Source organism: Notolepis coatsorum (genome assembly GCF_963971535.1).
Source record: "Notolepis coatsorum genome assembly, chromosome: 15".
In the NCBI taxonomy this organism is placed as follows: domain Eukaryota; kingdom Metazoa; phylum Chordata; class Actinopteri; order Aulopiformes; family Paralepididae; genus Notolepis; species Notolepis coatsorum.
Window position 1 is genome coordinate 24,463,934 of NC_140179.1, and position 106,890 is coordinate 24,570,823.

The 106,890-nt window shown below is 45.0% G+C and overlaps 1 protein-coding gene across 1 annotated transcript; it reads right to left on the reverse strand.

Annotated features, from left to right (window-relative positions):
• Window positions 1-23,611: 23,611 nt before the first annotated feature.
• ube2h (ubiquitin-conjugating enzyme E2H) lies at window positions 23,612-102,229 on the reverse strand. Its single transcript, XM_084330824.1, has 7 exons — window positions 101,970-102,229; window positions 42,845-42,921; window positions 37,782-37,856; window positions 36,976-37,015; window positions 34,976-35,028; window positions 31,196-31,324; window positions 23,612-29,262 (listed from the first exon to the last, which is right to left on the reverse strand). Exons 1-7 carry the CDS (start codon window positions 102,020-102,022, stop codon window positions 29,138-29,140), a joined length of 552 nt encoding a protein of 183 aa, XP_084186950.1. The 5' UTR covers window positions 102,023-102,229; the 3' UTR covers window positions 23,612-29,137.
• Between the last annotated feature and the right edge of the window lie 4,661 nt (window positions 102,230-106,890).

The following is a 106,890-nucleotide window of genomic DNA, read 5'->3' on the forward strand; positions in this document are numbered from 1 at the left end:
TTATCCTATAATGAAACAGGGGAATATCAGAAAGTACTAACTCTCAGAATTGCTGTGAGGACGTGCATGAGGGGCAGCAGCTGCTGCAGAAGAGAGAAGACATTCAGAGCAGATTAACCAGCCTTTACCACAGCTTTATCTTCCTCTGGGTCGGAATGGGAGATAGACGGTGAAGAGGATAGAGTGGCGCCCTCATCTGGGCCAGTGGTGGAATTACAGACCCTCTCTGATCCACCCGTTGCATGTCAAGTCTGAGCAGTTGAATAAAGGTTAATCTGGTCAATGTCCTTCTGTCCGACGTAAAGCTCTCGCCTGCACCTCAGGGCACGAGCTCTGGAGTGGGCCGGCCTTCAGCAGTCTGTCTATTAAAGCCTATTAGAGCCCCCAATCTGGAATGGTATATATTAGGGCTGTCAGTTTATCGCGTTAATTAGATTAATTAATTACACAGCAAATTATGAAAATGTACTCAAAATTAATTAAAAAAAAATCTATATATATATTTTCTTTTATAAAATCTTTTTTTCCCCTTTTTTTAATCTCATTCATTCCATAAGAACGTAGAATAAACATTTAAAAAAAATTGAAATGGTCCATTTGCATGTTCTTGGTATCGGATTCTTTTTTTTTAAACTAAATTTTTTTATTAACATTTATAGACAAACAACACTTACAGCATACCTACAATGACATCAACAACACAACAGTACATCCACTTGGGTTCCTTGAATTCGGCCGCGCTCAGCCTCCCAGACCTCCATGAGAGGGCCCCCCCCCCTCCCGCCATCTACCCCCAGAAACAGGGCTCCTCCACATCCCAGGGCCGTCCCACGCGTGGCCGAGTATTCAGCGACACGGGTACCTTGAATTTGATTGGGCCAGGCCCAGTAGAGGGGCGAGGGGTGGTACTCCCCCCCACCGAGCCAAGCCCGTTACCTCCCATGCCACCAAGCACCCCACCCCACGGCCGACGACCCCACAACATCCAGGACCCACTCTCCCGGGCCAAACCACGGAAATGATGGTCCCCCTCCCTTTACTCCCCCCCCCCTGAGCTAAGCCCATAGGAGCCCCCCATATCCCAGGCCGATGCGCGTGCCGCCGGGCCCCCGGCGACACGGGTCCCTTGAATCAATTGGGCCAGCCCAGTAGAGGAAAGGATAGGGGACTCCCCCCCACCGAGCCAAGCCCGCCATTTCCCATGTCACCGAGAGCCCCACCCCACGCCCACTGACCCCCCAACACACAGGACCCCGCCGGGCAGAGCCCAGCCGCTCTGATCCCCCTTAGAGAAACCCCTCCCACCCGCCCCCGCCCGACCGCCAGGCATCCGGCCCACGAGGACCCCAAGCCCAGACCCGCAAAAGGCCAAAGCACCACACCTCAATGATCCCCCGACCCCCCGCAACCTCAAGCCCGGTGCCCACCCGGCCTGGTGACCAGACCGCCCAGGCCACGGCGTCCAAGGGCCCCAGGAACCCCCCCACCCCCCACCCCAATCCCACAACACGCAAGGCCCCCCCTCCCCCGGGTCGAACCGCCGGAACGATGGCCCCTCCGCCATAAAAGAAGACTAATGACAATTGGCACTTCCCAGGTAATTCTTTTAACCCAGTTTAACCCCCGTTGGCAGGTTGGAGGGGTAAGGCTCTCCTGGAGAGGGCCCCTCCTATAACGACGTAGATATCCCCAATGGGGATTCTCCAATGTCCCTATTATTGTCCAACATTTTATTTGAATTTTTATCTTTCATATGTTAGTAGTAGTACATTTCCAGAGCTCCCAGTCCAGTCTCCGAATGTGATTCCCCATGTTCCCTGTCATCCTATTTGTGTGTCCTAGTGTGCTAGTGTCTACAGTTTAGTCTAGTGCGTGTTATTTGTACTATATGTCCCGAATCAAGTCCCAACCTCCCCAACTAATGCGTTTACCTGGTCTGTATTCCCAGCGGTCTGTGTGTTATCTGCATTGTGTCTCGAACCATAACCTCCATTCTCTATCAAATAATATGCTTAGTTGTGCATCATGTGTGTTAGTTTCTACAGTTTAGTCTAGTACGTGTTATTTGTATTATATGTCCCCCAGTGGTCTGTGTGTTGTCTGCAGTGTGTCTCGAATCCATTCACTATCACATTATATGCATATGGTATTGAATCTTGGTCGGTGTGTATGACCTCAGTGCTCGAGTCCTGCTTGGTGTGTGAAACCTCGTTATTCAAGTTCTGGCTGGTCCGGTTGGTCTCGGTGCTCGGATCTCGGTTGGTGTGTGTAGCCTCCGTGTTTGTATCTTGGCCGGCTCGGGCGACCTCCGCGCCTGCATCTCGTGTGCGGATGGTCCGGCCGACCTCGGTGCCCGAGTCCTGGTTGATCCGGTTGTATCCAGCGCCTTCCCGTCCCTCCCCTGGGGGCCGTCCGTTTCACCTCTCCCGAACCAGCTTGTATCACTTGCTGCGTCATATTCCTCGTGTTAGCTTCCATGTTAGCTTGCAGCTCCTTCTCCAGCCAGGCCCCGCTGCGGTCCAACACCACGTTAGCTTGTATCCCCCGCTGCGCCGTATTCCTCGTGTTAGCTTCCATGTTAGCTTGCAGCTCCTTCTCCAGCCAGGCCCCGCTGCGGTCCAACACCACGCTAGCTTGTATCCCCCGCTGCGTCATATTCCCTGTGTTGACTTCCATGTTAGCCTGCAGCTCCCTCTCCAGCCAGGCTCCGCTGCGGTCCAACACCACGTTAGCTTGTATCCCCCGCTGCGTCGTATTCCTCGTGTTGACTTCCATGTTAGCTTGCAGCTCCCTCTCCAGCCAGGCCTCGCTGCGGTCCAACACCCCATTAGCTCGTATCCCCCGCTGCGTCGTATTCCTCGTGTTGACTTCCATGTTAGCTTGCAGCTCCTTCTCCAGCCAGGCTCGCGTGCCAGCTTGGATAGCCCGTATGTTAGCTTGGAAAGCTTGGTTAGCTAGCTCGTTAGCCCGTGTGCTAGCCCACATGTCTTGGGCGATCTGCAGGATGTTGGCCTGTATGTTAGCCTGCATGCTAGCTGCCCACTGCGGCATGCTAGTCTGCATCATCTCCAGCGCCACCATTTGTACTCATTCAGGGGGTCGCTTTACTCTCGCCTTTTCTCGTGTTCAACCCTCCTCCTCTCTTATATCCTTGAATTGTCACTTTTTATTTCGCTTTGAATTATTTTACTTCCTTTTCTTGATATTCACAGACCGGGAGCTCTTTCATGTGGCTGTTCACCAGAACGTCGCAAACAGGAAGTCCCGGTATCTGATTCTAGGGACATCTATGGATCTCAGGGAATGTATTCCCAGTGTCAGAAATACTGTGTCTGTTACTAGGCTTGAGTAAATTGTAATGAACCAAATGAGAATATCAATTCAATATATATATATATATATATTTTTTTTATCTTTGACTGTGAATAACACCATGCTAAAATTCACCAGACCTGAAAAATCTAAGCAAATGAATAAAGGGAAGATGATTAAACAGAAGGTTTTGTAGATACAGTACTGAATTCTGCCATCCGGACACATGCAATTTGAAATATGATTATAGAATATAAAATATCAGGCCTAAAATGGTTATGCGATTAAAATGCGATTAATTAGATTAATTAATTACAAATCCTGTAATGAATTAGATACATTTTTAATTCATTTTAATCTAATTTAATCGCCTGACAGCACTAGTATATATACAGGTGCAGCTCAATAAATTAGAATAACTTGGAAAAGTACATTTATTTCAGTAATTGAATTAAAAAAGTAAACACTCATATATTATAGATTCATTACACACAAAGTTAAATATTTCAAGCCTTTATTTGTTATAATTTTGTGTAGTGGCCGCTTGTCGCTCCCCAGTGCACCCGCTATTACTGGCTCCTACTCGGTCCCAAAGTTGTGATGTTGAATGAATTGAATGTCCAAAGTTGCCGCCGGTTCGGTTTACAGGGTTTATTGTTGTCCAAAGGTGAATGATGGTGAATGAAGGGTTAAATCAGAACAGTTGTCAAGTGCTCAGATGAAACAGTGAAACAGCAGTGAAACAGCAGTGAAACAGGTAGAAAATTGTATCCTAACACAGGTGCACACGATTCCATTGATCACCTTGGCTATTTATAGGGCTGTAATGGGTGGTGAGCCCTCTAGTGTCCAAACATAAATAAGACAGTTTAAAACAGTGCATTGATCTAATATATAATATATAGATAATAATAATAATAATAATACTAATAATAATAATCTATAACAAGAACACTCATTGGCCTTTACACCGGCCCCTAATTGTGCCTACACAATTACAAAACAAAACATGGCCGGTGAGTGTTCATTATAGCCTGCAATCCTCAATAATAATCAATCCCAAATCATAGTTCTAAACATGAAGAAGCTTGACTGGGGCTCTGGTTTCCGCTTGTTGTCCCTGAGCATGGGAAGAACAAATTAATTAGTAATTCGAATAACAGTCAAGGAAACTCAATGATAATATTCAAAGTTTTTTTGTTTTTGTTTTAACAAACAGAGCCATATAGCTCTGATAGGCTTATAGCCAATGTATATTCAAAGTTCAACAGAGCCCTATGGCTCTGATAGGCATACAGCCAATGTCCACTGGTTGTGAGACTCCATCGGGGTCGTCAGGACTTTCTGCGGTAAGTCGGTCGGGAGGTTTCAGCCATTCTTCCCTGCAGGTTTCCTTTACGCCGTCGTCTTTTGTAGTTTCTCCTTTTGGAAACTGGCATATCCAAAAGTGTTTGGCCATCACCGGCCCCGGTAACACCATTGGCTTCCATGGGCTTCACTTGATAAGCTTGTTTAGGCAGTTGCTCCTCCACCGGCTCGTCATCTCCTCCAACACTCCCGTCCTCAGCAGGTCCTTGCAGAGCAGAGCCACGTCTCGGGAGATGCACCTCCATGCTGCCGTCCCTCTCCTCCTCAGGACGGTGCCGCCCGGTCAGCCCTCCTGGACTGGCTGAGACTGCTGCTGTCCTGCTTCTGAGAGCTCTCGTTTTAAACACTGGAGGTTCAGTAGTGGCCCTGTTGTGTGCATCTTCCTTATGTGCATCTTCCTCCTCCTCTGCCTCACTCTCTGAGGAGCTGCAGCCATACACATCTGGTTTCCCAGTACATTCCTCATCTGTGGAGTCATCCGATTCCTCTCTCTCATCATCCTCCTCATCCTCGTCTTCATCAGGTGCACATGTAGCAGAGTCAATGGTTGGTTTTGGTGGTGCTGTTTCAGGTTCTTCCTGCATTTCCTCTGCAGCACTCTCCCCCACAGCTGCCACACTGTACCTCTCCCTCTCGGCGTCTGACAGTAATTTCCTCTGTCACTGCTTCTTCCTCTATGCCTTCGTCGTCACCGTCATCGACGCCGTCCTCTTCTTCCTCATCGACGCCGTCCTCCTCACCACCATCATCTGGTTCAGTCGGAGGAAGTCTTTGGGTAGGACCCATCAGGTCGCCCTCCACCATCCACTCCTTGGAGGGAACATGAGGCGCGCTCGCTTTGTCGTCCTCTTTGTCTTTATTCTGAGGAACCCTCTGGGAAGGATCCAGCAGGTGGTTCTTCATCATCCACTCGCTGGAGGGGACATGAATGGGGGTCGACTCATCCTCCTCATCATCATCATCTTCCTCCTCAATCAGGCCATGTTTCCTCAACCACTCCCTGGAGGGAACATGAAAGGGAATCGAATAGTCATCCTCTTCCTCATTATTGTCCTCTTCCTTATTATCCTCACCTTCATCATCGACGCCGTCCTTTATCATCCACTCCCTGGAGGGGACATAAATGGGGATCGACTCGTCATCGTCGTCCCCATCTTCATCGTCGTCCTCGCCTTTGGACTCGGACCCCAACTTTGGCTTAAAGGGGAGTTTAAGTATGTTGTACCTGCACTCCTTGGAGGTGAAATCATCAGTGATTAATACACACATTTTCAGCATTATTAATATGATATTCATCTGCCAATTCCTTGCTGCGCCTCTCAGTCAAGATTTGATTATACCGTTGATTTTGTTCCTCTAAACTTGACAATGTTCTTATTTTTGCAGCTATGGCTTCGATGTTAGTTTGCAGCTCAAGCTCCTCTTGTAAGGCCCTTATAGCTGCTTGCTGCTTCTCAAGCTCTTGCCTTTTCTTTAAATAGGCAAAACGTGTCATCAGGCCTGCCTTTTCAGCTTTAGCCTTTCTAATCATAGAGGTTGTTTTACTACCTCCATGACTGGTTGGCCTCATCTTGGCTTCAGACATGTTATTTATTCTTTTTATTTTTTATTTATCCTTATTGTAGTTTGAACGTTGCATTCACTTGGCGTGACGTCAGAGCCTTCAAAGAGGGTTTGAGTTTCTTCCTGTTTATGAATGCAGTAATGTAGCTTTAGTTTGCCGCACATCTACAATGTCCAAGAGAACCACTGCTGTATCGGAATTAAAATCAGTCCATTGCGCCATTTAGTTTCCACACGTCGAGAGTGACTGACAACATTAATTGCAATGGTTCTCCAAATATTACGGCGTCCAATACGTCCATAATCCACAGCATCACCATTAATCAATTTGTCAGTCTACGTTATATTACTCAACAGCGTAACAAGTAGCGAGTCACGTTTTCATAAATACAGCAGAGTCCAAACAATTCCACTACACGGTAGGCAGTTACAGCTCCTTCACAAATCCTTTATCCAGATCTTCATTAGGTAATCCCCACAGAAGTTTCCAATCTTCTTACCTCTTCCATTCGTGAGGAAAGTTGTCCTATACTTTACTCACGTCCTTTTTTCGTGAGGAGTTTTCCAGCTTTGTACTCACTTTACTCACGTCCTTCTTCCATTAGGTAATTTTCTACTTTGTAGTGGCCGCTTGTCGCTCCCCAGTGAATTGACATGCGTCCACCAGGCCACGTGAGCGGATCGGCGCGGCCGAGAAATCCGCTCTTCGCTCTTTAAAGCTTGGTCCGCTCCGCTAATCGCTCATGTTGACCCCGCCCCCAAGTCGCTCTCCGCTCGCTCCCCACTCACCTTGAATCGAGCGCTCCCCGCGCCAGATCGCTCGGCAGTTTTTCTTTTTCTTTTTTGGAGCATGGTGTAAATGAGCTCAAACTACAACAGTCTACACCCCCTGGGCCCCTTAACAATTGTTTGTATTGAGCCGCATTGTAATTGTAGCCATTCTGCAATGTTAAATAACGTTGTTTATCCATTCACTAGTTCTATTAAGCGATGATAGGCTAGCCGAGCCACAATGCTATGGTCGCTGCCATTAACGTTAGCATGTAAGCTAACGTCAACAACAATGGCGTCGATACCTTTTCTAACAGGAGTGAGTGTGGGCGTCATAGATATCTATGGTGGGCGTCTCTACAGTGACGAAGCCTGAACCCTTCTCATTGGTTGAAAATGGCCTTCATGTTTGTACATCGCCATCTGTTGCTTTGGCATTGTACTGCATGTATATATTACATCAACAGTGTTAAACCACTGTGAGCGGCCTGGAGTGGATTGGAGCGGAGGAGAACTCTCGCTCCGGACGTTGCGCCGACTCATTTTAAAACCCACTCCTCGCTCACGTCAAAACCGCCCCCTCCGCGCCCCGCGCCGCTCACGCTCCGATCCGCTCACATGGCCTGGCGTCCACGGTGCACCCGCTATTACTGGCTCCTACTCGGTCCCAAAGTTGTGATGTTGAATGAATTGAATGTCCAAAGTTGCCGCCGGTTCTGTTTACAGGGTTTATTGTTGTCCAAAGGTGAATGATGGTGAATGAAGGGTTAAATCAGAACAGTTGTCAAGTGCTCAGATGAAACAGCAGTGAAACAGGTAGAAAATTGTATCCTAACACAGGTGCACACGATTCCATTGATCACCTTGGCTATTTATAGGGCTGTAATGGGTGGTGAGCCCTCTAGTGTCCAAACATAAATAAGACAGTTTAAAACAGTGCATTGATCTAATATATAATATATAGATAATAATAATAATACTAATAATAATAATCTATAACAAGAACACTCATTGGCCTTTACATTTTGATAATTATTATTGTTTACAGCTAATGAAACCCCAAAATCCTGTATCTCAGAACATTTCAATATTGTACTCAGTGTCACACACACTAATCAGATCATTAACTGAAAACACCTGCAGAAGTTTCCTGAGCCTATATCGATGGCCGAAGAACAACTGCTGCTCATAGAGTGACACCTGCATATAATCCTTCTATATTCCTACTGATACACCTGGATATAATCCTTCTATATACCTACTGATACATCTATATTCCTACTGATACACCTGGATATAATCCTTCTATATACCTACTATACACCTGCATATAATCCTTCTATATACCTATTTATACACCTGCATAATCCTTCTATATTCCTACTGATACACCTGCATATAATCCTTCTATATTCCTACTGATACACCTGCATATAATCCTTCTATATACCTACTGATACACCTGTGTATATAATCCTTCTATATACCTACTGATACATGTATATAATCCTTCTATATACCTACATATAATCCTTCTATATACCTAGTTATATACCTGCATATAATCCTTCTATATACCTACAGTACTTATACACCTGCATGTAATTGTTCTATATATATATATATATATATATATATATATATCCAGATCCGTCTGTACATACCTGCATATAATCCTTTATACATATCTGTAGATATATCTGTACATATCTCTTACCTACTCTTACTAGTTACACTGCTGGCCAGTATAACATATTACCATAGTGTCTTTATACCTGTATCACTGTACATATTAATACTACAACTCTGTACATACATATCTGATTAGCACTGTTACTCAGTAGTACTCATTTATATATTTTATACCCAGTTTAATCACCTATACATTGTATTACCATCACACTTTACTGTTACATTTGCACTCTGGTTGCACAACTGAATAGATTAGTGTAGCAGGGTGGATTATCCCTGCTTTATGGGAGTAGTTGTACGCGGCCACCTGGTAGCGGGATGCAGTAGATTTTAATCTATCTGAACCCCCATCTTTGGGCCCGGAACGTCGACCTGGAGGGCGGGCAGCAGGAGCGGATGGGGCCCAGGATTTACTAACCTGGGGGGGTGGTACTCTGGTCCTCCTCGCCTTCCAGGGCGGTCAGCAGTAGCTCCCCACACACTCACTTCCCCCAGTACCTCCGTTAGCCCTCCCACACCTGGTGACTGTTAGTTGAATAAAGATATTACGCTCCCCTCAAAGCAGTACCCTTCCTTGACCACCTGTAGAGACCTTTAACCATATGCTGCGAATAGGATGGAAGGGTTAAATAAATATACTACAGTCATATATATTTACCCGGTCAACAAGGTTAGAATATGGGCTCAGAAATAGACACACAGACCGTGCTCCCATCTACGTCTCCTTTATATAAGCCTGGTCAATTAGCAAGTTACAGTTTATACTTTATGTGGTTCATATGGCATATAATCACATTAGGCACCGGGTGCTCTCACTCACATTATAGGGGAACGCTATTCCCAACATAGGCACCTAGTGCTCAATACATTATTTCAAAACCGCGCTTGGATTAGGGGAAGACCCAGGCACATGTCGAGGAGTTCAATGGGAATTCAAGAACGTCACACAGTTATCACAATACACAAAAATAAGTTACATGTGGGCCCACGTTACCAAATAAAAACCTACACTAAAGCCGGCTTATAATGGTTGGGGTACCCCTAGACACTGGTCGTTAGCGTTCGCTTCCAATGGATACTGTTTTGGCACACGAAGTACCGCTGTACTTAACCAAGATGGCGGATCCACTCTCACCACCCCTCGTCCGGGTGACAAGATGGCCGTCGGGCGATCCCGCGAGCACAGCCAGCGGGCTGGGGTAGGTAGCAGGGGCAGGCTGAACTGGAGGAGCGTGCTGTGTTGTGGCGACCTCTGCTGGAGGAAGAGGTGTCCTCTGCTGCGTTGATGAGACGTCCACTGCGGGGCTGCTGACTGGCCGGGCGCACTCTAAACTGTTGGCTACCTTAAACACAGCTAAACTGTGGGTCTTAGTGAACCCTCCTGCTATCGCCTGTACTGCTAACGCAACGTGGCTGTATGCACCACCGGTCTTCAGCGACGCTCGCCTGGTGGTATACTCGAGTCACTATAGCCGTTAGCAGCAAGCTAATACACCGCTTACACTTCTAGGATAACACGTTATCTATGGACGTTGGTTCTTCTTTCCGTATCGCTTACTCACACACTTCGCTATCGCTTGTACTTCTCGGATAACCCGTGTTATAGCAGAGTACTCGTTATCTCCCGTTGCTCTTCAACGGGACTCTTCAAACAGGGCTCGTCGAGAGCACACGCCCGTTCACGCCCGCTCACTTCCGAGTTCACTGTCGAAGAGGACTTCCTTCTGTTCCGCCCTCCAGGTAATCATCTCTCACTCGCTGCTCCTTTCTCCTCCGCTCCACCTGCCACCACTGCCCCCTGCTTGCGACCGCAACTGGTCCCACTATAGGACACTCAAGGCAGGAAGAAAGATGCTTCAATGTCATGTTAATGGTCCATATCGAAGCCGGAGAAAGAAGAGCACCTCGCATCATTAGTCCGGGCGAGATATCAAAAAGGAACACTGTTTATCACATCTTTGTGCACACAGGGGAAGTAACAGGTTAGTCAGCACTTCTGAATAATTAGCAGAATATTCAGGATGCTACATTTCCCCCCACTTTAAACTTGCCAAGTCCTCTGCAAGTTACCTCAATGAAACACCAGTTTAATACATGGAAACGGTCCTTAGACCAACAGTTTCACACATTGTTTCATCAATTGCACACACTGTTCCACAAACACACTTTTCAGCACATAGTCCTGGCGATACCGAGCGGGTAGCCGACCTCTGGTGCTCCTCTGGGGCCGGGTTCGCTCGACCCCCCTCGCGTCTGACTCCGTGTCAGGCTCGTCCGTCCCTGCCGGCAGGTCATTGGCCACGGCTTCTCCCACCGAGGCCTCTGATGGGCCGCCAGCGGCGCCCTCCTCGCCCCCGTCTCCGCCGTCTTTGCCGTCCTCGCCGTCCTCTCCTGAGGGGACCGACTCCACCTCTCCTCCCTCGTCTGGCGCTGCTTCAGCGACGACCCGCGGGGCCCTGGGTGGGTTACACGCCCTAGGATGCGGTTCTCGAGGGTAAACGAAGGCGCCCCCCACGTCTGATTCGGATGAGCTCCGCGATCCCATCGGGATCCTCCGGGGAGCCCTCGTCCGCTCTTCCGGGTCGGAGGCCGGGAAGTAGCAGATCTTGAGCTGATCTCTATGCACGGTCCTTTCGGGGCCCCCTCCTTCGGGATGAACCGTGAACACTGATGTCCCTTCGTGGCTCTGCTTAACCACCATGTAGGGCGTGGGCTCCCACTTATCCTGTATCTTGTTGCGGCCCTTGGGTCGGTGGTCACGTATCAGGACTCGGTCTCCCGCCCTTAAGAGTGCGCCCCTGGAGTGGCGGCTACATGGCGTAGTGGGCAAGGCGCTCGCCATGAAATGCTGGAGACGCTGGGCTCGTCAGTTCGAGCCCAGCGCTCCACATTTGCTTTCAGTTTAGCTGGTCGTCCGTACTAATACACATTGGCCGTATTAGGGGGTGGGAAACTGATGGGTGGGGATCGGGCGTTGTGGACAGCGACTCCTACAGGTCGGTTGGTGCGCTTGCGCAGTAGAATCAGGAAGTGTCGGGGGCAGCGTGAGCCTCCCACGCGTTACTCCTCGCCACTGAGAGATCGAGCTGCGCAGGTGAAAAGATGCGACTGCTGTTACCTCAAGTACCGGAGGGGACTTGTGCTATGTATGACTTAGTCCACATTGCAGCCGGCTTGTGGGAGGCAAGAAACAGCGTCCGTGACAGGGGAGGGTTGAATTGGATGATACGAAATTGGGATGGGAGAAAATATAGAAAATGGGAGAAAAAGTGGATAAAAAAAAAAAAAGAGTGCGCCCCTGGACTTCCTGTCGTATATCCGCTTGCGTCGATGAGACGCGTGCTTCGCGGTGGCATTCGCGGCGGCCTTCAGTCGCTCATGGTGTCCCTGGACCCATTCGTCCAGGTTCTCTGCACCGTCGTCGACGACATCCCTGCCCCCCAGGACGTCTCGGGGCATCCTTGCGTCCCTCCCGAAGAGCAGGTAGAAGGGGGAGTATCCTGTGGAGGAGTGCACGTGGCAGTTGTACGTGAGTACCAACTCCGACAAGTGTTCCTTCCAGTCTCTCTTCTTGTCCGCGGGCAGGCTACGCAACATCTCGTGCATGGTTCGGTTGAACCGTTCGCACTGCCCATTTCCCTGGGGGTGGTACGGCGTAGTACGGCTCTTCGAGATCCCATAGAGCCTACAGAGCTCCTTGATCACACTGGACTCTAAATTTCCCCCCTGGTCGGCATGGAGCCGGGCGGGGCAGCCATAATAGACGAACCAGTGTTTGATGATCGTGACGGCGGTGGTCTTTGCGGTCTGGTCCTTGGTCGGGATAGCGATGGTGAACCGAGTGAACATATCTGTCAATACTAGTACGTTCTCGTAGCCGCCCGCCGACATCTCCAGTAGGGTGAAGTCCATGGCTAGGACTTCCATGGGTGCCGTTACATTGGTGCAGGTCATCTGGGCCTGTGCCTTCGGGAATACGTCCCGGGCCAGTGCACACCGCTTGCACTGCTGCACCCAGCTCTTCACCTCTTCGGCCATCCCGACCCAGTAGTAGCTCCGCCGCATCAGATCTATGGTCCCCCTCCCACCGAAGTGTCCCCCGTCTTCGTGCTGGGTCTCATAGATCCGCCGCCGCAGGTACCACCAGCTGTAGGACCTCCTCCCCGTCGCGGGGGTTGCTGACGCGTCTGAACAATACTTGTTGGTGCAGACGGAACCTCTCCCACTGTCCGTACACCTTGCGGAGACCTTCTTGTAACTGGGTTTTAGAGGGCTGGATCCCCCGGATCCCAGTTCGGGGTCGTCTGCCTGAAGTTGCCGTAACTCCGCCCAGCTGTACCCGCTGTTCCCCTTCTGGGTCACGATCTGTCTTGCGCGGACTGTCGGAACCCCCCGCGGTTCGGTCCGTCCCTCAGGGCTTAGTAGAGCCCGGACTTCGTCCGCCGGGATTACCACGTAGCCGTCGCGTGCGACTAGGGCGGGGGCCCTCGATGGGGCGGCCCGTTCCTCGGTGTCCAGCCGAGTATGGGTGCCCGTTGAGTACGGTATGGGTGCCGTGATCGTTAGGAAGTCCTTCTCGGTGTCTTCCACTTCCGGTTCTTGCCTCATCGGCATGCGTGACAGGGCGTCGGCATTCTGGTTGAGCCGGCCGGGTTTGTAGTGGACCACGAAGTCATACTCAGCCAGCTGAGCGTTCCAACGCTGCTCCACTGCCCCCAGATTGGCCATGCCCAGGTACCGCAGCGGGTTGTGGTCGGTGACCACGGTGAACTGAGCGTATAGCAGGAGGTCTCTGAACTTTTCTGTGATCGCCCACTTCAGGGCGAGGAGCTCCAGCTTAAACGCGCTGTAGTTCTGGTCATTTCTCTCGGACCCTCGTAGACCTCTGCTTGTGAAAGCAATGACGTGCTCCACGTCCTCTTGCTTCTGGCTCAACACTGCCCCCAGCCCCAAGTAGCTCCCGTCTATGGTCACGATGAAGGGGAGTCGGAGGTCCGGGTAGGCCAACACTGGGGGCTTCATGAGGCACTCCCGCAGGTGGTCAAAGGCCTCTTGGCACTGGGGAGTCCACTTGAAGGCCTCGGTCCATCCTTTAACGAACCCCTTCTTTTCTTTCCCCATCAGGGCATGCAGGGGCTGGGCTACTTGGGCGAAGCGGGGCACGAACCACCGGTAGTACGACAGGAACCCGATCACCTGTCGCACCTCCTTCGCCGAGCGTGGCGCCGGCCAGTCCTCTAGAGCCTTTACCTTGTCGGTGTCGACTTGGACACCGGCCGCTGACACGATGTGTCCCAGGAATTTCACCTCTGTCTTGAGGAGAAAACACTTCCTGGGCTTGAGTTTGAGCCCATGCTCACGGAGGCGCCGGAACACCAGGTCCAGCTTTTGGCAGTGACTCTCGAAGTCGCTGGCGAACACCAGCACATCGTCCAGGTAGACCAACAGGACATCGAAGGCCAGGTCTCCCAGTACCGCGGTCATCAACCGCTGGAACGTCGCCGGGGCGTTGCACAGCCCAAAGGGCATACGGGTCCACTGATAAAGGCCGAAAGGCGTCGTGACGGCCGTCTTCTCCTGGTCCTCTTCTTTCACCGCCACCTGAAAGTAGCCTGCCGTGAGGTCGAGAGAGGAGAAGATCCTGGCCTGCCCCAGGGCGTCTAGGGACTCCTCTATACGGGGTAGAGGATACGCATCTCGGTGCGTCACATTGTTCAAGCGGCAGTAGTCGCAACAGAACCGCACAGAGCCGTCTTTCTTAATTACGATCACGGCTGGCGACGCCCATGGGCTACAGCTCTCCACTAGGACGCCTTGGTCTACCAGGTCCTGCACGTGCCGTTTCACCTCCTGAAAGACGTGGGGCAGTATCCGGCGGTGCCGTTGCTTGACGGGGTGTGCGTCTCCGGTGGGGACGTAATGGGTGACCGTGGTTGTGTAGCCGTAATCTCCATCATCGACTGAGAACACCGTCTTGTGTTTCTCTAACACCTCGTTCAGTCGGCTCACTTGGGCCGGTGTGAGGTCTTGGAGGTTCGCTTGGACGGGCACGACGAGCTCTCGGGTCCTCTCGTCGGCCACCGCCGGTGTCGGGTTGTCTCGGGCGTCAATCGCGTCACTCTAACTCCTCCGTTGATTACTTCCACGGTCACCCTCTCCTTGGGCCGTACTTGACTGGGGCAGTGGAGTTCCGCCAGTCGGGACCGGGGCCGGGGTCGTTCGCTACTAGTAGCCCGGGTGGCAGGTTGGCACTCGGAGTGCTCTCGAGCATCACCCCGCCGACGTCTCGCAGCGGCCTGAGACGATCATCTTCACATAGCCCATCTTTCCCGGGGCCGTGCACTCCCGTTCTTTCTGCCTCATGGCAGCGACAACTCGGCGCAGTGCGACACTTCCACTACTGGCGAGACGCATCCCCTTGATCCCTTTGAAGAGGCCGTCCACTCCGCCGAGTACGTTCATCCCCAGAAGTCCCTGGACGGTGTCTCTCGCGGGTCCTCGGAGGGGGTCGTCTTTCACGATGAATATGCACTTCCCAGAGAACGTCATTTCCAAGCACTTCACCTCCGCGTACAGGCACCCCACCACGGGGATCTCCAAACCGTTGGCGGCCGTGAGGGTGATCCAGTTGGCGGAGGTCAGCTTCTTTTTTGGGAAGTGCCGCTTGAAGTGGCTTTCCGACATGGTCGTAACCTCGGCTCCAGTGTCGAATAGGCAGCGGGTGTCCACACCGTCTATTTGTACATCCAGGGTGAAGCATTCCCCGTGTACATTCTGAGCCTCCGGGCCCTCAGCGACTGGGTCGGCGGCCCCTGTCGCGACCGCGTCGATCGCCCTTTGCGGTCCAGGTCGGTGTCCCGACGGGCCCGGCGCTTCGGGAGCGGGGGAAGGGACGGGGCGTGGTCCACCGGCGGGGCAGGGGTAATCTCTAGCGATATGGCCCGGTTGTTGGCATGTGTAGCATATCATTCGCCCGTCCTCGTCTCGGCGGGGCGTTCCACGCGGGGCCGCAGACACGTCTCCCCTGGGTCGGCGTCCGGCGACGCCTCTCTGGGGCGCGTCTCGCTTCTGCTGCAATGCCTGGAAGAGCTGTTCCTGGCGCGCCCAACCGCTCTTGGCCTGCGAACAGCTGTCGGATCGACTGTTGGAGTGTGTCTGCGCTAGGAGGGGTTTCACGTCCCTCCGCGGTGGCGGCGTGGATCAGGCCCCGGGCGGGTCCCTTAGTGGGGGGCAGTTATCGTTATCTATGGACGTTGGTTCTTCTTTCCGTATCGCTTACTCACACACTTCGCTATCGCTTGTACTTCTAGGATAACCCGTGTTATAGCAGAGTACTCGTTATCTCCCGTTGCTCTTCAACGGGGCTCTTCAACGGGACTCTTCAAACGGGGCTCGTCGAGAGCACACGCCCGTTCACGTCCGAGTTCACTGTCGAAGAGGACTTCCTTCTGTTCCGCCCTCCAGGTAATCATCTCTCACTCGCTGCTCCTTTCTCCTCCGCTCCACCTGCCACCACTGCCCCCTGCTGGCGACCGCAACTGGTCCCACTATAGGACACTCAAGGCAGAAAGAAAGATGCTTCAATGTCATGTTAATGGTCCATATCGAAGCCGGAGAAAGAAGAGCACCTCGCATCATTAGTCCGGGCGAGATATCAAAAAGGAACACTGTTTATCACATCTTTGTGCACACAGGGGAAGTAACAGGTTAGTCAGCACTTCTGAATAATTAGCAGAATATTCAGGATGCTACATTAGATTAGATTCAAATGTATTGTCATCATACAGCACAAGTACAGTACAATGGAAAGAGGTTTGGTATCCAACAGTATAAAGTGCAATAGTAATATGCAGGTGATTAAATTGGATATAAAATGTATAAATTATTACTACTGATTAATAGTGCTAATAATACGGTATATACAGGCAGCATTATTGTACATTGAGTACATACAGAATAGTACTACTGTATCTTTGATTGATTGCAAACTTTATTAACAGATTGCAGAATGGGTACAATACAGTACGGCTCAATACACACAATAGTTAAGGGGATGCAGACCAGAGAAAGACTTTCGTCTTTGGTCTGATTTATGGTCAGTTGGTTGGCTACTACTAAGCCTGGTTTGAGTACTAACCTAATTCTCAACTCAAGTCGCACAGCGGACGCAGCGATCCTAGTGTCTGTGACACAGTGCAGAATGTGAGGTGATACTGCCACCTGGTGGCGGACGGCTATTATTGGAGGGAAGAAGCCTGAGAGTTGCTTGTTCCACATCACTATGTGGCTTATTGAAAAAAACATTAAATGATATAAATTATATTTGATGTACTAACTACAGTGTGTAAGTATAATATAAGTATTGTATAGTCCATTTCCTGTGGACTATTGTACCAGTGTTTAGTATGAACAGTAAAGTAAATTTTCATTCTTACTCTATAGAGCACAAGACAGGATAGTGTAAGGAGTGTCAATAATACCTATTGGTATTTGATACATTTATTTCACAACTTTAATATGTATTAAACTATATCTATATCTGTACATATTCCTTACATACTCTTACTAGTTACACTGCTGGCTAGTATGACTTACTTACTACCATAGTGTCTTTATTTACATTTTACACTTAGTAATTTAGCTGACACTTTTATCCAAAGCGACTTACAAGTTCTGTACAACAAGTCAGTAGGAAGGAAGGGTACAACTCTGGCAGCTAAGGTTCAGTAATCAGTTCGTCAAACAGTGTCAAACTTGAATGCATATTAGCATAGTAAGTAGGTAATAATATAAGCAAGGTAGATTCCTTAGTAGCAGAGTGCATAATAGTTACATAAGTCTTACCTGTATCACGGTACATACAACTCTGTACATACATCTTATTAACACTATTACTCAGCAGTACTAATTGATATATAGACTACCCAGTTGAATCACCTGTACATTGTATATTACTATTGCACTTTACTGTTACATTTGCACTCTGGCTGGATGCCAAACCTCTTTTCATTGTACTGTTCTTGAGCTGTATGATGACAATACATTTGAAGTCTTATCTGTCTAAAGATATTAGTAAGCTAGCAGTCTTACCTCTATGTAGTCATCTACTAGTAAGCTAGCAGTCTTACCTCTATGTAAAGTAATCTACTAGTAAACTAGCTGTCTTACCTCTATGTAGTCATCTACTAGTAAGCTAGCAGTCTTACCTCTATGTAAAGTTATCTACTGTACTAGTAAACTAGCAGTATTGCCTCTACCTACCGGTAGTCATCTACTAGTAAACTAGCAGTCTTACCTCTATCTAAAGTCATCTACTAGTAAACTAGCAGTCTTACCTCTATCTAGTCATCTACTAGTAAACTAGCAGTCTTACCTCTATGTAGTCATCTACTAGTAAACTAGCAGTCTTACCTATATGTAAAGTTATCTAAGTGTAAACTAGCAGTCTTACCTCTATGTAAAGTAATCTACTAGTAAGCTAGCAGTCTTACCTCTATATAGTTATCTACTAGTAAACTAGCAGTCTTACCTCTATGTAAAGTAATCTACTAGTAAGCTAGCAGTCTTACCTCTATGTAAAGTTATCTACTAGTACGCTAGCAGTCTTATCTCTATGTAAAGTAATCTACTAGTAAACTAGCTGTCTTACCTCTATGTAGTTATATCTACTAGTAAGCTAGCAGTCTTACCTATATCTAAAGTAATCTACTAGTAAACTAGCAGTCTGTGTATATACTCTCTTTTCTGTTGTATATACTCTCTTTTCTGGACTCTTTTCGTATCACAAACAGTACTGTATTTGCAAATCTGGTATGTCATAAATGTATAGATGTAGCAGTACTGTCTATCTGTATGTCATGTATGTCATATATGTTATGATGAATTGAAAATGGGGGACCCTGATGTAAACAAGACTAAAGTCTTTCTCTGGTCTGCATCCCCTTAACAATTGTATGTATTGAGCTGTACTGTACCCATTCTGCAATCTGTTAAAGTTTTCAATCAATCAATTACCTCTATGTTTATCTACTTGTAAGCTAGCAGTCTTACCTCTATGTAAAGTCATCTACTAGTAAACTAGCAGTCTTACCTCTATGTAAAGTTATCTACTTGTAAGCTAGCAGTCTTACCTCTATGCAAAGTCATCTACTAGTAAACTAGCAGTCTTACCTCTATGTAAAGTCATCTACTAGTAAACTAGCAGTCTTACCTCTTATCTAGTCATCTACTAGTAAACTAGCAGTCTTACCTATAGTTATCTACTTGTAAGCTAGCAGTCTTACCTCTATGTAAAGTCATCTACTAGTAAACTAGCAGTCTTACCTCTATGTAAAGTCATCTACTAGTAAACTAGCAGTCTTACCTCTTATCTAGTCATCTACTAGTAAACTAGCAGTCTTACCTCTATGTAGTTATCTACTTGTAAACTAGCAGTCTTACCTCTATGTAAAGACAAGTTATCTACTTGTAAGCTAGCAGTCTTAGCTCTATAGTTATCTAGTAGTAAACTAGCGACCATTGCTGTCCCTGTCAACGCCACCATTCCTCCCAGCTGTCAGGCTCCTCATTCACTTCCATTCGTTTTGGGGTCTAGATATCAAGTCTAAATATCATGTAGTATAAACAAACTATACAGCAATATTATTATGTACAATATATGTTTCTGTGTCAATGTTGTTTTTTTAAAGCTAATTATAGCAAATTATCAGTACATGTTCCCCTATTTCTCACTTGAGGTGTAGTTTGACCCACTGTCAACTTCTCACAGAATGGTTAGAATCCTTCCTCCAGCAAGGCAGCAGGTAACCATGGTAACCACTCCCCCACATTCCATGCAGGACAAAGATACACAGAGCACTCAAATCTACAACAAACTGACCGGCTCTGCTTTAATTTTTTAAAGGTAATGAATCTGTAAACACGCATCAAATGCCAAGACAAACACGTATCAGAATTGTCTGTTTTATTGAAATCTGCACAGCAATAGGTTGTTTATACCGATAATATGCATTTTGAGTTTTAGCTCTAGCTTGTGTATAGCCGAAAAGCCATTCGATTTAACGTTATTAGCTTAGCGTCCTATATCTCGCCTTCCAGGAAATACCCCAGAACATTGCGGTATATAGTTCATATTCACGACGCTATAAAATGGGAACGTATTGATGAAAAAAATATTTATTTAAGGCATATTGAAGGGACGGTTTATAGTGTCAATTGACAATGACAATGGACAGATAGCAATAATATAAAGTATAGATTTAGCTCCACAAACAGCCTCACGCACAATGAAAGGTTGTTATGATAAGCTGGCCTTATAGAGTGAGATTAGAGAGAGCCCAGTGGCCGCGAAAGTGTTAATGAATTTATCATGTCGTTGCAGGTCCAAAAATTATGTTATTGTTTACATGTTACATTCCCCCCACGTGGAACGCACCGGATTGGATAAACGACACGCTGGTTGCTCTAGTGCGACATCTAGTGGCCGGATGTTATCCATAGCACCTTTAACCCTTTCACTACCACACTACCAAAAGGGTTAACCCTTTCACTGCCACACAACAAAGGGTTAACCGTTTCACAACCACACTACAGAAGGTTAACCCTTTCACTACCACACTATTTATTGATTGATTGAAAACTTTATTAACAGATTGCAGAATGGGTACAGTACAGTACAGCTCAATACATACAATTGTTAAGGGGATGCAGACCAGAGAAAGACTTTCGTCTTGTTTACATCAGGGTCCCCCATTTTCAATTCATCGTAACATATATGACATACATGACATACAGATAGACAGTACTGCTACATCTATACATTTATGACATACCAGATTTGCAAATACAGTACTGTTTGTGATACAAAGAGTCCAGAAAAAAAAGTATATACATTTGACGTAGAAACTGTACATTGGATTGGGTAGGTGGGGGGGGGGACTGTACATTGGAGGTGGTTGGGGGGGGGGGGGGGGGAAGGTTGGGTAGGAGTGGGGTGGGTGGGGTACACTGTACAAACAAAACTGTACATTGGAATATTGACAAGACCATACTTGGTAATTTACTGTACATTGGAGGGGGTTGTGTTCGGACATTTACAGTGGCCAGTTTCGAATTGCAGTCTCCCGTAGGTGTTTTTTGAGAGTGTTTTTGAAAGTGGGTAGTGATTCACATTCCTTTACAGCTTTGAGTAGGGCGTTCCACATTGATGTGGCATAATTGCGAAACGTGTTTAGTCCCTTGTTTGAGCCGAATCTGGGTTTAACATGATTTGTGGAGCTCCCTCTGGTGTTGTGATCGTGGTATTCACTGACCTTTGGGAAGTATTTTGACATGTACATGGGTACCTTGGTCGTGTAGTGTATCTTGTAGACCAGGCCCATTGCAAGTTGCTGTACTCTGTCGTCTACTCTAAGCCATCCTAGGTTGTCAAAGTGGGCAGGGGTGAGGTGGGTTCTAGGAGTAAGGTCAAGCAGTAGTCTGACCAGTTTGTTTTGAGATGTTTGTAATTTTGTTTTTAGCGCCTTTGAGGTGCTTTGGTACCATGAGGTACAAGCATAGTCGTAGTACCCTTGAATGAGTGCTCCTGCCAGAGTCTTCAGGGTATTCCTGTTTACCAGTGAGGAGATCCGGTACAAGAATAGAGTTCGTTGGTTGACTTTTCTTATTACATTGGATGCCATTTTGTCACAGGAAAGATTTGCCTCTAGGATGGAACCCAGGTAGGTAATATCTTCTTTCCTTGTGACAATATTGTCACCCACTGTAACTGATAAGCCGTCGGTCTTGCCGAGTTTGTTATTTGAACCGAAGAGAATGGACTCTGTTTTGCCCATGTGTAATGATAGTTTGTTATCAGCTAGCCATATGCAGATTTTGCCTAGTTCTGAGCTGAGGGTTTTTTCAACCTGTAACTTGTTCTTGTCAGAGACCAGCAGGGCTGAGTCGTCCGCAAACAGGAACAAGTTGCAGTCACAAGCTGACGACATGTCATTTGCATAAATTAGGAACAGTAGCGGACCTAGTATGCTTCCTTGTGGAACACCACAGCTTACTGTGAGGGGGGGGGATAGGGTACCGTTTACCTCCACCATCTGCTCTCTCCCCTCCAGGTAGGATTGCATCCAGCTCACTGATAGACTATCAAAACCAATTGCTTTTAGCTTGTCAATCAGAATGGTGTGATTGACAGTGTCGAAGGCCTTTTGTAGGTCCAGCATGACCATGCCGCAGTATTTGCCCGCGTCCACCTCTTGTTTGATGTGGTTGTTTAAATAGAGAAGGCATGCGTCAGTGGAGTGGGATGTTCTGAAGCCAGATTGGAATTCGTAGATTTTTTTCCGCTGGGTATTTTTCGACCTGTTCGTATACAATTTTTTCCATGACTTTCGAGATGGAGGTAAGGATAGAAACAGGGCGGTAGTTGCCTGGGTCTAATTTACTGCCTTTTTTGTGCAGAGGGGTCACTCTCGCAATTTTGAAGTCCTTGGGGACGTGTCCCTGTTTTATGGAGAGGTTTATTATGTGTGTGATGACTGGGGTGATGGCGGCTGCTGAGTCTCTGAGGAATTTGGAGGGGATGTTGTCATGGCCAGTGGCCTTGTTAGGTTGGAGGGTGCTCAGTTTTTTGAGTACCTCATCTGTTGTTACCATTTCCAGTTTGAAGTCGTCTTTGTGGACCCCTAGGTTCTTGTAGTATGCTACTATGTGTTCTACCCCATAATGCCCTGAGTGGGAGGGTAGTTTGTTTACCAGTGTTGTGGCTATGTTTGTGAAGAAACTATTTAAGTAATTGGCTACATCCAGCTTTTCTGTGATGAGCGTGTTGTCCGTCTTTATGTTTGAGAATCTGGTTTTAAGTTTTTTACTGCAGCCTAGTTGGTTATTGAGTAATTTCCAAAGCTCACATGGTTTGTTTTTGTTTTCCTCGGTTTTGTCATTGATGATTTTTTTTTGCTGTTTTGATCATGGAGTTTACATCATTTCTTAGTCTGTTTCTTTCCAGTTTGAGTTCAGTCACGTGGGCTTGGAGTTCACTGCTCGTGCTTATGGTAAGCTTTGACTGACTTTTACGAAACTCAGAGCATTTTTTGTCTCTGGTTTTCATAGCGGTCAGTATTTCAGCGTGCATCCACGGCTCCGCGCGATTTTTTACCCTGGTGGTTCTTAGGGGGGCCATGTTGTTTAGTATCGTTGAAAATTTGGTTTTGAAGCCAAGCCATGTTTCTTCAACCAGTGTACCATTGAGCTCATCTGACCAGTCCAGACCCTCCAGTTCAAGGTTAAAGGCCTCGCTAGAGTAGGTTTTGAGGTCTCTAGATGTGACTGTTTTGTGACAGCCAGCCTCTTGTTTTAGCTTTTTGCGGGTACAGAATATCATATAATGATCACTTAACCCGCATGCTATAACGCCTTTATTGGCGATCTTGGACTTGTCAGAGGTCAGGATGAGGTCAATGGTAGTCTGAGTTGACTCACACACACGTGTGGGTTGTGTGATTAGCTGGCTGAGGCCGTGCAGATCACAAAACCTATTGTAGGATTTGAAGACGGGTGCATCTTTTTGTTGCATATCTGTGTTCCAATCCCCAATAAGAATCATTTCTGCATCCTCAACTCCAGCTAAGCACGCATCCAACACATCATAAAAGCCATTTTGGTCTGGCGGTCTGTAAATTGTCAGATTTAGCCCTTTCAAATAGAATTTCTACAAAAACAGTTTCAATAGCCTCATGATCTAGGTCTGTACGGTTAATAAATTTGGTGTCTTTATGGATGTACATACAGACACCTCCTCCATGCCTGTTCCTGTCATTGGGGACTAAAGAATAGACGGTGAAAGGGTTAAACAAAGCCAAGATCACGGACCACCAGGTGAACTCAAAATCAGACACGGAGCAAAAGTAGACACATTTAATGTTTTATTAAAAAAAAGTTATAACAGTTTATTTTATACACAACTATTTAAGAGGTTATAATGCTATTGATAAGAGAGCATTTGTCCTTTTCCGACAAGCATGCCCACGGCACAATGCAAAGAAGAGGCTAGCAAGGACGAGGGCGTTAACATAAGACCAAGGACGGATTTTAAAAACAAAAATAAACCTTTTGACCCCCCCCCCCCAAAGTATATCACACACTAGGTACCAAATACATAGTTACTATAAAAAAACAGCCATTTTCCATGCTGCATGTGCCTGTGAGGCCCACACACAGCCTCCTGCCTAGAGGGCAACAGCAGGCCTGCGTGGGGGCGTCTAGATCCCGTCTCCCCGGAGAAAAGGACATCTTTGAAATCGTAGGGTTTCCCTGGTTACAGGGATGGGTTTCTAAACAACATGTGCAGGTGAACGTTATCGATGGCGTTTTTTTTTTTGAGCTTGGGACCCAAGACGACGATGACGACCCCCAGACGTCCTTCCGAGGGGGTGGGATCTAGACACAACCCGGTTCGCTATGACTTGAGCACAAAGGCAGAACGGGGGGGGGGTGTGTGCACTGACCCGAGTCCCAACTCTGCGCCAAATGCATGCAAGTGTGCAGAAGATGTGAAGCCGACGCGCGCGCAGGGGGGGGGGGTGACAAGCTGACGTCACAGGAGGTGGATGCAGCTGTGCTGATCGGATGGAAGACAGGCCTTAAAGAGCACCCCTCTCTCTGGATGGATAATGGGCCGGCCCGTCCAGGTAGTCCAGGCCCTGTGGTCTTTAGTTTCTCTCCAGTGGGCGTGTTGAGGGGGGAGGAGGGCTCTGTACTACTTCTGTTTAAACGTGTGGCCCCTTCCCGCAACAACCCCTGATCACAGGTTGATCGGGGGCCAGTGTTTTAGAATGGAGGGTCGTGAGAGAAGTGACGTGTGTGTGTGAGCCTCTGGTCGTACGAACAGTAGAGAGGAACGGGTAGGAAATATTAAAAATAGAAATAACATATTTTCCCACACTTTATTTAAATCTTTTTCAAAAATAATTTATAATCAAAGGTTTCAATGGAAGCAACGCATTCACTGGGTTACTGGGACACTAGTCCTCCACTTCAATTAAAAACTAAAAGAAAAACGGAAACACAATTTATTTGACCCCTAGACGACTGAATGTAATGGGTCTGACCTGACTCTCGATACCTTATGTCCAAACGGGGCCATCGGAAAATGTATGCATATGTACTGGGAATGTCCTCCTGTTGAGCTTTTCTGGAAAGAGATTACCACCCAGCTATCAGATATTTTCTCTCAGACTATACCCGTCCTGCCTTCTGTATTATTACTGAATGAGGTTTCCCAATTACCGACCTCTACACATGTGAAGAGACTCATTTTAGCCGGCCACACAGCTGCAAAGAAATTGATTGCCTCACGGTGGATACACCCAGACAAGCTATGACCGAAGGTATGGATTCTTACCTACCTTGATGTGATATATCTGGATATCCACTGCACGAGTTTTAGGGGTTAACGAAGCGAATATTGCGATCTGGTTGGCAGTGGTTGCAAAACTTAAAAGAGCGCATATAACGATCAATTGCTAGGTAATCTACCACATATTATGTATTTAACTCACGTTGGGGTCCTGGGGTGAGTGTGTGGGGGGGGGGGGGGGTGAAGAGCGAGCGAAGACCATTGTCCACTTGTTTTTCTTTTTGTTTTTTTATTGTATTTTTAATTATGTTGTGGGAACGCAAGAAAGGATGAAACGGGAGACGGTAGTCGAGTCTTTCCTTTTACTTCCCAACATAAATTACATACATCCAACAGAGTGCAGAGACGTTAACGTTACTACTCGAAAGTGACAGCAGCCAGCTGACAGCTGACATAATATAGGTTACCAAATACACACCCCGTTCCCAGAATCCCCAGGGTTAAAGGAGCACTCACTCTGCTCCTCAAGTCCAGTGAATGTCTGCACCAATGTGTGCGTGATAAGTGAGTCACCACAATGTATATATTCTGGGCCCCCTTTAGATGTGGGTCTGGTGGTTATGGGCTCGGACTGGGGGGGCCGTGGTTCGGGGTCTCTGCGGGTCGGGGCATTAAAGAGGCGTGATGCTTTGGCTCGTGGGGGCGCTGGGCTGCGGATCCCCCGGGGTCGGGGTTCGCGGCTGCCGGGCCTGTAGATGGAGGGGGCTCAGGAAACCCATTGTTTGTGTTCTGGGCCCCCTTTTGATTGTGTCGGAGTGTCACGGGCTAGGGGTGGGGGGGCCCTTGGTTAGGGCCCTCGGTGAGGGTGTTAAAGGGGCGTGATGCTCTGGCTCGCCGGGGTACCGGACTTGGGGGTCTCGAGGGTTGGGGATCGTGGCTGTGATGGGTGGTGAGGGAGGGGGCTTAGGGTGTTAATTGTACAATCTATTTTATTTATTGTCTAGTCATTGTAGTGTTGAGTCGATGTTTTTGGTGTCTTTTTATGTATCATTATTGTTGTATGGATTGTATTATTGTTATTATGTTGTGAACTGTGTTGTTTCATGTCTTGAACATTTTAAAAATGTTATCACAAAAAATTTAAAAAACGGAAACACAAAGGCTATAAATATTTTTCATGTCGTTGAGTTAGTTTAGGAAATAAAAAAGGATTTGGGGAGAATAGTTTACCATGTTTACCATGTCGGCCATGTTTACCATAATGACCATGATGACCATGTTTACCATGATGACCATGATGACCATGTTTACCATGATGACCATGGTGACCATGTTTACCATGATGACCATGTTTACCATGATGACCATGGTGACCATGTTTACCATGATGACCATGTTTACCATGATGACCATGGTGACCATGGTTACGATGGCAACGGCCGGCCGCAGCCATGTATGTCAGCGATGTGTCCCTGAAACCAGAAGCCGATTCAAGACGAGTTTCTTCCTGAAGACGTTTGTTCCGTCTCACCGGATCACAAAGCAAATGTTTTTCTACTCACTCATTCCTCAACTTCCTCGTGTATATTCTCACCACCCAAGTACACAATACTGCATAAATGTAAAGTAAAAAAATACTAAATTAAAATCCAATCTATTAAAACAAAATAAAAACTAAATGAAAATTCAGGTTCAAATTGTCCTCTGTGTGGAAATTTGGCTGAAGACCATAACTTCTACCTTTAGTGTAGAAGTGGCGCTCGATCTTGATCAGGGTTCAAACAGAACTCCTCTATAATGAACACACATAGGCAGCTTGGGGGGAAAAGCACGAGCGAGTCACAAAGTCTGGGATTCTGCATATTCACCTTCGCAGGCGCCGTTTAGTTTTTGCAATCAGAGACGTGGATCTCATGCACGTTACCGCGTCTACGTTCGCCCCGCGGCGACACGCTGAAGTGCTGATATAAAACCAAGAACACGTGCATAGAATCAACACACGTGTCGCATGTTACATGTCAGATGTTCTCCCTGCACTAGTTACAAAATGCCTCCCTTTTCTTCTCTGTGCATGCAGTAAAAGTAGGCAGACGCGCACCGTTAGCCTAGCTTAGCGTCAGTCACTGGAAGTAGGTTCCTCCATTAGCCTAGTTGCCAACGTCTTTCTACTCCTACTGCATGCACAGAGAAGAAAAATGTATGCATCTTCTTGTCTAACTCCAGGGTAGATGGCAAATAAGCTAATTTCCCAAAATGTTGGAGTGTTCCTTTAAGATCTAGCAGGCTCCATCTACAGGCCAGATGTTTGACCTCAGTTTGAAATCACTCTCTCACATGGACCACGTTAACGGACACGCAGGACAGGTCACTCACATGGACCGTGTTAACGGGACACCAACTAAAGATCTGCGGAACTATGAACGCCTTCACTTATCAGACGGTTATATCAAACTAGCTATAACTATATGTCATATAGCCACATCATGTGTTGTTGTTTTAGTTGGTCACCACCCAGCAAAACTAACTATCCCCACACATCAAGTCAAAAAACACTTAGTATAGTTCAGCAAGTTCAACAAAAGTTAGCGTGAGCCCCCCCCCCCCCCCTGCAGATCACATCGGAGTGAAAATGTTATTCATTATGCAAGATACAACCAAAACTCATGTCTTTTCAAAACCAACCAAGCCACACAAAGCCTACACCCCCCCCCATCTTGTGTTGTTTGTTACTTCACATCTAGATCATACCCCCCACCCACCCACCCAAACAACTGTACAAAATGGTGGTCAGAAAAATGAAAAGACTTCAACTCACAAATTACCAACAAGGTCAAACAGAGGGGCAGGGAGGGGGAGGCTGGGTACAAAATGCTGTGCTTATACCTTATATATCTTATTTTTTTTTTTATATTTTGACCTCCATGGCTTATTTTTTTTAACACTTTCTTTTTTCTTTTTAATATCCTTCAATAGTCGCCTTGCGTTCATAGGTTGAGGCACAGGACGAGGAGGCCGCTTCAGACCCTCTCTCCCTGGACACGAGAGGTCAAAGGTCTCTCACTCAACATCTCCCCACCTCCCTCTGTGAATATTGCTGCAATCTCTGAAGTGACCAGAGGGTGGCGTGCACGTCTCCAGGTTCCTCTCTACTAGGTTGTCTGACCGCCATACCAGCCTCGAGAGATGTCGAATCGGGAAAAAAATAAAAAAAACACGGGTCAGGAGTTTCATTTCCTACAGCGGGCGTTTCGCAGACGAGGCTTCAGAGGAGACGCGTAACCCCGCCACGCTGCACAAAGTGAGGGCGCTGTGCGCGGAAAAACAAAACAACACGTCCACCGGATGATGAGCAGGACGTCCGGGAGGAGGCAAACTAAGCGACCACGAGTCGACCTCCGACCTTTGACCTCCTCCGGACTTAAAACCTTGTAACCCGTCGACAGCCGATGATCTCATTGTTTGTTTTCTGAACAGTGGAAAACCTGTATCTCCAGAATACATTTTCAATCCACCTTTCAGACTGGGGGGGGGGGGGGCGGGGGGGGGCTAGGATAAAAGATTACGGTGTAAAAGGATGTGAGATGCCCCCCCCCCAGTTTCTCCTCAGGTTCAGTTGATGCAGTGGAGAGAGGGGGGGGGGGCATGCGTCGGGGGGCCCACTCCACATAACAGTGGAACGTGAGGGGGACCTCTACTACACGACCACACGTGCACACATACCTAAGGGAGGGGGGCGGAGAGAGAGAGAGAGAGAGAGAGAGAGAGAGAGAGAGAGAGAGAGAGAGAGAGAGAGAGAAAGAGAGAGACGGCATCCGTGACGTTTAGGTCTGGGGGGGGGGGCGCGAGACACACCTACAGAGTGGGCGGGGTGAGGGGGGTGTCTGTCATATACACCAAAAGGCTAGATAATCCATAAAAATCCTTGTTTTAATAGTAATAATAATAATAATAATAATAATAAAAAAAAATCAACTTGTTTAAATATGAATATTATAAGTCTGCTTTCTCATGGTTGGGAAATCAAGCATAGTCTCTGGGGGGGGGGGGGGCTAAAGGGGGGGGGGGTGGGGGCTCCATTCACTACAACTCCATGTCCTGCGCTTCATCTTCTGAGAAATCAGACATGGAGCTTTCTGACGAGGAGTCACCTGCCCCCTCCTCCTGCTCCTTTAGAGCCTCCTCTGTTGCATACTTCTGGATGTACTCTGTGGAGCGAGAGAGAGGGGAGAGAGAGACAGAGAGAGACAGGTATGTATATATATATAGAGAGAGAGAGAGAAAGACAGAGATATAGAGATGGAGATAGAGAGAAAGACAGAGAAGAGAGAAAGACAGAAAGAGACAGATAGAGAGATAGAGGGAGATAGAGAGAGGGAGAGATAGAGAGATGGAGATAGAGAGAAAGACCGAAAGAGATAGAGAGATAGAGGGAGAGAGACAGAGAGACCGAGAGAGAGATGGAGATAGAGAGATAGAGGGAGAGATAGAGAGATAGGAGGGAGAGATAGAAGGGAGATAGAGAGAGATAGGAGGGAGAGATAGAAGGGAGATAGAGAGAGATAGGAGGGAGAGATAGAAGGGAGATAGAGAGATAGGAGGGAGAGATAGAGAGCACAGCTGGATTAATCATAACTTCTAGGGTAGAAGTGGTAGAGAATCAGGGGACATTGAGAAAACAAACAACCACAAGAAGAGACTGTCTTGAAGACACCCCCTGGCATGCACGCGCACACACACACACTCACACAGTCTACGTGAAATCAGTGAACAATGACAAATACATCAGAGATTGAGGGTACAGACTATGGCCCTTGGGGAAGTTCAGGCATCATAGCAGCATGGGGGAGGGGAGGTACAGGTATGGGCAGGGTAATACTTGCTTACTTACTTGTGAGTTAATTATATTGTTTACACTGCCTATTGTTTACCCTGCCCATACCTGTACCCCCCCTCCCCAATACCTGTACTCCCCCTCCCCCATGCTGCTATGATACCTGAAGGGGATACCCCAAGGGGATCAATAAAGGAATATATTATCTTATCTTAGTAGAAAATGTAAACTGCCAGAAATAATACACTGCCAGAAAAACTACAAAATATTTTTAATTTAGAAAGTGAGTTTAGTAGGAGAAAATACAATTTTAAATATCAGTTTGCACGTACCACACTTAAACAGATGTGTCCTTCAGTTATTGGTATAAAGTTGTGGAATTCTCTCCATAGCGAGCTTAAGGGATGTAATAGTGTTTGTCAATTCAAAAAGAATTATAAAAAAAAAATGTAGTCAGTATGAAAGTCAAATGTGATCTGAATAGTGAGATCTTTTCTTTTTTTTCTTTTTATTCTTTATTATTATTATTATTATTATTATTGTTATTGTTATTATTATTTAAATGTTTATTGTTTAAACTGTGGATTGTTTGTTTCTTGTATATGGTATAAATGATTATTTTGTGTAAATTAGGTTGTACGCCGACCATCAAGTAAATACTTGTTTAGTTTAGGAATAAGGGGCAAGTAACTATAAGATTTATTCTTCTTCCTGCTCCTTTTGTCCATGGTATGATATTTATGATTGTGTATGAAGAAACTCTGATTGTATTGATTCCATGTGGCAAATAAAACTCTGAATCTGAATCTGAAAAGACAAATGGCCGGTCGTCATACTGACACAATTGGCAGAGTCGGCGGGAAGGAAGCCGGTGGGTGGTAATCTGGTCGTTGTAAACAGCGACTCCTACAGGTCGGTCAGGGCGCCTGCACAGCGAGGAAGGCATCTGGGTGAGGTAGTGTGACCTACCACGCATTACACTCACCCAATGAGAGTCCTCGCTGCCAGGTGAAAAGAGGCTGCTGGCTGTCTCCTATGTATCGGAGGAAGCATGTGATAGACTTCAGGGCTCCCTAGACCGACCAGTGGGGGGCACATGCGCGCAACGACCAGGAAGGGGAGGGGGGAATTGGCATAATGACTAAATTGGGATGGGAGGAAAATACAAGAAAAATAGGAGGAGAAAAAGAAATAATGTAAAAAAATAAAAAAGGTGCAGATGAGGGTCTGTAAGCCATTATATCACACGTTATATATAGTGGCTCCTCGTGGAGATTCCTCTGCACAAGGAGGAGCAGCCGTGGTACCTTTGATTTTCTGTTTGTACTCCTCGGGCCTGTGGAGGTACATGGCGGCCGCGTCTCCGTTCAGGGGGTCGATGGGGTTGGGGTACGCCAGCAGCTGGGGCAGGAAGGACTCAAAGATGTTGGTCAGATCTGGGGGAGGAAGAGAGAGAGAGAGAGAGAGAGACGGCCGCGTCACTCACCACCAGACCGCCACACACGAAACCCACCAGGCGCGGGACGTGGGCGTGAGGCAGTGCATGTGAGCGGATCGGCGCGGGCGAGAAATCCGCTCTTCGCTCTAGACGACTTGTTCCGCTCCACTAATCGCTCATGTTGACCCCGCCCCCAAGTCGCTCTCCGCTCGGTCACCTTGAATCGAGCGCTCCCCGCTCCCTGCTCCACATCGCTCGGCAGATTATTTAAAAATTTTTTTGGAGCATGATGTAAATTCGCTTGATTTGACCAAACTACAACAGTCTACACCCCCTGGGCCCCTTAACAATAGTTTGTATTGAGCCGTATTGTAAATGTACCCATTCTGCAATGTTAAATGACGTTGTTTATCCATTCACTAGCTCTACTAAACGATGATAGCTAGCCTAGCCACAATGCTATGGTCGCTGCCATTCACGTTAGCATGTAAGCTAACGACAACAACAATGGCGGCATATACTTTTGTCTAACAGGATGTGAGTGACGGTTCACCCTTCTCATTGGTTGAAAATGGCCTTCATGTTTGTACATCGCCACCTGTTGCTTTGGCATTGTACTACATGTATATTACATCAGTGTTAAACCACTGTGAGCGGCCCGGAGCGGATTGGAGCGGAGGAGAACTCTCGCTCCGGACGTCGCGCAGACCCATTTTAAAACCCACTCCGTCGCTCACGTCAAAACCGCCCGCTCCGCTCCCCACGCCGCTCACGTGGCGCGGCGTGAGGCGATCAGCACTTCACTTTCACGCTCCCATGTTAACCCTTTCACTGCCACACGACAGAAGGTTAACCCTTTACTATCACACTACCGACGGTTGAGATGTTGTTCAACCAGCTAATGTGTACTCTGTATCTTTCCCAATACAAATAAATATATATATATACAGTATATACTATACTCTAGTACAGTCACACTGATTTCTTTCTTTTTACAGCTGTTCCAATGTAAATGTGCCTTCCTCCGTGCGCTTTCGCCCGCTCTGAAGTCGGACTCGGTGTGGACTCCACATCCGTCTGTACATACCTGCATATAATCTTTTTTACACATCTGTAGATATCCTACTCTTACTAGTTACACTGCTAGCCAGTACGACTTACTACCATAGTGTCTTTATACCTGTATCACTGTACATATTAATACTACAACTATGTACATACATCCGATTAGCATTATTACTCAGTAGTACTCATTTATATATTTTATACCCAGTTTAATCACCTGTACAATGTAATGAATCCTAATACATTTTTCCCAACATGTCATTAATGGATGTACTGAAGGATTGAGGATGTCCTCTCTCTCTCTCTCTCCCGCCCTCTCACTCACCGGTGGGGCCTAGTGATGCAACATTTTAAACCTGCAATACCGCTCACGTCTACCGGGTGGCGCTGTTGGGTTTTATTCAATCAAGACAAGTAAACACTTCACTGGAGGAGCTCCACGCCTGCTTGATCGCTTCTCTCGTCTGCGAGTTTAATCTGAGCCATGACCTGGGCCTTATGATCTTATACAATCTCATAATGCTCTTATATGATCTCATATGATCCACCCAGGGAAGATCAACACCGTGGGCCACTGAAACATCTGTGAAGTAATTTATATTACTGAACACTATCTTAACCACGTGGAGGCGACTTAATGAGGAATTAATGAGCACATGAAGAGGAAGGGCACAGAGGGTACAGGAGAGAGAGAGGTGGCATGAGTACAGGAGAGAGAGAGAGAGAGAGAGAGATGAGTACAGGAGAGAGAGAGAGAGAGAGAGAGAGAGAGAGAGAGAGAGAGAGAGAGAGAGAGAGAGAGAGACAGAGAGAGAGACACACATTAAGGACACACTGCTAGAGAGCATGTGAACGTGTCTCCTCTATCAGCTGACAGCGGAGTAAATCATTCCAGTCATGGGGGATGAGGGGGGAGCCGAGTGTTTTCTGTCCTTGCTGGCTCAGAGTATTAGCACCCGGGGCACATAGGCCCCTCCCACCACCACCACCCGGGGCCCAGAGGCCCCTCCCACAACCTGTCCTGTGGCGCCGGCACCCTGTATCAAGTTCTTTACACATAAATTATGGAAAGGAATATAGGAGCTGGTGTGATCCCCCCCCCTCTCTCCCTCTCTCCCCCCCCTCTCTCCCTCTCCCCCCCCTCTCTCCCTCCCTCTCTCCCCCCCTCTCTCCCCCCCATCCTCTTTCCCCCCCCTCTCCCCCCCATCCTCTTTCTCCCCCTCTCCCCCCCCTCTCTCTCTCTCCCTCTCCTCCCCCCTCTCTCTCTCCCTCTCCCCCCCTCCTCTCTCTCGCTCTCCCCCCCCGCGTGAATGCCACTGACAACAGAACTGCGTTTCCGCGTTGCTCTGATTGGCCACTGACCCCACGTGACCCTACCCTATTACACGCCCCCTTATCGACACGCGTTATGCGATCCTCTACAGCTCTTTCGCTGACTTCCTCGCAGAACAGCTGTTTCCGTATTTATAATATTGGAAACGCTGTGAGCGCTGTGAAGCACCTCTATTAAATGCCGACAGCACCTCTGTATTAAATGCACTCATCAATCAATCAATAACAACATTAACGATAACGCCAAGCTGTAATGTTACCAGTCTCGCGTCTATCTGCTAACGTTAGCATTAAGTAATAACCGGTTTAAAATGGATGGTGATTACCTCTAATGTTACCAGTCTCGCGTCTATCTGCTAATGTTAGCATTAGGTAATAACCGGTTTAAAATGGATGGTGATTACCTCACGTTGTGTCTATTCTACTAATGTCTTAACTATGAACGAACACAACACTCTAACTTACCATCTTTAGATAATAAAGTACTCAACCTCTACTGTCTTTAACTATGAACAAACACAACACTCTTAACTTACCATCTTTAGATAATAAAGTACTCAACCTCTACTGTCTTTAACTATGAATGAACACAACACTAACTTACCATCTTTAGATAATAAAGTACTCAACCTCTACTGTCTTTAACTATGAACAAACACAACACTCTAACTTACCATCTTTAGATAATAAAGTACTCAACCTCTACTGTCTTTAACTATGAACAAAGACAACACTCTAACTTACCATCTTTAGATAATAAAGTACTCAACCTCTACTGTCTTTAACTATGAACAAACACAACACTCTAACTTACCATCTTTAGATAATAAAGTACAGAAAAAGGACCAAGCGGTATTAACCCTTTCACTACCACACTACAGAAGGTTAACCCTTTCACTACCACACTGCAGAAAGTTAACCTTTCACTGACCATACAGAATGTTAACCCTTTCACTGCCACCGACAAAAGGTTAACCCTTTCACTACCACACTACAGAAGGTTAACCCTTTCACTACCACACTACAGAAAGTTAACCCTTCACTGCAACAATACAGAATGTTAACATTCTGTATTGTCGCAGTGAAAGGGTTAACCCTTTGGTAGTGTGGTAGTGAAAGGGTTAATCGTTCACATTTGTCCGGGTGGTTAATAACAACTACCTCAGAACCCCCCCCCCCCCCCCCCCTGTGATCCTGTATCCAGATATGTCCTTTTCTCTTTCCGTCTCTCAGAGCCACTAAACCCACTCACCGTAGAGGGCCGTCCATGTCTGATTGATGACATCTAAGCACACGGTCCCTGACCTGGAGGTCAAAGAGAAGAAGAGTTAGTAGAGAGCGAGGGGGAGGGGAATTAGTGTGTGTGTGTGTAGCGCACGCCTAGAAGTGACAGGTGGGTTGGTTGGTCTAGGTTCAGTCTGAGAGGTGAAAGAAGACTGAGTTCATAGGGGGAGGGGGGTTAGTGTGTGTGTGTGTGTCAGGTGGGTGAGTTGGTCGGGGTTATATAGGTTTAGTATGCTAGCGTATACAATAGTGCTGTATATACTGTATATATACACATTTATATTTAACGCATATATATACATATCCGTCTGAATATACCTGCATATAATCCTTTTATATACCTACTTATACACCTGCATATAACCCATATAACTCTGTATGATAGCATGTACAATAGTGCTGTATATACCTCGTATATATATATATATTTATCCACACCCGTTTGTACCGCAGATACCGCAGAGTTTATTGTATATAAATACCTGCTTTTTTATTCTGTTAATTGTTGCTTTTTATTCCTTTATGCTGTGGAGCAAACGGAGAGTAATAATTCCACTGTACTTGTTGCATATGGCAAATAAAACTACCTGAATCTGAATAAGACATGACCTCCTCATATCGTTCAGTTTGCTCTGAACTACTGGTATCAAACAAGAAATACTGTCAGGCTTTAAAACTGTGTGGGGGACCCAGGCCTAGAACTGCACCCTGAGAGAGGGAACTGCACCCTGAGAGGGAGGTTTGCCCTGAGTGGGAGGTTCGAAGGGTCAAAGTGGGTATCAAACAGGAGGGAAGACTGTCAAGTTTTAAACTGTGGATACCAAACAGAGAATGTACAGATGACTTTAGAACTATTAAACAGTAATCCAGAACTATTTTATTGCACTGTTCTATTGCACTATTTTACTCTGTCTATTCTACTCTTTTTATTATAGTCTATTTTTAAAACTGAATCAAACCATAAGCAAAGTGGCCTATTGGGATGTTAGATCCTAAATGTGTCTGCACTTTATGTGCTCATTTTGTCCCAGTCTTTTTTCTGTTGTGAAGCACTTTGAGCGGCAATTTTTGTATGAAAGGTGCTATACAAATAAAGTTTATTATTATTATTACTGTAGGAACAACTGCTTTTTCCTTTGATGCTTCCAACACCTGGAACGCCCTCCGACTGACTCTGAAGCTTCTTCAAACACCTGGAACGCCCTCCAACTGACTCTGAAGCTGAAGGTTCTTCTAACATGTGGAACGCCCTCCGACTGACTCTGAAGCTGAAGGTTCTTCCAACACCTGGAACGCCCTCCGACTGACTCTGAAGCTGAAGTTTCTTCCAACACCTGGAACGCCCTCCGACTGACTCTGAAGCTGAAGGTTCTTCCAACACCTGGAACGCCCTCCGACTGACTCTGAAGCTGAAGTTTCTTCCAACACCTGGAACGCCCTCCGACTGACTCTGAAGCTGAAGGTTCTTCTAACACCTGGAACGCCCTCCGACTGACTCTGAAGCTGAAGGTTCTTCTAACACCTGGAACGCCCTCCGACTGACTCTGAAGCTGAAGGTTCTTCTAACACCTGGAACGCCCTCCGACTGACTCTGAAGCTGAAGGTTCTTCTAACACCTGGAACGCCCTCCGACTGACTCTGAAGCTGAAGGTTCTTCTAACACCTGGAACGCCCTCCGACTGACTCTGAAGCTGAAGGTTCTTCTAACACCTGGAACGCCCTCCGACTGACTGAGGCTGAAGCTTCTTCCTTCTCTTATTTAAAAGTATGATCTCCGACCACCGTGTGTCGACTTGTAACTGTCTTAGCTGATCTTTTATTGTTTATTCTTATTTATTGTGCCTATGTATGAAATCACTGATGAACTGTGTCTTTGTTTATAAGCTCGTCTGTACGTAACCTCAGTGTCTTACGGTTGAATTAAAGGTTTGAAATTAAATTAAAATATACGATTGTAAATCAACTTACGCTTCATCGATGTTGGGATGAAAAATCTTATTCATGAATCCTGCAAAGGAAGAGAAATAAGAGGACTGTGTGACTGAGTGTTAAGTATATTTACAACACAATCATTATAAATAAGTATTTAATGTTAAGTATATTTACAACACAATCATTATAAATAAGTATTTAATGTTAAGTATATTTACAACAGAATCATTATAAAGTAAGTATTTAATGTTAAGTATATTTACAACACAATCACTATAAAGTAAGTATTTAATGTTACGTATCTTTTAGGGCTGTACCGAATGCTTCGATCATAATGTTGACATTTGAATTCTAAATCAACATTAGAATTTAAAAATGTTAATAAAATATTTTAATTGTAAAAAATTAAATCTTTTTTTTTGTGTCTATTCAATCTGTTTAAACCAATTGGTGGTTTTCTTCACAGTTGCAGTTAAAGATTAGGCTACACTAATATTATAATATTATACTATAAGACATCACCATCACTTTCATACCAACGTGCCCTTATTGGATTATTTATGTTGACGAAACGGATGAGTTATATTCATTAAAGAAAGTTGATTTAATAAAAGAAAAATACTAATTTAATCAGATTAATCACTTTATTCAAATTGAGGATTTAATGTATATAATTATTATTATTCTTTTTTTAAATAAAGTATTTATTTCTTTTGTAATTTTTTTTTATCGACATTCAAAGCTTCGTTCGAATACTTCAATCGAAGCTTCGAATGTTAAAAAATGACATTCGGTACAGCCCTTTACAACACAACCACTATGAATGGCGGACGGCTCCCCACCTATCGATGGTGACTTGAAGGGGTATTTGTCGGGCAGATCGACTCGCACCTTCCACACGCCTCCCTCGTACGGCGCTGGAGGATGAAGGACACAGGGAGAAGACAGACACTTATTTAATTTGATGAATTAGTTTGACAGGAACAACATGGATGTACAGCCAGAAGATACTTGTGGTCAATCTGGTCGATCCCTTCGGTCGATCCTCCTCCCAAATCTGCTGCTCCCAGCTGTCAGAACCAGATGCTAAAAGACTTGGAAAATGGACAAATTGATCCCCTCACTACTTTTAAGGAGTTGTTTACACACACACACCTGTAACTGTAACCCAGCTTTTTAACTGTAATATGTCAGTTCTGCTTCATTTATTACATACCTTAATAATAATAATAATAATTTCTTAAATTGATATAGCGCCTTTCAGGGAACCCAAGGCGCTTAACAGAGGAGGGGGACAAACCAAGGGGAAGGAAATCAGAGGGACAGAGAAGGCTCTGGGACCGACAGTGTGCAGCTTGGTGGTGGGGATGGAGAGGAGACCAGAGTCACCGCAGCCTCCAGGGTGGGATGCAGGGGTGGAAGAGGTCAGCTAGGCCTAACAAAATTAATAGTTGGTTTCAGGTTGGTTGTCAGTTTGGCCATGGGTAGGTAGGGAATTTATTTTATTTTATTTTTTTAATTTATTCTTTCCCACGGCGACTATGGATAGGGAATTTCTTTATTTAATTAAAATGTTCACAACAACATGGATGCATGTACTCTGCCAGCATGTTTAATATCCATAATACTAAATGTTTGACTAAGATTTCTATGAAACTTTATTAAAAAAAAAAAGAAAAAAAATTGGATTTTTTTTTTTTTATATTTATTTTAAAAAACTCATAAAATATATTGGGTTGCACCTAAATCGGCAGGGTCGGTCGACAACCTGAAACCAACTATTAATTTTGTTAGGCCCTAGGTACCGGGGGGCAAGGGAGTGTAGGGATTTGTAGGTGAGGAGGAGGATCTTAAAGTCCATGCAGGACTTGATTGGAAGCCAGCGGAACCTTGTGATTTTATTTGGTTGTTTATTTGATGTGCGTTTGAATTATTTCCCTCACCTCTGTGATGTATGTATCGTCTGTCTCTTACCTCTGTGATGTATGTATCGTCTGTCTCTTACCTCTGTGATGTATGTATCGTCTGTCTCTTACCTCTGTGATGTACTGGTATGCATCGTCTGTCTCTTACCTCTGTGATGTATGTATCATCTGTCCCTCTTTTCAAATATCATTTTGTCCCCTTTCCCTGTTACCCTTCGTGGGATGCTTTTGTCCTCTCGCCAGGCCGTCATTGTAAATAAGAATTTGTTCTTAATTGACCCGCCTGGTTAAATAAACAAATAAATACATAAATAAATAAATCAAATCTAGGCAGGGGGACGTCTCATGACATTATGAAATATCAACAAAGGTGCGAATCATACATGTTACAGAGACATATTTCGCTACTGTACAATATGAGGGCCAACATGGACTTATATTCATCGACATAAAGCCACAAAGTGAGGAACAAATTGTAAAGCACTTTAATGTTCCGCCTCCCCGGAGCTCCTCAGGCTCCTTCACCTCCAAGTCAATGTGTGTAACGACACTGAAGCGCACAGGCTAAGATTACATGTGTGTGTGTGTGTGTGTGTGTATGTGCGTGTGTAAGTGTGAATGTATGTGCGTGTGTAAGTGTGAATGTATGTGCATGTGTGTATGTATGTGTGTGTGTATGAGCGTGTGTGTATGTGTGTATGTATGTGCGTGCGTATGTATGTGCGTGTGTGTGTGTATGCGTGCGATGAGCTCCCAGAATAGCTGCGCGTAACTGGAGAATCAGGTGCTGCACTGGAACAGAACCGCGTGGACGACACAGAGGACATTATGTTACATTCTGACACTGAGAGGACGTTATGTTACACTCTGACACTCTGAGAGGACGTTATGTTACACTCTGAGAGGACGTTATGTTACACTCTGAGAGGACGTTATGTTACACTCTGAGAGGACGTTATGTTACACTCTGACACACAGGACATTATGTTACACTCTGAGAGGATGTTATGTTACACTCCGACACTCTGAGAGGACGTTATGTTACACTCTGAGAGGACGTTATGTTACACTCTGAGAGGACATTATGTTACACTCTGAGAGGACGTTATGTTACACTCTGAGAGGACATTATGTTACACTCTGAGAGGACGTTATGTTACACTCTGAGAGGACATTATGTTACACTCTGAGAGGACATTATGTTACACTCTGAGAGGACGTTATGTTACACTCTGAGAGGACATTATGTTACACTCTGAGAGGACGTTATGTTACACTCTGAGAGGACGTTATGTTACACTCTGAGAGGACGTTATGTTACACTCTGAGAGGACGTTATGTTACACTCTGAGAGGACGTTATGTTACACTCTGAGAGGACGTTATGTTACACTCTGACACTTTGAGAGGACGTTATGTTATGTTCGGTGTGGGAATGTGTGAGTGAACGGGGGTGAATGTGAGGAACAAACTGTAAAGCGCTTTGGATAAAAGCTGTTACATAAATGCAGCCCATTCACCATCTAAACCAGGGGTTCCCAACGTTTTCAGGCCGCGACCCCCGAAATAACGTGTCAGAGAGCCGCGACCCCCACTATTATAGGAGGGGGAAAAAAAGTAAAAAAAAAATATATATATTATTATTAAAAAAAAATGTAATGGAAATGTATGGTTGAAACATGCAAACGTTCAAACGCACACACACTAATAAGCATTGGAGGCTTTTAACCAGGGCCGGACTGGGGAAATCATTCAGGCCAGGAAATATAGTGTGAAATATAGCCCCAGTCAGGCCACCTTTTAAGCAGGGGGGGGGGGTCCCCCACCAGGATTTTTTTTGTTACAAAGACTTTATTACCCGAATTCTGGTGCAGGAATTTTTAAATTTTTACCCTTTAAATGCCAGTGTTTGTGATGGCATCACAAATCATTGTTAAAAAACAGGCTAGCATATGTATGATTAGCAACAGCACTGATTTTGATGGATTTTCAGTTTTTTTGTAAAAAAGGAAAGGACTAAATTGTCCTCTTCAAAAACGCCATAAAAATATTACTATATGTTGAAATAATTTACCACTTTTTCTTTCATAAATCTTTTATTCAACTTCAGCCCTGATCATAACACCACATATTCATTTTTATAATTCTAACCCTTTAAATGCCAGTGTGTGTGATGGCATATATTTGCAATATATCAAATGCAAAGTAGATTTTTCTGGGGGGGATTATTACAGGCTAGCATTTGTCAATGATTAGCAATAACACTGATTTTGATGGATTTTTAGTTTTTTGTAAGGGTCCTGCCTCCACCAATCACATGCGGCTCCCTTTGTGTGTGTGTGTGAGCAAGAGAGAGAGAGAGAGAGTTCTCCAACTTGTGTGAGTTGCAGTGATCTCCTGGTTGTTCCCCACCTAGGTTATCTAACTATTGCACCGCTGCAACTAGAAACACTGGCCTGGCCTGCTTCTAAGTTCAGTGGCATGACTGAAAAAAAAAAAAAAAAAAAAAGCAGCCATTAAGTTCACCTCCTGAATCACAAACTGCACAGTGCAGCCGTTAAGTTGATTGAAAACTTTATTAACAGATTGCAGAGACAAGTCGCATTTCTTTCCTCTCTCCCTAGGCCTTCAAGGCCGTTCCTACCACCGCCTCTTACTGCTCGACGCTGCTATGCTCTGCTACGTGCCGGTGGCCGGACTATACTCAAATCAACTCTAAATGGATCTAATCAGTGGATTGCATATTTTCTTCAAGAAGCAGAATAAGGCTAACCCTCTCTGCCTATTGGGACATCATAATCAGGCTACCAACTTGAAGACGTGGTCATTTTTGGATTATCGAAGCTTTTGGACTGCAATAAGAAGATTTTGGATCAGTTTACCGCGCACAGGATCTACCAAAATGAACTGATAAGACACTTGGACACTTGGACTAATAATGCATTCAGTCATTTGGACGGAGTTGTTAAAACTCACTCCACTCAAATCAATAGTTATATTTCACTATTCAAATCAAATTTAAAGTGACGTGGCTGGGATAAATGGGCCAGTCAGTCAGCCAAAACAAATTCCTGGACCAAGGTCAAAACAGGGAGCTGCTGGAGTCGAAGGCCCTCTGGGAGATAAGAGTGGCGAGCGGCTTCCCCACCCGCAATCCCTACCTCCCCCACCCAGGACTTGGCTTGTGCACTTGCATGTCAACTAATAAAGAAACTTGAACTTGAAACTTGCAGAATGGGTACAATACAGTACAGCTCAATACACACAATTGTTAGGGTCTCAAAATCGCTGCCCAATTGCGGCCCGCTGGATGATATTTTGCGGCCCCCTACTTGACATCAAAGTAAAAAAATATATATTTAATTATTTTCTTTATATATATATATTTTTTTTTTAATGTTGTGGGTCTTGTACAGCACTTTGTTCAACTTTGTCAGTGCTGTAAAGTTTAAACCTTTTGAAATCTTAGACAAACAAAACACTTTGCTTTCATGAAATATTGTAAGCCGTCATTTGAGGCTTTATAAAAGCAGCACAATGAACACAAATATGTCAGTGCCGAGTCCGACCTCATCTTAAATAACAAACAGCATTGCTTGTTGTAGTTAACAAAGAGAGTTGATTTAGCAAAAAATAAAATAAAAAAAGAAATCATATATATATATATATATATATATATATATATATATATATATATATATAGAATATTGGATGGGGCCCAGCCTCACCCAGACTCTACCTCCAGCGGCCCCCAGGTAAATTGAGTTTGAGACCCCTGTGTTAAGGGGATGCAGACCAGAGAAAGACTTTCATCTTGTTTACATCAGGGTCCCCCATTTTCTATTCATAGTGACATTCACCTCCTGAGTCACAAACTGCACAGTGCAGCTGTTAAGTTCACCTCCTGAGTAACATGCGTCTGAAGGGAATTCAGCAGTGAAATGGCTAAAAGTAAAACAGAAAAAAAAGAGAAGCACTTACTTCCTTGTGGTCCAAAAAACTTGACTACGAACTCGTTGAGTCCACTCAGGATGGTGACCTCGTGCTTGCTCTCGATGCTGCGCACGGCTGTCAAGGACAATGGCAACTTGGCTTCACACACACACACAATAACAACAGGATCTGGCGCTTGCCTCATAAATAATGCATCTCATATTTGGGGTCAGAAAACTATTTGACCTCTTTAGAAATGATGATCCACCTGCTGCTGGAGGATGAGACAGAGAGAGAGAGACACAGAGAGAGAGAGACAGAGAGAGAGAGAGACAGAGGGGGAGAGAGAGACAGAGAGACAGAGAGTAGAGAGAGAGATACAGAGAGATAGTAGAGAGGGAGAGAGGGAGAGAGAGGGAGCCAGAGGAGAGGATAACAGCGTCTGACCTTCTCTCTCTCTCTCACTCCATCTCTCTTCTCCGGCTGTATGGTGTCCGTGCTGAGGAGAGGGAGAGACGATGGCTTCTGACAGCCAGGTAATGAAAACTAATCGATGTGGGGAAAATCCACTAGGATTAGTATGTTCGGACCTGCAGCCTCAACGACAATTATGCTCACCAGAGTGAGGCCCGCACACTGCCCGCACACTGCCCGTACACTGCCCACAGCCAATACACTACCCACAATTATGCACACCAGAGTGTGGCCCGCACACTGCCCGCACACTGCCCATACACTGTTTTAATACCACTTAGAGCAACATTTTATACCAATTTCACAACCATACAACACATAGGGCTAGATCCACAAAGAATGGATTGCACGGTGCTAATTGCACCCTTACTTACAATTCATTATGAATTGAAAATGGGGGACCCTGATGTAAACAAGACGAAAGTCTTTCTCTGGCCTGCATCCCCTTAACAATTGTGTTTATTAGGGGGGCAGGTGGCGCACGGAGATTACGTTCGTCACCAACACCGGGAGACACTAGGATTCGCCGGTTCGAATCCAGCTCCCGGCGTTGCTATCAGCTTGGCTGGCCTCTCACACTGATACAATTGGCTGTATCAGGGGGTGGGAAAGCTGAAGGGTGGGTCCTGGGCGTTGTGGACAGCGACCCCTACAGTTCGGTCGGGGCGCCTGCTCAGCGAGGGTTGGAACTGAGGAGAGATAGTGTGGCCTCCCACACGCTACACTCTCCCCGGTGAGAAACTGCGCGGCCAGGTTGGCCTGCCCCAGGCTGCACATGCGTCGGAGGAAAGCATGTGACAGTCTCCGGTCTCCCGGACCAACAGTAGGGGAAAGTACGCAACAACCAGGAAGGGTGGGATGGGAGAAAAATCGGGAAAAAGGAGGGAAAAAAAAAAAAAAAAAAAAAAAAAATTGTGTTTATTGAGCCGTACTTTATTGTAGGCTTGGGCGGTATGACGGTATTACGGTATACCAGGGTATTTCGAGATCCGGCCGGTATATTCTCAATACCGTGACGTCACAGACTGCTATTACACTGAGTTGATTGTAGTGCACAGCACGCGCCAGCAGAGGGTTACGTGGCTATCGTTCTGGGACTGGGAGCTAACGTTATAGTAGTACCTGGATGGTGCGGGGTAACTGGCTACCGTCCCGGGAGCTCACGTTGATACCTGGATGGTGCGGGGTAACTGGCTACCGTCCCGGGAGCTCACGTTGATACCTGGATGGTGCTAACTAACTAGCTACCGTCCCGGGAGCTCACGTTGATACCTGGATGGTGCTAACTAAATAGCTACCGTCCCGGGAGCTCACGTTGATACCTGGATGGTGCTAACTAACTAGCTACCGTTCCGGGAGCTCACGTTGATACCTACTAACTGGCTACCGTTCTGTGATTTGTTTACTTCGAGGTTGAAGAAAGTGCACTTTCAGGTTGAAAGAACGGCCCTAATCTCAACGTGTTTCAATATAAGCGTTATGTATGGTGATAACGAGTATATTGTTAGCTCCGCCCCCCCCCCCGCTGATGAAAATGAAAGTCATACCGTCATATACCGTATACCGGGGTATTATGTCAGCAAGGTATGACGGTATGAAAAAAATGATACCGCCCAAGCCTACTTTATTGTACCCATTCTTCAATCTGTTAATACAATTTATTCAATCAATCACCGCGCAGGTGATACATGCATCTGCACGTGGGCATCATTCAGATACAGCCCCCCCCCCCCCCCCCTCTCTCCACTGTGGGCATCATTCAGCAGGACAGGCCCCCCCCCCCCCCTTTCCACTGTGGGCATCATTTCCCCCCCCCCCCCTCCACTGTGGGCATCATTCACCTAGAGCCATAAGAAATCAGTGTTCACAGAATCGCGGACGGAATCACGGAATTGACCAATAAAAATGGAATAAACTGCAAAACGTGGAATGTTGCAGAATTTGGCCTAATCTGGACTGAAATTCCGTTTTTGGGTGGAACGTTTGTTGCAAAGCAAACATGACCGGGGAGGCGGGGACAGCTGCGTGTTTTACACACACACACACACACACACACACAACAACAGGATCTGGCGCTTGCCTCATAAATAATGCATCTCATATTTGGGGTCAGAAAACTATTTGGCCTCTTTAGAAATGATGATCCACCTGCTGCTGGAGGATGAGACAGAGAGAGAGAGACACAGAGAGAGAGAGACACAGAGAGAGAGAGACAGAGATAGAGAGAGAGAGAGACAGAGAGAGAGAGAGAGAGAGAGAGGCATAGAGAGGCATAGAGAGAGAGACAGAGAGGGAGGGAGACAGAGAGAGAGGGGGACATAGAGAGAGACAGAGAGTAGAGAGAGATACATAGAGAGAGAGATAGTAGAGAGGGAGAGAGAGGGAGCCAGAGGAGAGGAGAACAGCGTCTGACCTTCTCTCTCTCTCTCACTCCATCTCTCTTCTCCGGCTGTATGGTGTCCGTGCTGAGGAGAGGGAGAGACGATGGCTTCTGACAGCCAGGTAATGAAAACTAATCGATGTGGGGAAAATCCACTAGGATTAGTATGTTCGGACACACGTACGGCGGGGTTTGAAAGCTTGGCGTTGCTAATAAACATTTTAAATCATTTTTATAAACAAGTAAAAAAATCATTGAGCTAGCCTTGGCTAAAATGGCTGCTTCCGCATTTTACAGTACATTTACATTTACATTTTTAGTCATTTAGCTGACGCTTTTATCCAAAGCGACTTACAAGTTCTGTACGACAGAGTTGTACCCTTCCGGATGACCTATCAGCTGAGTAACAATGTTCATCAAAGTGTTGCGTGTTACAGTGTAGGTTAGTTTATTAGGAAAAGTGCATGACAGTAAGGTTAGTTAGGGTTAGATTATTATTTTTAAAAAAATCCATTATTTCAGATAATGGTTGAAGAAGTGAGTCTTTAGTCGACGGCGAAAGATTGGACGGGATTCGGCTGTCCTAACTGGGGTGGGTAGTTCATTCCACCATTGTGGGGCAAGGACTGAGAATAGGCGGCTTCTCTTTGATGACCCTCCCGGAGCTTGGATAGGAGTAGGTCTGAGGCGGCCAGAAGACAGTAGGAGCGCTGTGATTGCTGGGCGCACCAGGCACGTGACAAAGCAGCCAGCAATCACACTATTGTGATTAAATGGCTATGTAACGTTACAGTACATAGGACTATAGATGGAAATGATAGCTTCTAGCTAAATCTAGTGCACCCATCTATTTGTTTAATGCAAACGATTGTCATTACACACTGTCCTTTATAAACGAAATAAACTTAAATAGCTATGTAACGTTATAGTACATAGGACTATAGATGGAAATGATAGCTTCTAGCTAAATCTAGTGCACCCATCCATTTGTTTAATGCAAATGATTGTCAGTACACACTGTCCTTTATAAACGAAATAAACTAAAGGTGCCTAAATTATGCATTACTACTATATTTCATCACAATATAATAGATATAGCTAGGCTACTGACATTGTCATTGTGATGTCAGTAGTTAGCTGTATCTATTGTTTACACTTGAAATGTGTATTTTTATTTTGTGTGCATTTTTATTTTGTCACAATATTATTTTAAAAATTGTGTAAAATTTAACTGTATTTCTGAGTTGCAGCACTTAAAAACATTAAATGGACTGTTATATCTTATTCAATTGTGGGCATTTATTCATTCCCACTTATTAGACACTATTTCTGATCGTAAAATGAGCATAAAAAGCCAAATACAGAATTCTGAAATATTAAAACGGAATTTGGGAAAAAATATAATGGAATTTGGAAAATAATAAAACGGATTTCATATTATGGCTCTACATTCACCGCCCCCCCCCCCCCCCCCCCCCCCCCCCCCCCCACTGTGGGCAGCAGGACAGGGAGTCCCCTCCGTCAGAGGATCAGGTTCCACCAGCATTCTGTTTCAGAGACTTCACTTCTCTTTTCACACACGCACACGCGCACACACACACCACCCTGCCACTCATTCCTCTACAGCTCCTCAGGGAGTACAGATTCCCCACCGAGCAGCACGGTAGAAAAGTCTGAGCCGTTATAACATGTTTATAAATCTTAGAGATTACATTCAAATGTATCATCATCATACAGCAGTAAAGTACAGTACAACGGAAATAAATGTGGCATCATCCAACCAGAGTGCAAATGTAACAGTAAAAGTGCGATAGTAATAATATACAATGTATAATGTGATTAAACTAGAGTATAAAATATATAAATGAGTACTACTGTGTAATAGTGCTAATCAGATGTGTATGTACAGAGTTGTAGTATTGATATGTACAGTGATACAGGTATAAAGACACTATGGTAGTAAGTCGTACTGGCCAGCAGTGTAACTAGTAAGAGTAGGTAAGGGATGTACAGAGATATAGATATAGTATCTACAGATATGTACAGATATAGATATAGTATCTACAGATATGTACATATAGATATAGTATCTACAGATATGTACAGATATAGATATAGTATCTACAGATATGTACAGATATAGATATAGTATCTACAGATATGTACAGATATAGATATAGTATCTACAGATATGTAGATATAGATATAGTATCTAGATATGTACAGATATAGATATAGTATCTACAGATATGTACAGATATAGATATAGTAGCTACAGATATGTACAGATATAGATATAGTATCTACAGATATGTACAGATATAGATATAGTATCTACAGATATGTACAGATAATGTCAGATATAGTATCTACAGATATGTACAGATATAGATATAGTATCTACAGATATGTACAGATATAGTATCTACAGATATGTACACATATAGATATAGTATCTACAGATATGTACAGATATAGATATAGTATCTACAGATATGTACAGATATAGATATAGTATCTACAGATATGTAACAAGGATACAGTATCCAGTTCCTCGTGTCTGAATCAGGTACATTCTGTCCCCTACCTCGGCTCAGGTGGGGCACACAACACAACCTACAGCACCAGAAGGTTTGTAAAAAAGATAGATATATAAATAGTGATGCACCGATGTGAAAATTGTGGCCGATACCGATATTAATATTTCTGTTCTGGCCGATACCTATATTGATATCTCTGTATAGAAAACACTTTAACACAATAAAGAGCTATTTTCCAAAACGCTTTTTTTTTTTTTTACTTTTGTAACTTGACTGATATTTTGAAACTATTTAAGGCCAAAACATGTAACAAAAAAAGATACAAAAAAAAGATACAAAAAAAAAGTATAATAAATATATATATATTTTTTTAATATATCGGCCCTATTTTGATATTGGACCGATACCGATGTGTGATTTATATGGCAATTAAATCAATGGTGTGCTTGTTTGTTTGGGGAGTTTGACCTACAGTTAATGTGCCTACCACGACGTGAAGGTGCATGCTCAATGGACAGGACAAAAACTATTTGTGTAGGTGGAGACTAGAGCTACCACAGATAGTAATAAGTTATAAGAGTAAGTAATCCATACCATATATATCCTAATTTTTTATTTTCATTTCAAACCTTTATTTATACTTGTGAAAGCACTGAGGTTTCCCTCATTTACAGTGATGACGAGTTAACAAAGGACACAAATATCATAACAGTTAATAATTACAATGAATTACAATTACTACAATGATGGATTAAAAACAATTACATGATTCAGTACATATGTCAAGTGCAATGCCTTTAAACTCCATGAATGACGGGAATGTTCCAAGCTTTAGAGTCTTTTGCAGGGTATTCCATGTGTATGGAGCATCGTAGGAGAAGGCAGATTTTCCAAGCTCAGACCGAACTCGAGGCACCCTGAGCACAAGCCGATCATTCGAACGAGTTTGGTAGGTGACGGCATAGTACCTTATTACCATACTTGGCTGAAAAGAAACTTTGCTGCCTGTTGTGAATGTGTTTTTCCCTGTAGGCCAATACATAAGTAGGCATAAATGTTTGCAGTTGCGCAAAAATTTGCAATTTCCTACGGCTCCTTTCGACCGATTAGTCGACTAATCGACTAATAGGGGTCAGCCCTAATATGTATATATTGTATTCTAAACTTTTAAAACCCAGAGAGGATATTGATATGGGTTCACCGAGGAGAACCCTTTGACCTTCTCCTCCATAACAACCAGTGGGGGGGGGGGGGGTGTTATCACACAGGTCACAGTTCACCCCATAACATAACACACAAAAAATATATTATTGAATAACCTGATATGTTAATTATTTTAAAGAAAACACATCAATATGTATGACTGAATCACATTCCTACACCTACCGCTAATATTCCAAGTGCAGTTTTACATTATTCAGATCCAAGACATTTAAATGTGGGCATAGTTAACCCTTTCACTGCCACACTACCAAAGGGTTAACCCTTTCACGGCAACAATATATAAGGTTAACCCTTTCACTACCACACTACAGAATGTTAACCCTTTCACTACCACACTACAGACGGTTAACCGTCTGTATTGTCAGTGAAAGGGTTAAATCTCTTTTCAAAGTCACCTGGCTGAGCTGCCAGTCCTGCTTAGTGAACACACGTCTCTGATGAGAGAGAAAGAGCCTCCACTGCTGAGCCCAAAGCCAACGTCTCTCCCTCTAAGTCTACAGAATAATGTACAAGTAAACAATACAAGTTTCCCCTACTGGTCCTCGACTAACGCTATGCTAGCTAGCGACAGAAAATTGGTTTCCGGTACAGAAACAGATCCAATTTTCCTCTACTTAGTAGAAAAAGAATAGTTGAATCAGTCTTCTTATCAGTTTTGGATTATGGTGATGTAATTTATAGGCATGCTGCGGCATCAACTCTTAAACCTCTGGATTCTGCATATCACTCAGCTCTTAGGTTTATTACTGGTGACAGATATGATACTCACCACCGTGTCCTGTATGATAGGGTGGGTTGGCCTTCTCTTACAGAAAGGCGCAACAAACACTGGTATTTATTTATTTTTAAAGCCCTTATTGGTAAACAACCTGTTTATATCTCCTCACTGTTAGATTGGAATATTGGAACTTATTCAACTCGATGTATGTAGCTAGCATAGCGTAGAGCTACACATCACATACATATCACATATGTAGCTAGCATAGCGTAGTTACACATCACATATGTAGCTAGTATAGCGTAGTTACATATCACATATGTAGCACATATGTAGCTAGCATAGCGTAGAGCTAGCCTACATATCACATATGTAGCTAGCATAGCATAGAGCTACATATCACATATGTAGCTAGCATAGCGTACAGCTACATATCACATATGTAGCTAGCATAGAGAGAGCTACATATCACATGTAGCTAGCATAGCGTAGAGCTACACAATACATACATAACACATAGCTAGCATAGCGTAGAGCTACATATCACATAATGTAGCTAGTCGGGGGACCAGCAAAGGGTCCCACTGAAGAATCTACAAAGAAGCACTTTTGATATGTATTATGTATGTATATATGTGCATATATAGGTATGTAGTTATATGTACTGTATATAAAATGGATAGAGGAACTCTACAGGGTAACCTACAGTTTTGGCAAATAAGAAAAAGAAAAAAAAATTATTAACCAAGTAATTTTTTTTTCATTATAAGTCTGACCATAAAGAGAGCAGGTAGTTATAAACTAGTAAAGTATGATTAGAGTAAAAAGGGGTGGGGTTAAATGAGTATACTTCTTCCCACTCCTTTTCAAATATGTAATGACAATTTCTTTAGACTTTTTTATTTAAATGTTTTGTACATTTATATATTTGAATGGCTATATCTGTACTTGTTCTTTGCTTGTCGTTGTTGCATATTTGAAATAAACTTCAATCAATCAAAGAACGTGACGCTTGTGCAGGAAATCCAGAACCATGTGCGATGATGCAGTGAACCTTTCGCTTCCCACCTACATTAGAAATGAGGGGAAGAGGGTGGCCGGGTAGCGCAGCGGAATAAGCGTCTGTCTACCACCACAGAGCCAGTTGGATCGAATCCAGCTGTGGTGCCTCCGGCTTGGCCGACCGTCCATACGAACACAATTGGCAGTGTTAGCGGGTGGGAAGCCGGCGTGGGTGGGTCCTGGTCGTTGTAAACAGCGACTCCTACAGTTCGGTCGGGGCGCCTGCACAGCAAGGGAAGGATCTGGGAGAGGTAGTGTGACCTTCCACACGTTACACTCCCCCAGTGAGAGTCCGCACTGCCAGGTGAAAAGAAGAGCGGCTGGCTGACTACACATGTGTCGGAGGAAGCATGTGATAGTCTCTCTTGATTTGTTTAAAGAAGACGTGTCTGGCCCATGGGGACATTAACGTGTGTCGGGCCTTACAAATACATTTGATTTTGATTTGAATATCAGTTTGGCCAGACTGTTTATGCATTTGTGTTAATCTGGCTCTCTGGGTGTGTGTGTGTGTGTGTAAATCTATTCAAATATGATTCAGCTGGAAACTGTGCAACTGGCTGAACTTGAGGGAATCAGCATTTCCCCCTAAAACATCTGCCGTAGGTAACGAGTCCCCTGTGAGGCTGAGCAGACGCTCTGCATCGCCGCCTCCTCCTCCCCAGGCCGCCTCCTCCTCCCCAGGCCGCCTCCTCTCCTTCCCCGGGCACTCGAAGAGACGGCAGCTACTCCAGTTACACACGTAATTACAATAATCACAGCCCCCCCCAAACATACACATCTGCTCCTTTCCCCTTTATTTAAAGATATAGAGCCATGGCTGCTCTGTCTGTACCTAGTGTTGTCGTTCTGTTTCTCTGTCTGTACCTAGTGTTGTTGTTCTGTTGCTCTGTCTGTACCTAGTGTTGTCGTTCTGTTTCTCTGTCTGTACCTAGTGTTGTCGTTCTGTTTCTCTGTCTGTACCTAGTGTTGTTGTTCTGTTGCTCTGTCTGTACCTAGTGTTGTCGTTCTGTTGCTCCATCTGTACCTAGTGTTGTCGTTCTGTTGCTCTGTCTGTACCTAGTGTTGTTGTTCTGCTGCTCTGTCTGTACCTAGTGTTGTCGTTCTGCTCTGTCTGTACCTAGTGTTGTCGTTCTGCTGTCTGTACCTAGTGTTGTTCTGTTTCTCTGTCTGTACCTAGTGTTGTCGTTCTGCTCTGTCTGTACCTAGTGTTGTCGTTCTGCTCTGTCTGTACCTAGTGTTGTCGTTCTGCTCTGTCTGTACCTAGTGTTGTCGTTCTGTTGCTCTGTCTGTACCTAGTGTTGTCGTTCTGCTGCTCTGTCTGTACCTAGTGTTGTTGTTCTGCTCTGTCTGTACCTAGTGTTGTTGTTCTGCTGCTCTGTCTGTACCTAGTGTTGTCGTTCTGTTGCTCTGTCTGTACCTAGTGTTGTCGTTCTGTTTCTCTGTCTGTACCTAGTGTTGTTGTTCTGCTGCTCTGTCTGTACCTAGTGTTGTCGTTCTGCTCTGTCTGTACCTAGTGTTGTTGTTCTGCTGCTCTGTCTGTACCTAGTGTTGTTGTTCTGCTCTGTCTGTACCTAGTGTTGTCGTTCTGCTCTGTCTGTACCTAGTGTTGTCGTTCTGCTCTGTCTGTACCTAGTGTTGTCGTTCTGTTTCTCTGTCTGTACCTAGTGTTGTCGTTCTGTTGCTCTGTCTGTACCTAGTGTTGTCGTTCTGTTTCTCTGTCTGTACCTAGTGTTGTTGTTCTGCTGCTCTGTCTGTACCTAGTGTTGTCGTTCTGCTGCTCCCTTTCTGGAGCACAGAAGAGCTCGATTCATCACAGAGAGATTATCCTCCAGTGTATGTTATCACAGATAAAAGAGGGGGGGAGAGAGAGAATATGTTAGCATGATGAGAGAGAGAAAGAGACAACTGAGTAGAGAGAGGAAATTACTGAGAGAGGAAATTACTGAGTAGAGAGAGAGAGAGAAAGAGGAGAGCGAGAAAGGAGAGAGAAAGATATATGGGGAAATAACAGAGTAGAGAGAGAATATGTAATCATGATGAGAGAGAGAGGGAGATAGAGAGAGAGACAGAGGCAGAGAGAGAGAGCAGATTAGGAGAATCAATGAATGGATAATCACAGAATGGAGAGAAAGGATAATAGTGGTCGTTTTTCTCCCCGAGAGCTGACGGCTACAGGCTGTCAATCCCATTAGCACTGCACTGACCCCCGAAGGGTTAAATCAAACTGGAGGTTATTTTAAGCAAAGGGCAAAACCTGCACAGGGCAGAGGAACCTTGAAGGGCAGAAGAAGAACCTATGAAGGGCAGAAGAACTTTTTTTTTTGCATCTACTTTTTCTCCTCCTTTTTCTGTGATTTTTCTCATATCCCAATTTCCTCTCGTGCCAATTCTCCCTCCCCTGTCCTGATCGTTCCTCGCATATGCCCCCCACTGGTTGGTTGTAGGGAGGATAGAAGCCCATCACATGTCCCCTCCGATACATGTGTAGGCAGCCAGTCACTTCTTTTCACCTGCCAGCGCGGACTCTCATTGGCGAGGAGTAACGTGTAGGAGGCTCACACTGCCCCACCATTTTCCTGTCTTTGCTGTGCAGGCGCCCTGACCGACCTGTAGGAATCGCTGTTTACAACGACCAGACTACCACCCTTCGACTCCCCTCCCGCTAACTCTGCCAATTGAGTCAGTATGACGGCCGGCCCAAGTCGGAGGCAACGCTGACAGCCGGATTCGAGACCAGTGTCTCTTGATGTCCGCTGCGCCACCCAGCCGCCCCAAGGGCAGAAGAACCTGCAGCCGTCAGGCTCCTCATTCACTTCCATTTTGGAGACAAAACAAGTCTAAATATCATACTTCTGAAGTATTAAACAAACTATTGCTGTGCAGATTTCAATAAAACAGACAATTCTGATACGTGTTTGTCTTGGCATTTGATGCGTGTTTACAGATTCATTACCTTTAAAAAATAAAAGCAGAGCCGGTCAGTTTGTTGTAGATTTGAGTGCTCTGTGTATCTTTGTCCTGCGTGGAATGTGGGGGAGTGGTTACCTGCTGCCTTGCTGGAGGAAGGATTCTAACCATTCTGTGAGAAGTTGACAGTGGGTCCAAACTACACCTCAAGTGAGAAATAGTTCCTACACTATTGCAACACGAGCACAAATAAACAAGTACCCTTGATCCAGAAACATATTTAACTGAATACTATTACTGTATAGTTTGTTTATACTTCAGAAGTATGATATTTAAACTTGGTCCTCAAAACGAATGCAAGTGAATGAGGAGCCTGACACCTGGGAGGAATGGTGGTGTTGACAGCAGACAACAGGGACAGCAGTGGTCACTAGTTTACAACTAGTAGATGACTTTACATAGAGGTAAGACTGCTAGCTTACTAGTAGATGACTTTACATAGAGGTAAGACTGCTAGCTTACTAGTAGATGACTTTACATAGAGGTAAGACTGCTAGCTTACTAGTAGATGACTTTACATAGAGGTAAGACTGCTAGCTTACTAGTAGATGACTTTACATAGAGGTAAGACTGCTAGCTTACTAGTAGATGACTTTACATAGAGGTAAGACTGCTAGCTTACTAGTAGATGACTTTACATAGAGGTAAGACTGCTAGCTTACTAGTAGATGACTTTACATAGAGGTAAGACTGCTAGCTTACTAGTAGATGACTTTACATAGAGGTAAGACTGCTAGCTTACTAGTAGATGACTTTACATAGAGGTAAGACTGCTAGCTTACTAGTAGATGACTTTACAATAAGACTGCTAGGTTACTAGTGTGTCGAAGTGTCCAAACAAACTAATTGTAAAGTGCTTTGGATGAAAGTGCTATATAAATGCACCATTTAATAATAAACACTGCACAGCTAACATCACTGCGCATCACTTCCTGTTTACATTCTAAAAGCAGTTAGCCAAACATAACGTGAAAAAGATCCTGTGGCTAGTTTCGATAACAGAAATTGAACACTAGTCATTTTCAATGTTCCGTTCGTCAGTCCATTCCACCTACTTTATGCCCGATAGCACCCCCCACCCACCTAGGATTAGTATGGATTAAGTCATAATCTGTGGACGGCTATCAGGTCAATAACATCCCTTTACGCACACATTACATAATAATCCGATACACAGGGCTCAATCAATCCACATGGACAAGAAACACGTTGCCATGGCCACTCCTCGCTGAAGACATTAATGGTTAGTTCAAGCCTTGTTTAATGGTGACCCTTGACCCGAGGCTTTTCAGGTCACGTGATTTTAGCCCAGGATCAGCAGCAGCGGGCTTAACCCCCCCCCCAATTACAGACGGGCAGCGTTTCCCCAGAGACGCAGAATAATCTCTGCCCTGCCCACCACAACACCAGGCCCACCACAACACCAGACCCACCACAACATCAGACAGGCCCACCACAACACCAGACAGGCCCACCACAACACCAGACCCACCACAACACCAGACCCACCACAACATCAGACAGGCCCACCACAACATCAGACAGGCCCACCACAACATCAGACAGGCCCACCACAACATCAGACAGGCCCACCACAACACCAGACCCACCACAACATCAGACAGGCCCACCACAACACCAGACCCACCACAACATCAGACAGGCCCACCACAACATCAGACAGACCCACCACAACATCAGACAGGCCCACCACAACATCAGACAGGCCCACCACAACACCAGACCCACCACAACATCAGACAGGCCCACCACAACATCAGACAGGCCCACCACAACATCAGACAGGCCCACCACAACATCAGACAGGCCCACCACAACACCAGACAGGCCCACCACAACATCAGACAGGCCCACCACAACATCAGACAGGCCCACCACAACACCAGACAGGCCCTCCACAACACCAGACAGGCCCACCACAACATCAGACAGGCCCACCACAACATCAGACAGGCCCACCACAACATCAGACAGGCCCACCACAACATCAGACAGGCCCTCCACAACACCAGACAGGCCCACCACAACATCAGACAGGCCCACCACAACATCAGACAGGCCCACCACAACATCAGACAGGTCCACCACAACATCAGACCCACCACAACATCAGACAGGCCCTCCACAACATCAGACAGGCCCACCACAACATCAGACAGGCCCACCACAACATCAGACAGGCCCACCACAACATCAGACAGGCCCACCACAACATCAGATCAGACAGGCCCACCACAACATCAGACAGGCCCACCACAAATAGACTTCTCATACCGACACAGCCTTGTTTGTACAGTCGCCCACTGCTGCATCTGACCCACGCCATGCGAGTCACCGCCTAGCAGCCTGACAAGACACAACGCAACACAAAATAACCTAGCATAACCTAACCTAACCAGGGTTTCCCATTAATTACCTAGACTGTGGCGGCCCGCGTCTAATTAGTCCCGTCACAGTTGTATAATGAACACAAAAAAGTTTAAAAAAAAAGAAAGTATTTTTTTATATATATATAAAGTTTGCCAATAGGGATGTATCAGTAGTATTGGCAGTGGTAGTAGTCGTAATAGTAATCCACTATTTTTTTATTTTCTAAAAAATAAACCAGTTCAACACAGGTAACCACTTTTGCTTAATTTCTTTGATGGCTCAAATGTCTGCTCTAGTCCAGTGGTTCCCAAACCTCTCCTCGAGGCACCCCAGCCTTTCCATGTATTTGTTAAATTCCACCACCAGCACACCTTGATTCAACTAATAATTGAACAGCTGGGGTGCTTCGAGGAGAGGATTGGGAAGCACTAGTCTAGTCGATTTTGTGTTTTGAGCACAAAGTTCATCATAGATCTAGGCTCTTTATTTTACCAGATTGATGCATTTAACTTGAACACTTTGGCTGCCATGGGTTAAATTCATTATCAACCGTAGGTTGCCGGCTCTATTTGTCTATAGAGAAAGTCCCCTTCTTTGCAGGGCTATAACTTTTTAAATTCTATTGCTACATTGCCATTATTAGGGCCCATTCAAAGTCCTATATGTATTGTTCATTGTGTAGCAACGTTAAACTTTTTCATTCACATATTCATAGTAAAGTATGGTCTAATCAATGTATAAGTATGTTTTCATCTCTTTCTGCAGCTTTCTCCAGAACGTGATCTATAGCCCCAAATACATTATATTGATGATGCAATAGTTTTATGGCAATCAGCGCGATATAAAAAATTCCAACTAGACGTACTTCTAGAAGTTACTACACGTCATCTGATGTTGACCGGATGGGCTAGGGGGCGTTTATAATTCCGTGGGCAGCGTTATACCAATCATCTAATGTGGGTCAAATGTTGATAATAGCAGTTAGTATCGAAGACGGTAACTTTACACGCTAAAACTCACCCCAGTCTCCGCGCGCCGTTGGGCGATCATCGTAGAGTAGAAATTTTATCATTATGGGATGTAGATTTACCCAGTCCATCTCCAGCTTGTATAATGGTATATACGTCCAAATCATGTTGTTTATCGAGTTATTGGCAATCGATCGCTATGTAGTGTGACGAGCCAGAGTCCCGGGACATGTACCGAGTGCCCGGAAGTAATACGGCCGTCCAGCACAACCTCTACGGCACTTCCTGTTAAGCGATTGCGCCGATCGGCCACCAGATGGCGCTCCTGAACCGCCAGAGAGCTCAGTGGGTCCTCCTGGTGGATCTCAGGCCAGCGGAGGGGACATATGAATCCGATCCCAGATTTTTTAAATATTGATATTAAAGACGCTGTAAAGCGTCTTCGGCAACTTGAGCATGGCCGGGAATGACGTGTTTAAGCGTTTCCCGGCACCCAAAGTGTTAAAATGTAAAAAAATAAAATAAAAAAATCGGGGGGCATGCCCCCGGACCCCCCTAGAGGGTCGGAGGTTCACCCCCCATAGTCTCTGAAAATCCTGTGAAACACTGCATAACCTAACCTAACGTAGCATAACCTAACCTACCATAACCTAGCATAACCTAACCTAAGCTACATTTGCTGGCAGATTATATTGTTTCAAGCACATATTTGTTTTTATTTCTTATTTTTGTCAGACCATTTTTGCAGTAGAGTTCTCTCTCCTGATTGGTTAAAGTGACAACAGGATACCAGAGAATTTATTTGCCGTTTACTACAGAGCGGAGGAACTGTGTTACTGACCAGACTGACTGATGAATGTAGAGCTACTATTTATTTTAACATGTAGACCACTTATTTTAACATGTAGACCACTCATTTTATCTTAGTACTTTTTATCATGTCCATTTTATTAACTATTCTATTTTATTCTATTATTATTTGTATTTTTTGCACAATCAATGGCCACCTTCATTTCACTATATGTCTATGTCTCGTGTATGTATGTGACGAATAAATCTCTTGAATCTTGAAAAAAGTCAAACTTCAGGATGCAACTCTTTAAATGTCAGACTTTGTAATGAGAATGTGGCTGAAGAGAGAACTCTGAATGAATGAGGATGATGTTCTAGTCTGGGAAGCTCTGTGGTCCCCTTGGTTCATTCAAGTCCCTATCCCTATCTGACCCGTCCTGAAAGTATCCCCCGCTCTGGCCGATGGCAAGCCAGCTAGAGAAAAACACACATGGTGCTTTATCATAAACTGTGTTGCACGCCGTGGTATCAACTGCACTTGAATGGTTCACTCTTTGAGAATGGAGGGTGAAGTAAAACAGAGTACTCTCGTGTGACATCACTGGATAAGATGAGGCCAAGAGCACAGAGAAGAGAAGAGAGGAGAGAAGAGAGGAGAAGAGAAGAGAGAGGAGAAGAGAGAAGAGGAGAGAAGAGAGGAGAAGAGAGGAGTAGAGAAGAGAGGAGAAAAGGAGGAGAGAGAAGAGAGGAGAAGAGAGAAGAAGAGAGGAGAGAAGAGAAGAGAGAAGAAGAGAAGAGAAGAAGAGAGAAGAGGAGAAGAGAGGAGGAGAGGAGGAGAGAGAAGAGAGGAGAGATGAGAGATGAGAGAATAAGGAAGAAGAAAAGAGGGGAGATGAACAGAGGACTCAGTCAAAAGCATCCAGTGATCCTTCCACACAAACATAGAGACCGAAGAAAACTATGCCACACGGGACCAGGCCGCGTGTAGTCTTTTACTAACAAACTTGCAGTTCGGGTTCTGCGATCTGATTGGCAACTGACGTACGCTCTCTCTACGCCCAAACAGCGCGTTACGCTAGTTCTGCCTCTAAACATGTTACCTGTCCCAGGGGAGGACACAGATAGGCATGTTTTCATATTGTCACTGCATCGGCAGGGAAACGGCGACCTTTTAACAGTTAAAAAAAAAGCTTCTCAACGTCCATATCTTATGAGGAGGAGCGGTTGTGTGTTCTGTGTGATCTGGGAGTGGTGGAGGATGAATATCATTTTGTTTTTTATTGCCCTTTGTACACCACTTTGAGGAGGGCTTTATTTGAAAAAATTCAAATTGCAAACCCAGATTTGTTTTGGCAGTCTGAGAGCTGTATGTTGAGTTGTTTTTTTGTGGAGGACATCTTCGGTTTTGCAGGATTTTTGGAGAAGGCATGGCACCTGAGACAAAACACACTGTATCCTATATAATTGTATTTGAATTCACCTTGTTTTTCTGTTTATTTATTTACATTGAGTACAGCTTGTGTTATATTACGTTTTATTGTATTTTCTTGTATTTTTTTTTTTTTTTTATGGCCATCTTGGTCTATGTCATTTGTTAAGTAATTGGTAAAGTATATTATGATATTGTTATCGATATCGTTATCACAATATCATTTTTGGCCATATCGCCCAGCCCTACAAGTGGTTATAGTGTAACAGAGTATTTTCTGTTTCCCAAATAATAGATTCTTATCAAACTGGTGAACTACACACCTGTAGCCCCTAAAGCTGCTAAAATACACATTTTGTTCACTGTTTTTTTTCTAGAAGTAGAGCAGGTTGGAAACCCTAAGTATTACTCTCCCATAAACCAAGACTTCTCCCCAAGCAGAAACAATTTATGAGTAACGCATACCTACTCCCATTATGGGCGGTAAGTGTGTACACACGTACACATTCTCTCCTCAAGTAGATCATGTTTTTTTTGGGTTATCAATGAATAAAAAAAAATATGTATTAACTCTAGAATTGCCACAGTTATCGACAATAGCAACGATAAATAAGTTCCAACCACATATTATTATAATAATTCATCCAGTTTTCTTTTAAGTGTTTTGGTTAATCAGAGTGTTTACCAATCGTATATTACATCACTAACAAAATAATAAAAGAAAAAAGAGTAATTTAATCAGATCAATCACTTTATTCAAATTGAGGATTTAGTTTGAGGATTACATTTTTTTTTAAATGTATAAAAAATATGAGATTTTTTTATTAACTTTTTTAATTAAAAACGAAGGTTCGAACGTCCGTTCGAAGAACCCTGACGAAGTTTGAATCCCAAAAACAGGCTTCGGGGACAGCCTTACCAAAGATATTACTTATATTATTCAAATGACCCTCAAACATGTTCCGTTGTGATGTCACAGTATGATGTCATAATAGAACATTCTAGAACATTTGTGATGTCACAGTATGATGTCATAATAGCACATTCTAGAACATTTGTGATGTCACAGTATGATGTCATAATCAAACATTCTAGAACATTTGTGTTCTATCTATATTCAACAATTCTCTCAGAAGATCTCATTGTGCATCTTGAAACAGGACTGAACAGATAGACTAAACAACACATAGACTGAAGCCTGCATTTCTCAACCAAGGTGCCTTGCCGACCGTTTAGCTGTGGAAAGGTGAGTGTCCACAACGGCTAGCTAGCTGTTCTACTTGAATACTGAATGTTAATATTCAGTGGGGCGGCGTGGCTCAGGGGTAGAGCGGGTCATCCAATGATCGAAGGGTTGGTGGTTCGAATCCCGCTCAAGCCCATGTCCATCCCATTGCCGTTGTGTCCTTGGGCAAGACACTTAACCTACTTGCCTCGTATGAATGTGTATGCATGTGAATGAATGTTGGTGGTGGTCGGAGGGGCCGTAGGCGATGATTATTCGCCACGCTTCCGTGAGTGCTGCAATTGTAGCTTACCACCACCGGTATGACTGTGTATGAACGAATAATGGACTCTGTAAGCGCTCTGGGGTCACTGGGGTGTCACGAAGAGCGCTATATAAATCCAATCCATTATTATTATTATTATTATTATTTTTATTATTATTATTATTATTATATACTTATTGTTATGTGTCTTGTAAGCCCATATGGGCTGGGCATACATCTGTATGTAAGACACGAAAATAAAAAATATCAAATCAAATCAAATCAAATCTTGGACTATGCAACCATCACGGAATGCTTATACAATTTAAAGCAAACCGTTGACAATTTGGACTTGTCATTTTCGGGTCATCACTTCAGCTCAAGGAAGAGCTGTATTGCTGCTGTTTCAAGGGCAGCTTTTCACGGCAGTGTACTCATTTGAGTATGCGGTCCAGCTTGACGACCACCCTAGCTGTTCCCATCGCAGCCCCGGCGGTGTTAGAGGCAGAACTAGCGTAACATGCTGTTTGGGCGTAGAGAGAGCGTACGTCAGTGGCCAATCAGATCGCAGAACCCGAACGCGGAACTGCAAGTTTGTTGGTAAAAGACTAGGCCAGGCTGGCCAGGCCAGGCTCTTCAATTCTCTGCTGTGTAAACAACAACACAGATCATTCTCTGCTGTGTAAACAACAACAGACTATTTGCCAAGTCTCTCCATCGCCTCAAAGTCAAACCTTTCAATGTTGGGGGGGCATATGGATGGAGGCCTAGTCCACCTCAGGAACAAAAGAGAAAAAGATGGGGCCAAGAGTACCAGAAAGAGAGAGATGGAGAGGGGGGTTAGAGAGGGAGAGGTTAGAGAGAGAGAGAGATTAGAGAGAGAGAGAGAGAGAGAGAGAGAGAGAGAGAGAGAGAGAGAGAGAGAGAGAGAACTGGCTGCCAATTGTGACTGAGTGGACACCATTAACAGCAAGTGACCTCCACAGCCGGGGAGAAAGACGCACAAAGAGCACGATAAGGTCAGCAGTGGAGCCGCCAGCCAGGGAGGAGAGAGGCGACGAAGAGTCGCTGAGAGGCAGGCGGCCAGGAAGGAACTGACCAGAGAGGGAGAGAGAGACAGCCAGACAGACCGAGAGAGAAAGACAAGAGACAGAGAAAAAGAGAGAGAGAGACAGAGAGGAAACAACAGGAGAGACAGAGATAGACAAAAAGAGAGAGAGAGCGAGAGACAGAAACAGAGAGGGGGGAGAGAGAGATGATTAAAGTCATGTGTGGGCAGTAGCATAATGATATAATAGCAGGCGACACAGCTCTCCATATACTCTCACAGAACAAAAGGAGGAGGAGGCTATTAACCGGACAATGGGATCAGTCTATAAACTGGTCTGGTTTTAGTAGTGAGGCAAATATTTAGGAGGGTAAAAAAACATCTGCCCCATCATCCAATTACCCAGAGACAACCTAGTTGTCCCACAGCCTGTGTCCACACTGACCGGCCGCCCACCTCGCACCCGAGACAACCTTTTTTTGACCTTTATTTTATTATTTTAGCGTTTTTACAATGCCCTAACCCCTAATTTTTTATTTTATTTAGGTAGTACAGCAGCACACACACACACACACAGCACTACGGGGGATCATTTTTAACTGACTTGAAAAATGGAGGCTCTAATTATTATTATTCATAGAGACTCTCGGTCTCGAGCAATAATAATTATTACAGCCTCCATTTATCGTGGACGAAAAATATACCAGACTATAGATATAAATTTTCCCGAAATAACGCTACCTGCCTCGACAAAATCCGTGCATTGGTTATCCAGATACATTAATTATCATCTCAGAATAATCTTTGTACAAGCGTTACAATCTATCGCGCGGGGCATTCTGCTGCTGCTGCTTGGTGCTTGGCCGCGCGTTAACCCTTTCACTGCCACACTACAGAAGGTTCGCCTTATAATGTGACATGATTACTACTATAAAATGAATGTATTGTAAAACATAATAGAATTCAGATTTGTTTCTCACAATTATTATAATTTTATTAAAATAAATTTTTTTTATTTTATTTTTTTTAAAGCAATTTCACCCCCGGCCACCAGGGGGTGCAATGCACCCCCTGCACCCCCATAAACTCCGCCCATGCTCGCACCCCGAGAAGACCTAGTTGTCCCACAGCCTGTGTCAACACACTGACCGACCGCCCACCTCGCACCCTGAGACGACCTAGTTGTCCCACAGCCTGTGTCAACACACTGACCGACCGGCGACCACCCACCTCGCACCCCGAGACGACCTAGTTGTCCCACAGCCTGTGTCCACACACTGACCGACCGCCCACCTCGCACCCCGAGACGACCTAGTTGTCCCACAGCCTGTGTCAACACACTGACCGACCGCCCACCTCGCACCCCGAGACGACCTAGTTGTCCCACAGCCTGTGTCAACACACTGACCGACCGCCCACCTCGCACCCCGAGACGACCTAGTTGTCCCACAGCCTGTGTCAACACACTGACCGACCACCCACCTCGCACCCCGAGACGACCTAGTTGTCCCACAGCCTGTGTCAACACACTGACCGACCGCCCACCTCGCACCCCGAGACGACCTAGTTGTCCCACAGCCTGTGTCAACACACTGACCGACCGCCCACCTCGCACCCCGAGACGACCTAGTTGTCCCACAGCCTGTGTCAACACACTGACCGACCGCCCACCTCGCACCCCGAGACGACCTAGTTGTCCCACAGCCTGTGTCAACACACTGACCGACCACCTCGAGACGTTGTCCTCAGAATCTGGATGTATACTAGGGGTGGGAATCACCAGAGGCCTCACGATACGATAGTATTGCGATTAAAAATATATTGTGTAGGGATGCACCGAATATTCTGCCACTGAAAATTATCTGCCGAAAATGGTTAAAAAGGCACTTTCGGCTTTCGGCTGAAAGGGTTTTAGCACCGAAAAAATATCACAGAATGTCAAAGAACAGGGACGTTCGTAACCTACCTAACGTGTTGTTGTGATGACGTAATCAAAAGCGCGGCTTCAGTCGTGAGCTCTTCAGTCCTGCGCTCTGCAGCGTGTGATAACTCCTCTTGGGACTCGGGAGTTGCGCTGTTTCTATGTAAACTCTGCGAGAAACCCATCCAATAAATGCGTCTTTAACATGCTTTATATCCTCGCCATTACTATATGCCTGTCGCGGTTAAAAACCCTTTTAACTAACGTTAGCCTTAAGCTAGGTAACAACGCTTCCGTTTCCTCTTTCACTCGTCTCTCTTAAGCTACGTCATCCCCCGCTAAGAGTCACGGGAGATGTAGTAAATACAACAGTCCTTCATGTAGGCTAGAACGCCGTGAATTATGACAGTAGTTCAAGTTTCTTTATTAGTTGTCATACAAAAATACAGAGTACTTTTATATAAAATGCTTACTGTAGCCACTACAGTAACATCATTAAGTCTGCTATAAGCTATTCTCCCTCTCGTGTGTGCAGATCTTTATGCAGTTTTAAAGAACCTTGGCTTTGTTCTGAATGCACTTTGTTGTAGTTATCCTACAGAGAAAAGAAAATGCACTTGACTTTAATGCACATTTTGTTGTATGCAAAGAGAAAATGTTTAAATTGTACAATCTTTCAGCAGTCAGTCTGGAATTAATGTATGCATTAAAAAGTGCTGAATAAATGTTTTATGGACCCATAATAGTGATTATTAATATTATTTAAGTTAAGTTTAGCCATAATCATGTATTTTGTCATAATCAGGTAGCTGAAAAAATAAATAAATAAAAAAAATACATTATATATATTTCTATTAATCATTTTCGGCCGGGGGCAGCTAGGTGGCGCAGTGGGCAAGGCGCTCGCCACCAACGCAGGAGATGCTGGGTTCGAGCCCAGCTCTCTGCGTTGCTACCAGCTTGGCTGGTCGTTCAAACTAATACAATTGGCAGTATTAGGGGGTGGGAAGCTGGTGGGTGGGGATCGGACTTTGTGGACAGCGACTCCTACAGGTCGGTTGGTGCGCCTGCGCAGTAGAATCAGGAAGCGACGAGGGCGGCGTGTCCCTCCCACGCAGACCCTCGCCGCTGAGAGATCGCGCCGTGCAGGTGAAAAGATGCGACAGCTGCCTCCTCGAATACCGGAGGGGACACGTGATGCAAGGCTTCGTCCACATTGCAGCCGGCTTGTGGGAGGCATGGCCTAACAACGTTCGAGACAGGGGAGGGTAGAATTGGACAATGCGAAATTGGGGACGGGAGAAAAAAATAGAAAAATGGGGAGAAAAAGTAGATAAAATATATAAAAAAATGTCGGCCTTTCTGCATTCGACCAAGAATTTCCCATTCAGTGCATCCCTAATATTGTGATATGCTGAGTAATATGGCTATATATTGCGATTTATTACCTTTTTTCAACTGCAAAGTAAAACGTTGTCAACATGTTTTATCTAATAAAATTACGTTTTTCAGTCTGTTCATCTCACTTCAATAATTTTTATTGCAGCAAATGCATTAGAGACAGAGAACTGAGAACCATTTAACCATGAGACAGAGAACTGAGAACCATTTAACCATTAGAGACACAGAACTGAGAACCATTTAACCATTAGAGACACAGAACTGAGAACCATTTAACCATTAGAGACAGAGAACTGAGAACCATTTAACCATTTAACCATTAGAGACAGAGAACTGAGAACCATTTAACCATTAGAACCATTTAACCATTAGAGACACAGAACTGAGAACCATTTAACCATTAAACCATTAGAGACAGAGAACTGAGAACCATTTAACCATTCCCCTCGCTTTCTCTCTGACACACACACACACAGAATCAAAGGCCTTGCAGATGAAAGGCAGGAAATATAGCTGTAGTCCTCGGGTGAGAAAGACAAGTAGGCTTCCTCTACCAAGACAAGTGTACACACACACGTCACACACACACACACCCTATAAGATAGGAAGCATAGGCCTCCCTCTGCCTAGAAGAGCGTTAATACCCTGATAGGTGAAAGCAGGAAGACGAAGGCTAGACTGCAGACTGAAAGTGGCCCCAAATCTGATTTCTTTGCTCATAATTATGTGATCTTTATTGTTAATTTACGCCAGTTCAGGAGCAGTGACCAGTTCACACTGGAATCTGATATTGGCCATATTTAAAAAAAATAATAAATAATAATAATAATGTGAACAGCCAAACAAAAAGAAAACCCCAGATCTGAGCAATACATCTGAATTGAGCACTAAGGCCTGCAGTGTGAACCTAAGACTCCTACTAGGTGTGAGAGCTACTAGGTGTGAGAGCTACTAGGTGTGAGAGCTACTAGGTGTGGAAGCTACTAGGTCTGAAAGCTACTAGGTGTGGAAGCTACTAGGTGTGAGAGCTACTAGGTGTGAAAGCTACTAGGTGTGAGAGCTACTAGGTGTGAAAGCTACTAGGTGTGAGAGCTACTAGGTCTGAGAGCTACTAGGTCTGAGAGCTACTAGGTCTGAGAGCTACTAGGTCTGAGAGCTACTAGGTGTGAGAGCTACTAGGTGTGGAAGCTACTAGGTGTGAGAGCTACTAGGTCTGAAAGCTACTAGGTCTGAAAGCTACTAGGTCTGAAAGCTACTAGGTGTGAGAGCTACTAGGTGTGAGAGCTACTAGGTCTGAGAGCTACTAGGTCTGAGAGCTACTAGGTCTGAAAGCTACTAGGTGTGAAAGCTACTAGGTGTGAGAGCTACTAGGTGTGGAAGCTACTAGGTCTGAGAGCTACTAGGTCTGAGAGCTACTAGGTGTGGAAGCTACTAGGTGTGAGAGCTACTAGGTGTGGAAGCTACTAGGTCTGAAAGCTACTAGGTGTGAGAGCTACTAGGTGTGAGAGCTACTAGGTCTGAGAGCTACTAGGTCTGAAAGCTACTAGGTGTGAGAGCTACTAGGTGTGAGAGCTACTAGGTCTGAGAGCTACTAGGTCTGAGAGCTACTAGGTGTGAGAGCTACTAGGTGTGGAAGCTACTAGGTGTGAGAGCTACTAGGTGTGGAAGCTACTAGGTGTGAGAGCTACTAGGTGTGAGAGCTACTAGGTGTGGAAGCTACTAGGTGTGGAAGCTACTAGGTGTGGAAGCTACTAGGTGTGAGAGCTACTAGGTCTGAGAGCTACTAGGTGTGAGAGCTACTAGGTGTGGAAGCTACTAGGTGTGAGAGCTACTTGGTGTGAGAGCTACTTGGTGTGAGAGCTACTAGGCGTGGAAGCTACTAGGTGTGAGAGCTACTAGGTGTGGAAGCTACTAGGTGTGGAAGCTACTACTGAGAGCTACTAGGTGTGAGAGCTACTAGGTGTGGACGCTACTAGGTGTGGAAGCTACTAGGTGTGAGAGCTACTAGGTCTGAGAGCTACTAGGTGTGAGAGCTACTAGGTGTGGAAGCTACTAGGTCTGAGAGCTACTAGGTGTGGAAGCTACTAGGTCTGAGAGCTACTAGGTGTGAGAGCTACTAGGTGTGAGAGCTACTAGGTGTGAGAGCTACTAGGTGTGAGAGCTACTAGGTGTGAGAGCTACTAGGTGTGGAAGCTACTAGGTGTGGAAGCTACTAGGTGTGAGAGCTACTAGGTGTGAGAGCTACTAGGTGTGAGAGCTACTAGGTGTGAGAGCTACTAGGTGTGGAAGCTACTAGGTGTGGAAGCTACTAGGTGTGGAAGCTACTACTGAGAGCTACTAGGTGTGAAAGCTACTAGGTGTGAGAGCTACTAGGTGTGGAAGCTACTAGGTCTGAAAGCTACTAGGTCTGAAAGCTACTAGGTCTGAGAGCTACTTGGTGTGAAAGCTACTAGGTCTGAGAGCTACTTGGTGTGAGAGCTACTAGGTGTGAGAGCTACTAGGTCTGAAAGCTACTAGGTCTGAAAGCTACTAGGTCTGAGAGATACTAGGTCTGAGAGCTACTAGGTCTGAGAGCTACTAGGTCTGAGAGCTACTAGGTGTGAAAGCTACTAGGTGTGAGAGCTACTAGGTCTGAAAGCTACTAGGTCTGAGAGCTACTAGGTCTGAGAGCTACTAGGTCTGAGAGCTACTAGGTGTGAGAGCTACTAGGTCTGAAAGCTACTAGGTGTGAAAGCTACTAGGTGTGAAAGCTACTAGGTGTGAAAGCTACTAGGTCTGAAAGCTACTAGGTCTGAAAGCTACTAGGTGTGGAAGCTACTAGGTCTGAGAGCTACTAGGTCTGAAAGCTACTAGGTGTGGAAGCTACTACTGAGAGCTACTAGGTGTGGAAGCTACTAGGTGTGAGAGCTACTAGGTGTGGAAGCTACTAGGTGTGGAAGCTACTAGGTGTGGAAGCTACTAGGTGTGAAAGCTACTAGGTGTGAGAGCTACTAGGTGTGGAAGCTACTAGGTCTGAGAGCTACTAGGTCTGAAAGCTACTAGGTGTGGAAGCTACTAGGTCTGAGAGATACTAGGTCTGAGAGCTACTAGGTCTGAGAGCTACTAGGTCTGAGAGCTACTAGGTGTGAAAGCTACTAGGTGTGAGAGCTACTAGGTCTGAAAGCTACTAGGTCTGAGAGCTACTAGGTCTGAGAGCTACTAGGTCTGAGAGCTACTAGGTGTGAGAGCTACTAGGTCTGAAAGCTACTAGGTGTGAAAGCTACTAGGTGTGAAAGCTACTAGGTGTGAAAGCTACTAGGTCTGAAAGCTACTAGGTCTGAAAGCTACTAGGTGTGGAAGCTACTAGGTCTGAGAGCTACTAGGTCTGAAAGCTACTAGGTGTGGAAGCTACTACTGAGAGCTACTAGGTGTGGAAGCTACTAGGTGTGAGAGCTACTAGGTGTGGAAGCTACTAGGTGTGGAAGCTACTAGGTGTGGAAGCTACTAGGTGTGAAAGCTACTAGGTGTGAGAGCTACTAGGTGTGGAAGCTACTAGGTGTGGAAGCTACTAGGCGTGAAAGCTACTACTGAGAGCTACTAGGTCTGAAAGCTAGGTGTGAGCTAGTACTAGGTCTGAAAGCTACTAGGTGTGAGAGCTACTAGGTCTGCAAGCTACTAGGTGTTGGGTACTGGGCGGCCGCAAGCTAACACCACTCTTCCCTACAACCATGCTAGCCTCCCTCTTGCTCATTAATTGCAGCTGTTATTGAACAGGGGTCTATGTAGAGTTGGTCTACAGGAGCGAGGGCCTCAGTCAGGTTACAGAGGAAGCCCAGGTCGTATAGAATCGTTACGGAGGACAACATATTTATATTGATCTCTTGCTACCACCGATTACATACAGCAGTGGGATGAGGTGTTGATACACCTCTGTACATACATCCAATTAGCACTATTACTCAGTAGTACTCGTTAATATATTTGTTATACTCCGTTTAATCACCTGTACATCACTATCACACTTTACTGTTAATTCTGTTCAAGTTTCAAGTTTGTTTATTAAATATCACAATAAAATACACGTACTTTACGGTGAAATGCTTGGTTCTGTATGAGCCCCTGAGAGTGTGCTTCAAAGTAAGTAAGTAAGTAAAGAGGAATAATACAATATACAATATACAATCTAAAGTAGTAAAGTAGACTGTATGATGACAATACATTTTAATCTAATCTAATATGCGTATATCTACTGGACCAAGTGGCCGCTGGAGTCTCCTAAACTGTACAGGACATATTCTCCATTCTCATAAGTAACTAGCGAAGGCTGTAACGTCCACACGTCCTCTACCTGCCCACCGGCCCCTCCCTCTCCCTGCCCACCAGCCCCCCTCCCTCTACCTGCCCACCGGCCCCTCCCTCTCCCTGCCCACCAGCCACTGCATGAAAAAAACACTTCTGAAGATCTGACTGAAAAGATCTGAGACAACAGGATATGACATGGTGGCTAATCTGACACGACAGGATATGACATGGTGACTAATTGGACACGACAAGATATGACATGATGGCTAATCTCATAGATATATATAGAACACTAGATAGCTTACCCACGCTGCCGGCCAATGGAGCGACGTCGTCGTAGGGCGGCCATCTTGCCCCAGGCAGCTCAGCTACTGATAACATTCATGTCTATGGTGCATGTACTATTTAAATAACCATAGATTGCTCAATTCTTTACCGATTTTCAAACGGGTTGGTTTGCTATAAACATCAAAGATGTAGTTATGATACTGCATACTTATAAAAAAAAATAGATGTAAAGATGTTTTTTTACAAACCATCATAGCCACGTTAATAATGCTTGTAATAAACCAAACCGTTTGTAAATCAGTCAATATTTCAGCGAGTTACGAGTATTTTTGTCTGTGCAGATCACTCACCCTCACCCAAGGCTGACTGGGGCAAGATGGCGGCGGTTCAGCGACGCTGGTGACTCCGCCTTAAGCTATCTAGTGTTCTATATATATCTATGGCTAATCTGACACAACAGGATATGACATGGTGGCGAATCTGACACGATAGGATATGACATCGGAGCCAGCGACATCCGTTGAATACTAGTTAAGGCCTTTTAAGTGGTCTGGGATCCTGCACGTAAATTCCCAAGTTTCAAATTGAAGTTTAGTTTTATTTGTCACAGTAAAATGCTTGGTTCTTTCTGTATGAGCCTCATGAGATTGTGCTTCATACAGTAAAAAAATAAAAAAAATACCAAACACTATACTACAAAACATACAATATACAAAAACGAGGTAGAGATGTAGTGCAAATCTTTTAGTAATAAATAGATCGAAGTATGGTGGTGTTAAAAAGTGTTTTAAGTGTCTAAAGTGAATGTTAAAGGTGTTTAAGTGAGTGTGTGCAATGAGTGTAGATGGATGGGTTAGTGCAGTGCTTCTCAAACTTTTTCTGTCAGGCCCCCCTTTGGCGGACCAAAATATTTTGCCCCCCCCCCCCCCCCTCAACAAAATAGTCATGAAATGGGCCATGTTTAAATTTATTGAAATAACACCAATATCGTGACCTTTCAAATTGGCCGGAGCTGTCATGGATGAAAAGCCAGCTTCTGTCATGCCTCTGCGCGCCCCCCACTTTGAGAAACACTGGGTTAGTGTGACAGTCATTGAGCATCCTGATGGCCTGGGGATAGACGCTCCTTCCGAGTCTCTCTGTACTGGCCACGAGACTCCGGTAGCGCTCGCCTGGGGATAGAAGCTCTTTCTGAGTCTCTCTGTACCGGCCATGAGACTCTGGCACAAGTTCTAAGTGGCTCTGCCCAGTACTGAACAACGCACCGCAATATCTGCTCTGCCTTTAAGAACAAGAGTTTGACTAAATTAAATAAAAGCAGCCAAACAGACAATATAGCCAAAATTGTTTGTTATATAAGCACAGACCACTCTACCCAAAATGAAAATAGCCCACTCCACAGTTATGTGTAAGGATATCATATAGGTCTGAATATACCTGCATATAACCCATATAACTGTATGATAGCATGTACAATAATGCTGTATACCGTATATATATATATATATCCACATCCGTCTGTACATGCCTGCATTAATCCTTTTTACATATCTGTAGATACTATATCTGTACATATCCCTTACCTAAATCAAATCAAATTTATTTATAAGGCCCGACAACACACGTTAATGTCCCCATGGGCCGTACATGTCTTCTTTAAACAAGTCAAGAAGAAAACATAACAATAAGTCAAGAACAGAACAAGAACACCATAAGGTCCAACAAATTTAAAATAAATGCAAATAAATGAAAGAATGCAAGCACTCCCAGACATACCCCACACGAAGGTAAGGAAAAACTTGCGTCTAAAACCTAACAATAGGGAAAAATGCTCCACAGGCAGTGTGGAGGAGAGAAACCTTAGAAGGGCCATTCAAGGGGGGATCTCCCTTCTTAGATGTCGGTGATAGTAGTGTTGCAGACTAACAGTTGATAAGCATGCACTCAAGTGTGTAGTGAAACACAGATGAGTGCATGCAATAGCAACTGAACATTTTGAAAGATTAAAGATAGAGCTGATAGCGATAGCAACTGAACATTTTGAAAGATTAAAGATAGAGCTGATAGCGAATCTATTTGAGGCACAGGGGCGGCGCAAAGAGGGTCGCGTCCTCCCCGTCTTAATCCTACTCTTACTAGTTACGCTGCTGGCCAGTATGACTTACTACCATAGTGTCTTTATACCTGTATGTATCAAAATGACGATATTAATACTACAACTCTGTACATACATACATACATACATACATACATACATACGATTAGCACTATTACTCAGTAGTACTCATTTATATATTTTATATTCAGTTTAATCACCTGTATATTACTGTAGATTGTATAGTATTGCACTTTGCTGTTACATGTGCACTCTGGTTGAATGCCAAACTTATTTTCGTTGTACTGTACTTGTGCTGCATGACGACAATACATTTTAATCTAATGTAATCATACCCAGACTTGTAGAAACAATGCTTAGCTGTCATTTAGCATCAGTTGCTATTGCTAATATTGACACATGTTCACACGGTGGCCATTGAATATTATTCACACCACCAGGTTTGAGCAAGACATAAGGAGCAAAATGGCCACCGTGTGATTATGGTCAATTCTCCATTTCTAATCTCATGATGTCATCATCAAGCGTCAAATGTCATACATTCACCCGAGCATGAGAGGCAGCACAGACAACACGGGACAAGAAGGTGTGTGGATTTAACGCTTTGGATGCCAGCAACGCGTTTTGTCGTTAGTTCATGCCGACCGTTGAGTGCCCGCCAACGCTATATAGCGTTTGTTTGTCGTATTTTTCTTTATTGGCGATTTGAATTCATACTTCATCAATCGAGCCTCAGGTTAGTGTTGCACTCTCTCTGAGCTCAATTGGGAAGATACCGCCCCCTATCGTCTCTCCCTGTGTAACTGCATCGCATTACTTTAGACTGATGGGGGGGGGGGGGGGGGGGGGGGGGGGCCAGTTTCCTAATTTTATTTTTCTGTCGAGCCAACTGAAGAATCCATTGTGATCGCCGGCCTGGAAAACATGTGGATTATGTATTTACAGTACCCAACGCTGAATCAATAAACGCTATCGATATTTGGAATGGCGATCAGGAATTGGAATAATCTTTTTGGATAACATCTGATCTGAGGTAAGGAATTTATTTGACCAGTCTTAGGATAATCAGAGCTATTTTCACAGAGATATAAGCGTTTGCCCTATGCGTGTGTGTGTGTGTGTGTGTGTGGCTGTGCGAGCGATCAGGAAATGAGAGAATCGATATTTCAGCCCGCTTCTATAGCATGCATAAGTACACATATACTATCGATAATTTATTTGAAAACGATTCATAAATAGGCCGAAAAATGACGTTTTTGGGTATGCCAGAATATTCCAGTAAAGAGCGTTTATCACAGAATCTTTATATTTTCCTTGAAAACGAGGGCTTTTCAAAATGCTATAAAACGGAAATTAATCGATTAAAAAACAATCCGTTTCGACAATGTTGACTGCACACAAGTCATTGATAAACGACGGGCAGATTAGACACATAGCCAAAATTTAAGACAGAGATTATGCGTTCACAGCGCTATCATTGAAGTGGGTGGTGGCATTTAATGGGGGTAAGGCGCATGGCTGGTAATCAAAGTGTTAATGGTCACACATTTGGATGCATTTCAGAACAAAAGGAGGGGGAAGGTAAAACACACACACAGCAGAGTCCGGTCTGCAGACATTTGATGTTCAAAACGTAGATTTTTTTAAATAAAATAAGTGTCTACGTGTTCAAATAGCTCTACATTCTGACAGCCATCACTGATATAGTGTCTGGTCAGTAACATGGGTCTCTTAGTCCCTCCGCTCTGCAGTAAACAGCCATCACTGATATAGAGTGTCTAGTCAGTAACATGGGTCTCTCAGAGTGGAGGGACTGGGAGACCCATGTTACTGACCAGACACTCTATATCAGTGATGGCTGTTTACTGCAGAGTGGAGGGACTGAGAGACCCATGTTACTGACCAGACACTCTATATCAGTGATGGCTGTTTACTGCAGAGTGGAGGGACTGAGAGACCCATGTTACTGACCAGACACTCTATATCAGTGATGGCTGTTTACTGCAGAGTGGAGGGACTGAGAGACCCATGTTACTGACCAGACACTCTATATCAGTGATGGCTGTTTACTGCAGAGTGGAGGGACTGAGAGACCCATGTTACTGACCAGACACTCTATATCAGTGATGGCTGTTTACTGCAGAGTGGAGGGACTGGGAGACCCATGTTACTGACCAGACACTCTATATCAGTGATGGCTGTTTACTGCAGAGTGGAGGGACTGAGAGACCCATGTTACTGACCAGACACTCTATATCAGTGATGGCTGTTTACTGCAGAGTGGAGGGACTGGGAGACCCATGTTACAGCACCTTAAAAAAATCCCAAAAGAACCAGTGTTCTGGAAAGTTGCTGGCTAGCTACATTACTTACTGTCAGAGCGAGGGGCTGAGTGCAGCCAGTCGGCACAAAGAGAACCTTGCAGCGTGTTTTACATATCAATGGACATATGACCCTGGAGGTCCGACTCATTGAAATCCAAATGTAAATGTATTTTTTGCTGTTAAGTGAGCTCTGCACTGGGTGGAGGAGATAAGTACTGGATGCTTCTGCTTCTGTTCTGCTTCGGGAAGAAGGACCGTGGCTGTGTGTATATATATATATATATATATATATATATATATAGAGGCTGTGTAACGGCTGCAGAACTATTAGGGATGTCTGACCACTAAGTGACCAGCGAAACCGGCACGGACTACAACGTATGACGTATATCATGCCAGTTAGGGTACCTTGTGTATACTGCACCGTGTGTGTACTGTATACTTTTACTCAGTGTGTGTGTGTATATATATATATATATATATATATATATATATATATATATATATATATATACATTCAGAATGAAATTCTTTATTGCCTATATTTATTGTAATGTATAATATAACCAATAGGGCATACAGACCGTCGCCTGCACCATGTGTACTGTATACCGTTTACTTTGATCATATTCAGATACAATTGTATTGTATTCTATTACCCTGCCCTAGATGCTATCGACATCCACTAGCATGCTTAGCATGATACTATTGACTTCAACCATTGACTTCCATTAGCATGCTTAGCATGATGCTATTGACTTCCACTAGCATGCTTAGCATGATACTATCGACTTCAACCATTGACTTCCATTAGCATGCTTAGCATGATGCTATTGACTTCCACTAGCATGCTTAGCATGATGCTATTGCTAAGAAATGCTGACTCTTTGTGACCTGGCCGCTTGTATCCTTTCGGCAACAAACCCTCCCTTCCGCGTTGCTCTGATTGGCCAGCGATCTACGCTCGTTTCGCCCCTACGCTACATGTGTAAAGAAACAACATATTCCAGTTAACACTTTGGTTGCCTAAGGTTAAATTAATGATATACCATAGATTGCCAGCGCTATTTGTCTATGGAGAAAGTCCCCTTCTTTGCAGGGCTATAACTTTTTAAATTCTATTGCTACATTGCCATTATTAGGGCCCATTCAAAGTCCTATATGTATTGTTCATTGTGTAGCAACGTTAAACTTTTTCATTCACATATTCATAGTAAAGTATGGTCTAATGTATAAGTATGTTTTCATCTCTTTCTGCAGCTTTCTCCAGAACGTGATATATAGCCCCAAATGCATTATATTGATGATGAAATACAGTTTGATGGCAATCAGCGTGATATAAAAAATTCCAACTAGACGTACTTCTAGAAGTTACTACACGTCATCTGATGTTGACCGGATGGGCGAGGGGGCGTTTATAATTCCGTGGGCAGCGTTATACCAATCATCTAATGTGGGTCAAATGTTGATAATATCAGTTATTATCGAAGACGGTAACGTTACACGCTGAAACTCACCCCAGTCTCCGGGCGCCGTTGGGCGATCATCGTCGAGTAGAAATGTTATCATTATGGGATATATTATTACCCGGTCCATCTCCAGCTTGTATAATGGTATATACGTCCAAATCATGTTGTTTATCGAGTTATTGGCAATCGATCGCTATGTAGAGTGACGAGCTAGAGTCACGGGACATGTACCGAGTGGCCGGAAGCAATACGGACGTCTAGCAAAACCTCTAGTGCGCTTCCTGTTAAGCGCTTGCGCCGATCGGCCACCAGATGGCGCTCCTGAACCGCCAGAGAGCTCAGTGGGTCCTGCTGGTGGATCTCAGGCCAGCGGAGGGACATTATGAATCCGATCGCAGATTTTTGAAATATTGATATAAAGACGACGTACAGCGTCCCCCGGCAACTTTAGCATGGCCAGCAAAGACGTCTAAAGACGGCTCCCGGCACCCAAAGTGTTAACGGTATATTTTTTTAATGATTCGTTACGGCGAAATCAATACTTCCATTTGTATAAATTAGGTTAACTGAGGATAGTATTCCTGCCTGCCTGAGGGGCTTATCGCGGCTCATGCGCGGGCGTAGGGGCGAAACGAGCATAGATCGCTGGCCAATCAGAGCAACGCGGAAGGGAGGGTTTGTTGCCGAAAGGATACAAGCGACCTGGCCTGTGTGCGACTGAAGAGCCTGGAAAAGGTCTTTTATGTCTTTGTCTGCAATTCTCCGATAATGAGGAGAGTATTTCTGAGATGATTGGATGTCCACTTTCTTTTCATGTTGAGCTCCACGACCGTGGGCCTGGCCTGCTGCCAGCAGCTGGAGAACCAACGGATGCAGAACTCCAGAACTATTAAGGAATGTCTGACCACTAAGTGTGTCCGACTCTTAACCACCAAAAACCTGCACGGACTACAACGCATGACGTATATTATTGTACCAGTTAAAGTACAGACCCTCACCTGCACCTCGTGTATACGGTTTATTTTCTCATATTTTGATATTCAGTTTACATTTTATTGCCTATATTTATGTCTTTCATCCATTACCCTGCCTATACCTGTACCCCCCCCCCCCCCCCCATGCTGCTATGATGCCCACATTTTCCCACCAAGGGGATCAATAAAGGTCATCTCATCAAATGAATGACTGACTGAAGAACTCCCGACTGCCACTGAAGAACACGTGGAGATGCAAGTGAAGCGCCGTTCGACCTTCGACAGGAAGAGACAAATGGCTCGTCTATTCAAATTTCTTTGTGGGGTGGCTAACCAATCACGACGCTCACTCGGTTGTTGGGTGAATAATACTCCCATCTTTGTATAGCCGTCTTTTCCAGAGCCTGAGTCAAGACGAGGGACATGTACATACAGACACAAGCCTACAGACATGTACATACAGACACAAGCCTACAGACATGTACATACAGACACAACAAGCCTACAGACATGTACATACAGACACAACAAGCCTACAGACATGTACATAGACAAGCCTACAGACATGTACATACAGACACAAGCCTACAGACATGTACATACAGACACAACAAGCCTAGACATGTACATACAGACACAACAAGCCTACAGACATGTACAAAATTACAGACACAAGCCTACAGACATGTACATACAGACACAACAAGCCTACAGACATGTACATACAGACACAACAAGCCTACAGACATGTACAAAATTACAGACACAAGCCTACAGACATGTACATAGACAAGCCTACAGACATGTACATAGACACAACAAGCCTACAGACATGTACATACAGACACAAGCCTACAGACATGTACATACAGACACAACAAGCCTACAGACATGTACATACAGACACAAGCCTACAGACATGTACATAGACAAGCCTACAGACATGTACATACAGACACAACAAGCCTACAGACATGTACATACAGACACAAGCCTACAGACATGTACATACAGACACAACAAGCCTACAGACATGTACATACAGACACAACAAGCCTACAGACATGTACATACAGACACAAGCCTACAGACATGTACATACAGACACAACAAGCCTACAGACATGTACATACAGACACAAGCCTACAGACATGTACATAGACACAAGCCTACAGACATGTACATACAGACACAAGCCTACATACATGTACATACACACAACAAGCCTACAGACATGTACATACAGACACAAGCCTACATACATGTACATACACACAACAAGCCTACATACATGTACATACACACAACAAGCCTACAGACATGTACATACAGACACAAGCCTACAGACACTTAACAGAGTTTGATACAAGCCAGTGGTTCTCAACACGACACACTTGAGTTCCAAGTCACACTAAAAAAGGTAGAATCTATAATAATGTCGTCACACAGCGACATCTAGGCAAAAGATGACAATATTATAGTACTGCACATTGTTAACACAATGGGGACGAACAACATATATATCCGTGTTTCGATTCCACCCGTTGTGGACAGAAGCACGGATAAATCCATGGCAAGTTGTTATTGCTTTTATTCCATTTTAATAACCTATTCAAGGTCGCCGAGCGGCACTGCAGATATACCCTACTCTTTGAATTCGAGAAGGTGCAATACCGGCCAGATCCTCTTAGGGGCGCTATTGCGATAATGCAGTGTTCCCTGTGGCCGAACGGTGGACTATTTTTTTTTTTACTTTCAATGGAGTTTTATGTTAGCTCGATTCTGGATCTGCAGCCTGTAGCTTGGATTACGTTTTGCATCGCAGATTTCACCATGCAATAAGGGGATTTATCATCAGCCAATGGACATCGATAACGGGGAAATGCTCGAGGGGATCCCACCGGACCACGGTAAGATATTTTTCACGTAAAGTACATCCCGATCTGGCCTTGTTTTGATAGCCATCCAGGCGTTCGGCCTATGAGGCTAACGCGGTTATTGTTAATCAATAATCAGAAACTACGTCCCCCCCCCTTCATGCATACATGCGTGAGGATCGTGCCGATCATATGCAGTTTGAGTTTTAACTGGAGCGTATCTATAACCGAAATGCCATTGGATTTAACGTTATTAGCCCATTATCTCGGCTTCCAGGAAATATACTAGACCAAATCCGGTATAATGCTTATATTCACGGCGCTATAAAATGAGAACGTATTGATGAATTTTTTTTTTCTTTAAGCCATTTTGAAGGGACGGTTTATGGTCTCAATTCACAATGAGAATGGACAGATAGCAATACTATAAAGTATAGATTTAGCTCTACAAACAGCCCCACGTCTGTTTACATATCCCGGTCCTCTTGAGATTAATTACTCATCCCAGTGGCCGCGAAAGTGTTAACAGTTTTTGTTTTTGTCCAATGTGTGGATTGGATTTCAGCGAGCTAGCCGTCAGCTGTCATTGCTAACAGCTAACGCTAGCGGAGCAGGCAAACGTAAAGCATGCTTGAAATGTGTGAACTTAAACAACATAGCAAACGTACAAAACGTTGCTACCATGTAAGTTCCTTCATTTTTCTTTCCTGTTCTCCCAGCCGTTCAGCGGTGTAACAGTTAATAGGGTCCCCCTCTCAATAATACATAAAACATTTCTGAGACAAAACTATTTGATTTTTCACAATTTAACGACTATTTACATAATATATATATATAATATTTGAAAATCGATACCCATCCCTATGGAGCAAAACTGATTACAGAAGGTATTATTTTAGGCCAATTTCAATACCTTTTAATGACAGAATGTAATCTAAAAAAGGCACACGCTGAACTGGAAGTCCTCAGTGCACCGGCAGGAGTCGACTCTGGCTCAAACACTCCAGGCAGCGTTCAGGCTCATAGCCCCCCCCCCCCACCTGCTCAAACACTCCAGGCAGCGTTCAGGCTCATAGCCCCCCCCCACCTGCTCAAACACTCCAGGCAGAGGGAGTCTCATAGCAGTCGCTCTCCCTCATCTGGAGAAGAGCAATACCACTAGGAAACAGAAAAACATGCAGCCCTCAGGCGAACGCCCCCTGCCAGGGATGAAGCTTTTCAACTGGAAAACATAATTAACTCTCAACACGTTGGGAGGGAGCGAGCGCTCCTACAAAAACACAACATTCTCATCTCTCAAAAACGGCACGAAACAACCCAAGGTACATATTTCGAGCGTGCGTTCAGAGAGCAACTGAAAAAAAAAAAAAAAAAAACACAACGCTTCTCACTCTGCTATACACAAACAGGAACGCCATAATCTCATGGCTTAGGCCTTTATTTAGCCTTGTGAGTGACTCATATATAAAGAGACTTGCATGTGTACGGCCCAACCAAGCAATGCACAGTCCCCCCCCTGCATAGCGGCCATCTGCTAGCTAGCTGCTGGAGCAGTACAGTAAAGTGCCTAGGCCTGCATAGCGGCCATCTGCTAGCTAGCTGCTGGAGCAGTACAGTAAAGTGCCTAGGCCTGCATAGCGGCCATCTGCTAGCTAGCTGCTGGAGCAGTAAAGTGCCTAGGTCTGCATAGCAGCCACCTGCTAGCTAGCTGCTGGGGCAGTACAGTAAAGTGCCTAGGCCTGCATAGCGGCCACCTGCTAGCTAGCTGCTGGGGCAGTACAGTAAAGTGCCTAGGCCTGCATAGCGGCCACCTGCTAGCTAGCTGCTGGAGCAGTAAAGTGCCTAGGTCTGCATAGCAGCCACCTGCTAGCTAGCTGCTGGGGCAGTACAGTAAAGTGCCTAGGCCTGCATAGCGGCCACCTGCTAGCTAGCTGCTGGGGCAGTAAAGTGCCTAGGCCTGCATAGCGGTACAGTACAGGGGTTGCATGTTCTCCCCGTGCTCGCAAGGGTTTCCCCCCCGATAAGATAAACCCAATGGAAAAACATGCACAACAACAAGATCGCTAACGCTGTGGCGTCCTTGATGAAGACGGACAGGAGCACTTGGATTGGTCCCCTGGCGCGCCTCACGTTGACGCCTGTCTGCTCCCGGCTGCCCTTGGGGGGGGAAGGACGATGGGATGGGTTAATCGCAGAGACGAATCGCATGCATGTATCGCATGTGTGCCGATTGATGACCTCTGAGCAGGTCCTAAATTATTATTATTATTAGTTATTGGTCTTCACTCTGGTGAAAAAGGAGATCCCACCCACCGGACTCAAACATGAATCCCTGAGCTCCCTTTCACTGAATCAACATTATATTTACAGCGACGGTGCTGTGTGTTAGTGTGTGTGCATAAAGCATATGATCGCCGACGATCATCAAAGCCTTCTGCCATCGAGACAGGGCAGTGGGGACAAGAATAGCCTGAACCCCAGGCAATCGCCAAGTGAATCTCCAAAACGAGGCAAGAAGGCAAGTTTCTTCTCAGGGAGAAACTGACCGACTTTCAGCTCTTGAATATGTGGATAGACTGCTGTAGTGGATAGACTGCTGTAGTGGTAGGCTAGCCACTACTAAACAACCCTTTGTTTCCATTAGCGAGTGAGTCAGTGAGAGATAAATTACGCCCCCCCCCCCCCCACACACACCCCCATGTACACAGAGCTAATGTTATCAAGCTGATGCAGAGGGGCCACGTGGAGGCGGGCCGTCAGAGACAGTCATGGCCGTGGCTGATTAAATGTAAGCTACACTCACAGGGAGGTGTAGTGGTTTAGTTACGTCATTGTCGTTTCCCGCGAGGTCCATGAACATTGGCATGGTGCACCTTTCTGTGTATTCATCCACAATCTATAGCTCAACATGAAACAATTCGCAATTAAAATCGTAAAAGTAGCAAAATAACAATGTCACTGAGGAACTACACTTCACTCTGGCGCCGTGCGTTAGGCGGCAACAGCACTGAACTACAGGCCTTCAGATATTTTTTGAGGACAAATTCAACAACTTTATAACTAATTTTATTTCAACCAAAAATGCTTAAACAATAATGTTAAGTGATAGAAGGGAACTCATTTTTTTTTTTTTTTATTATTTCTCTTTCTCCGATTTTCTGTTTTTCTCCCCGTCCAATTTAGTCGCTGTGCCAATTCCCCCCCCCCCCCCCCCCCCTACCTGGCTGTTGTATGCATGTTCTCCTACGAGTCGGTAGAAGGGCGTCCCATAGCCGACCGCACGCTTCCTCCGATGCGTGTGGCGACTACCAGCGACGTCTTTTCACTTGGCAGCGAGGACTCTCATTGGTGAAGTGTAAGGCGTGGGAGGGCACGCCATCTCCACCAAGTCCTGCCCCCGTTGAGCAAGCGCCGAGACCTGACCTGTAGGCGTCGCTGTCCACAACGCCAGATTCCCACCCACCAGCTTCCCAGCCCCTAATACTGCCAATTGTATTAGTATGAACGACCAGCCAAGCTGGTAGCAACGCCGAGAGCTGAGCTCGAACCCAGCATCTCCTGCGTTGGTGACGAGCGCAATCTCCGCTACACCACCTGACCGCCCTAAGGGAACTCATTTTGTGCAAAAATGGAAAGCTTGCCAATGTTCACGAGGCAGAATTATTACAATAGCCGACGATACATTTCCCCAATGATAAATCCCTATACGGGTAAACCGCGCGGGAAACTAAAGTGACGTCAGACTACACCTCCCTATGCCGGCGGTCGGGTGGCGTAGCGGAGATTGCGCTCGTCACCAATGCAAGAGGCTGCGGTCTCGACTCCCGGAGTCAGCATTGCCTGCGGCTTGGGTCGATCGTCATACTAACTCGTTTGGCTGAGTTAGCGGGAGGGAGGTCGTGGGTGGTAATCTGGCGTTGTGGACAGCGTCAGGTCAGGGTGCCTGCTCAGCGAAAGGCAGGAAGTGGTGAAGGCAGCGTGATCTCCCATGCGTTACACTTCACCAATGAGAGTTCTCGCTGCCAGGTGAAAAGAGAGCCGTTGGCTGTCTCCGCATGTGTCAGAGGAAGCATGTGGTAGACTTCAGGGTTCCCTTGTACCGACCAGTAGGGGGGGGGGGGGGGGGGGGAATTGGCATAACGACTAAATTGGGATGGGAGGAAAAGCATAGAAAATCAGGCGGAGAAAAAGATTTAAAAAAATTTAATAAAAAGACTACACCTCCCTATTGCCTACACCCTAGGCTGCGTTACCCACTGTACATATTGATACTACAACTCGGTAGCACCATTACTCAGTAGTACTCATTTATATATTCTATACCCAGTTTGTTTTTTCTTGACTGTGTTTTTTCTTCTTGACTTGTTTAAAGAAGACGTGTCTCCGTTAAGCACTTTGAGTTGCACTGCGTGTATGAAAGGTGCTATATAAATGAAGATTATTATTATTATTAATCACCTGTACATTGTAGAAGATTACCATTGCACTTTACGGTTACATTTGCACTTATTCTAGTTGTACTGTACTTTAATCTAAACTTGAATTTAATAAGGCCACTAGTCTTACCCCACATCTAGCTTAATAGCCAATAGACTTTGAGAAGCTGAGTCACAGTGAGGATGATGAATATCAGTCCATAGTATTCTAATATACGATCAACTAGCATCTTTTGTTAGTTTATTTTCAGATTTAGTCAACAGAATTGCAGCAGTGCATGTGAGCAACGCGGGCGGGTGAGCGGGTAGACCCCCCCCCACCCTATCACAGGAGACAAAGAGAGGAACTGGAGTCCCATCTGCGTTTCCCAGAGAACTCGGCCATGTGTGCAGGAAGCCTCACTGTTAGTACTGTGGGATTAACAGCAAGGGCCTCACACCTCCTACTGTCCCCTGGGCACCTCGCTCCTGGAAAACAGGGTGGGGGCCCCCTGGCTAGAGGACCTTACACATCATTTGCTAGGTTACCTTGTGGGCATTCAAACAAATGACAGGAAAAAATACCTAGGTGTGGTTTTTAAAGTACAGTAAGTAAGGGATAATCGCCCCGACATTAACATAGTAGAGATGGGAGGCGTTTTGTCAAAACATACTGCCAGAGGCGGTCAGGTGGCGTAGCGGAGATTGCGTTCGTCACCAACGCCAGAGACGCTGGATTCGCCTGTTCGAATCCAGCTCCCGGCGCTGTCACCACCTTGGCTGGCCGTTCACACTAATACAATTGGCAGTATTAGAGGGTGGGAAAGCTGGCGGGGTGGGTCCGGGTCGTTGTAAACAGCGACTCCTACAGTTCGGTCGGGGCACCTGCTCAGCGCGGATAGGATCTAAGGGGGGTAGTGTGATCCTTCCACAAGTTACACCCTCTCAGTGAGAGTCCGCGCTGCCAGGTGAAAAGAAGCGGTTGATTGGCTAGACGTGTGTCGGAGAAAGCACGCGATAGCCTCCACTCTCCCAGACCGACTGTGGGGGATAAGTGCGCAGCGACCAGGAAGGGGATTGGGAATTGGCATAACGACTAACATTGGGATGGGAGAAAATCGGAGGAAAAAGGAGGGGGGAAAAGATCAATAAAATAAAAATAAAAAAACATACTGCCAGATATGAAACAGAACAATTTTGATTGACAGTCGATTCTGCCAATTACATCACACCGCTTGCACCCGCCCCTGCTGTTCTTACCACCAATCGGCAAGCGCTTATTCGTTTTTTTACTTCCGGGAAGTCCGCCATTGATCTGCAGCGAGATCAACAACAAACCTACCGGCGCTAATAACTTTAGCTCCCCGCGGCCACGAGTAGACTACCAGCGCTCCGCAGGATGACCAAACGAGGCATAATGATTTTACTGCAACGAATGTTATAATAAAAGCTTTTCTATACATTTGTCTGATTGAAAACTTTATTAACAGATTGCAGAATGGGTACAACTCAGTACGGGCTCTGAGCAAAGGAAGGAACTGAGAATGAGTAATGCTTGCTATGGTCCGGTAAATACGCTGCTGATGTTATTGAACGTGTAACTATATAACGTTAATGCCACAAAACGAATGCCTTTGTTAATCATAAATAGTAACTTTGATGCAGTAGCGTGTGTGTGTGGGGGCGGCGTTGTGCAGGTCGCTTGACTGAAACTTTTCAAAGTTTGAATGTGTGGACCAGATTGACGCGACACAAATTGATGGATTTTTTTTTATCCACTTTTTCTCCCATTTTTCTATATTTTTCCCTCATCCCAATTTCGTATCATCCAATTCAACCCTCCCGTCACAAACGCTGTTTCTTGCCTCCCACAAGCCGGCTGCAATGTGGACTAAGTCATACATAGCACAAGTCCCCTCCGGTACTTGAGGTAACAGCAGTCGCATCTTTTCACCTGCGCAGCTCGATCTCTCAGTGGCGAGGAGTAACGCGTGGGAGGCTCACGCTGCCCCCGACACTTCCTGATTCTACTGTGCAGGCGCACCAACCGACCTGTAGGAGTCGCTGTCCACAACGCCCGATCCCCACCCTTCAGTTTTCCCACCCCCTAATACAGCCAATGTGTATTACTGCGGACGACCAGCCAAACTGAAAAACAATGTGGAGAGCTGGATTCGAACACGCGAATCCTAGCGTCTCCACACTGGTGGCGAGTGCCTTTGACCACTACACCACCTAGCCGCCTATTAAACGGATTTCATATGGCTCTACATATATGACTGACATTTAATTCTACAAAAAAAAAGATAAGTGACTGTTGACAGACCTTTTTGTGGAATTGTTTTTTGATTGTATTCCACTTTTGCTTTGGCAATGTAAACATTTAACACTTTGATTGCCTAAGGTTAAATTCATGATATACCATCCGTTGCCAGCTCTATTTAACATGGAGAAGTTCCCCTTCTTTGCAGGGCTATAACTTTTTAAATTCTATTGCTAGATTGCCATTATTAGGGCCCATTCAAGGTCCTATATGTATTGTTCATGGTGTAGCAACGTTAAACATTTTCATTCACATATTCATACTAAAATATGGTCTAAAGTATAAGTATGTTTTCATCTCTTTCTGCAGCTTTCTCCAGAACGTGATTTATAGCCCCAAATGCATTATATTGATGATGAAATACAGTTTGGTAGGAATCTGTGCGAGATCAAAAATTTCAATTGGACGTACTTCTAGAATTTACTACACGTCATCTGATGTTGACCGGAAGGGCGAGGGGGCGTTTATAATTCCGTGGGCAACGTTATACCATTCATCTAATGTGGGTCATATGTTCATCATAGCAGTTAGTAAAGAACACGTTAGAATATAACGCTAAAACTCACCCCAGTCTCCTCGGGCCGTTGGGCGATCAGCGTGGAGTACACAGTTTTCAATTATGGGATGTCGAAATACCGGATCTATTTCCAGGTTGTATAATAGTATATACGTCCAAATCATGTTGTTTTTTCGAGTTATTTCCACCGATCGATGTTCACTGTGTGAAGACTGAGTCTCTCTAACATTAGCGAGTGCCCGGACCACATATGGAGTGAGTCCTGCCGGGTTAAAGGTTGACATCCGGTTTTTCGATCTGCCGATCGGCCACCAGATGGCGCTCTTGAACCGCTAGAGGATTGAGAGGAGATCAGAACTGTGTGTCAAGGCTGCAGAGGGGAAATATGATTCCGATCACAGATTTTTTAAATATTGATATCAAAGACGAGTTCCGGCGTCCTCGGCAACTTGAGCATGGCGGGGAATGACGAGTTCCGGCGTTTTCGGCAGTTAAAGTGTTAATTGACTGTGTGTTGTCAGTTGCAATGTGACAGCTCTGTTTACACGTCATTCCTATTCCCTTTTAATTGTACATATTAGGGCTGTCCCCGACTAAGGATTTGGATGGTCGACTAGGATTGGCCAAAATTTGCCGTTAGTCGACTATTGGTCAACTTGAAAATAAATAAATAAATAAAATAAAAAAAGTATAATATTTTAAATTTTTATTTTTTTATCATTCCATTTGGGCTGTGGGGGTGCTTAATGTCTGAATGAGTCAACTGAAGGCTTCTTGTCCTCTGAAAAAGCATGCAATTGGTCCACTGATGGATACATCTTGATATTTGTCTCGTATAGCGTGTTCATTAGATGGGTGAAATCCTCTTTCAGTGCCTCTGTGCCTGTTTTCGTAGGCAGTTAGCCTCTGGTATGCGTGCCATTAGCGTTAGCCACGCTTCTATGCCTCTTTTCTTTTGAAAAAAAAAATAATAATAATAATTTTTTTATTTTTATTTCTTTTTATTATATTCGACTAAGAGGTTGGCCAGTCGACTACGGCCCCTTACGACCGATTAATCGACTAATCGATTAATAGGGGTCAGCCCTAGTACATATCATTTTTGTTTTGATTGTATTGTTCCACTTTGGCAATGTAAACATATGTTTTCTCATGCCCATTGAATTGAGTGTGTGTTGTCAGTGTATATGCAGTGTGAAATAAATGGGTCATGCTGCCTGCATGCCCAACGTGAGAAGTTACAGTCTTGTCATTCTTGTAATTCCTACACTACACCGTTACAATGATATATAAAATATCATATTATATTATATACCCACAGAAAGTATTATATGCCATATAATATTTTCTGTCATGTGCATATTGAATGGGTATTACTAATACTATTACTACTAATACTAGCCGAGAGTAGGTCAAATTTGGGCTGGTAGCTCTCGGCTAGGTGGCAAATTAAAAAGTAGATCTTGGTTCAAAAAAGGTTGGAAACCCCTGCTGTAGGGTAACAACCAGTGCAAGGCAGAGGCTTGGCTGTTCACCAGACACCCCGAGTCAGTGTTTCTTACCAGAGATTAAATATTAACCTGGATATATCTGGGTTTCAGGGTCACTAACTAAGCAGAGCGTACCTAGGGCCACACAGTAGGCCTGTTACTAGTACACACAAACATCACCCATGAACAGAGTACATTAAAACGTTACAGCAGGACTTGTATAAGTGAGGCCTCACATGCAAACATTATTGCTGGCCTTCTGAAGTTACAGAAATTAATTCGAAATGATGTTTTCTCCATGCAGTTTAATTATATTTGACATGTCCGACTATAAAATAAGTTGCTTATTAACCCTTTGATCGCCGGGGTTAAATTCATAATTTACCATCCCTCGCCAGCCCTATTTAACATGGAGAAGTTCCCCTTCTTTGCAGGGCTATAACCTTTTAAATTGTATTGCTAAATTGACATTACATTGACAAACTCACCGTAGCTTCCTCTCGCCGTTGGGAGATGAGCGTGGAACAGAATTTTTTCTATTATGGGATATAGAAATACCCGATCCATTTCCAGGTTGTATAATAGTATATACGCCCAAATCATGTTGTTTATCGAGTTATTGGCAACGGATCGATATCCATTGTGTCGAGCTCGAGTCCCGGGACCTATAGCGAGTGATTGGACCAAATTGAAATGAGCACCAGCGTCCACTTCCCTGTGCGATCTGCCGATCGGCCACCAGATGGCGCTCTTGAACCGTTAGAGAGTTGACGGGCTCACCAGTACATATAATGTCTCCGGGGGAGAAATATGATTTCGATCACAGATTTTTGAAATATTGATATCAATGACGCTGTACAGCGTCATCGGCAGAATAAGCATGGCGGGGAATGACGCTGAACAGCGTCAACAGCGATTAAAGGGTTAATTACAAGGTACAATATTGACAAACACCTTGAAATAAGGCACCGTCTAAATGGCCAATGTGTTCACTGGCATTCTAGAATAGTATTACCGCCCCCAACAAGCACGCTAGCTGGCTGCTGTCATTGCTAACACTAGCGGACCAGGCTAGCGTATTTCCGGGAAAAGCATTGCTACAATGTAACATCTCCATTCTCTCTTTCTTCATCTTTCTTTCCTCTTCTCCCAGCTAGCTAGCGAGCTGTACCAGAATGCCGTTCAGCAGTGTAACAGTTAATAGGGTCCCCTCTCAATATACACTACAAAAACAAAACGATATTCGCATAAAATTTGATTTCTCTCATAATTTAATGAATATTCAAATATTGGCGGCTGGGTGGCGTAGCGGAGATTGCGCTCGTCACCAATGCAAGAGACTCCGGTATCGAATCCCAGTCTCAGCATTGCCTTCGGCTTGGGCCGGCCGTCGTACTGGCTCATTTGGCAGTCAGCGGGTGGAAGTCGATGGGTGGGGATTGGACGTTGTGGACAGCGACCCCTACAGGTCGGTTGGGAGACGCCTGCACAGCAGAGACAGAAAGTGGCGAGGGTAGTGTGAGCCTCCCATGCGTTACACCTCGCCAATGAGAGTCCGCGCTGGCAGGCGAAAAGATGTGACAGGCTGCCTCCTCGTGTGCCGGAGGGAACATGTGATGCAAGGCTTCTATCCTCTCTACAACCGACTAGTGGGGGACATAGTCGAGCAATGTTCAAGACAGGGGAGGGGAGAATTGGATACACGAAATTGGGATGGGAGAAAAATAGAAAATGAGAAAAATATATATATATATTCAAATATTCTAAAACAGATGCCCATCTAGGGGTGGGCGATATGGCAAAAAATTATATCGCGATAACGATATGATGTTTTTTTTTTTTATCCACTTTTTCTCCCATTTTTTCTATATTTTCTCCCATCCCAATTTCGTATCATCCAATTCAACCCTCCCCTGTCACGAACGCTGTTTCTTGCCTCCCACAAGCCGGCTGCAATGTGGACTAAGTCATACATAGCACAAGTCCCCTCCGGTACTTGAGGTAACAGCAGTCGCATCTTTTCACCTGCGCAGCTCGATCTCTCAGTGTCGAGGAGTAACGCGTGGGAGGCTCACGCTGCCCCCGACACTTCCTGATTCTACTGCGCAGGCGCACCAACCGACTTGTAGGAGTCGCTTGTTCACAACGTTCGATCCCCACCCTTCAGTTTTCCCTCCCCGTAATACGGCCAATGTGTATTACTGCGGACGACCAGCCAAACTGAAAAACAATGTGGAGAGCTGGATTCGAACACGCGAATCCTAGCGTCTCCACACTGGTGGCGAGTGCCTTGCCCACTACACCACCTAGCCGCCCAACGATATGATAATGTTATCATATCACTCGATAATTATCGAAATTGTTATAAGTTAAAAAAATAAAAAATAAAAAAAATTGGAGCAATTCTTTGTCGTTGCCGCCATCTTTAGTGTTACATCCTCTCACACTCCAGTTCTCAGGCTGCAGCTGGTTTAAAAGCAAAAGTAAACCGGCTTCTCTGCTGGCTGTGGCTCCAGGAGAGTTGAACAGTTCTGGCTCTGCTAGTTTCTTTTCTATCTTTTGGCGCTTTTTTGGTGGACAAACCATGACTCGTGACTGGAGTCTAGCTCTGCTAGCACACATAGCCTACTGTGTACAGACGGTTTCAAAATGTATTTTAAATTAGAAAGCAAACAAAATAAATGGACAAGAGAAAAAGAAATCTCAATTTGGTCAGTATTGTCATTTGGACAAGCAAAGCCATTACTTTAAGTTGCAGGCAAGAAAGACAAGTCTGTCCACTGTCTCTGGTTTTAAAACTGCCCTGTTGCAGGTCCAAAAAAAAATATATATATATATCGATTATTAAAATATATCGCGATAATTATCGTTATCGTTATATCGCCCAGCCCTATGCCCATCCCTGACCTATAGTACCTACGGCCCCCCCCTCCCCCTGACCTATAGTACCTACGGCCCCCTGTTACATTATTTTGGGCCCTGGGTTTGAGCAGATCTGCTTTACTACTGTACCACCTGGCCAGAGCTTTCCTATTCTCCGCCCAGGACAAGCTATTCACAGAGCCCTTCTCTCGGTCCGTCGGGGGAAAAAGAAACACTGGTTCCTTCTTCCCTACAGTCAACGGACATCTAGTGTGTTCAACAGTCCCACAATAGAATCGGGTCCAGATTAGCTGCCTGTGACTGTGAGAGACAGGGGAGGGGGGTCACAGGGGCTGCTGTAAAACGGGGGGGGGGGGGGGGGGGGGGCGACGACAAAAGGCTTCGCTGCTGATGCCGTCCGGATGTCAGTGACGGTGCGGCACAATAGGCACAGAAACCCCCCCCCCCGGCCTGGGAGCAGATAAAGCCCTGGATTGGTATTCCACTCATGGAGGGCCCAACTGCAACCTAAACAGAGTTGCTTGAAGGATATAAAAAAAATCATAAAGAATCAAGTATCCATACAAAAATCCCACAAGGGGGGGGGGGGGGGGTGACAGTGTCTCAGGAGGTAGAGTGGTCGTCTGGTAATCCGGAGGTTCCCGGGTTCGATTACCGCTCCTCCCGGGGGGGGGGGCGGCATGTCCAAGTCTCCTTGAGCAAGACACTTAACCCCCTAACTTGACACCTTGCACGGTCGCCTCCGCCGTCGGTGTGTGAATGTGCGAATGAACGGGTGAATGTGAGGCACTAAAATTATAAAAGCTCTTTCACCACCATTTACCATTTTACACGACAGCTGCTCCACATAGAAGTCGACGCACCTTTCTAATGCAAAGACGCTGGTGGAGGCCGACGAGAGAACCCACAAGGCTGGTGGGGGCGACGAGAGAACCCACGAGAGAACCCACAAGGCTGGTGGGGGCGACGAGAGAACCCACAAGGCTGGTGGGGGCGACGAGAGAACCCACAAGGCTGGCGCTGACGCCAGGTATCATGATGGATACCGGAGACGCTCCGTGACAAACGACCCCCAACCCACCATCTCCCGTACACACTTCCTCTGGCGGTGGCCACGCTTCACAGAACTGCCATCCAATCACTTTTAACACTTTTGAGTGCCACGGAACGAGATTTTTTTTTATTACCGATTTCCATTCACATTTCATCAATCTAGCCTCCCGTTACCACTGGAACTCTTTGAGCTCCATTGGGAAAATACCACCCCCTATCGTCTCTCCCTGTGGTACTGCACCCCATTGGATTAGACTGAATGAAAAGCATGGGGGGGGGGGGGGGGGGGGGGGGAATCCTGCTTCCTCATTTTACTTCTCAGACAAGTCACCAGAGACGATCGGATTCATTCTGGACCATCAGAACAGCGTGGAATCGGTGTTTCGACCACCCAGCGTTGGATCAATAAACGCGATCGATAGGGCGGCTGATGGCGCAGTGGGCAAGGCGCTCGCCTCTAACGCAGGAGACGCTGGGTTCGAGCCCAGCTCTCGGCGTTGCTACCGGCTGGCCGGTCGTTCATACTAACAATTGGCAAGTGTTAGAGGGTGGGAAAGCCGGTGGGTGGGGATTTGACGTTGTGGACAGCGACTCCTACAGGTTGGTTTGGTGACGCCGGTGCGACTGAAGCAGGAAGTGACGGGGGCAGCGTAAGCCTCCCACGCGTTACTCCTCGCCACTGAGAGTTCGACCTGCTACGGCGAAAAAATGCGACAGGCTGCCTCCTCGTGTACCGGGGGGGGGGGGGGGGGCACACGTGATGCAAGGCTTCTGTCCTCACTACAACCGACCTGTGGGATGCATAGTCTAGCAACGTTCAAGACAGGGGAGGGAAGAATTGGATACACGAAATTGGGATGGGAGAAAATAATTTTAATGGGGAGAAAAAGTGGACCAAAAATAAATAAATAACCGCGATCGATATTTGGAATGGCGATCAGGAATTGGAATAATCTTTTTGGAGAACATCTGATCTGAGGTAAGGAATCTATTTTACCAGTCTTAGGATAATCTGAGTTTTCACAGAGATATCAACGTGGGCCCTATGTGTGTGTGCGTGTGAGCGCGCGATCAGGAAATAAGAGATTCTATTTTTCAGCCCGCTTATATAGCGTGCATAAGTACACATATACTATCGATAATCTAGCGTTTATTAGAAAACGATTCATAAATAGGCCGAAAAATGACAACGTGTTTTGTGTATACAGTAAAGGGCGTTTATCACAGAATCTTCTTAAATCTTCTGGAAGTTTCAAGAAACGAGCGTTTTTCAAAATGGTATAAAACAGAAATGAACAGATTAAAAAACAATCAGTTTCGACAATGTTGACTGCAAACAAGTCATTGATAAGCAACGGCCAGATTAGACACATAGCCATAATTTAAGATGTAGTTTATGCGTTCGCAAATATGAGAGCGCTATCATTGAAGTGGGTGGTGGCACGCAACAAGGTTTTGAGACGGGGAGGCGTGGCATCCAAAGTGTTAAGGCCTTTTCCAACAGGGATGGAGAACCAGTTGTGTTTACAATGAAGAAATGTCTCCCTGTGTGAGCTATGATGACGCGACGAGCCTTCACCACTGGACAAACGCTCATGGGCGGACGCCGGTGGAGGGACGGGATGAGAAATGATAAGGATGCGTGATGAGAAAAATAAGCTAAGCCACGACTAAAGTAGGCTACGGTTCAATGGTGCAGCGTGGAAAGGCTGAGGTTCACAGACTTGAGAGAAACGTTCTAAGTTTACTCTATTCCTCTTTAGAAAGATATGCAATAGTGTGACTCAGAAGACATGTTTGTGTTGAAAGGTTAAGTGATTTTTCTGCACCTTATTAAATACGTTTGTAAAGATGATGATCCGTGTCTCCAGTACCTTCCTTTCTGATGACTATATCATGGTCCTTCTCCGAGCAGCACTGGTCCTCATCTGAACAGGTTCAGCACTATATGGTCCTTCTCCGAGCAGCACTGGTCCTCATCTGAACAGGTTCAGAACTATACGGCGCAGCGGACATTGTGCTCGTCACCAACGCAAGAGACACCGGTCTCGAATCCGGCTGTCAGCGTTGCCTCCGGCTTGGGCCGGCCGTCATACTGACTCAATTGGCAGAGCCAGCGGGAGGGGAGTCGATGGGTGGTAGTCTGGTCTTAGTAAACAGCAACTCCTACAGGTCGGTCAGGGCGCCTGCACAGCAGAGACAGGAAAATGGCAGGGGCAGTATGAGCCTCCCACGCGTTACTCCTCGCCAATGAGAGTCCGCTCTGGCAGGTGAAAAGATGTGACTGGCTGCCTCCACATGTATCGGAGGGGACATGCGATGGGCTTCCATCCTCCCTACGACCGGCCAGTGGGGGGCACATGCGAGCAACGATCAAGAGAGAGGAGGGAGAATTGGCACGAGAGGATAAATTGGAATGAGAGAAAAATCACAGAAAAAGGAGGAGAAAAAGTAGGTCCAAAAAAAGAACTATATGGTCCTTCTCCGAGCAGCACTGGTCCTCATCTGAACAGGTTCAGCATGTGAACTCTCTCAAGCCTTTTCTCCATTCCCTCCGACGTTAATGACACTAAACCTCTCGCTTTCCTCAGGTTCACACACACACACACACACACACACGCTCTAAACCTTCAAACTGCAAAGCCTCTGCCTTGCGATCCATATCGTGTGTCAGACAACAGAAAGGGGTTCCGTTCGCCTCCACAATAGGTCTAGTCTTTTGTAACAAACCCGTCCTCATATTCCGGGAGCTTACCGTTCAATGGTGTTTGAATAGGGTGTATTAAGAATGAATGGGGAGAATAGCAGGAACACCTACACAGGACGACCTGAATGTGAGGCCCGTGCAGCCGAAGTATTCTGACTGAGCCCCAGAGTCCCGTGGAAATGGTCAGATGGACTGCGTTTATAGTAGGGCTGTCTTAAATACTTCGAAGCTTCGTTCGATGGGCATGGGATTCAAATGGGAAAATTCGAATATATTTCAAATAAAAATGTGTGTGTGTGTGCAAAATCAACTCTGCCTCTCTTTGTTAACTACAACAAGCAATGCTGTTTGTTATTTAAGATGAGGTCGGACTCGGCACTGACAGATTTGTGTTCATTGTGCTGCTTTTATAAAGCCTCAAATGACGGCTTACAGTATTTCATGAAAGCAAAGTGTTTCGTTTGTCTAAGATTTCAAAAGGTTTAAACTTTACAGCACTGACAAAGTGCTGTACAAGTCCCACAACATATTTTTATATATATATATATATATATATATATATATATATATATATATATATAAAATAAAGAAAAAAATTTAATATTTTTTTTTTATCTCGAAGCTTCGAATTAAGATTGAATCTCGGCCCCGAAGCTTCGAATGCCAAAGAAAATTCGAAGGTCAGCCCTAGTTTATAGAACAGCTTTTATCCAAAGAACTTGACAACTTATGCCTCAGCGCGAAGGCAGGCGGGCGGGCGACCAGCCCCAAAGAGGGAAAGAAAGAATTTGCAGGTGCAGTGCAGAGGAACAGCCGCCTCAGAGAAACCCTTTCAGTCCCTCGTCCGTCCGCTCGTTTGTCACCAAGACACCGGACGGCCATTACACCGTTTAACACAGGGGTCGCAAAACGCCGTCGTAGGCGAGGTCACCACCCCTCGTACCGGCGCGTAGGACCGGGCTTTTAAAAACCCAGAGACGCTGTGAGGTCATTCTGACATTTAACGGAACGTAGACCAATCGCAGCCACTCTTATTGTCTGGGACCAAATACGCCCACGCGCCATTCCCAGTAAAAAGTGGGAATCTCTAGAATGTGTTTTGGGCGACGGTGTATACGGAAGTGCCTCTCAAGGTGACGATAGACAACACTTTCTGTTGTCAGTAGATGGCAGCATTGGTTTAAAATTAAAAAGGTGAAAATGTTGAAAACTACAACAATACATTTCCCAAGACCCTTAGCACAGGTCACTGGGATGAGTCTATTCTTCAACGTGATCTGAACAGCGGTAAACTATTAATGAGACCTCAGTATAGCGACCGCAAATGGTAAACTAATTATCTTAACAAAAGTGCGCTGGTAGCGTTACATATGTTGTCTAAAGGGGGACATATGGTACAATTTAAGATTTTAATGATAATCGGCATATAAAGGACAACATAAAGCGTTGTTAATTTGTAAGAAACCTCAATGAAAACGGTGCAGGGTAAGTAATATTCGCTATTGTTATGAAAATGTGATAGAATCCTATAAAAATGTGGACGCATTTAGTCACCGTGACGTTACATTTTCCTGAATTCCCACCAGGGCGCCGCTGCTACAGATTCTCGGCTCTCCCTATGTGCGTCGGGGGCCCGGGGCCCTCTATGTGTCGGGTCCCACTGTGTGTCAGCCCGCTGGAGGCGAGCCGGACCCATCTAAACGCTGGTGTGAGTTTCTGGTTTTGGTTACACTGGGAGGGGGAGGCAGGGAGCACACAGAGCAGGTTGTTGTTAGTGCTTGTCCAGAGAGACACACAGACACACACGGAAGGAAGGAACTGCTGGGCCTGTTCCCTGCGTGGACCCCACCTTAGCTAAAGCCAACAAGGAGCCAACAGAACACTCGACATAATGTAGCCCAGTCAGATCTCAGACCAGCAGGCTGAACACACACACACATGTGCACCTACACAACTCTTTCTTAGCCCTTTCACTTACTTACTTACTTACGCCTGCTACCCCTTCTGGGGCATAGCCCTTTCACTACCAAATGGTTAACCCTTGCGGCAATACAGAAGGTTAACTCTTTCACTGCCACGCAACAAATGGTTAACCCTTTCACAACCACACTACAGAAGGTTAACCCTTTCACTGTCACACGACAAAGGGTTAACCCCTTCACTGCCACACGACAAAGGGTTAACCCTTTCACAACCACACTACAGAAGGTTAACCCTTTCACTGCCACACGACAAAGGGTTAACCCTTTCACAACCACCCTACAGGTTAACCCTTTCACTGCCACACAACGGGTTAACCCTTTCACAACCACACCACAGAAGGTTAACCCTTTCACTGCCACACAACAACGGGTAACCCTTTCACTACCACACTACAGAAGGTTAACCCTTTCACTGCCACACAACAAATGGTTAACCCTTTCACTAACCTTCTGTAGTGTGGTAGTGAAAGGGTTAAACGCCCCCGCCCCCCCCTCCCCCCTCACCCGCGGTAACATTAACACATTGTGCGCCGGGCATTGTGCCCATTAGGGCTGGGCGATATGGCCTCTAAATGATATCACGATATTTTTTGGCTATGTTACGATTAGAGTTGTTCCGATACCGATACCAGTATCGGAAATGGCGCAGATACTGCATAAAATGCTGGTATCGGCGAGTACCCTCTAATTCTGCGCTCCGATACCATATGACGTAATTCATCAACAACACTGCGGTCTGCTGAGTGAGCAATGAGCATTATAAAACAAACGTGTTTTTAACCGACCGTGAATTAAAGTGTCAATGCCATTTGTCATTTTAACAGCAGATACTTTCTTAAATGCCACATCGTCCCGACAGAGCGCTGTTGACAGGGAGCTCTGATGGGTTTGCTTGGTGGTGTTATTAGCATGGAACAGCTAGTCCCTGCATTTGCATGTTCTTGGTATTGTATTGCGATACGTTTAAAAAGTGTATCATTTATGAACTGTACCCGATATTTATTTAATATCGTCATATCGCCCACCCCTAGTGCCCATCTTATACCACTCTCTGCCACCGTTAAAAGCCTATGGAGATGTTTACCTTCTTTGCAGGGCTATAACTTTTTAAATTGTATTGCTACTATATTGACATTACTATGGCCCATTCAACATCGATTATCTATCGTTCAGGATGTGGGAACGTTATATTTTTTCATTCATACATTGTTGTGGTAATACCTTCTAGAATACAAGTATGTTTTTTATCTTTTCTGCTGTAATTCCAAAAACAGTAGTTATAGCTGAAGCATATATATATAGATTATCGATTGGCGTTTCTCTCCTATACACGCTATATTAAAAAATTCAAATGTATATGATCGGTATACATTATGCTTCATCATGCGTGGAGGAAAGGGGGGGGTCGTTTATAATTCCTTGATCGTCAGTAACGGTATGGGTCAGGGACCGAAACTAAAGCCCGCCGCACGCCAGGGGCGCTAAGTTTTTATGATTGTGCGAGTACAGATTATAGCCTCTCTCGTCTTTTTTTTCTCCGCCGCGAGATCGTTAAAAAACTACAAGTCCCACATTGCACTCAAGTCAACGATCCAATCACAGTAGAGTGACGTGACTGGTTTCATGAGAAAGAAAGCAAATGACCAATCGGAGGCTCTCATTTGGCTTGTTTACTTCCTGAAACGCCACCATTGCGATATGCGGGCAGTCTGCTCTAGTCTATATTGGACCTCCATGAGCTACCGTTACTGTTTAAACAATGACCCAGTCAACTATTCACTTTTAGTTTAATACATGACGAGGCATTGTCTAACGGTATCTAGCTGGCTAGCTACTGATAGCTGCTGATATCAACAAATGCTCCAGCAATAGTCGACTCGAGTGCATAATACCTCCGTTCCCTCGTTAGCTAGCTCACGTTAGATCTATCTGTCCCAGTAAACTAAATTGTCTTAACGTTATCTACCGGGCTAGCAGTAGCTACAGATAGCTCCTGATATCAATGTCTTTTTTTTTATCCACTTTTTCTCCCATTTTTCCATATTTTCTCCCATCCCAATTTCGTATCATCCAATTCAACCCTCCCCTGTCACGAACGCTGTTTCTTGCCTCCCACAAGCCGGCTGCAATGTGGACTAAGTCATACATAGCACAAGACAAGTCCCCTCCGGTACTTGAGGTAACAGCAGTCGCATCTTTTCACCTGCGCAGCTCGATCTCTCAGTGTCGAGGAGTAACGCGTGGGAGGCTCACGCTGCCCCCGACACTTCCTGATTCTACTGCGCAGGCGCACCAACCGACTTGTAGGAGTCGCTTGTTCACAACGTTCGATCCCCACCCTTCAGTTTTCCCTCCCCGTAATACGGCCAATGTGTATTACTGCGGACGACCAGCCAAACTGAAAAACAATGTGGAGAGCTGGATTCGAACACGCGAATCCTAGCGTCTCCACACTGGTGGCGAGTGCCTTGCCCACTACACCACCTAGCCGCCCCCTGATATCAATGTCTTATAACATTGATTGAATGCGTATTCTAGCTGAGGGCATGTTGAATGTGATTTGACAAAAGAACCTTAACGTTATAAATAGGGTCCAGCTGCATCGCCGGAGAATCCTTGCATGCTGAATGTAGGGTCTAGCTGAATATAGGGTCTAGCTGCAGGGCCGGAGAATCCTTGCTGGAGCTGGAGGCTACTCAAGTATACACACAGACAGTGGAGCTGTTTGCAGATAGCAAGCATTTTGACTTATTGCGTGGTGGCGATGTCTCGCAGATAATACAACTATAAGTATGATTATATAATATATATTTTATTTTAAAAAAAAATGTATATAAAATATATATATCTTTTTTTTTAATCAAAAAAATTTTGGCAGGTAAGAAATATGCTTGGCGGGTAGACTCTTCCCATCTACCCGCCACTGGCCGGTGAGTCAAAAAGTTAATTTCGCTCCCTGGTATGGGTTATATATTGATCAGATCGTTTGCAGTGAAATTAATAAACAATCAAGCTGAAAGTAACGTTAGTTGCCTCTTACTGTTCGCCGATGAGACTGGAGGAGAAAGATCCCAATTATTCGACGCCGATCTCCTAGATCCATTTCCGGTTTGTATGGTGCAATAAACGGCAAAATCATATAGATTATTGCGTTATGGCAGCGATCCATATGCACGCCAGTGTTCGTCTGTAGTCCCGTAACGAGATGTGACTGCCAGAGGAATTTCCTCGACGCAACGATGACACTATCCGGTTTTGAGTGTAACTCGCCCGACCATCCACCAGGCGGCGGTATTGAGGCGTTGCAGTCTCATTCAGGGTCCCGCTAGTGCACGGGAGGTTGGGTGGATGAATTATGAATGCAATGGCGAAAAAATGAAATATTGATCTAAAAAACGCTGTACAGCGATGTTGGCGTTCACCGCATGGCGGGCAATAACGCTGTAAAGCAATTTTGGCGACCAATGTGTTAAACACACTGGTCTCTTTGTATGTCACGGAGCAGGTGGAGCTCAGAGACGCTGCTCTCGCCTGTCAAGACAACGAGAGCTTGAGGGGACAGTTGTGGGGCTCACAGCTGAGCTGCAGCGGTGTGTGTGTGTTGCACTCCCTCACCATGCCGCCTGTGTGCTGCTACTAGTAGGCTCACCACACTGTCATGGCTGCCACAGCCTATATGGAAGAAGAGGGGGGGCATAAACTTGCTCAAACAAGCACCGTTGTTAACAAGCAAACGCTTTGGGCTGGAGGTCAAAATAACAAGTAGCTGAGGAAGAATTAGCAGAAGCCTATAACCTACTGTACGGTTTTTCACATGTGGCCGAATGAGCCTATAACCTACTGTACGGTTTTTCACATGCTGTGGCCGAATGAGTCTATAACCTACTGTACGTTTTTTCACATGTTGTGGCCGAATGAGCCTATAACCTACTGTACGGTTTTTCACATGTTGTGGCAGAATGAGCCTATAACCTACTGTACGGTTTTTCACATGTTGTGGCTGAATATGAGCCTATAACCTACTGTACGGTTTTTCACATGTTGTGGCCGAAGGCCGTTCTGGAAACCGTATACAATTTTTTTTGCGAAAACCTCCACAGGAAATGAACAGAATGACTGGTGAAGTCACAAAGCATAAGCTGACTTTTTAAAACTTTAGGCAAAAATAACAAGAGTTACTCAAAAGAAGCCATCAAAACTTCTCAGCATCAGCACAAGTACGTCACCCCCGCCCCCCCTCCTTTTTTTTAGGGGCCAATTGTTTGAGTAGCCTGAAATAAAGGCTTCTTGTTTTTTTGGTTTGTTTTGGCCAGTCCCAACCCCTTATTTGACTAAGGGCCGCTGCCATTCCATCAGCTGTTCTAAGTCCCACCCTCTGGTGGTTTCCGGCTAGTAACAGGCTACCCAATCATTAAGCTGGCTTGCACTGAGCGAGGACAAAAACAAAACAACTTGTTCTAAATGTTCTGAATCTGGAACAGTACAGGAATTGAAAATGTATCCCCCACCCCCCCATGACTTTATCACAACTTATTCTGCCAGTTCTGGATTAACCAGAACAACCAGGCTATTTTGAATGGACATCAATAGTTATGACAATCACTTGTTTTGGGGAGGAGGGAAAAAAAGGAACCCACTAGGTGTATAGGGTACTCTATACATGTAAAGCACATTCCAGTGAAAATGACAATACATATTCACGACACTGTGCTGCACTAGTAGCGACCAACGCCAGTTTATAATAATTACTCTCAAATATCATTACTTGTGTGAAACGACAGATAGAATGGCCTATAATAAAAACACAGCAACCATCCAATCATGTTTCCCTGCAGACATTAATAAAATACACTGAGAGACACATCAGGTGGCCATTTTGATGTTGAAATTAAACAGCAGGCGAGACAGACACAGCTAGCTCGGTTGCTTGGGTGGTGGAAAGAAAGTACAATTCAAGTGTCTGGCGAACAAACAACACAATTTCAGATCCAAACGAAATGTTAAGAGACAAAGAGGCAATATCCAGCCAACTACTGTCAGATTCACTGCAACTGTGGGTCGGAACAAAGGCAGCAGCAGCATTTTCCAGTTAGCCTGACGTTATGTAAACAAGCTCTTGTCAACGTGTAAAAAACAAAAAAAGGAAAGGGGGCCAACATTGGGACACACAATGATCACAACAGGCTGGACAAAGAAACTAAAAATGTCATCCAACTAGACCAGATGGATGACAGATATGGTGCAACGAGAAGAAAGACACCCCAGAGATATGGTTACTAGCTGGGTTGTTGTTGTTGCAGTTAAAAAAAAATTGGGACAGCAAGCTAGACAACTGCGTTAGCTTAGCTATTATTTCATCTAAATAGTTGTGGTGAAATGCAGATAATAATAATAATACACGGGTCTGATACAACTGTGTTCAATAAGCTGAAGAATGGCCCGAGAGCAGAGCAGGACACAAATAGCTAGCTAGGTTTAGATGGCAACACATATTTTGTTTACACACAAAAATAAGCCAGACATAGAAAATGAAAGCTCCTTAGTAACTACGCTTCGTTACCTTACATAGCTAACTGGCAAGCTAGCAGTATCACATAGGACTCGGTTAATAAACAGAACCTTGCTGTTCGATATCTAGACAGTTGTTTATGTTTGAAAAAGGATACAGTTTAACCACGTCGGTGTCCATTCGCCTTTTACCCGGACTTGGAGACGACATTTTTGCGCTCCGTAGAAGAACACCACCAACAACAAGGGAACTGGTCGATAGCCTCCTCGGACGCTAGATAAGTCTAGCTGACTCTGTACTATCCGAAAGTTAACATTTGTTTTCTCTCTCCAAACAAACGGTTGTTGTGTTCACACAGCAGCGCAGCGCCTCGTCCTCCTCCACGGTTGTTGCTCCCCGTCGCCCTGCAGCTCTGCACTGATGCAGCTCCGCTCTGCTGCCGCTCTGCTGCCGCTGCTGCTCTGATGACAAGGTCCGATCCCTCCGCGGTGGCGTCATACACGTGCGACGACGGAACACGTCAACATAAATGGCAACTTTTTGTAGTCATATATACAGGTGCAGCTCGATCAATTAGAATATCGTGGAAAAGTAATTTTATTTCAGTAATTCAATTCAAAAGGGAAACTCTCGTAGATTATAGATTCATTACACACAAAGTGAAATATTTCAAGCCTTTATTTGTTTAAATTTATGTCTTGAAAGCCCAAAATTATGTATCACCAATAAAAGAAAAAAAATAGATGTATTTTTCTTTTGTATAGAAATGTCCGCCTTCTGAAAAGTATGTTCATGTATGTTCACTCAGTACTTGGTTGGGGCTCCTTTTGCACAAATGACTGCATCAATACAGCTAAATATACTTTTCCACAATATTAATAATTGATTGAGCTGCACCTGTACATACATACATACATACACACACATATATATCATACGTGTCAACCAGCAGTGTAGATTAGACCATTAGCACAGGAAGTGAGACTGGAAGACGGTTGCAGAGAAAACTGTCGGGCAAAGTGGGGTTGTTCCCGGAGAGCTCACTCTCGGCCGTGGTTTCTCAGTGTTTATACAACGGCATGCAAATTTCTCGATTCTGATTGGCTGAAACAGACCATTTACACGTATGTATAGGGCACACTCCACGCTCCTGGGCCCTCATTCATCAACGTGTCTTACGCACAGATTTGTGCTTAACCTGTGCGTACGATCATTTCTAAGCAAAGAGTGGGATTCATCAATTTCAACTTGAACTTGACTCTGTGCTTATATTTACGCACAGCTCAGAGCACACTTAGCTGACGCCCAGTGGTAGAATATATTATTACAACAAGGAAATGAGCTTCTGTGCATAATAGTTTCAACACTGGCATGTTCTGTATGAACCGTAATTCATTATAGTTCATTGTAAAATAGCAACAGTAGTGTAATTATGGTCAAAAGAAAACCCTATAAATAGCATTTGGAATAATAGATCTTTCTCTCAGAATGAATGCAGCATGGTTTATATTAGCCCCTTTCGTGACTTTCGGTTTGCAAGCCTGTGGCTTTTGTGACCGGAGTCACTTGCCCACCCGCCCCGATCACCCAATAGAGCGATCACCAAGCGTCGTCAAGGGGCTCGCGGTGTGTCAAGAATACATCAGATCTGAATTTCAAAGATACCCAGCGTACAATATGGGTCTAACACAGCTTCACGATGGGGTCTGGAAGCTCGGAGTTGCTAATAAACAGTTTAAAACATTGTTACTCGACGAGTGGTATTTACAGACCGAACGTCCATCTCCGCCGTTGGTGTCACAGCGCATGCGCACCATGCCGCGTTCACGTTACTGGGAAGAAGCGGAAGAACCAGAGGACATCTCGTTGCTACAACTAGGAAGCCTTCACGCTTTGACTCTATATATATATCTATGGATGAAACGCCCACATCCATACTTCCGCAATTCGTGACGCGAAGTGGGAGATATGGGGTCTATAAAAGAATCCCATATGTCCTAGTAGGAATTACCACTAGGAGGCTGACGTGAATGGTTTTTCCCAGTCGGAAACTGGTTCTTCCGCTTCTTCCCAGTAACGTGAACGCGGAATGGTGCGCATGCGCTGTGACACCAACGGCGGAGATGGACGTTCGGTCTGTAAATACCACTCGTCGAGTAACAATGTTTTAAACTGTTTATTAGCAACTCCGAGCTTCCAGACCCCATCGTGAAGCTGTGTTAGACCCATATTGTACGCTGGGTATCTTTGAAATTCAGATCTGATGTATTCTTGACACACCGCGAGCCCCTTGACGACGCTTGGTGATCGCTCTACTGGGTGATCGGGGCGGGTGGGCAAGTGACTCCGGTCACAAAAGCCACAGGCTTGCAAACCGAAAGTCACGAAAGGGGCTAGGTTTATATAGCGTTATCGGCGTTATCGGAATATACGGGGTGTACTGCTCCGCGTAGCTCAACTCGTTATTATTTTGCGCACAGACCGCAGAAACACGGGAACGTTTTGATTATATTTAAAAGGCTTTACGCTAAACGAAACAAGTGGAATTTCGAAGCTGTAAGCAGAATACAAGTCATAGGAACACCCACGATAGTGTTCTTCCCCCTTTTTACTGTATAAGAAAGAATAAAAAACGCATTGCAATGACACCAGATAGTGGACAGACTATGTATATGATGGGATTCAAGTTCGCGTTTTTGTTGATCATAGGCATGGTGTCAGAGTATGATATCTTAATCAAACATTCTAGAACATTTGTCGTCACAGATCATGTCCTAATAGAACATAGGCTATGGCATGGTCCATCGTGATATTGTGTGGACTGTTATTACTGTACCGGTACCACCCATTGTGACAACAGCCTTGTGAGTCCCGCACACAAACATGATGGGATTCAAGTTCATGTATTGAAAGGCAGGCTACATCATACATGCAGTGAGATTCATTGTTCTTGTATATGCTCTCGTATTATTGTTTATATAGGCTACCCAATACTGACATCAAAATAGATTGTAGTATGCCTCTAGAAATCATATGCAGCAGGTAGAAAATTGACGGAAAATCCATCGCGATTTGGAATAAAATTGAGGAGAACTTTAATCCCTGGGTATTAATCAAACAACACGGGAAAAGGCAGTCATATTCCAGCGCGGTCTTTATTAGTGTTTGCGCTGCCCAGGCAGCAATGGTTAATAGATATCATATCCGACATCACCGTAAGTGTACACGTCTGTCAGCCTGTCTAACGAGTTGAGTTCTAACAAAGAACATATTACATGCTGGTATGCTGATAGAGTAAACTATTATATGAATATGATATGATATAAGGTATACACTGGTCCGTCGCATACACTGGTATGCGCAAGTTACTGTTGCATAATGTAGGCTATGGCTGCTATTATATGTAATCCATATAGGCTACCTAATAGTATATGATTTTTAGAGGCATCTATTTTGTTGTCGGTAATACCGACAACAAAATAGATGCCTCTAAAAATCATATAGCCAATCGAACACAACTAATAAAAGCATTCGTATTACAGCACGGTTATAATGACACACAACCAACGCCAAACAGTGGTCAACGAACGGTCTTTATTAGTATTTTGAGCTGTCCAGGCAGAATTGCAGCAATGGTCTTAGGGAGCCGTTGATATCTGACATCACCGTTTACAAGTCCGCCTTTTATTTATCCCATAACACGCGATAGTGTCTTCTTGGTTCGACAGCAGTGAACTATCTCCGTGAAGTTTCTCAGAGTTCCGCTCGGGTCAGTCCATTATTTCACATCCCATGGGGGGTGTTTCCTCACTTTCATGACCATATATGGATAATCATGCACGAGCATTGACGGTAGAACAAAGTGGTATTCATCAACACGGAGGAGCATAGGACCTGTGTACGCACGGTTGATGAATCCCGATTTTCCTGTGCGTACACTGATTCTACATTCTGTGCTTACGTGTGGAAATAGAACATATTCTACGCACACGTTGATGAATGAGGGCCCTGGTCCCAGGACCCGCCCACAACCGAATCACATCACTCCGCCGTGCTGATTCTTCGGAGAAAACAAGATGGCGGACAATAATATTTAACAAATGTATATGTTGATAGCGTCATAACGACTAAATATAAAGCGATTCTGTCACAGCGAATGTCTTAGTCCTTTAAACAATGTTGGATGATGTAATTGATGGGTCATGAGTCATTGTAGAACAAAAGAAAAATCGCGGATTGATTGATTATTTGCAATTTTATTTTAAATTTCTTCTTCCTTCCCCCTGACTGCAGCGCTCACTCTCACACTGTCCGACGCTGGCGTACCCACCCACCCCCACACATTCACATACACACACAGACACACACACTCCTGTCTGCAACGGCGGGGGAGAGTCAGACTGAGAGAGAAGCAGCTGAGTGCTGCGCTGTTTTAAGTGAGCATGGTCTATTGAATTGATTGATTGGTTGATTGCTAATTTTATTACTGTACGCCTGGTTTCCAACTGGTTAAGTTTAGGCCCTCTAAAGTAGGTTTAAAAAATAAAGAAAATGGGGCGAAAACTTTTTTTCCCCTATAGGGCAAAGAAAACGTTTTAATTTGTTTTACCTACTTTCTATAGAAGCATCTAAGAATGAAGTTCTATAGAAAGTAGGTCTGCATACCCTTAACAATTGTGTGTATTGAGCCGTACTGTATTGTACCCATTCTGCATCTGGTAATAAAATGTTCAATCAATCAATCATTCCAATAACACACAGTTGGATGTGTTAGTTGGTTGGATGCACTTCCGAGCTGCTTCCACATGGAGGCAAATTGTCTTTTTTGTTGTTGTGGGAACTACTTTTTCTGGCGGATGGTTTTTTCAATAAATCTTCGATTAATGTGTGTTTATTGTATAGCAATAAGGTTGGATGAATGTGGCATCCGATGCTGTTTAATATTTACATCTACGATCTCCCAGTCACAGCATCCAGAAAGTACGGCTATGCGGACGATCTTGCCATCATGCTGAGAAGACCCACATGGAAGGCACTGGAGGACGGTCTTAACCAAGACATGGACATCCTAGTAGCCT

Bases quoted from the DNA above. Each gene is read 5' to 3' on its own strand.
- ube2h (XM_084330824.1), bottom strand. From the start codon at position 102,022: ATGTCGTCTCCAAGTCCGGGTAAAAGGCGAATGGACACCGACGTGGTT. The intron at 42,922-101,969 runs GTATCCTTTTTC...AGCCGTGCGCAG, and splicing joins GACACCGACGTGGTTAAACT to CATCGAGAGCAAGCACGAGG. The intron at 29,263-31,195 runs GTACCACGGCTG...CTCGCTCCACAG, and splicing joins GTACAAACAGAAAATCAAAG to AGTACATCCAGAAGTATGCA.